We start from the raw sequence: 125,418 nt of genomic DNA, 5'->3' as shown, positions 1-125,418 counted from the left end.
AATAAGTTCTACTGTGGGTAAAATGTTATTAAACAGCATTGCAGGCTACAGAGAAATCATTCATGGAAGGAAGAATCAACCGAGGAAGCAAACCTCATTGTTGCCCTATTTTAAGAAATTGACACAGTCACCACAACCTTCAGCCACCACCCACCCTGATCAGTCAGCAGCCCTCAACATCAAGACAAGACCCCCCACCAGCAAAAAGATTGACTCGCTGAAGGCTCAGACAATGGTTAGCATTTTTTAGCAATAGTTTATAATTTAGGTATGTACATTTTTTTGGACATAATGCTATTGCATAGTTAACAGACTACAGTATAAACATAACTTTTATATGCACTGGGAAACCAAAAAGTCTGTGTGACTCAACTGATTGTGATATTTGCTTTATTGCAATGGTCTGGAACCAACCCTGCAATATCACTGCGGTGTGCCTCTACTTTGTGTGTGGGTGTGTGTGTGTGTGTGTGTACTCTTGTGTGAACCTGTGCAAAGCACGTATATTTAAGACCTCATACTTTCAGTGGGCACAGCGAAGTGCTTTCTCATTCCTCGTTAGCTCATCTGATCCTCACAACAACGTTTTAAGGTGGATATGTACCTTACAGAAGAAATTGAGTCTCAGATAGATTTAGTAACTTGCAGAATTAATATATAAATCCGGGCAGTCTGACGGTTCTCCCAAAGTTCTTCCTGTTATATACCATGTGAATACTTTAAAAATTATTAGAGATGCAGCTTTGATTCTTTACATTTCTTTAAAACTGCCAACATTGCACTCCTATTTACTGAGCAAGATGTATACATATGATACACAAAGATTTTTTTTTTTTCCTGGATACCTGGAAGTCTTCTAAGAAAGCCACATGTCATCAGGGGATGCACTCCTTGATTAATTAGACCTCATCAACATGCAAGCAAATATTTATTTTCAGATAAAACCCCAAACTTTCAACATTCATTAATTCTTTAGCAGGCAATGCAAATTCATTTTTCCTGCCAAATCCAGCAGAGGGCAGGATGCTCCCACCAACAGCCAGCTAGCTGGTGCCAACAGCCGAACCAGAGCAACTGCTTCGTAGAGAGAGTTCTACCTTTAGAGCAATCATCATTTTCTCACCTGGATCTGATAAAGGGTGTAGGCTTGAGCTGCGAATAGCGGCTGTGGAATGTGGCCTCGGAAATGTCAGGAAAAGTTTTGCTTTGGAGGTTGCCCATGTTTTGTTTGGGACTTGAAATTAAGATACCTGGAAACCAGCCAATTCCAATTATCTTCCTGAAATATCTTTCTGAAGAGGCTACACTAGGGAATTAATTTAAAATGTGCCATGATAATTTCTGTTTCTGGTTTTAGGCTGTCTGAGGTCACAGCTGGGCTATTACACTCACATGTCCTGTCTCAGGTCGCCCACCTCAGCCCACCCTGCACCTACCAGCTCTCTCTGTCTTTCAAAACTTCTCGTGACTTCCCACTGCTTGCCCTCCTCTGCCTGTCATTACTGCACAGTCCCCAATGACAGGGGCTAATGACCTCCTGCTTGCTAATTCAAATCCTCTCTCTCTCCCCAGGCCCAACTCAGGGATCACCTCCTCTAAGAAGTTTCTGGAGATCCCAGCCCCAACGATCATCATCAAGAAATTTTCACAAATGAAATACTAGGTGAAGGTTTTATACCAGGTCTTGAATCTAAAAATATATTGCCGTTCCTCCTCGTGCAGGTAGTAGCATGGTCAATGCAAAATGGAAGGGAGCAAGGATAAAAACCACAGCTCACAGTAGGGATAAACCAGGGCTTCTGAAGGTGGTAGAAAAATTGCAACAATCTGCTAGAGTTTTCAAACTATGGACTGGAAGTTTGTCATTGGTACCTCAAAGGTTTCCAGAGTTGGGTGGTGGCTGGGGAAGGGATGTTGTTTGGGCAGGCTTTCCATCACTCTACCACACACTCCTCTCTCCACATGTCCCCTGATGGAGCAATTCCTTTTTTCCTTGTATTATTTATGTACACCTCTGGACACTACATAAAGATTTCTTTTAAAGAAAAGGGGCCTTAGAAAATAAGCAAAAAAACAATCCCTTCGTCAATAATCACAACAACAGCAAAACAAATGTTTAAAAGTTTGAAAATCATTGCTTAAAAATCCAAAGACCTGGCCAGCTTCCCTGGTGGCGCAGTGGTTGAGAGTCCGCTTGCCGATGCAGGGGACGGGGGTTCGTGTCCTGGTCCGGGAAGATCCCACATGCCGCGGAGCGGCTGAGCCCATGAGCCATGGCCGCTGAGCCTGCGCATCCGGAGCCTGTGCTCCGCAACGGGAGAGGCCACAGCAGTGAGAGGCCCGCGTACTGAAAACAAAACAAACAAACAAAAAAATCCAAAGACCTTTCTTTACTCTTGAAGTAACCAAGCCTGGAGAGGGGGAAAGACTGAGGTGGGTTTCTGGCTGGAGGGTGAGAGAAGTAAGATCTGAATCCTTATATTTAGTCTCTAAAGCCCAAGATGGGGACTTCCCTGGCTGTCCAGTGGTTAAAACTCCACGTTTCCAGTACAGGGGGGTGTATGTTTGATCTCTGGTCAGGGAACTAAGATCCCACATTTTAAATAAATAAATAAATTATAAAGCCCAAGATGCTCTCCACTAAAAGATGGGGCTTGCATTGAGCCTGAAGGAAGAGGAAGCATTAAATAAAGGAATGAAGCCCTCAACCACCAGTGGATACAGCATTCCAACCAGTGCAGCTACTCGGAGCAAAGTGAAAGACAAAATGTGTTTGCATGGGCTTGACCAGCAAAAGAAGATTAAGGTTATACTTTTCAGCACACTTATTGAACACTGACTGTGTGTAAGGCAATGTGTGGGACAGAGCGGTGAATGAGATAAGAGGTGGCACCTCTCTGTGTGCATAGAGCTTACATTCTAATAGGGGAGACAGACAGGATTGTAACTTGATAAATGCTGCACTGGAGAAGTTCAGGGTGCTACAAGAGCATTCTTAAACTCTATGACCAGCACCACTTCCTGGATTATTCATTTGACCCCATCTCTTTAATTATGCAAGAAATCACCTATATTCTAATAGCATAAAATCCTACCTGGCTCTCCAGAGAGCTTCCCCACCCCCAAGACAGGCTCTAATCCCACCCAGTTTCCTCCAATCTGGGACTGTTCCTCAGCCTTATATTTTCTTTGTCTTTCATGACCTTGACACTTTTGAAGAATACTGGTCAGTACAGAACAGTTCATAAAATGTTCTTCAATTTGGGTTTGTCTCATGTTTCCTCATAATTACATGAAAGTTATGTGGTTTTGGAAAAACACCAAGAAATGATGTTGTGCACTTTTCAGTACCTCCTATCAGGAAATCCATGATGTCAGCGTATCACATTATTGGTGATGTTAACTTTGGTCACTTACATTGGTGTTTGCCAAGTTTCTCCATTGTAGAGATACTACTTTATCTTTGTAATTAGTATCTTGTAGAGAGATATTCTGAGATTATGCAAATATCTTGTTTCTAATTATGTTTCTGCCTACTGATTTTAGCATCCATTGAGTCTTCCTTATGACAACTATTACTGGGCATTTGCGAAATGGTGATTTTTACATTTCCACCATTCCTTCTACATTTACTGATTGGAATTTTACTGTAATGAAGAGCAGTCTTTTCTGCTGTATTTATTTATGTAGTCAATCATCTGTATTAATCAACAGACGCACAGATATTTATTTTATTCAGTGTGTTATAATCCAATATTATCATTATTTATTTTGTTACCCAAATTATCCCAGCTTTGGCAACTGAGCTACTTCAGGTTGGTGTCCAAGCTTTTCAATATGCTCCCATCATTTATTGAACACTTACTTTCTGGTACCACAAGATGATCAAGGATTACCATATGCTTTCTGCACCCAACCCTGGATTCAGTCATTTTATTGAAAAATGGCACTTAAAAACCAAGTTCTGGGTACTAGGTATACTCATTACTGCTGAGGTGTCATTGCTTCTAGGTTTTCTAAGTGAACAGAGCAAGGAAGTACATACATGTATACACACACAACTACATGTACATCTGTATCTATTTTTATATCTGCCTTTTTCTCTCTCTCTCCCCCTATATATATTATATATACATAATTATTATAGAAAATTATTATAAATAAATATATCTATATTACATAGTATATTATGTATATATATACATAACTAGTAGTGAAACTGATACCTACGATGCTAATACCTGAAGTTCACTCTAGTCTTCTCCCTTTCCTCAGTTGTAACCCCTTTCTCTGACAGTGATAATTCGGCTCTCATTCTACAAAATTTATTTACTTATTTACTCACTTTCAGAATACACATAGTTTCAGAGTTACTAATATATATACCTCTGTGAAAAACAAATTTACTGAAAAGAGTACAGTATTTGTGTGCAGCGCTTTTGACTTTGGCCTTGTAGAATATATTCAAAATACTGTTTTTCAATATTACTTAGGTTTGTTATTTTCTTTTTTATCCCATTTGTTATGGTTGTGGTATTCATTTCTAGTACATTAGTAATCATTTGTATTCTGTTTGGATTCTCACACATCCTGGTTAATATTAATTATCTGTTTGTTAATATGTGAACCACTACTTGGTTCTCAAAGTCAGAACTGTACAAGAAGGTGTGTTTACAGAAGTGTCCCCGCTCATCCCTTCTACCCATTCCCTCTCCCGCATTCTTCCTGCTCCATTCCCAGTCAGCTCTGTAGGTAACCAATCACATTAAAGTTTTTTTGTTGTTGTTGTTTTTGTTTTGCGGTACGCGGGCCTCTCACTCTTGTGGCCTCTCCCGTTGCGGAGCACAGGCTCCGGACACGCAGGCTCAGCGGCCATGGCTCACAGGCCCAGGCGCTCCGCGGCACGTGGGATCCTCCCAGACCGGGGCACGAACCTGCGTCCCCTGCATCGGCAGGCGGACTCTCAACCACTGCGCCACCAGGGAAGCCCTAAAGTTTTTAATTTATCCTTGCCGTATTCCTTTTTGCACAAATAAGCAGATATATGTATAATTTCTTCCGTCTCCTTCATGTTTACTTGAACGGTATCATACTCTAGATATATTTTGGCACTTTGCTTTTTTTCATATGAAAGCATATCCCGGATATCACTACGTGTTGGTTCGAAGTGGTATTCCTCATTCTTTTTTTATAGCTGCATAATGCTCTCTATTGTGTGGATGTATCATAGCACATTTAGATGGTTTCCCATATTTTGCCTTTATACACAATGCTCAAATGAATAATATTGTGCATTGTATTGCTAGAGATAGGTCTCCAAAATAAATTCCTAGAAACAGAACTGAGTCAAAAAGTAAAAGCATATGTACCTTTGTTAAAGATTGCTAAATTTTCCTGGGGAGTTTTAATACCTATTAATGTCCAAGCCCTACCCCCAGAGGTTCTTGTATAATTGAAGAGTGCAGCCAAGCAACAGTATCATTTTTTAATACTTTCTACCACTTTATCAAGGCATAATTTACACTATAAATCCACATACTCTAAGTGCACAATTAAATAATTTTTAAAGTAAATTTATAGATTTGTTCAAACATCACCACTGTTGGTATCTTTTCAAAGCTTCCTAATGATTCTAATGACAATCAAGAATTTAAGACCACTAAACAGGCCCACTACTGTTGGTGTTTTTGCTACCACAGAGTGTCGCTATTAAAGACCCATCTGTTACTTGGAGGCACAGGCTTTTCCTACACTACAGTGTCCTTGCTGGTTTAGATCCAATGGAACCTGTTTCACATTGAACAAACTGCAGCTCAAAATCCGTTTTCCTTCTTCAAAGTGGAATCAAAATCCCTAAGCTACAAAGGCTGCATTTGAGGGAGTTTCCAGCAAAAGTTACACACTTGTCCAAACCAGTTCTCCACTAGACTCATATGCTGAAACCATGTCATTAAACTAGACTTCATTTGTGACTTCTTTAAGGATATTCCCTTTTTCACGCCAATCCGTTCCTTCTATCTCGGCAACTAGCTGAGTACAACCCTAACAAAGGAGAAGCCAACATAAATTTTAAATGTCTCCCATATGAGGTACTCCTTTGAACGTCTCCCTTAAGAAGCACTCATACTGTTCCTTATATAAAGGGTGTAGCTACAGACTCAGTCTGGGAGATGTTGAAATGGTTTCCTTAGGTAGGTGATATTTGAACAGAGCTTTAACTGAAGACTGCTAATTAACCTGGTGAAACACAGGGAGGTGAAGGAGGACACACCCCAGGCAAAGCAAGATGCATATATATGCAAAGACCCTGCAGGGGGATAGAACAGGAAGGCTAGTGTGACTGGTGCACAGAGAGATGATGGGGGAATATGTTGCTAGATAAGACTAGACAAATAGACCTGAAGCCAGATCATCTGGGCTCATTAGAAACCTGAAAGAATTTGCTCCTAATCTTAAAAGCAGTGGAGTCCCACTGAAAAAAATATACGTGCTGGATTAGAGGAAGATAGGGGGGAATTGCATGACATGACAATATTTACTAAGAAAAGTTCACTGATTGCAGCAAAGAAAACAGACTGGCCAAAGTAGCTAGTGGAACCTCATTTAGAAAACTAATGCTTTGAAACAGGGAGAAATGATTTTTTAAAAAACCCAGTGGGTGACTGGAGTGGTGCTAATATTGAGAAAAGCAATAGACTGACAGGATTTAATGACTGGTTGACTCTGGGGGCTGAGAGAAAAGCATTGAGGATGACTCAGGCTAACAGACCATACCACCCACTTCTCCTTATTGCAATCATCTCTGGTCCTCATCATTCTTTCTAAACTTTTAGCTCCTAGTTCTCTGTTGTTTTCTCCATCCTGTGATAATTCTTGATTATTTCAATATACGTGCAGAAAATCCTTCCATTTTCCTGGTGGCTTAGTTCCTTGATTTCCTCTCCTTCAATCATTTTGTATTCTGTTACCTTAGCCACAGATTTCCATAGACATATACCTGACCTTTCACCACTATTAACTGAAATCCCTCCATAGTCTCATTAGCAAAAACTCCTCGTAGTACTACAACTCCAGTAATTTTTTTACCCTACATGGTCCCGTATTCCATTGATTCTACCATGGTTGCACTGTCCCTCATCCCATCGTATGCTCACTTTCATTATTACTAAAAAGATTAAATTCCAGAATCAATTGTTGCAATTACTCTCTTTCATATACTCTCAACTCACTCAGATGTCTCTCAGTCTGTAGAACCTCTTGGCCAAGCCACCATTATGATAATTAAATGATGCCCTTTGAAGTTGTGTAAAAATAAGCCATACGCCAGGTATCTTGTTTTTCCCTTAAGATTTAATCTCTTTCCTTCTCTTCCCCACTCGATCCCCTGGGAAGCTGACCTGTAAGTACTATATCTACAGTGTTCTCATGCCCTCTGCTTTCAGATGTACAACCAATGGCAAGTCCTAGCAGAAATAGAAGGGATAGAGGATAATAGAGTTCTGATTATTTATTTCACTGGTTCCATCCCTGCAATTCACCAAAGTTTGTCCATGTCCCTAACTGAAGTCAGTTCACTGGCCTGTTGTAGGGAATTCACTCTTCTTCTGAATTTTGGAAATCTCTGCTTTCACCCAGGCCTTCCATCTAGAGATGTTAGTAGCTCCACTGCTAGCAGACCTGTGTTCCAGCATATCCCTGTAGTTCGACTGCACCCCACTCACAAGTTCTGTTTTACATTTATTATTAAAATATAAGTGAGACACAGTGAAATGTACATGAGCCAATCAACTCTGACAAATGTATACTCCTAAAAATCCCACATTCGAATTAAAACATACAACATTTCCATCACATCAGAACGTTTTCTCATGACCCCTTCCAGTCGGTACATTCTCTGCCACAGCAGACACTGTTCTGATTTCTGTCACCATATATTTTGAACTTCCGTAAATTAAATTTTTAATTTTTATTCTTGCTTTTTGCTCTCAACATCACATCTATGAGATTCATCACATGGTTTTATCTGTGGTATGTCTCCTTTTACTGTGAATGTTATTCCATTGCATAAATATACTATTAATGATCTCTTCTTCTAGTCATAGACATTTAAGTGGTTTCTAATTATTGGTTTTTATACATAAAGATATTATGAGTATTCCTCTACAGTATTTTTGTGGGCATATGTTTTCATTTTTCTTAGATAATTAAAGAGGAGTGGAAGTGATGAGTCATAAGGAAAACCTGTTTACCTTTATAAGAAATTGCCAGTTTTTCAAAGTGATTGAATAATTTTATATCCAAAAGTAATGCATGATGGCTCCAGTTGCTCCATGTTTTCATAACATTTGGGGTTTTCTATTGTCTTTATGTTTTTAGGCATTTTACTCAGTGTGCGGTAGTCTCTCATTGTGGTTTTAACTTGCATTCTAATACTGAGCGCCTGCTCATGTGCTTTTTGACCATTTGTCAGTCTTCTTTTGGGAGGTCCCAGTCTTTGTCCCAGTGGGGAAGGGAGCATTTATCTTTTTATAATTGAATTATAAGAGTTCTTTTTATATTCTCAAGGTAAGACTTTTTCATATACGTATATTTTGAAAAATGTTCTTTCATTTGTGCCTTGCTTAATCCACATTTTCTGTAGATCAGATAATAATAGTGTATCAATGTTAATTTCCTATTTTGATCATTATACTACTGTGGTTATCTAAGAGAATGCCCTTGTGTTTAGGAGATACATACTGAAGCAGGTAGAAGTAAAGTAGCATCATGTCTGCTATATATATATGGATGAAAGAGAGACAGAAAATGTTATAGCAAATATAGTAAAATGTTAACATGGAGAATCTGAGTGAAGGGTAATAAGGAAGTGTTTATACTAGCAACTTTTCTGAAAGTCTGAAATTATTTCAACATAAAATTTAAGAAAGAATTTATGATATGAAAGAAATCATAGGAAGAAAGTCTTTTAGTAAGAAGGAAGGTGTTATGGACTGAATGTTTTTTGGCCATGCCACATGACTTGCAAGGTCTTAGTTCCCTGACCAAGAATCAAACCTAAGGCCATGACAGTGAAAGCACTGAGTCCTAACCACTGGACCACCAGGGAATTCCTGGACTGAATCTTTTCATGTTCCCAAAATTCATATGTTGAAGCCCTAACACCCAATGTGATGGTCTTAGGAGGTGGGGCCTTTGGGAAGGTTTAGATAAGGTCATGAGAGTAGAGTTCCAATGATGGGATCAGCACAATTATAAGAAGAGGAAGGGAAACCAGAGCTCCCTTCTCTGCCATGTGAGGATACAGCAAGAAGGCAGCCACCTACAAACAAGGAAGAGTGATCCCGCCAGACACTGAATCTGCCAGCACCTTGATATTAGACTCCCCAGCATCCAGAACTGTGAAAAATACATATTTGTTTTTTAAGAAGCTACTCACTCTATGGTATTGTGTTATAGGAGTCTAAACTAAGACAGAAAGATTCATCAGACATGTACTGGTGGGAAGTCAAGTCAGATAAGGACTGAATAAGTACATTGAAAAGGTATGTAGAAGCTAAATTGTATCAGTTTTCAATGCCACCCTAAAGATAATTGATTATATTCCTGAGGGATACATTAAGAATTACTGAACATTGGGACAATATGTGTGATGCACTATTTTAGGAAGATTAATCTGGCAAAGGCATTCTTGGGGAGACAAGAGACTAGTTGGAGGCAACAATTCATAAATAATTGCAACAACCCAGCAAATGAAGATTTGGACTTGGGTGGTAATGAGAATGAAAAAGAAGGAACAGATATGAAAAGCATTATGATGCAGTAGCTCTGGATGGGCCTTAGAAATCTATAATTTTCAAAACTCCTCAGGAAAGTCTGATACACAGCCAGCCTTTGAGACTAGAAGAGGTACCAGCACCATATAGTGGCATTAATGGAGCAAGAGCCCTGGACAGAGGGATCCATGATCAAAGGGAACAAGATTGATGCTAAAGAAAATGGAAGGTTACCATAATAAAATTGTGGGTTTAATTATTATAAGACAGAGCACTTGAACAAAATGAAACCTCAAAGTAATAAATCCAAAGGGAATGTAATGAAGTGGACAACTTTACACTGACTAGAAATGAAGCTAGAGATTTGGATGGGGGCTGTTCAATACTGTTTAGGACAAATTTTTTTATATCTTGATTAAATTATAATGAATTACAAGTTGTATTTTATGTATACTGGGGAGAGTATGAATTGATAAAAATATGTATGATATAATACAAGCTCTATCTACTCTTATTCTCTTTCTTCATCTCCCTCATTGGCCTGAACTGTAAAAACCTCTCTTGCGTATTTCCTAAAGAATGAACCAAATGCCTGTTCCAAAGAACTTCTAATTATACACTTTGTTCTCTGTAATGTCTACCTCATGAGCCTCTACAGCATCGCATACAGTAGTGCTTTGTGTTCAGTGTCAAACAAAATGGAGTGAAGTCACCTTTCCAGAGTCATAGGAACAACATAAATCTCCCTTTCTCCTGCCCCCCCACAGGATTCAAATAATCACTAATAATGAACATATTTTTAAGAAAATAAGGTTTGGCTAATCCAGACAGTAAATACACAAGCAAACAATGGAATAAACTGAGAGCTACATCAAGTACTTCAAGGCGGTCAATAAATGGTAGCCTCCTCCCCCAACTAACTCCATCCACTATGTGAGGAGGGTGAAAGGTAGTAAAGAAACTGTAATTTTAAAATAAAGTTCATTTGTGTTCTTACTGCCAACCTCGATTCCCTCCTCAGGCAACAGATTTATTTCTCTTGGGCCCTGTTGGCAACAAATTCATTTCTATTGGGCCCTGTTGGGATATAAAGTGTTTTACAAAAGGAGTGCAGAGAGGTTACAAAGTAACTTTCAGGAATATTTTTTGCTTATTGTGGGAGGAAAGAGAGAGTAGGCCAAGAGCTCTGGGAACAAAAGTTGTTTCTCCCACTAATTCTACCAAGTAGAGACTCACAGTAGTTAATGAGCTGTTCTTTTAAAGTGCAAAGGTCTTATAGGGTTAAGCCTCACTTGCACCTGAATGTCATTAAATAAATAATCTATTTTAGCTAAAATTCAAGGCAGAAAAGTTTGTGGTAGGGGAAGGAGATATGAAGAAACTTTCTGAGGATTAGGGGAAGTGGCAGACTTCTGATAGCTAGAGCCCCAGAGGGCAGTGAGTATCTGAAACTAGGGAAAGAGATGGCAGTGTTTCCAAAGAGAAAGGGACAATGGCCAGGTTCAGTGCTGACATTTTGATCAAAGGTCAATGAGCAGTGGATGTATGACACTCATATTCCCACAGGACTTTCAGATGACTACAGTAAGATAGTCAGACTAATAATAATAGTTTCTCTTATTTTCATATAAAAATAATAATTCTTAGAACAATTTTACAAGACAGATATTATATCACCGTTTCCTGATTGAGGAAACTTGCACACAGGGAAGTTATATAGCATGTTTGCGGTCACACAAAAACTCATAAATGTAAGAACAGAATTTGACTATAAATTTTTTGACAGCAAAATGTATCCTGTCTTCAAGGAAGGCCTCTACATTTAGCAGGCTACAAATCTCATCTTCCTTCCGCTGGGCTCAATCTTCTCAGTCTAGAGCTCAATCGAGTTCAACTCAATGTCTTTCTGGTCAACCTATGCCCTTTTACAGAAGGGTTTCAAAGAGTGGAAGGAACTCAAACTGTGGATTTAGGCACCCTGGGATCCACAACTCAGCTCTTCCATTTATGTGCTATGTGGCTGTCAGCGTATTTCCTTGTCTGTAAAAATTGATGATCATACCTAGTTTACAGTATTCTTGGTGGTTATTTGAGTTACCTATTGCTGCATTACAAACCACCTCACAATTTAGTGGCTTAAAAATGATATTTATTCTGTTAATAATTCTGTGATATGATCAGAGTCTGGTAGGGATAGCTCATCTCTGCTCTACTTAGCATCAGCTGGGGCAGCTTGAAGGCTAGGGCTAGAATCATGAAAAGGCTTTGTTACTCACAAGTCTGGAAATTGATTCTGGCTGTGGTCTGATCCCTTAGCTGGTGCAGTCAGTCAGAACATCTACATCTCCCGGTAGCTTGGGCTTCCTCACAACGTGGGGTTCCAAAGATAAGCATTCCAAGAGAAAGAGCTGTTAGGTGGAAGCTCTATTTCTTTTTGTGCGCTAGCCTCAGAAGCCACACAGCAATACTTTTTATAGCAATCTATTCTTTGAGGTAGCCACTAAGGTCCGCCAGGTTTTAGGGAATGGGATATACGGTCCATTAATGGGGGAGTGGCAATGTTCTGGAAGATCACTTGGGGCCAAAAATAGAGTAGAGGCTACTCTTGAAAACTAAAATATGCCATGATTAACTTTCAGGCCATACCAATTCACATCTCTTCCTCAAGCAAAATACACTCACTTTCTTCCCCAAGACCTCTCTCCCAAGCTCGTCAAGCTTAGACTTGAGGTTTAGGATCTTGTCATCTAAATTTGATCAAGTGTTTTGGGTGTGGTTCCTTGGGTTAAGCACCTTGAGTGCCATTCCTCTTGATCTGCAGATCTGTGAACTAAACACATGATTCATCAACTCCACGTACACCTGAGACACAATGATGTGTTAGACAGAGGAAAACCATTAAATGTACTCATAGTCAAAAAAGGTAAAATAGATGAAACACAGTAGTCACTGGTTCATAACAGTTCTGAAATACAGCCAGGTACATGTTACCAGTTCCCTAATTAGTGCTCAGTCCTACTACCAGGAATTCTCCATGACTCTTTGCTCTGCTTTTTGGGCTCTTTCCAAACACTGACTCATCTTTCTATTCCCTAAAATATAGGTTACCTTTACAGTTGAGTGGTTTTTTAATCTGCTTCCTGTCCATAGATTTTGAGGGGTCCAAATATATCTTTTCATGTTGTACTATCTCTATCATTTTCAGTACAAGGAGATAAAATTCCTTTAAACACTCTGTGGGTTTCTTATGAATCAATTTATAATCCACCCCATTAGAGAATAGAAATATGTCCAAATCTCACTGGGATAAGCCTTTTTCTGACTTGAGCTCTCTTTAAGGCCACCTCCTTTAAGATTCTTAAAAAGCTTATTGTTTTTATAGAATGAATCTGTGAAGCACCTACCAAGATCCCTAGAGGGCCTTTTGTCTGTTTGAAATGGTCTATAAGGCACTATCTAAAACCTTTATGAGGCTTTAACAAAAGGTTTTATATTTAGACCACATTTTCCTGACAGCACCCTGGATTTGATCTCTGCTCAGAAGCCACATCTTAATTTTAGCATCATTTGCCATCTGGAGAGGCTGGGAATGAGAAACAGTTTTCTTTTCCAACCCAGCAAGTCCTAGAGACTTTATATATAACAGTTCTTTCTTTAGCTCATCTTTCTTCCTTGCATTTTACTGCAGGCAGCTAGAAGCAGACAAGAGGCAAAGTACATTCAACCCTCTTTCAGCAATTCTTCTTAGCTAGAAAATAGGTATACTTCTTATTTTCCACCTTATTGCAGGAGACATTGTTGCTAAACTTTCTTTCACTACATAACAAGAGTATCTTTTCCTCCAGCTTCCAGCATTTTCCTCTTCCTTTAAGTCTTCACTGAAAGCCTTTTTAAGATCCATGAGGCTTCCTTTACTCATTTCCTTGACCCCTTTAAGATTGCACTAACACTGTCATAAGGATGCTTCTCATTTCTGCCTGAGTCCTAGTCTTAAATCTATTTCCACATATATTTGCTTTAGTTTTGGCTGTATGTTACTTCCTGAAACCCAAATGTGTTCCAACTGTTTACTCCTGCCTGTAAAACCACCCTAAAACTCAATGACCTAAAAGAATGACATTTATTTTGCTCAGGAATCTGCAATTAGAGAAAAACTCTGTGGGGATTGCTCATCTCTGCTCAACTCAGCCTTAGCAGGGGCAGCTTAAAGGCTGATGACTGAATTCACATTTTATCTCTGCTCCATGATGTTTGGGACGTCAGCTGGTAGACTAAAATCTTGCAAATGATTTGTAGGCTGGGGCCTGGAATAACCTTAAGGCTTGTTAACTCACATGCCTGCTGGTTGATATTGACTGTTGGCTTAAATCTTTACTGGGGCTGTTAGCCAGAACACCTACATGTAATCTTTCCATGTGTCCTGAGCTTCATTACAACAAGGTGGTTGGATTGCAAGAGTGAACATTTTTAGAGAAATAGTAAGCCAATAAGAAGATGTATTACCTTGTATGACACAGATGGATGTCATGGATGTCACTTCTGCTACATTCTTTTCATTGAGACAGTCACACAGGCCCCACTCTTCAAGTGGAAGAGAAATAGCTTCCATAGAAGGGACAGTAGCAATGTTCTGGAAGGGTACGTGAGACCAAAAAAAATATTATTGCCATTTTCGGAAAATACCGTCTGCCTCAAAGGAGATAAATGAAATAATTTACATTAAAAAAGTAAATGTTCAACACATATCAATTCTCTGTCTCAAGCAAAACCTACATTTCTCTTCTACCTTCATGCAGAATACTGCCTTAACATGGGATATATTCATGGTCTTTAAAGACACCTTGGATTGAATGCACAATCTTGTGAGTGTTTGTGTGTGTAAAAATTTTTATATGGGGAGAACACATCACATTCTTAAAATATCATTGACCAGAAACAAATACAATTAAGAACTATTGCTATGATCTGTATTATAGAGTACAATATTTTTAAATTGCATTTTTGGAAAAGGGACCTATTTCCTGTAATGCTGAAGTCAGTTTTACAGGTGTTTCATTCAGAGAAATTAACAGAAGGAAAAAGGAGCATTGGTACAAAAAAGTTAAATTTCTTATCATTTTTTTAATCTAAATGATATGTATTATATAGTCTTAAGCAAACACATATTATCTCTTTATGTGTTAAATAAGCTCTCTCAACTGAAACCAGAATCAATTTGCAGTAATTCAGCATTACTATTTCTTTAGAGTGGGCATCAAAGAACATACATTATGATAGTACTGAAAGTCACTGGGGACTGTGTCAACCTGCCCCTAGAGTTGTTTGTTCTCAAATTTCGATAACAAGCTCTGGTTTCATGAATCTAGCCTCAAAAGACATTAAGTTAGATTCACATGGGTCATGATTCAAAGGTGACCAAGCCATGTGAAGGAGGAAGTAATTAAGCAAAATTCTTTTCCCCTTCTAAACCAGTCCTCACCACTATAATTCCTATTATCTACTGCTTCTTGAGTAACTAGAGCGGGAAATGGAAAAATACACATAATCAGAAAGGAAAAGGAGAAAAAGTGGTAGTAAGAAAGAGGAATATAAGTGTTATATTAGGAAGGACGTCAGGCACTTGCCACTCCAACCCCCAATTCCAGAGAAGAAAAACTTGTAACTGTCAGAAATAAGATGGAAGTGTCAAAAGTATATATAATTACCTACATTCATTTAGAATAATAATCAATAGTTTTGTTCTAGCATTCTGTAAAAACTGCAAATTTCATAGCGATCTAAAACTAAAGATCCAAGTAACATAGGCATGCTAGAAAATATTATTTTCAAGCTATTTCTACAACGAAATTGAACATTGCAGAGACAATTTTGGAAATGCTTGCCTGCTTACAAGTAGTCTGTACCTCAAAGTTATTATTCACCACCTCCCACCATCTGTCTATACTAACTCCTCAATATGAACAAATGATTGTGAAGCCTTTGTGATCTTTCTCTGTCTCTCTCATTCCCTGTTCCTGTCCCCTTTAGTATAAACACGGCTTAATGAATTGTACCTGTCCAAAATTTTATTGTAGTTACTCTACTTGATTCAGTTTCAAAAGACCTAGTCCACAGAATAGACAAGCTTATTGATAAGTAATTTGAAAAACACATTTAATACATCAAAAACTTAAAAAATAAAAGTAGATACTTCTGCTTCCATCCATGACAGACCATCTGGTGCTATAATTGCCTCCCCCTGCCATAAAGAGTTAAAAATCTGAAATGAATGAAATATATGCACAATATATATGTGAAATAGATATGCAAATATACTTGTGTAATATACAGTTGACCCTTGAACAACACTGGTTTGAACTGTGTGGCTTCATTAGATGAGGATTTTTTTCACTAGTAAATATTACAGGACTACACCATCTGTGGTTGTTGGAATCCCTGAATGCCAAACAGCAGATAGGGAGGAACTGCATATATGAAGGACTGATTATAAGTTATATGCGGATTTTCAACTGCATGAAAAGTTGGCACCCCTAACCCCAACATTGCTCAAGGGTCAACTATACATGCAGTATTATATATTTCATATTATATATAATATATTTACATATATATATTTCAGACATCCAACAATAGGAAGCACAGGATTATAATTGCTAAAATGAGGGAAACACATGAAACAGGCAGCCCCACCATTGCCCAGGATATATTCCTAGAGGCACTTCCCGGAGGATTGTGAGGAGAGAGGAGGAACCAAGCTCATTAAATTGAGGAGATGGAGTTTGGAGTTTGAGAAGGCTAAGATAACTCATACTGGCAGAACAGGAGGGAGCTTCACAGAGAAATAGCTTCAAATGTCTGCAGTAAGGTACCCTTGAGTCTTTTGCCAAATAGAGTACAGTGCATGCTTAGATGAATCTTAATGAGAAAAGGCAAAGAACAATTATCAAGAAGTTGCAAACTGAACAATTCCCAGAGCTCACACAGGACTGGGAAATGTTTGAGTACTGACCAGGCAGTGTATAGAGAGCTTACTGAAACCTGGGGCATTCAGTTGAAACCCCAGGAGGGTCACACCTTTGTAATAGTGTTAAACTAGCCCTAGAGTTAGGCTACTTTAACAAAAGTAGCTAGATTAACAAAACAATCTTGAAAACAAGATTTGAAAGGATAAAACTATTCTCCAAGCCCCTAAAATGTCTTCTAAATCAAACTTCAACTCTCCTAAAAGGATGACAGTAAAATCCAGACACTCACTAAATGTAGCCTTTACAATGTTCAGCTTCTAATAAAAAATTATTAGACATGCAAAGAGGAAGAAAAATATAATCTACAAACAAGAGAAAAAGCAGTTAAAAGAAATAGACCCAAAGGAAGACAAAGATTTTAAAACAGCTACTATAAATATGCTCAAGGACACATAAAAGTACATATGAAAATAGTGAGAAAAGAAAAGGTGTATAACAAATCCAAACAATACTTCTAGAGCTGAAACAAGCATAATATCAGAAATGAAAATTTCCCTAGAAAGGTATATAAGCAGATTGGAAAATGCAAAAGAAAGAGACAATAAACTTTAAATCATAAGCAATAGAAATGAATCAAACTGAAGCACAGAAAAGCAGCAGCAGAAAAAAGATGATTAGAACCTCAGCTACCAATGGAACAATATGAGGTTGTCTAATATAAACATACTTGAAGCCTCCTATTTGAAGAAAAAAGCAAAAAAAGATCATAATACAGAAGAAGACAAGAATTACCACTGACCTTTGTATCAGAAATAATGCAAACTAGAAGATAAAACAACATCTTTAAAGTGCTGACAAACAAAACAAAGCAATTTAGATTTCTATGTCCAGTGAAAACATTCTTCAAAAATGAAAGGTATTTTCAGATTAACAAAAGCTGAGAGAACTTGGTGCTATATAAGAAATGTTAAAGGAAAATCTTCTGACTGAAGAAAATAACCTCAGATTAAAACTCAAATCTACACAAAGAAATCAAGAGCATCAGATATAGTAAATATGATGAAAAAATAGTGCTCATTTAAGGATTTTTCATTTATTTAAAACAAAACCGACCATTTAAAGTGAAAATTAAGTCAATAAATTGTGAAATTATAACATACAGAGAAGTAAATTGTACAACAGTAAAAACACAAAGGAGGAAGAAAATGGAAATATATTTTGTAAAATTCTTACATTATACATAAACTGATATGACAGTATTTGAAGGAAGATTAGGATAAATTAATTAAAGTTGCATATTGTAAAACCTACAGTGATCCCTTAAAAAAAAAAGAGATGTCACTAAGTTACAGAGGAAATAAATTAGAACAGTAAAAGTAGTGAACTAGTTCAAAATAAAATAAGAAGAATAAAAGTAAAATAAAAAAAACAGATGAGAAAACTACAAAAAAATAGCAAGGTAATAAATTAAAATTAAATATATTGATAATTATATTAAATATAAATGGTCTACACACTCCAATTTTGTAAAGTCAGAGGTTATCAGACTGGCTAAAAATGTAAGACCCAACTATATGCTGTCTACAAGAAATCCACTTTAAATACAATCTACAGGAAAGCTGCATTGGCTATATTAATATCATACAAAGCATATTTCAGAATAAGAATATTATGAGATTTCAAAAGAGATATCTCATAATAATAAAGGGATTCATTAACAAGAAGACATAAAACTAAATGTGAATGCACCTAAAACCAGCTTCAAGATACATAAACAAAAACTGACTGAGTGAAAGCAGAAACCAACAAATCCACAATTATATTTGGAGTTTTCAACATCTTTCTTTCAGTAACTGACAGAAAATAGAAATCAGATAGTTTAAAAAGACTTGAAAACTCTATCAAGTAATGTGTCTTTATTTACTATTATAGAACGCTATACACAAAACTACAGAATTCATATTGTTTTCAAGTGCACACAGAGTACTCACCAAGATAAACCATATTCCAGACCATAAAACAATACACTGAATAATAAGTTAAAAAGGATAGAAACCATTTGGAGTATGGACAACTCAGGACAAAACTATCAGTAAATTAGATTTGGGCTCAGAAGACTGATTCCACTAGCAAGGACAACATGTCATCTGCAAAGGGGGAATACTGCCAACTTCTGGAAAGATGTTCTTTTTTCCAAGAATCTGTTGGTCAAAGTATATAGAACTTGCTTATTCCTATTTGATAAGTAGAAAGAAGGAGAATGAGATTTTGCCCCCTATTTTTTATGACTTAGAGCCATCATACTTATGTTTTAGAACTATTGCTAATGTTATCTGTAAAGGGGGAAACATAAAGAGTAGAAATGAGCTAAAACAGTAGTGGCATAAAGATGAAGAGGAGGAATAGTCACACTAAGGAACTAGAAACAATAGGACTTGGTTACTGGGTGGAACAAGAGAATCATAGTCAAGAGCACAGGTTTGTCATGAAGAAAATGAGTTCATTTTGACAAAATATTTGTATCTAGTCTATATAAAGAACATTCACAACTCAACAATAAGAAAACAAACAACCGATTTTAAAATGGGCAAACTATTTTAACATACCTCCCAATATAGGAGTCAATACTCACAGGAAATGAAGCTAAATATCATTAGCCATCACAAAATTGCAATTTAAAATAACAAAGAGGGCTTCCCTGGTGGTGCAGTGGTTAAGAATCCGCCTGCCAATGCAAGGGTTACGGGTTCAAGCCCTGGCCGGGGAAGATCCCACATGCTGCAGAACAACTAAGCCCGTGTGCCACAACTACTGAAGCCCGTGTGCCTAGAGCCCGTGCTCCGCAACAAGAGAAGCCACTGCAATGAGAAGCCCGCGCACCACAACGAAGAGTAGCCCCCGCTCACCGCAACTAGAGAAAGCCCGTGCCCAGCAATGAAGACCCAATGCAGCCAAAAATAAAATAATTAAATTTTAAAAAATAGCAAGGAGATACTACTGCATTGTCACTAGAAAGGCTAAAATGAAAAAGTTGGGAGCAACTATTACCTCATACATTGACAGTGAGAGTATAAAATGGTACAAATACTTTGGACAATGGTTTTCACTTATCATTTGATCCAGAAATTACACTCCTAGGTATTTACCCAAGAGAAATGAAAATACATATCCACAATAAAACTTTTGCATGAATGTTCATAGCAGACTTATTCATAATAGCTCCAAACTGGAAAACCCAAATGCCCAAAGGTAACTGGATAAACAAATTGTGATATGTTAATACAACAGAATTGTATCCAGCAATACAAAAGAACAAGCTGCAGATACATCTAACAACATGAACAATTCTCAAATACATTATGCTAAGCAGAGGAAGTCAGATACAAAAAGGACATTTGAGTCAAGTAACTGTAGCACATCAGAGTGGCTACATAAGGAAGCAACTAAAAATTAGGACTGGATCTTAGAAGAGAAGTCTGGAACAAACATGTAGGTTTGTTAAAGAAAAAGAGCAGATGAGATCACCAAAAGGGAATTTTTAGGCTGAGAAGAACCAAAGCCAGAATCCTGGGTAAATATTAGCATTTTAGGGATACACAGAGAAAAAAAACTTTGTGGAGAACACTGAAAAAGAGAAAAAGAGGTAGTAGGAGGAGAACCAGAAGAAAATGATATTTCAGAAAATAAGGAAAAATAATTCTGGGAGAGGACATTCTGTGTCAAAGATCCTAGAAGGACTAAGAAAGAAAAGGGTAAAGTGTTTTCTGCACTAGGCTATATACGGTCATTCCTGAGCATAGAGAAGGATATTTTAGAGGAGCAATGAGAAAAAAGGTCTATTACAGTGGACTGAGGAATGGATGAGAGGGGAGATGGGGACAGAGAATATATCCTACAGAAGTTTGTTTCAGAAAGGAAAGAAGACATAAAGAAATAGCTACGTCTATGTATTTCTATGAATTTCTGTGAATGTAATCTTCCTACCTGATTATAAATTTGGGCTATTTAATAAGTACTCTTCAGCAAATGGCTTCTCAGTAAGAGGTTCATGATATCACCCATGCATTTTCTGATAAAGGAAAAGCTGACTTAGAGAAAAGCACATTTTATAAACTAGTTCACATATTATATAAAAGCAAAGATCCAGATTGCGGTATAGAATTGAAAGTCTTGTTTTTGCTCTGTGAAGAAAACTAGGCTGTATTTCCTTGTTTCTGGTTCACTTGTATCTCGTGATTGTGTCACCTTGTGTTTCTCCATTTGAAAATAAAAGGCAAACTCAGCAGTTCCTTTTTTCCTAAACTGCTTCAGTAACCAGCAGTTGCCACATTAAATGCTTTAGCTGGAAGATTGTAAAAATAGTCTAATGCTTCCTAGCAGGTAACTACTTTTGAACAAACTCTCCTTTCAGGGATGTAGTGAGGTCAAATCAAATGGCCTAGGAAGGACAGGTTGTGAGAGAGAAGCGAGAGCTGGTTGAGATTCAAATGGCAAAAGTGCATTGTGCTTGTAATGTTTTGTGTAAATGTTAAACAGCGCCCACATTTAACCACCTGCTTCTTGTTTAGAAGAGTTCAAATGAACAATTTCAAGCACAACTGAGTAACACTCAAAAGAAAATCAAGTGTAATTTCCTAAGTTGTTGAAGCAAGTGTTCTTCTATGAAATCACCATTAGTATTTCTAAACCGAATTTGATTATATTTGAAATTTACTGCACACAGTTCAGTGGCACCTGGAAATTTCTTCATGCATAGATAAAATTACAAGAAAGACTATTTAAGATGATTGTTTCTGTGTGTGTGTGTGTGTGTGTGTGTGTGTGTTTTAAAATACCCTGGGTCATATTTGTGTTTTAAAATACCCTGGGTCATATTTGTGATAAAACTAAATTACTAAAGTTGAAATCTTTACTTATCTTTAATAATTTTTCATTTAATTTTTCTCTTCCTTGTGAATAAAATTTGCTTTTCTTTTAAGGCACAGTAAAAAGTAAGAAAAAAGTACCATATAAAGACACCTACATGACACCAACCGTACAGCTTATCTTGAAATTCTTCACCTGTCTGCTCTCTCTAAATATTGACCAATTAGGGAAGAAAGGTAATGGCAGGATTTTCAGGTTACTTTGATAAATCTCCTAAGAAGATAACTCTTTTACTGCCTTTATTAAATACCAACGTCCCATTATCTTTGCTGCTTTAAACCCTTCAGTCTTCCTCAAAGGCAGAATCAAGTTTAAATGTTGAACCTCATCAGACCCTCCATTCTAGTTCCGTGGTTACTCACTGCCATGAGCATTCCTGACTTTCAGATATTTTTTCCTACCAAGGACTTCTCTGTTTATTCCACTTATACAGATCCTTCCCATCTTACAGTATCAACTCAGTAATTTTCTTGCCTCTTACAGCTTAACTCATACTTCATTTCTTTGTCTTTGTTATCATTTTTTACCTGTACCCACACTCAGCCTTAATAATTTTCTTCCTTATGACATCTCTGTATTACTAGCTTCTAAGGCTAGATAGCAATTCATGTACATGCTTTGTCTTCCTTAATAGATTATCTTCTTAAGCACAGGAGCTTACTGGTTTCTTAGCACCACCTACAATGACTCTTATGATACTATGCAGCAGCAATATTTGATAAAGATTTGTTGACTAATATATGAGAGGCAAATAGTTTTAACTTTTAATTATAGAACTTGTAATTACAACACTGTTAGATATAGCATTAAAAAAACTATAGAAAAATGTTTCTCATTAAATAATTTTAAAGAAACTATTCAAATTAAAGTTTTCATAACCCTCCTTAACTGAACATACATTTATTTCCTCTAAAAGTCATAAAAGTCATCAATCTCTTCCAAAACATCCCATAAAACAGCCTTGATTTAGTAATTCCCTGATCTCCAGGAATCCATCCTAAGGGAAGGAAGGTAACTCTTCATTTGTTAAGTTCACTCATTAGGTAAATCATTTCATCAGCATGAATGTTCAACTTTTGCACACATTAGTGCTAAAAAATCAAATGCTAAAAAGTTATTACAAAATTAGAGCTGAGGATAAAATACTAACACTAGTGCTGCTGAAACTAAACCACTTGTTTTATTTATTGCATAGGTTTCACAACCTAGGTTGATGTAAAATAAATATATTCTGCCTTTCTCCTCAACTCCAAGAAGAAGCTAATGATGAAGCCAGATGAGAACCTGATTTAATGATTGTTGAGCAAGAATATTTGGCTTGTAAATCTGGCTAGTACCCACTTAATGCAAGACGAGGACACATCAACAAAACTGCCCCCCAAATGGAAAAAAAATGAAGAAGCAAAAAACTTCAGAACCCACACCAAAAATAAAACCCACGCAGGGTTCTGCTTCTCTTATGCTAAGTCCTAGAAAAATCTTTGTAGGGCTGGAAATATAAACCAAACAACCTAATTTTCTCATAATGTCAGTCTGGAACAGCCACTATGAATTTGGCTAAACTATTCTTGATTGGGTTTTACTACAGACATTTCTGGGGGAGGGGGGAGTTAATGCATTCCATAAAGTATTACTCACTGTGCAAAACAATATATTAGTCTTAATGTTTTAAAACTACATCTTCAAAAAACACCCGATGGCGGAAGAGTAAGACGCGGAGATCACCTTCCTCCCCACAGATACACCAGAAATACATCTACACGTGGAACAACTTCTACAGAACACCTACTGAACGCTGGCAGAAGACCTCAGACCTCCCAAAAGGCAAGAAACCCCCCACGTACCTGGGTAGGGCAAAAGAAAAAAGAATAAACAGAGACAAAAGAATAGGGACGGGACCTGCACCAGTGGGAGGGAGCTGTGAAGGAGGAAAAGTTTCCATACACTAGGAAGCCCCTTCGCGGGCAGAGGCTGCGGGTGGCGGAGGGGAAAGCTTCGAAGCCGCGGAGGAGAGCGCAGCAACAGGGGTGCGGAGGGCAAAGCGGAGAGATTCCCGCACAGAGGATCGGTGCCGACCGGCACTCACCAGCCCGAGAGGCTTGTCTGCTCACCCGCCAGGGCGGGCAGGGCTGGGAGGTGAGGCCTGGGCTGCGGTCGGAGCACAGGGAGAGGACTGGGGTTGGCGGCGTGAACACAGCCTGCAGGGGGTTAGTGCGCCACGGCTAGCCGGGAGGGAGTCCAGGAAAAGTCTGGACCTGCCGAAGAGGCAAGAGACTTTTTCTTACCTCTTTGTTTCCTGGTGCGCGAGGAGAGGGGATTAAGAGCGCTGCTTAAAGGAGCTCCAGAGACGGGCGCGAGCCGCGGCTAAAAGCGCGGACCCCAGAGACGGGCATGAGACGCTAAGGCTGCTGCTGCCGCCCCCAAGAAGCCTGTGTCCGAGCACAGGTCACTATCCACACCCATCTTCCGGGGAGCCTGTGCAGCCCGCCACTGCCAGGGTCCCGGGATCCAGGAACAACTCCTCCGGGAGAACGCACGGCGCGCCTCAGGCTGGTGAAACGTCACGCCCGCCTCTGCCGCCGCAGGCCCGCCCCGCACGCCGTGCCCCTCCCTCCCCCGGGCCTGAGTGAGCCACAGCCCCCGAATCAGCGGCTCCTTTAACCCCGTCCTGTCTGAGCGAAGAACAGACGCCCTCCAGCGACCTACACGCAGAGGCGGGGCCAAATCCAAAGCTGAGCCCCTGGGAGCTGTGCGAACAAAGAGAAACGGAAATCTCTCCCAGCAGCCTCAGAAGCAGAGGATTAAAGCTCCACAATCAACTTAATGTACCCTGCATCTGTGGAATACCTGACTAGACAACCATCATCCCAAATTAAGGAGGTGGACTTTGAGAGCAAGATTTATGATTTTTTCCCCTTTTCCTCTTTTTGTGAGTGTGTATGTGTATGCTTCTGTGTGAGGTTTTGTCTGTATAGCTATGCTTCCACCATTTGTCCTAGGGTTCTATCCATCCGGGTTGTTTTGTTTTGTTTTTTCCTTAATAATTACTTTTTATTTTAATAACTTTAATATATTTTATCTTATTTTATTTTACTTTATCTTCTTTCTTTTTTTCCTTCCTTCCTTCCTCCCTCCCTCCCTTCTTCCTTTCCTTCCTTCCTTCTTTCTTTCTTTCTTTCTTTCTTTCTTTCTTTCTTTCTTTCTTTCTTTCTTTCTTTCTTTCTTCTTATACTAATTCTTTCTAATTTTTCTCCCTTTTATTCTGAGCCGTGTTGATGAAAGGCTCTTGGTGCTGCAGCCAGGAGTCAGTGCTGTGCCTCTGAGGTGGGAGAGCCAACTTCAGGACACTGGTCCACAAGAGACCTCCCAGCTCCACATAATATCAAACGGTGAAAATCTCCCAGAGATCTCCATCTCAACACCAGCACTCAGCTTCACTCAACGACCAGCAAGCTACAGTGCTGGACACCCTATGCCAAACAACTAGCAAGACAGGAACACAACAACACCCATTAGCAGAGAGGCTGCCTAAAATCATAATAAGGCCACAGACACCCCAAAACACAGCAGCAGACGTGGACCTGCCCACCAGAAAGACAAGATCCAGCCTCATCCACCAGAACACAGGCATTAGTCCCCTCCACCAGGAAGCCTACACAACCCACTGAACCAAACTTAGCCACTGGGGATAGACACCAAAAACAATGGGAACTATGAACCTGCAGCCTGCAAAAAGGAGACCCCAAACACCGTAAGATAAGCAAAATGAGAAGACAGAAAAGCACACAGCAGATGAAGGAGCAAGATAAAAACCCACCAGACCTAACAAATGAAGAGGAAATAGGCAGTCTACCTGAAAAAGAATTCAGAATAATGATAGTAAAGATGATCCAAAATCTTGGAAATAGAAGACAAAATGCAAGAAACATTAACAAGGACCTAGAAGAACTAAAGATGAAACAAACAACGATGAACAACACAATAAATGAAATTAAAAATACTCTACATGGGATCAATAGCAGAATAAGTGAGGCAGAAGAACGGATAAGTGACCTGGAAGATAAAATAGTGGAAATAACTACTGCAGAGCAGAATAAAGAAAAAAGAATGAAAAGAACTGAGGACAGTCTCAGAGACCTCTGGGACAACATTAAAGCACCAACATTCGAATTATAGGGGTTCCAGAAGAAGAAGAGAAAAAGAAACGGACTGAGAAAATATGTGAAGAGAGATTATAGTTGAAAACTTCCCTAATATGGGAAAGGAAATAGTTAATCAAGTCCAGGAAGCACAGAGAGTGCCATACAGGATAAATTCAAGAATAAATACGCCAAGACACATATTAATCAAACTGTCAAAAATTAAATACAAAGAAAACATATTAAAAGCAGCACGGGAAAAACGACAAATAACACACAAGGGAATCCCCATAAGGTTAACAGCTTATCTTTCAGCAGAAACTCTGCAAGCCAGAAAGGACTGGCAGGACATCCTTAAAGTGATGAAGGAGAAAAACCTGCAACAAAGATTACTCTACCCAGCAAGGGTCTCATTCAGATTTGATGGAGAAATTAAAACCTTTACAGACAAGCAAAAGCTGAGAGAGTTTGGCACCACCAAACCAGCTTTACAACAAATGCTAAAGGAACTTCTCTAGGCAAGACACACAAGAAGGAAAAGACCTACAATAACGAACCCAAAACAATTAAGAAAATGGGAATAGGAACATACATATCGATAATTACCTTAAATGTAAATGGACTAAATGCTCCCACCAAAAGACACAGATTAGCTGAATGGATACAAAAACAAGACCCATATATATGCTGTCTACAAGAGACCCACTTCAGACCTAGAAACACATACAGAATGAAAGTAAGGGGATGGAAAAAGATATTCCATGCAAATGGAAACCAAAAGAAAGCTGGAGTAGCAATTCTCATATCAGACAAAATAGACTTTAAAATAAAGACTATTAGAAGAGACAAAGAAGGACACTACATAATGATCAAGGGGTCAGTCCAAGAGGAAGATAAAACAATTGTAAATATTTATGCACCCAACATAGGAGCACCTCAATACATAAGGCAAATACTAACAGCCATAAAAGCGGAAATCGACAGTAACACATTCATAGTAGGGGACTTTAACACCCCACTTTCACCAATGGACAGATCATCCAAAATGAAAATAAATAAGGAAACACAAGCTTTAAATGATACATTAAACAAGATGGACTTAATTGATACTTGTAGCACATTCCATCCAAAAACAACAGAATACACATTTTTCTCAAGTGCTAATGGAACATTCTCCAGGATAAATCATATCTTGGGTCACAAAACAAGCGTTGGTAAATTTAAGAAAATTGAAATTGTATCAAGTATGTTTTCCGACCACAACGCTATGAGAGTAGATATCAATTACAGGAAAAGATCTGTAAAAAATACAAACACATGGAGGCTAAACAATACACTACTTAATAACGAAGTGATCACTGAAGAAATCAAAGAGGAAATTAAAAAATACCTAAAAACAAATGACAATGGAGACATGACGACCCAAAACATATGGGATGCAGCAAAAGCAGTTCTAAGAGGGAAGTTTATGGCAATACAATCCTACCTTAAGAAACAGGAAACATCTCGAATAAACAACCTAACCTTGCACCTAAAGCAATTAGAGAAATAAGAACAAAAAAACCCCAAAGTTAGCAGAAGGAAGGAAGTCATAAAAATCAGATCAGAAATAAATGAAAAAGAAATGAAGGAAACAATAGCAAAGATCAATAAAACTAAAAGCTGGTTGAGAAGATAAACAAAATTGATCAACCATTAGCCAGACTCATCAAGAAAAAAAGGGAGAAGACTCAAATCAATAGAATTAGAAATGAAAAAGGAGAAGTAACAACTGACACTGCAGAAATAAAAAAGATCATGAGAGATTACTACAAGCAACTCTATGCCAATAAAATGGACAACCTGGAAGAAATGGACAAATTCTTAGAAAAGCACAACCTTCTGAGACTGAATCAGGAAGAAATAGAAAATATGAACAGACCAATCACAAGCTCTGAAATTGAAACTGTGGTTAATAATCTTCCAACAAACAAAAGCCCAGGACCAGTTGGGTTCACAGGTAAATTCTATCAAACATTTAGAGAAGAGCTAACACCTATCCTTCTCAAACTCTTCCAAAATATAGCAGAGGGAGGAACACTCCCAAACTCATTCTACAAGGCCACCATCAACTTGATACCAAGACCAGACAAGGATGTCACAAAGAAAGAAAACTACAGGCCAATATCACTGATGAACATAGATGCAAAAATCCTAAACAAAATACTAGCAAACAGAATCCAACCGCACATTAAAAGGATCATACACCATGATCAAGTGGGGTTTGTTCCAGGAATGCAAGGATTCTTCAATATATGCAAAATAATCAATGTGATACACCATATTAACATATTGAAGGAGAAAAACCATAGGATCATCTCAATAGATGCAGAGAAAGCTTTCGACAAAATTCAACACCCATTCTTGATAAAAGCCCTGCAGAAAGTAGGCATAGAGGGAACTTTCCTCAACATAATAAAGGCCATATATGACAAACCCACAGCCAACATTGTCCTCAATGGTGAAAAACTGAAAGCATTTCCACTAAGATCAGGAACAAGACAAACTTGCCCACTCTCACCACTCTTATTCAACATAGTTTTGGAAGTTTTAGCCACAGCAATCAGAGAAGAAAAGGAAATAAAAGGAATCCAAATCGGAAAAGAAGTAAAGCTGTCACTGTTTGAAGATGACATGATACTATACATAGAGAATCCTAAAGATGCTACCAGAAAACTGCTAGAGCTAATCAATGAATTTGGTAAAGTAGCAGGATTCAAAATTAATGCACAGAGATCTCTGGCATTCCTATACACTAATGATGAAAAATCTGAAAGTGAAATCAAGTAAACACTCCCATTTACCACTGCAACAAAAAGAATAAAATATCTAGGAATAAACCTACCTAAGGAGACAAAAGACCTGTATGCAGAAAATTATAAGACACTGATGAAAGAAATTAAAGATGATACAAATAGATGGAGAGATATACCATGTTCTTGGATTGGAAGAATCAACATTGTGAAAATGACTCTACTACCCAAAGCAATCTACAGATTCAATGCAATCACTATCAAATGACCACTGGCTTTCTTCACAGAACTAGAACAAAAAATTTCACAAATTGTATGGAAACACAAAAGACCCCGAATAGCCAAAGCAATCTTGAGAACGAAAAATGGAGCTGAAGGAATCAGGCTCCCTAACTTCAGACTATACCACAAAGCTACAGTAATCAAGACAGTATGGTACTGGCACAAAAACAGAAAAATAGATCAATGGAACAGGATAGAAAGCCCAGAGATAAACCCACACACATATGATCACCTTATCTTTGATAAAGGAGGCAGGAAAGTAGAGTGGAGAAAGGACAGCCTCTTCAATAAGTGGTGCTGGGAAAACTGGACAGGTACATGTAAAAGTATGAGATTAGATCACTCCTTAACACCATACACAAAAATAAGTTCAAAATGGATTAAAGACCTAAATGTAAGGCCAGAAACTATAAAACTCTTAAAGGAAAACATAGGCAGAACACTCTATGACATAAATCTCAGCAAGATCCTTTTTGACCCACCTCCTAGAGAAATGGAAATAAAAACAAAAATAAACAAATGGGACCTAATGAAACTTCAAAGCTTTTGCACAGCAAAGGAAACCATAAACAAGACGAAAAGACAACCCTCAGAATGCGAGACAATATTTGCAAATGAAGCAACTGACAAAGGATTCATCTGCAAAATTTATAAGCAGCCCATGCAGCTTAATAACAAAAAAACAAACAACCCAATCCATAAATGGGCAGAAGACCTAAATAGACATTTCTCCAAAGAAGATATACAGACTGCTAACAAACACATGAAAGAATGCTCAACATCATTAATCATTAGAGAAATGCAAATCAAAACTACAATGAGATATCATCTCACACGAGTCAGAATGGCCATCATCAAAAAATCTAGAAACAATAAATGCTGGAGAGGGTGTGGAGAAAAGGGAACAGTCTTGCACTGCTGGTGGGAATGTGAATTGGTACAGCCATATGGAGAACAGTATAGAGGTTCCTTAAAAAACTACAAATAGAACTACCATATGACCCAACAATCCCACTACTGGGCATATACCCTGAAAAAACCATAATTCAAAAAGAGTCATGTACCAAAATGTTCATTGCAGCTCTGTTTACAATAGCCCAGAGATGAAAACAACCTAAGTGTCCATCATCGGATGAATGGATAAAGAAGATGTGGCACATATATACAATGGAATATTACTCAGCCATAAAAAGAAACGAAATTGAGCTATTTGTAATGAGGTGGATAGACCTAGAGTCTGTCATACAGAGTGAAGCAAGTCAGAAAGGGAAAGACAAATACCGTATGCTAACACATATATATGGAGTTTAAGAAAAAAAAATGTCATGAAGAACCTAGGGGTAAGACAGGAATAAAGACACAGACATACTAGAGAATGGACCTGAGGATATGGGGAGGGGGAAGGGTAGCTGTGACAAAGCGAGAGAGAGGCATGGATATATATATACTACCAAATGTAAGGTAGATAGCTAGTGGGAAGCAGCAACATAGCACAGGGAGGTGAGCTCGGTGCTTTGTGACCGCCTGGAGGGGTGGGATAGGGAGGGTGGGAGGGAGGGAGATGCAAGAGGGAAGAGATATGGGAACATATGTATACGTATAACTGATTCACTTTGTTATAAAGCAGAAAGTAACACACCATTGTAAAGCAATTGTACTCCAATAAAGATGTTAAAAAAAAAAACCTGTAATACAAAATTTCATGTTTTAAGGTTCTTATTTCCAAGAGTCACACGTGCTACCAAGTGTTCTCTATCAAACAATTTGAGAGAGAAAAATGATAGCTTAAGGTAACCACTCAGGAATTAAATGTCCATCTAAAGTATGTGATGAATTGGGAGGTTGTGATTGACATATATACACTAATATGTATAAAATGGATAACTAATAAGAACCTGCTGTATAAAAGATTTTTAAAATACAAAATAAATTTTAAAAACCTACATCTTCAAACTTAGCTGAAATTACCCCTAATTCTAGTGCTCAAGGATTTAGTCACCATGGTTCTATATACTACAAGACACATGATATAATATAATGCCAGCTAATGCAGAATGCCATAAAGAAAAATAAGACAGACCGAGTGGATAGAATGACAAAGGGTGCTGCTCTATAAAGGGTGGCAAGAAAGGTCTGTTTGGTGTGATGGTTTTCGCACAGAAACTTAAGCCATACAAATGTCTAGAGAAGGAACAGGCAGAGGAAATAGAGCAAATCCCTTGGACAGGTATGTGTAGGGCAAGTTCAAGGAACAGCCAGATCAGGCATCTCCAGAACAGCTGGGGCTGGAGATAAGAGGATACCGGAAATAAAGGCAGAGAGGTTGTCAGAGTCCATATCCCCAAGGTGCTTGTAGACCTCGTGAGTGTTAGGCTTTTATTTTAAGTGTGAAGGAAGCTATTTTAGGCTTGAAAGCAGGACAACCCAGCTCAAATATTTTTCCTGTTACTCTACAGGAAAAGTAAAACAAAGGCTATTGTCCTAAGTCTCATGTAGAGAAACAGCTGTTGAAGAAGCAAGTGTCACTTCCAGGAAGGAAGGAAGGAAAATTCCAGTGCCCATGGAGGCAGCATTTAAATTCCCAAAACCCCCTCCATATACTGCATGCAAATATAAATACGACTTTAAAATAATAGAACATAATTGTATAGAAACTGGAATATGACACTTTTTCTTTTTATTTAAAATAGAGCTCTATATGCTTCACAGAAACAAGTTCAAGGAGTGCTTAATTTATTATTTTTGCCACTTTACAAAACAATACTTTTTTGGAAAATGCATACATAAAAATATAACATTCAGGCAGATACCTATTTACATCTGGAGGCAACTGAAAGTTATGCAATAATATTTTTAAAAGCTTTAAAATAAATACTTTTATGACTTGCTTTTGGTAAAGTTAAACATTTGGTATGAAGGCTATCACTGAGTTCATACTAAATTCTAAAATACTGTTATTTTTAAACAAAATAAGTATACATATATTACTATAAAATGCATATTTCCACCGGCTAGAAATTAATGAAACCTCTGAATGTCATTCATTTCTCTTTCGAATTTGGAATTCTCTTCAGCATCAATGATTAAATTGCAACTACTAAAATTTCCATCTACATATATTTTATACAATTTATTGCCTATTTCTCATTTTAAAACCTAATTTATTTCTTCATATTTCTTATATACATTCATTTGTGCCTGTCTGTTGAAAGGTAATATCTTTTTACATTCTTAAGAATTTCAGCTAGCTTACAATGTCTTTACAACAGTGATTCTTTTCACAGTAGTTCAAGAGTTCAAGGCATGCTTTGCAATGTCAAAATGCAATGGTTTTGACATTTGTAATATGTTCTTAGGTATAAGAAAAGTCACACTACCAAAAGAAAAGTATAATTAGTATTAGTACTTTGAAAGTCAATCCAAAATTACTTTTTTCGAGATCTGAATCTAATTTTCTGTTTTTAGGATATTTTAAAAGCTGAAACACAGATTAAGTTTGAATAATTTTCTCCAGTCTAGGATCAGAAGAGTACAAAAGCTGAACACTAGTCATTGTGGAAATGAACTAGAATTTAGTATGTTGGCTAAAATAACCTTCCTTTATATAAAGAGAAAAAAGAGTTGGATTTTCAAAAATATTTAACTACTTGTATTTAGCCTACTGGAGGAAATGGAGATATTGGTAAATATCACTCTAATCCTGCATTAGTTAGAATTTAGGCACATAATTGCCTTTTTAAAGGCAAAGTCAGCAAATAGGTTTGGGTGTGGAATTAAAAACTCTATGGAGATATAAAAATTAGGGTCCATGTGTCTTGCTACCTATTGTCTGGGTTGAAAAATTAAGTCAACAAGATAAACATGCAATCTCTTTTGCTCTCTTGGGAATGTAGGATGAAAATCTAAAGTATTTTTTTTTCCAAGTTCTCAACTTGCAGATATCAGGAACCATTTTGAAGTTTTAGTTCTCGTTTTCTGAAGATGTGTAAGCAGGCCCGTTTCTAAAGCTATATAAGCTAATACGGTGCTTTTCTGCAAACTATAAAAATATTTCTGCAATTGCAGGTTGGAGTTCAGCCCCTACCTACCCCTCACCTGAGAGGATTCTAGCAAAGCACACGCCCAGCTGGATCTGGTGACACTCAGCATAAGGTTAATTTCCCTAATACAGTTGGATTCTTAGTGGCTATGCTAGTATTCATGTTCATGTAGCCCAGAGTAAAAATCTAGCAGTTAAAACTGTTAGTTATGGAGAGAAAAACTTCTTGTAGGATAACATTGACCAATGATAAAAAAAAAAATTAGTCATATCTGAAAATATTAAAATCTAGGATTAGATAGAGCTCATATTCTCCCAAATGTTGTATTAATCTACAACTTAATTAAGAAGTATCCTAGGGCTTCCCTGGTGGCGCAGTGGTTGAGAGTCCACCTGCCGATGCAGCGGACACGGGTTCGTGCCCCGGTCCGGGAAGATCCCACATGCCGCGGAGCAGCTGGGCCCGTGAGCCATGGCCGCTGAGCCTGCGCGTCCAGAGCCTGTGCTCCACAACGGGAGAGGCCACAGCAGTGAGAGGCCCGCGTACCGCAAAAAAAAAAAAGAAGTATCCTGGAAGTTATATTAATAGAGGGACTTTTTAAATGGGGATTATTACCTAACATCAATATAATATATTCCAAACCATATAGCATAATGGCTTAATTTTAAGACAGTCAAAGCAAAACAAAGCAATAGTATGAAATATAGCAGAAAGAAATTTAGCAATCACATTATGGGACATATATTTCACATTCTCTGTCCAATCTACGTCTTAGGTGGAATTTATCATTAAGGCAAAAGTAGACATCCCTTGTATGTTAGCTAAAAGCTAGAATATACCTAGACTGCTTAGTCTTTTTAAAATTTAAAAGAAAGTCTTCTCTGCCGTTAACAAATACACTCTTCATAATGCTAATGAAAAAGTACCAGAAGGCATGAGATGAAAGCTCTCATATGTGGATACGGGAGATTAAAATCTTGTTAAGAGGTTCAGTGTGTAGTAATCTGAACAGGAGCTAGAATACTAAAAGAACAGTGATTGGAATTGATGAAACCTAGCAAAGATATTTTTTAATGCACTGAAAGAATGTGAATGCCGAGGATGAACTAATGAGAAACTAAGAAAGAAGTAAGATAATGTGCTACTTACACATGGTCCCACGTTCAACTACCAAATCATCTTTCACTCCCACTCCAGTGCATATAAAGAACAATCCTTATAGAAAGAAGTCATGAAGCATCTCTTATCACTACTTGCACTAAGAAATTCTATATTCTCACAATTTCTAAATTTTATTCAGCACTCCAGTGGTCACCTACCTAGCTGGACAACTATTTTACAACTCTTCCTTAGATTATTTTAGTTTTACTCACTGATCTCACCATGAGTGAGCAGAATATTTTAGCAGAAATAAAAAGAGAAGGGGGATTTGATCATCACCATTAAATGGCATGTTAGTTTACATTCAACGTAGGTGTACATGGATGCTAATTATTTTTTAATTATTAAATGTTGGATGTGGCAGGGCAGTGTGGTAGGTGTCACCACTGGTTTCTCACATTAGTTCTGCTAATAACTAGCGGTCATTTAATCTCTGATCTTCAGTTTCTTCATCTAACAAAATATGGGAATTGAATTATAAAATTTCTTACATCCTTTACAGTTCCCAAATACTGGGTTTGGTTTTTGTCTGTGACACCACTAAACTAATTTAGACCACCAAGGGATTCTCCCTTTATTAGAAGGCTAAATAGTAAAATGATTAAGGTAAATAGTAGCTAGTTTTTGTTTTTTTTTTAATTAGAGACTAAAGATAATTTTGGGAGACAGTGAGGGAATATTTTAAAAGGAGGTGAGAAAAATAATGAAGCATAAAAGAAAAGCTAGAGGGAGAAAAGAAAGCCAAATATCTGAAAATTTGTATTAAAAGACTTTGAAAAATTGTCTATACTATAGAAATTCTATTTAATATTAACATTTTAATGAAATTTTTGTATTCCAACTGACATTTTTTCTGTTTAGAAGAAGCCCTCAGGAGCAAAGGGATTACTGTCTTCACTAAATAATGCATCAAGTCCATGTAGGTATTAGCTTGTGGAGGGAGCTAATACAAAACATTATCAAACACAGAAGAATATGTTTCACAAAAGAAAAAATATTTAGAATCTCTTCAGAAACCACAATGACACCACTTTAAGATACTAATTCTTAAACATTTCCAAATAACTTAAAATGTTGTACTTGTAAATTTATTTAAAGGAACAATTATTGAAGACATCAACTACCATCACCTTCACTCATTTGCTATTTTTACTTTCTTAATTTCCTGGTGGGAAATAAAATGTCCAGACTTTAAATAAATTTTTGTAAATGAATTACATTTCCGTATTTATTTTAAATAATTAATCAGAAACTATTCCCTGCTAAGTAATTTTAAGTTGAACTTTATATAATGGCAAATGTGAGCTCCCTGTCTTCAGATGATTTGCTAAGTAGTTTCCCTGGTACTTTTGCGTAAATTCTAAGATAGCCCTGAGTTTTCTCTGCCCCAATAAGTCACATGGTGGCAAAAATCCAGCATAGTAGAAGTAGTTTTCTTTTGTTTTATTTAATAATTCTACTAAGGTAGAAATATTACAAATAATAAACTTTTATGGAACGTCTAACCTAGTGAATCTATTGTAGATTTTCATTTTAAAATAAAAGCTGATTTTGAAGTCTTCAGACACTGCAATCAGGTTACTATTTTCATATAATCATGGAAATTTAAAATGCAAAGTTAATTGAAAGTATAAAGATGAGAAGCAAGTGCTATACCTAAAATAGTGCACGACACAGTCATGTTTCACTTAACTTTCAAGTCAGAACATAAATTAAGAATTCTAGATGTGACATGCCAAATATTTTAGACAGAAGAAAGCACACAACAGAATCTGTACCAATTACACACTTAAATGCTTAGCTTATAAGGCAACAAGTTCATGCTGACATATTGACAACAAATGATGCTTCCCTTAGTTTAAGGAAGTGATGCTGCATATAAATCCCATCACCACTTTATACAGTACTGAAATTTCATAAATAGCATTTTCCCAAGCTTCACGTTATACCCAAAGCCAAAATATTTGAAAGGAGCAAAGAACACTGACACTTTGAGCCTAAGAAGAATATTTTTTGCTTGTAACACAATTCAAAAGAAATAAATATTACACAATGACTCCATTAAAAAGAAATAATGTAAAGTTTAACAGCATAGGTTATATACAGTAAATTTGCCTAATGCTCTAAACTGGATCATATTTCTGTAAATGAGCATTTTCTATTTATAATCATTCTGAAAGTTAAGGAAAAATTAAAACTTTTAACTTTTTCTTATAGTTTATGTTAACCTACCCTCTTTCTTTAAAAATGCATTTGGAAATTGAAATATAAGACTATTCATTTAGGAGTTATAGTTAACAAACACAAAAACAAGAAAAATATCTCAAAATGTACAGATTTCTCTACAGTGGAAGTTGACTCAATAAAAATATGGAATTATATTTGGACACCTTCAAATAGATTATAAAACATAATGTCAAGGAAAATGGGAGATTATAAAACACCTTCTCTCAAAAATTAAATAAGTATATTCACCCATCATATGTGAATAAAAGAGGAAATATTACTCTTGTTTTTATGAAACTATAGTACAATCATAGTAAATAAATAATTTCATTCTCATATATGCAGAAACAATCTATGAGAAACCAAGGTAACAAGCACAAGCAAGATTACTCCTTCACAGAAGCTCTTTTTAGAATTCCTTCCCATATGCACTTTAAAAAATTGATTACATAATTTAGATTGTCTCGAATAACCAATAAAGATACTTCCTACACGTGCTGCAAATTGAGAGCAATTTTTGAAACCCACGGTCATATAGAATTCAAGACATCCTCACATTTGTCAATTTACTTCCCCTACACACCCACATCCCTGTTCCCATTCCCAAATTAGACTTTAAAACCCCTGAGGGCAGAACCTATCCACCTTTTAATTTCCCTGTTGAACCCAAAATTGTGGCAAGGAAGATATGCAGTGCCCCACATTTTGTAATGAATGGATAATTGCATGAATGAGAATGAAGGTATATGTAAACCACAGCTGTCAGATTTTTGCCTTTGATATCTCATCCTAGTCAAATGAAGATGGGTTTAGTAACACATTTCCATAGTGGAATGAAGTGTAATCACTAGATTGTACTCTATGTGATAATACACAGGTATATCCTATAGAACATTGTTACCCAAGTCATGCTTTGTAGAAACTAAAATGTGGGCTAGTGAAAGGTTTCCCGTTTTTTATAAAAGAGTTCCATTGGTCAAATAATTTGGAAAATCCAGTTAAAGAAATTCAAGTAACATTTTTTTACTGCTAGACTCCTCAAAGCACATAATATACTAATATGCAGTATCACTTTCTAAAAATCTATCAAAGAACACTTTTGGTCTTTGATCATCTCAGAAGAGCATTCTAAGGAACAGAGTTTAGGAAACAATGTTTTAGAACAATAAACAATACCATGTTAAATCTTGCTTCACCAAAGCAGAATTATAGATTTGAAGGAAAAATTTAATGTTCCATGTATTATTCAGAATGCATCACTTTTGTCTCCACAGGAAATAGAATAAAAGCAAAGTTATCATGAGCCTTCTGTACCCATTGCTCATTTTGAAAGGGTAAGGGAATATCTCTTTACTGATAACCCTTGCTTGGGTTTGGTTATCATATTTCATTTAAGAGTTTTCTTAATTTTTCCTCAAAATATCCCCTAGTAGCCTCTTCCTTTTCTGTTCTTCTCTTTCTAAATGTATATGTACAAAAGTGGTAGGGACCTCTGCAATACATCTTAAAGACATCTCTGACAATTTATGACCTTATGACTGATTAATGTCTGGAAGTATTCAGAGAACATTAAAACTCATCTAACAAATAGGGTGACTATGGAATTTCTATGAGGAAAATGTCAGTGGATATTGTCCTGAGAGTTCATACAGATCCATTATGATTCTGCAAAATAACTTAATTTGTCTTCCGTTTGACTAAACCACAAATTCCGTCATGAAAGATGTTGTTTCTACATAGGGAGAAAAAAATACTATAGGAATTAAAGGGAAAGTAGGAAGCTAGCTAACTATCATGTGGATTATCATAAGATTTGGACCTAGTGCCAGCTCTATCACTAGCTATGTGACTTTGGGACATCTGTCAATGTCTCAAGGTGTCAGGTGTCTCATTTGAAAATAAGAGAAAGTAACAACCTTGTGACTTCCCAACTGTTTGCCTCAGGGGCTGCTGTGGTGGTGGATTATGAAGAGGAGAACAGGGAAGGAGAAACCAGGGAAGTGATCTGATCTCCCTTCCATCTTCCACCTGAGCAGCACTACTTTTACATGTTTTGTATACGAAAGTTCAGAGCAATATTTAATTTTTAAAAGATCCTGTTTAAAGAGAAAACCACAGATTCTATGATCTAAAGTTTTGTTTAGATATAACATCCTCCAGGCCACATTTTTAATAAACGTGTTTTCATCTCAGGAAAAAACAATGGGCTTTTATATTTTCTTTTCTATTCATTCATGTGCTCCTGATTCAAGTAAAATAAAACCTTAATAACTTTCATTATTTCATATAGCTTATTTTATACTTTTGTAATATGTTTCTTAAATAAAAAGATGAGTTGATGTGTTGCTTTTCAAAATAAAATTAAAGACAACATGGGGAGTGGATGAAGTCAACTCCAGCCCATACTTGACTTTAGTTATTTTTTCATGGTGCCTTTGGGCACTTAAATACTGCACTGCATTATCTTTGAGGTAGAACAACAGCAACGATGACAAAACAAAGGCCAAAAAATTCACATAAAAAGGAAAAATGAGAAAGAAAGATGTGAGAGGTTTCTTTTTAACACAATTCTCATCATCAGGCTTTGCAGTCTTCTTTGACACAAAGTTGAGAAATAGTCTTCTTAATCCGGAGGGCGGTTAGGCGGGCTGCCCCATTGGCATACCAACACTCGCGCATTATTCTCCCCATGACTCGGAGTGCCTTTAAGAGAGAAAATATCAAAGTCTTTAGCACAAAACACAGTACGAGAGAAGAAAAGCCACAAACACAGGAATCGATGCTAAGCTCTGATACAGAAATAGTAAACTTAAATCAATATGAGAAGGAGATCAAGGCCAAATCACTTCAAAAATCCTGTCAAGGGTGTCTCCCCTAAGACAAGGAACAGGGCATCTCCCCCCAGACACAGACCAGGGCGTCTCCACTCAGACAAGGACCAGAGCATCTCCCCTCAGACGCGGACCAGGGCATCAACCCTCAGGCAAGGACCGTGGCTTCTCCTCCCAGACAGAGACAAGGGTGACTTCTCTCAGAAAAAGACCAGAGCGTCTCCTCTCAGAGACCAGGGTGACTTCTCTCAGAAAGGGACCAGGGTATTTCCCCACTGACAGAGACCAGGTCATCTCCCCTCAGAGGGACCAGAGCATCTCCCCACAGAAAGACACCAAGGTGACTTCTCTCAGAAAAAGACTAGAGTGTCTCTTCTCAGAGACCAGGACATCTACCCTCAGATCAGGACTAGGATATTTCCTCTCAGAAAGGGACCAGACTGTCTCCCCTCAGACAAGGACTAAGGCATCTCCCCTGAGAGGGACCAGAATGTCTCCCCATGGACAGAGACAAAGGTGACTTCTCTCAGAAAAAGACCAGGCTCTCCCTTCAAACAGAGAAAAAAGTTTCTCCCCTCAGACAGAGACCAGGTCAACTTCTAGCATAGAAAGACCAGGGTTCTCCCCTCAGACAGAGCCCAGGCTGTCTCCCCTCAAACAGAGATCAGGGCATCTCCTCTCCTAGGGAGACCAGGGTGTCTTCTCTCAGACAGGCCAGGTGTCTCCTCTCAGAAAGGGGCCAGGCGATCTCCTCTGGCTTCAGGCAGAGGCACAGGGCCCACTGATCTGCTAGATGATTTGAAGCCATCATTTGTGGACCTTGAAGGTAGCTATAGGAGATGATAGGGAGCCTTTGCTCAGTGGCATTTTGGTTTATGGAATTACACTATCATTTTTAAGGTCATGTTTGATTAGCATAATGTGAAATGATGGACCAGTTTCATTTGTTTTAGTCTTTTCTGTTTAGTGATTAGTTGTTTATTTGTCTTCCACCTACTCTGTTGGATGTAATTTTAGGAAAGAGAATATGGCCACCTTACACAACATCCTTTTAGAGTAAGTGAAATCAATTGAATAGCTTTATCTTCTTGAGATGATCAATAATTTTTGAAACGATTAATCGTTTTATGCATTTTATGTATGCATTTTATGAAAATTTTCCTCTTATTTCAAGCTGCATGAAAATAAAATGCTTTCAATTAAGAAATTATATATGTTATGTATAAAAAAGCTAACAATTTCTGCCCTTGGGCTTTCAGAATATGTAAACTTTCTTTAAAATCTTTGTAGTGGAATTAAAATATTTTTAAAAATCCTGTCAAAACACAGATATTAATCCTATAGAGGGAGGCTATTAATCCTCTTTTAATTGAAAATTCTGGGAATATGGTAGAATGACTATCTTTTAAAATATTCTAAGAAAGGACATGAAAGACAAAAATGGATAAGGGATGGGTTGGAAATTCCCTGTGTTGCTCTGGATGGTAAGTACACACATATACATTTTTTTTAAGTCATCAAACTATATACTAAGATTTATTCATTTTATCATATGTAAATTATGCCACCATAAAATAATGATCTAAATACTAATATCAAAAATTTTGAATTAAAAAAAAATCAGTATAAGTGAACTGGTAAATAAATAAGATAAATACTCAGAGGGGAAAACAATGAGAATGCGTGAATCCAGAGAGGCGTAAGAAATCACTGAAGCAAGGCGTTGCTCTGATGGCATGTGCTGATCTCACAGTCTAGAATTTCAGAATTGATGGACCATATGTGAAAGACAGGAAATACAGCCCAAAGCACACAGAAGGTGTCAGATCAAGACATTTACAAAGTCCAGACTGGAAGGATGAATTGGTCTTAGAAGGAACTTTGTGAAGAAAATTGTCTAAATCTTTGATCTTGGTAAAGAAAAAATCAAACCTTAGCCTTAAAATGTTGCAGTAAGCCTGAGCTCATAGTGAAAATTCACAAGAAGATGAGGAAATAAAGTATCACAAGCAAGAGTTAGTCAAAACAACAAACAGGAAAATCAAACCTCTCAAAACATTAGATGCTAGAATTAAATGATATAAAATATTTTTAAAATAAAGTACATTTTAAAAAGCAAAGAGAAAAGTCTAAACATAAGTAAAAAGCAAAAGTATATTTAAAACAAAACAAAACAAATAAATGGCATTTTTCGCAGAATCAGAACAAAAAACAAAGAAAATTTTAAAAAGAAAACAAAAACCCCAAAACAAACAATAAAAAACAAAACTAATATAAAAAAAGGTGTCAAAGGTAAGACATGAAAAGTTTTAAGGGGCAAAACTATCATAACTTTCACACAACATTATACTGGAAATCCTAGAAACTGCAATAAGAAAGGTATGAGTCCCCGGACTCTCATTATTTGGGGATATGATCATCTATGTAGGCACCCCAAAAGAATCTATAGTTTTATACCCTAAAGAAATAATTTTTACACACACACACAGCAGTATTGTTTTAAAAGAAACTAAAAATCACACATGTGACAATCAACAGTAGAGTGAAAAAAAGAAATTAGATACATACAATGGAATACTACACAGATATGAAAATAAACAGATTATAGCTATACATATATAAGGTAAAGTAAAAAAAATTAAGAAGAATATCTATAGTAAGTGTCAATATATTTCACAAATAAACAAAAGTTAGCCATATACACGTACATATATATATATATATATATATATATATGTATGGCTAAATTTTAAAGCAAAGCAAGGCAATAATAAAATGATTAGTTATAATAGTAGCCTCTCAGAGGGGTGAGGAATCTTCAAAGGTATTGGAAGTGTCCTATTCTTTAAACTTGGTCATGAATTCTATTATCTTTACATATAACTTTACATATATGTTAATATCCTCTCATATGCATGAAATGGTTAATATCAGAAAAAATTTTAATTTAATTTCAATTTGCTTATAAATGCCTCAAATTCTGCTTCTCAAATGAGTATATAGGTAAGCTATCTACACAAAATAGAAATATCAGGACATAAATCTTGCCTTAAATAGGAAATGAGTTGAGCGAAACATGAAGGAGAGGAAAAATGAGGAAAAACGTAACCGTATAAGATATGACAGAGCCAAAACTAAAAGATGTCACCAAAAAAATCGCCTCAAGCATTACATTTAAATATGGCAGAAGACAAACAGTCATAATTGGGATGGGGGAGATTAAAGCATTAAAATAGTTGTGGAACTAGTTAGATGATTTATAGTCTTTCCTCCACCTTCCCTTTTACTTCCTGTGGGAGCTAGAGAAGTCTCTCTCTTCACACAGGCAGAACAAGCATTGCAATATGTCTGCTCTATGATGGTTACTACATGTGTGGTACAAGATGAGGAGCTAAACAACAATGGTCCCTGCCATGGGGAAGCTTTTCTGATGGAAGAGAATAAACTCAAACTTCAGCAAGTTAGGGATTAGGAATAATTTATTGACTCTAAGGATGACTGAAATTGTAATACTCTGTGTAGCACAGACATTGACTACCCACCGAATATGCCTGTGTTCCCGACATTCCCAGCTCCCTTCCAGCTGGATGGGACTGTGTGACTCGTTCTGGTCTATGAACCATGAGTGGAAATGAAATGTGTCACTTGAGCCAAAGTATTAGAGAGCCAGTGTGTGACCCTCCAGCTCCTCTCTTCTCCTGACCTAGACCTCTGGAAACTATGTGTTTAGATAGCAGCATCACAAGGTCAAAGTCACCTGGATTACTGAATCACCACAGGGAGCACAGATTCCAATGAAAGCTGCCTAACTTACAGGGGACTTGGCATAGCAAGAAATAAAGTCTTGTGTGAAGTCACTGGGATGTCAAGGTTGTTCCTGACACATAACTTAGCCTTATGATACTGACAGCTAAAGGGAATAAAATTCTTCTGAAGCTTATATGAAGACATATACCTACATACATGAAATGAATTGGATGCCTAGATAAAGAGGACTATGGCCTCTGAAAATCCACCCTGATACTTACCTCAAAATTATAATGGGAAAAATATACATAAGAACATAGCCTTACTTCACAGCTTTGCCACTGGTTCGGAATACTTGGTCGGAACTTCTGGTCACAGACAACCTTCCTCATTTCCTCTATTGAGGGATCTGAAGGCACCATGTCGTAATAAGGCAACTGGTACTCCTCAACAATTCCTATAAAAAAGTTGCGTAATAAATTTCCCAGTGTGAATAACAAACAAAGATGTTTACTTCAAAATAATACCAATTAAGTTTTCTAGGCACAAGTGGTACCCTGGAAAACTGGAAAATCAGGTTTATTAAAATTATGTATCATTGTAAAACCAAAGATATAAGTTTAAAGCACTAAGTTGAATAGTTATATAAGTTTATGAAATTTTATACTATGAAAATTTATATAATTTTGATAATTAAACAAGTTATATGAGGCAAAAGTATATGTAATTACTGTATAAAATATATAATTTTATATAATTATACATATATAATTTTATATAAAATATCATGTTACATTTACATAACTTAATAATTATAAAAATATAATTTTATATTGTGAAAATTATGTAAATTTTGATTTTCATAAAATGCCATTGTGCAATTCAGAAGTAATATCTGATTACAAAATTTACAGCAAGCCTCACTGGTCTGTGAATGACGTATATTTCTCCGTGAATGAAGTATATTTCTCCTTTTCAAAACACAGTAGCTTTCTCTTTTTGAAAACTGTTAGGCAATCTTTTAAGAGCTGAGTTTTTTACATTTGGATTTTACAGCTACTAGATCTGAGAATGTTCCAGAGAAATGGCCAAAGGTATTTGAAGATGAACAGTTCAACGTGAAGGTTAATATTTAAAGAGTCTCAAATAATAGACAAAGATTTGACTTTAATTATCAGAATGTTACCTGAGCTCAAGAATATCCTTACAGAATCAATTGAATTAAACTATAGTTCTTTTAATTTAAATATTTAAGATTGGCATAATTTAGAAAATGAAATTCAAATCATGTTAACTAAATTCCCATTTCAACTGTTGAAGAAAATTTAAGGACAAAAATCTAAAAGCAAATCTAGACAAATATCAGTATGAAATTAAAAAAAATAGTAACATGTTTGAATCTTGCTATTTACCAAGCACCTTCCTAAGCCCTTTACATGTTTTAACTAATTATTCCTCAAAAGCACTGACTAAAGAAAGTACATAGTATCCCATTTTTACAGAATCAGGAAACTGAGGCACAAAGAGTGTCATGAATTTTCTCAAGGTCACATAGCTAGTAAGTGGCAGATCTGGAACTCGATCCCAGGCTTGGGGATTCCAGTGTCCATGTACTGTTTCTGCACCACTCTAAGTCTATTGCTTCTGTGAACAGTTTCATCTTCCTGAATATTTTATTATCTAACCTAGGAATAAAAGGGGGAAAGCATGTTTTCTCATTCAAATATAATTTTAAACTTTTAAGCTTTTCATTTTTTTAAATATGAGATTTATGTAAGGCAAAATGACATCAATACAAAATGCAAAAACTGACAGTGGTTTAATAATGACAGTTCTTTCATTGAATGTTTCCTATGAGCAGGCTCTATACAAAAAGCTTCACATGAATTAATTGAATTAGTCCATTAAATCCTTAAAGCCCAAGAGGTCAGTTTTATTATCTTCGTTTTACAGATGAGGAAAGTGAGACCATATAACTCACCTAAAGTTCAGGAAGTTGCTAAACCAAGGTTTAGGACTTGCTAAACCAAGGTTTAGGACTAAGTCTGTCTCACTTGAAACTGAAAAATCTAAATCATTTTCTACCAGGATTTAACTTTTCTCCACTGATGAAACAACTTCATCAGACTGCATTTACAGGGTTTCATCTTCCCAAATTCTTCCTCTCATTATTAATCTCTAAACTGCTGGGAGCAGTAGAGTCAGGAAGTTAGTCTTTGCTTACCTCTGTCCTCCACTTTAATCCCCACACATACATCATCACCGGAAAGAAATGAACAAGAAAAGCCCGAGAACCAGAAGACTTCTATTTAAGTCCTGCGGCCTTGGCAAGTCATTTAGCTTCCTTGGGTTTAATTTCTGATATAAAATAGGAAGACAGCTCAAAGAAGAAAATTTTCAAGTGCTTTGCAAAGTATTATTATGGAAATCAGAATTATCAGGAAAACTAAGCGGTAATCACAACCTAAAATCTCCGTTCTGTTCAAAATGCTCCACTTTTGCCACTGGAAAGATATCACCAAAAGGTAATCTCTTAAATATTTAGAAACGATTCAATATAGTGCATTGAATTAGAGCATCAAGGAAAGGCAGACACAAAGAATATTTCCAAAATCTTACCTCCAACTGAACACCTCCGGGCTATTTCCCAGTAAACCAGACCAACAGAATAGATGTCAGCTCGTTTGAAGGACTCGAAGATATTCACATTTATTGTATCATCAAGCATTTCAGGAGCCATGTACCTTCAAAAACATGCACACTTCAGATTCTGTGTATGAGTTTATAGCAGTCCAGTAAAACACAATGTTAATAAATCCTGATATACAATATGTTAAGGCAGTTTACATCAAATTTACAGGTTGATCTGAGCCACTATAACAGAATAAAATTAAGTATGATGCTAACTGGACTTCCCTGGTGGCGCAGTGGTTTAGACTCCGCGTTCCCAATGCAGGGGGCCAGGGTTCACTAAGTGTGATGCTAACTGTAAGTTTTTTGTAGGAGTCCTTTATAAGATTAAGAAAGTTTCCTTTCATTTCTAGTTTGTTGGGAGTGTTTATCAATAATGGAGATTAAATTTAGTTAAATGTTTTTACTGCATCTATTGACATAATTGTGTGTTTTATTTATTTATAAATTTATTTAGTTATTGAACGATAATTTTAAAAACATTTTAAATAGAACTAGAGATCATCCTAGTGTTAAAGCCTGTGGGCCAGGAGCCAAATACTTGGAAAGCACTCAATAGGAAAGATGGAACTCAATTTCCAGTAGTTTGTAGCCAAGAAAGCTCCTTGAGGGCAAGGAGTATGTTCTATTCATCATGGTGGGCCCAGTACTCCAACACAGTGCTCAGCATCATTCCACAAATACCTGCTCTGAATGAACAATGTTATTATACATTGACTCCAAGACATATATTCATATTATATATTGGCTCCAATAAAATTACAGCCTTGCTTGAATAGGACTAAATCAAAAATTCTACAGTCCCTGGGACCTGACTGAGCCCAGCTGTCTTAGGGATATTTCGAGGATTTCTCAGAATATTGAGGTGAGGATGCAACACTCTCCCCAATATTTTAAAAGTTTTAGATTCTCTGAAGGAATCCAGCATCCCAGACTTCCCTGACGGACAAGTTAAAACTTGTTTTTTAAAGGGAAAAAAGAAGAGGTCCCTTAGGGCTGCCCAGTCTGAATAAATTGTCCTGAAGTGTTTCTGGGGCCCCATTAAAGTCTCCCAGGGAACAAAGTGAAGGACTCAGAGGGACTGGCCTGGAATCTCAAATATGGCTTGTAGGCTAACTATACCAGCTTAGAAATTCTCTACTCTCAAGGGCCTTTAACAACTCCAGGAAAGTGTTTTGGTTATTTCTGATTTCAAGGTCAAGAAACCTGGAATTATGCCAAAGTAGCACAGATCCTGAAATTCAAATGAAAGGAAACAGAAGTATGCTGGCCATATGGCCACAGTCTGGCTATAATAAGAAAACACCAGGAATCCCATTAGTAATGGGTCTGTCCTGACATACGTGTGGTATGCTCTATATAAATCATGCTTGTTCTTAACTTTCAGAGATTCTGTTCCTTGAAAGTGGGAATTGTGTCCAACTCATATTACCTTAATACACATCAACTGGGGAGACTTATGGATAAGTACAACTATAGGTAAATATGTTACATAATATTTTTAAATATTGAGAGAATATTATATAGATATATATCTATATAACCTATATTATATAGATATATATATATTATATCACCTATCTAGTTCAGTGTATTGATTCTATATCTGTTGTTAGGACCTGAATGTATAGAACTAGCCCTGAGTTTCAGTTCATTTACGAGGCATTGAAGAATTGATATAAAGGCTTTGGAGGAGCTATACACTGCTAACATTTTTTTTCCTCCTCTCTGTAGGAAAACTATTCTCAGATGTGGCACGCTAAAAATAATATATCACCATCACTTCCACCATTCCTTTCCACTGGACTCCCCACACAAATAGCTACTTTCTATATGACCAAATGCCAACTCTTCTTGCTTTATAACCATTGTGCCACTGATTTCTCGGTGACCCAGAGAAGACTTCTTGCTTTCTTGGGCCTAATGGTTTCCAACTTTGGATTTCCACCCACCTCCCTATACACATATCCCAGGCATTCATGTTTATGGGCAGTCATAAGTCTCACTATGCTACCAAAGTAAGTTATCTTACCTTTTGGTTCCTACTTTAGGATTCTGAGGTATGTCAATAGTGTTCAGTATTGAATCATGCTTCACAGCCAACCCTAAGTCTGCTATGGCACAAGTTTCACATTTTTTCACTAAGATATTCTTTGATTTTATATCTCGATGAGCAATAGCAGGTTTACCTATGAAGCATAAGGTAAACATATTCACTTTTTTCATTACTGGAGATTGAACCTCTCTGAAAGGCGTCATCTTGAAGACTTGGCTCAAATGTTATCTTCTAAGAAAGGTCTTCCCTGACCCCCATTCTACATTCCAAGTCATTCTCCATCAGACTATCCCATTTTGCCTTCTTCATAGCCCTTATCACTATCTAAATTATCTTACTCATTCATATGCATTATCTGTCCCTCCCAACTAGACTGTAGGCTACCTAAGGGCAGTGGCTATGTCTTACTCATCACCGTGCCTCCAATGCTTAGAACACTAGGTGACATTTAGTAACCACTGGTAAATATTTGCTGAATAAGTAGGGAAAGTATTAGCATTGCTATGTCCACATAAGAACATAGCAAATATTCTCTTACAAAACAAGTTTCAAACTTCTACCACCCTACACCAGCAGTTCTCAAATGCGGCCCAAAGATCCCTGGGGGTCCTTAAGGCTCTTTTCCAACTACATATCTGTGTGATGTCACATTTTCTTCACATACTTCAACCAAAAACAACATACTGGGACAGACTAAATGAAGAACAGGTATGAAAATCCAGACATTAAGGAGATTTGCAAAAGTGTAAAATGGCATTATTTTAGCTAGATTGGCTTTTGTACTACAAAAATTATGTAACTTTTAAAAATTATGTTATTTATTTTAATATTTAATTGGTTAATTATTATACTTAAAGTAAATTAATAAATACTTTAAAATTTCTCAATTTTAGTTTCTAATATAGTAAATATTAATAGATATAACCCAAATATACAAACTTTTGGGGTCCTCAATAATCTTTAAGAGTTTAAAGGGATCATGAATCCAAATCTGAGAAGCACTACAGTGACTAGACTGACTTTCTGGAGCCAATTCTCTATTAACTCAATAAACAGACGAGACAGTGTGTATTATTTGGAGTTCAAGTACATGATATATAAGTATTTTTTTAAGGTCAGAATAACTCTTTCTAATTATTTTAATTATCAAAGGTAAACAGTTAAATCATTTGTATTCTCTGAAAATAGAGCATTTGCCACCAAAGCAAGATCTCTCAGGTACATATTGTAAATAGCAAAGATAGAGCCACTAGGAATAAAAATATTATTATGGATAGTATACAAAATGACAAGTATGTAGATGAGAGTTGGCTATATCATGACAAAACCTTCAGCTTTATAAAATACCTTTAGTGTTTCTTTACATTTGATAATTGTAATAAACTAAAACACAGCTGAACACTAAAATACAACTTAGTGTTTCTATCTTCATATTCAAGGAGAAAAAAAATTAGAAAGAAAATACATACCTTGTGTACCAACAATCTCCATATGAAGGTGGGCCAGACCACTAGCTATTGAAAGTGCCAGTTTGATCATTCCAGCCACTGTCACTATGTTTCTATTCAAATAGTCATATAAGGAGCCCTGTTCATGATATTCAGAGACAAGCCAAAGTTGAGTCCAAGTTCCATTATCTAACAGGAAAAAGTTATTTTGTTGCTGTAAGTTTATGTTGAGAAAGAAGCCAAAAGCTTTTAACAAATGTCAGTGTTTAAAGCAAATCTGTGTTGTTAACAAAGCAAAGTTAACTCCTTCCGTGATAATACTTATAGTCCAAGTTAGTAGGGTGAAAATTCTCAATGAATTCCTATTGACATATTAGAACCTGTTACATGTACCCACCATTGCTATAGGAAGCTGTGAGGCAGTGATTCTACCAACTGAACTACTCCTTTCTTATTCCCTCTATATCAATACCTGCTGGTAATAGCAACCACATTATGGCAGAAACTACTGAGAGATGCATTTAGGTTCAGCGTTGTGTTATAAATTATTCTTGAGCTTTTAAGAAAGATTGTACCAATAAAAACAGAAATATAACAAATTTACACAAAGTATTATTACTATCATAAAACTCTAACATTCCAAGGATGGTCATATTATTCATCTTTCAAAATATGAAATTTATGATTTCCCTCAAAGCTTAATATAAGTGCCAAACACAATTACTAGACCTTTTCAAATAATTTACCTTATTTAACCAAAGCTAATCCAGTTTATAAAAGATTTTTAGCAGACGAGAAATTAGCCTAAAATTTCTCTAGGTATTAGAGTCCCTAGACTTAGCTTTAGCTTTCAGAATCAGATGTCTACAATAGCCCTGGGAAGTCCTGACCAGTTTTGATCCTCAGTGAAAGGGAACTATAATTAAAGAACATTTGCTAAGGAATTTTTGTACTTAGTGCTTTATGTACAAGAGCTCCTGGTTATCCAAGTATTTAATTTCCAAATCCAGGTAGTGGTAACATTTCCTAGGGATGCAAAAATCAACATAACATGATAAAGTTCACTAATAAACTGACCACATATAAAACTAACACTTACACCTCTCTCCCTGCTTAACACCAGCGGCTATCTTTGCCCTCTCGTATCAATGTCTTTGTCAGACAGTTGACTAAACTAAAGAGTGAAACTGTAAATGTTGCAAAAGATATAGAAATGCATGAAAATGAAAGTGATGTTAGAGACCACTTGGAATCAAAGCCACTGACAAGTAAGCCATTGACACAGGTAGACCAGTTAAACTGAAGAAGAGACAATCAAGGGTGATCTTTGTTGTGCATATTGTTTTATAATCCAATAAATGTCATGATTAAATTAGCTCTATCAGGATGATCCATATAACGGTAGTCATTACTGCTTTCATAACATTGCGAATGAAGCTAACCAGTAGATAGTTTAGCTCAATGTTACGAAGAAAAAGTAAAAGTTCTTAACAGCTTAATAAGAAATGTTTCATTTTCAATAGTATAGTTAAGAATTTGGAAAGAACCTTTTCCTTTTTTAAGCTCAGTTTCTCCCTGGCTTGACTTGGCTTTATTCAGTTTCTCCCTGGCAAATCAGAAAAGACAAATCATCAGCAAACATAACTATGGCCAAAATGTATAATAACACTAAACTTCCCTTTGGCCATCTAATGAATCATAAATACTTTCATGATCAAGCTTATATTAAATAGAAATAACCACAGATTTAAAATTTTCCTAGGTAATGGTAGGTTTCTGATAGCCACAGATAATTTGTGGCTAGATTGATGTTATAATCTCCACCTCTCCAAAGTTCTTCATGAGTATAACTGATACAAATAAAAAAATAATTGACTGGATCAAGTTTTGCTCACCTTTGTTCCCTGTTTCCCTTTAAGGGAATTGTTGCATAGCTAAGTGAGTAAAAGCTATGCAAAAAGAAGAAAGAGAGCATAGGTAATCCACAAACTCTATATCTAGTCCCTGATTACTGGGCATATACACAAAATTTTGTGACTATTGATTTAAATACCAAAAAGTTGATGGTCTGTCTTATTCCACAAATCTCATAAAGCAGTGTTATTTGGGGTTGTTAATGTTAAACCTCACGATATAAACCATACTCAAAGTACATTAATTTCACTAAAAGTGTCTTGCTTGCCACCATTCTAATAATGTTCATAGAAAACTAGAGTCCTGGAGTTGAGGTCTGCTGTACAGATGAAAGTATAGTCCTAACAAAGATGAATATTCAACTATCATTCATTGGTATCTTTGTACCAGTTATCAAAATATTGAAATATTTCTGTCCTGTTTAATTAACAGCTGCTATTCAAAACTTCCAATGGTATTCCTTTGCCCTAGACACCCAAAGCAACTCCTGAACCCTCAAGATGCCTCCAGATCTTTTTATGACCCAGCAACTAAAGGGATAAAACCTAGCATGGCAGGGTTCTCCCAAAACTCTGTTCCAGTTGAAGCTTCTGTTCCGGTTGGTTAGCTCCTGTGCCAGACCAGTCATCAAATATTTTAAGTATCAAGCTGGCTCTAGCGTCATCATGACTTCATATCACTCGTCTGCCCTGCTTTATTTTACATTTATTGCACATTTATCTGTGGAGAAGAGGAAAGCATTTTCTTTCCTCAAAAAAGAAATCAGACTTTTACGTAGATTTTATTAAAACAAAGAGATTATTTATTCTCCTCTGATAGTAGACATAATATCTTATTTGCTGGACCCAATTAGATTGAAAATACCTTTGTTGTCAGCAGCAATGAAACCAAGGATGTTTTCATGTCTCAGCATAACGGTCTGATAAATTTCTGCCTCTCGAAACCAAGATCTTTCATCTCTAGAGGAGAATATTTTCACAGCCACATCTTCCCCGCACCATCTTCCATGCCAGACCTCACCAAATCTACCTTTTCCTACTATTTCCTGAAGTACAATCGTCCTTGCAATTGTTCTTTGAACCAACAGAGGCAGACCTAACCAAAGAAAAGATGAAATCGATGATTAAAAACAAGTAATTGCCAGAAAATAACTGTCGTGATGACAATTATTTTCACATAAAAAAGCAAACATTTAACCACTTTAGTAATTTTACTGATTTCGAAGAAATAAGCACCATTATACCAAACTTTAATTTAGTCAAAGCATGCTCAAAAAGCACTCCAAATTCTTACTATGATTTCTCTTCTCATATTAACAAATAAAAATTTCTTGAATATAGCCTGCCACTGCAGATATCTAATTTTCCAAAATTGTTGCAAATCTCTCTGATTTGCACATTGAAGCCAGTCAGTTTGCTAAATACACAAAGGTTAAAAAGCATAAGTTTTTAGCCTCTAAAATAAAATATGATTCCTAGTACAACAGAGAATGCTTTATGAATTTTTTTAAAAACCAAGTTAAAATTGGAAAGTGAAGAATTGAATTCAATGATGAAGTGAGGCAATCATGTTACACTGAAAGCAAGGTACAGTCATAGAAAATATCAAATGGATATTTTCTGTGGAATAAAAGAAAGTCAAAGAAAATATATTCTGAATGTATGTAAAATGTTTAGGTTCTTTTGAACCAATAGCTTTACCTCTAGAATTCTATTCTAAAGATTTAATGAAAAATGCAGAAAAATTTATGTCAAGATATTTAATATATTATTACTTATAGAAAAAGTAAGGAAAAGTGTCTGATAATGGAAAAATTGTTAAGTACAGTGCAGAGGTTGAGACCACAGATAAGAAAGGCCTGGGTTCAGATTTCATCTGTGCCACATGGTAATCATGGGCAAATTATTGAACTTCTCTGAGCTTCAGCTTCCTTGCCTGAAAACCTGTGGGCAATAATATTACCTATATCATAGGGATACTTTGAGAATTAATAAGCATGTTAAGCACCTAGCACAGTATCTGGCCTATTACATGCTCAATAATGGTTTGCCCTTAACATTATGTCTAAGGATGGATTACTTAGAGCCAAAAATAATGATGCTGTTTATGAAGAGTTATTTCTTAATGACATAGGAAAGTACTTCTGCTATAATAAAAACCATACCTTGTTAAGTGAAAAAATACTTTTGTTAAAGACAAATAGCATAGCAAATTCTATCCATCTAGATAAGTGTATCTAGCTATTGAAAATATTCACGGGAAAAAGACTGAAAAGAATATATGCTAAATGCTATGATGGGTATTTCTATTTAGTGGAATCAGGGTGAAGCAAATTGTGATATTCTCCTTTCTAATTCTTTACATTTGCTTAATGTCCACAATAGTCCATAAATATTTATTACTCTTATAATTAGAAGGAAAATAGCTAAAGAGGTCACAGTATAATTTATTTGGGAAAGTCATGTTTAGTTGTCATTGTACTCAGATGGCTGGGAAACCCTTATAGCAACAACCCTGTAAGCTCCTGTAGGCTTCGACCTCTACTCCTGAAATGAGCCAGTTTATTCAGATGTTCTCATGTGCATGAGAACCACCCACCATGACTAAATAAGCACAGACTATAAATTTGCTATTATGGATCTCAACAATTAGTCACAAAGCCTCACAGCCAGAAAGTTCTTCTGAGATCATCTGGTTCAACTTTATCATTTAGAGATGAGAAAATTGGGGCTGTGTGGTAGTCAAAAACTTGCCCAGGAATAAGTGGAAGTCAGACCTACAACTAAAACACTGTTTTTCAATCCAAATTCTTATGCTCTCACCATTCAGTGGATATGACTACAGTCCTCCCCAGCTGGAAAGATTTCTAGCAGCAAACTATCCAGGATATTTTTGTAAGCCGTAGTCAGTTTCACTACTTGCCACACAATGAAAGTTGTACTAACAATTATTAAGCCAAAGTACAATTTCAATCTCTCTCTCTTCCCTCCCCTCGTCTTGCACACACACAAACTCACAAAAGCATCACCACGACCAGTCACAACAACAATGACAACGACAACAATACCAACAATACAACAACAACAATTGGCTAGAGAACTAGATAAGCCAATGTTTTCAAACTGCAAATGGATCAGGCACATAATCAATGCCTCAGACCAGGGACAAAGAAGGATTTCATCTATGGTACTCAGCACAGCAATTAAGTTGAGGAGGTAAAACAATGAAAATTGCTTCAGCATCTTTCAAAGCAACCACCAAAAATAATCTGAGTAATTTTTGTGTTACACACTTAGAGATTTCCTTTGAAGACACATGGACTTTGGCTCTCCCTGCTATGTTACTCTTTTTTACCAGGGGCTGTAGAAGCTGATGCCTGACTTATGGAAATGTCACCATCCTTCAGTAGTGTTATATCACGACAGGAAAGCAGAAACCTACCAAGCCTCTTAGAAGCCACCTGAGACACCATGATCTCTCAAAGACCATCCCGTCAAACATCAGTCCATTTTCCTCTCTTGCGAACATTATATCTCTTCGAAATCTGTCCCTGACCAGGTCGGGATATGCTTCATAATTTTTGTCTCTCAACATCTGACAAAGCTGCTTCTTGCTTAAGGTCGCTGTCCAGGGAAGAGAAGCAGAGGAGAAGCAGAACTGATTTCCTTCCTATGGGTGAGCTTTTGTGACAGAAGCCTTGCTACACATGGACCCGTTCTCCCTGATGATCAAAGGCAGTATGGCCATCCATTACTGTTAGCCAGTGGTCACTGGCAAACATATGCAGCTGGCTTTGGAGAAAAGTGCCTAGAACTATTTTAAGTTGATCATTAAAGAAATCATCCATGCTTGGGTATATTCACGGCTCTCTTTTAAGAGAGAACTTAGAATAATCTAAAGAGGAAAGGGTCCAGCAGTCAATAAGTCCAGATTTAGGTTTCAAGATGCACAAAAATACCAAAAAACTTAACGTTAATTTTTGATTTTATGCCCTGGCTCACAACCGCTTTCTTAAACTAAATATCCAGTCTCCAGTTATAAAATCTTCATTACTTTTATTTGAAAGGGAAATCCTTGGTCAATCTTAAGTATAGTCAAGAAGTAGCTCCAAAACACATATTTCTGCCTTACCTCTTCATACGAACTGAAAGGTTTGGTGGGGATTAAATAGATGGTTATTTAATCACTTGAACCTTTTAATAAATTGTATAAAGTTTCAAGGAATTTGGCACAAATCAGAGCTTTCTGTGCCTATATTCTGAGCCTAGAACGTTGCCAGGGCTCAGGAAGTTAGGGAGCAGTGGCCCCCAAAAGGTAACACTCAAGGAAGGAAAGAGTATTAAATCCTAGTAAGTTTTACTTTTAAAGAAAAAATGTCAACTTTCTATCCAACAATTTAATCTGGATTTCAGTTTTATAAACTTCGCAGTTTGGAGATACTCTTTCCAGTATTCCTCCTTTGAAAACATGCCGCCTGATTTGTGCAGTGATGTTGTAAACATTGAGGCTTTGGTCAGTGAGCAAGCGATCTTGAACCCAGAAGCAGCCAACTATCTGGGCTTTCTGGATGACATAATTAGGCCTCTCTTTTCTTTTCTTTTTTTCTTTTTTTTTTGTGGTACGCGGGTCTCTCACTGTTGTGGCCTCTCTCTGTTGTGGCCTCTCCCGTTGCGGAGCACAGGCTCCGGATGCGCAGGCTCAGCGGCCATGGTTCATGGGCCCAGCCGCTCCGCGGCACGTGGAATCTTCCTGGACCGGGGCACGAAACCATGTCCCCTGCATCGGCAGGTGGACTCTCAACCACTGCGCCACCAGGGAAGCCCTAGGCCTCTCTTTTCTGATAAATACTTCTGAGTCCAAAGCTGCTTCTTGCTAAATATGGATGCCCACATAGATGCTACCAACCCTCTGTCACCTGCCCTTGCTAATTATGCCTGCCTGGACACTCCCAAAGGCCATGGGCAAGGGAGTTCCTCAAAATCTGTTTGGGGTAATCATCCTTAATGATCTTTCCAAAGCAAGATGGGATGCAGGGGTGCCTGAAATGACTCAATTAGGCTTACCCTCGTTCATGTTTCTGCAACACCACATGCTGACAGGATTTCTGGAATTATACATGAAAGTTGGGAGTCCCCTGCCATTTTAGGGAGTTTGTTATTACGGGATGTGGGTCAGGGGTCAACGCTCTTCTGTCACCGGAAACACAAAAGGCCCTCAGCTGCTTTGTGCTATGAGAAAGGCTCATTTAAGCCATAATACAGCCTGGTATTTTGAACTGCTTCATCAGGGGTTCTGAAGTTCCATTAAAGAGGGAAAGAGTTGTCATATAACCTTAGGAGCACAAGCCAGCCCAGGAATGCTGTGCTGCTCCCTTTCATCTTCCGTTTCTATGCTTTAAGACCACATTCTTGATCCCGGGGGACCGATTCCAAAGACCTTTATAATCACAAGCAAAGAACACTACTTTGCATAACTAATATGTTTTCCCCAGAACTCAACTGCTTAAGCCCCGTAACTATTTTGTGCCCATGAAACGTGACCAAGACGGCAACCATGATTATTACTAACCATAATGTGGGAGAGGGCAGAGAAAAAAAACTCTTTCTGGCTTCAGAAATAAATTCTGAAGGCATGTGGAAATGAGAATCTGAACACCTAAAGGCACAAAAAGCAATTGATAAGACTTCATTCTTTAGGCCAGGACAGTTTTTATTCTTCATCAAATCCTGAAAGGAGTTTCCATGCCAGAATGTACCATATCAAGCATTTTAAACAATGGAATTAAGAATATTTGGGCCCTTTCTTGTTAAAATGGGTGTTAGTTTTAAGTAGAGTTTTTCTTATTGAAAAATGAACAATAGGCACATACCAGAGCCAGAGCCAGAGGCAGTCACATCGTAAATCAGATCTTTTAGAGTTTTCCCAGCATTGACCAGATTGCACTCAGAAAGGGGCTCCTCCACGTTTGGTCTCTTTTTCTTTCTGTAGGTGCACAGTCGACCTTGGCATGCCCATACTGTCAGCAGTGAAGCTATGGACAGGAGGCAAACTGGCACAGTAATAATAATGGTCAGCTCCATAGGTCCGAGTTTTGGGGCATTTGGTGATGCTGTAATCAAAAAAAGAAAGAACAGGACCATATGTTAACCCACGTTAAGTATTATAGAAATTGGAAATGCGATCACCAAAATTTTACATCTATAATGTGCAGCTACACAGTATGCACTCATGTTAGTTGGTGAAGACTCTCTATGATAAAAGCAAAGGCGGGGAAAGGGAGTTGAGGTGAGGATGCAGTTGCAGTTCCGTTCTGCTAGGTGACAATGGAAGATAGAATTAGGATCATGGAAAGCACTAGCACCTGCGATCCTTTTTAAAACCTCCAAACCATTTGACATTTTATTACTATTTTCTCCCCATTTTTCAGCAATCCATCCTTAAGGCACATTCATTCTTTTAGCCACAGATAATTACTGAGCTCTTGCAATATGCTGCCACTATTCCAGGTGATGGAAATATAGCAGTGAGTGAGAGAGCCCAAATCCTTGCTCTGTGGTGCTTATGTTCTCATACAACCACAGATGGGTATGTAATACAAAAGCAAGAGATCATAAGTGCTATGAAGAGAAAGAAAACAGAACAAAGAGACAAAGTGATGGTGGGACACTACATTAGAGAGACTGGTCACAGAAGGCCACTCTGAGGAGGGGGCAGGGAGCTACAAGAGAAGTATCTCAGGGAAGCATGTTCCCAGCAGAAGGAAAGCAAGTGCAAGGTGCCCTGAGGTGGAGACCTACTTGGAGTGTTCGGGAACAATCTTTGCCTCAAGTGCAGTAAATGAGGAGAAAGGTAGAAGGAAATGGGGTCAGGGAGGTCAAAAAGAAAAAGATCATGTGGGGTCTTGAAGGCTAAAAGGACTGTGAATTGTATTCCAAGTGGAAGCTGGCACAGGGTTCTGAACAGACAAAAGATAGGATCTAACATATCTTGAGTGACCACTGTGTGAACAGACACTAGGGGCACAAAGTAAAAGCTAAGAAACCAATTACAATGTATCTGGTATTTTCATGGTAAGCATTTTTGCCGCAAACATTTTTGCTGAATAACTACTTGGCCATAAGGCAATTCTGCTGTAAAAGATAAAATAACAAAAAATAAAAGTGACATTAAAAAGGAAACAATGGGGCTTCCCTGGTGGCGCAGTGGTTGAGAGTCCGCCTGCCGATGCAGGGGACACGGGTTCGTGCCCCGGTCCGGGAAGATCCCATATGCCTCAGAGCGGCTGGGCCCGTGAGCCATGGCCGCTGAGACTGTGCGTCCGGAGCCTGTTGCTCCACAACGGGAGAGGTCACAACAGTGAGAGGCCCGCGTACCGCAAAAAAAAAAAAAAAAAAATTTAAAAGACTTTATAGTGAAATACAAAATATTTGAATACATGTAAAATGTGTAAGAGATTCATGGTGATACGGCATAAATAACTCATTTTATTTAATGAGTTGTACCTAAGTACTTGTCTTCCAAGTCTTTCGTTCATAGTATTTTATACCTTTTGTTTTTGCTTGTTGATTCGTCTCCTCATTCAGCATCACACCTTTTCGCTAAAATTTCTTCCTTAATTAAGAGACGTATCAGTTTCCAAATGTCCGGATGCATACTTGTAACTGAGCTTTGTATTGCTTCACGAAAACCTCTATGCTGCTGTTTGTTCTTGGCAAATTGTCACACATCTACTGATAGACATTCCAAAGTTGCATGGGAAATGTGGGTTCAACTCTGCACCTTCAAATCACCGAAGGATTTGCAAACCAATATGTGATCATTTTCTAGTATCGTATGCAATCTGGCTTTACATTCTCTTATTTCACACTTCCAGTAATTTATTACTGTCTTTTCTATCAAGTCGATATAATTGTTATCATCCAGTATTTTAAGATCACCACATCTACTCATCACTGTAGAGACCATTATGAGGGCTAAGATTTATCTAATATAAAAATAGGAGTACTCCATCAATGGAGAAATGAAACCAGACTGTCAACCAGTTATTTCATCTTTCATGGCAAAATTACCTTACGGCCAATTAGTTATACGGCAAAAACTGTTAGCTGCAAAAATGTTTGTGGCGAGGATGTTTACCTGGAAAATACTTACAACCCAATTAGAAGCCTGATGCAATAATGCAGGCAGAGATGATGGTTTTGGCTGACAACTCTATCTAAAATAGTACTTCCTTCTCACTCCCCGTTTACTCTCTATACACTTGTCCTGTTTTATTTAACTTCCTGGATCTTATCACCACCTGGCACATCATAGATTCACTTATTTATTATCTGATTTCTTCCAAAAAACATATGCTAGTTCTTAATGAGAGGAGGAATTAAGTCAGACTTCCTTCTTGGTAATGACAACCCAGGAGAGCTTATTATACTAAATGTACTTGAATTTTACTTACAACATGTTAACCAGAATATGTGAACATAATTTGAAAACAAATATTATTCAATTCTAAAGGAAAAAGAATCAAATTCCTCAAAGATGTGTTCATAAAAGTTTCACTATAAGCCTAAAAATAGTAGTCTATCTACTACCAATGAGTAAAATATTTAAAACTGTTAAGTGAACTTTGGAAACAAATATATTTCATGCTCTTCTACTTTGCCAGGTGAATTTTGGCAGATCACCAACTTTCCTTCTTCTGAGTGTTGCAGGATTCCTCTGAAATCATTAGAAGTTGTACAGGTGCATATGAGGACAGCTTGGCCTTGAGTGTTCTTAGGACAAGGTGCTACAAGAGATCTCAGACTTGACTTTGAATGAGAAATCATTAACCATGGAAGTTGCACTTCTGAAGTTTGCTGTTATAAAAAAGTTTTATAATCCACTTCATAATAATCTTTCAAATCTACATTTCAAGTTGCATCCATATTTTTATTTCCTCACAAAGGTATTCCAGGAATTCTAAGAAAGCCACAGAATGTACTTAACCATTTGCAACTTACATAAACATGTACCTAAACATGTTTTTAAAAATAAAACTCCACTATTGGATACATTTATATGGCTAAATTTTATTTTGATACATGTTATTAGGAACTATTAATATAAACATTACTGTTAAAAAGCTTATTGACTGTCTTCATTTTAGTAAAGCTCTATTAAGCAGAGCTCAGATCATCACTATGGCAACCAATAAAGAGGCGAAAGGTCAGCAAGCCTGAAAATAGAATAATATCTATAAAAGTGCACAGCTCTGGTGATGGCTACTGCTCTCAGGGATGTTTATTACAGATGGACAATGTTTCTACTTTTGTGAACAATTTACTGAAACGAGTTAGTAAGAAAAAAAAAGATGACTCGGCTAGAAAAAGGCTAGCAACACCATCCAGAAAGAGCTCCTTAAGCACTGAGCAATTTTTAAGGCAAACATTTGTAAAACTATCTTCTAAACCAAACGTTGATTGTAATCTCTACAGGAGACAAATGAAGAAAACTGTGGTCTACACCCAATAAGTCATGGTAGAAAAAGACAGTAGTGCAGTTAAGAATACATTTTAATAAGTTATCTCGGATGAAAATATTAATTTTCCCAACAGATTTTACATTCTTTTTTGTTTTGTTTGTTTTTGTTTTTGCGGTATACGGGCCTCTCACCGTTGTGGCCTCTCCCGTTGCGGAGCACAGGCTCCAGATGCGCAGGCTCAGCAGCCATGGCTCACGGGCCTAGCCGCTCCGCGGCATGTGGGATCTTCCCAGACCAGGGCACGAACCCGTGTCCCCTGCATCGGCAGGCGGACTCTCAACCACTGCGCCACCAGGGAAGCCCCAGATTTTACATTCTTGATCATAGGAAAACTCTTTTCTTTGTTTTTTGCTTTTTTAAATATTTTTTCCATTTCTATAATTTTATTTTATTTATTTTTATTTTTTTGTCTGCATTGGGTCTTCATTGCTGTGCACAGGTTTTCTCTAGTTGCAGCAAGCAGGGGCTACTCTTAATTGTGGTGCGTGGGCTTCTCATTGCAGTGGCTACTCTTGTTGCAGAGCAGGGCTCTAGGCATGCGGGTTTCAGTAGTTGCAGCATGTGTGCTCAGTAGTTGTGGCTCACAGGCTCTAGAGCACAGGCTTAGTTGTGGTGCACGGGCTTAGTTGCTCTGTGGCATGTGGGATCTTCCTGGACCAGGGATCAAACCCATGTCCCCTACATTGGCAGGCGGATTCTTAACCACTGCACTGCCAGGGAAGTCCCAGGAGAACTTTTATTATTTGATAATTTCCAAATTTTGAGACCATGTCAACTGAGGTGATATCTCCATGGAATAAACAGCTCCATGGTGGCATATGTTAATCCCAAAAGTGAGGTCTGGGAGTGCTGCATTGCTAACTCTAGTTATTTCACTCTCTAGTAAATTAAATAGAAGAGGTTGGGAAAAAGGAGACAAACACTAGCCCACATGGATGAGAGTCTAGCTTACAAAAGTCTCCCCTATGTACGTTCTGCAGTCCATTAAACCAAGATGACGCAGGGGAAGGAGGTATTAACAAGCCAGGAAGAAGGGAATGTATGAGGTGGAAGATTCTGGGCAGCTGGAGGGAATCATACAAAAGGCAAAAGATTATAAGAAGGTAAGAACAAAAAAAGGGAGAGGAAAAAAGGAGGAAGGAAGGAGGGAGGAAGGAAGGAAGAAAAAAGGAAAGAAAGGAGAAATGTTTTTAAACTATTTTTGTGAATTTGCAGCTTTCCCTAGAGACAGGAGTGGAACTGGTGATTGTGAAAGCAGTGGTGGTTACTCCTGCCCAAATAAAGTTCAGAACCAGTTTAGATGCCTCAGCTTCTCCCAGGACAGTTCCTGTTACCTCCTTGCCACCTCCTATTTCTGGCTTTAGGGGGGCAAACTTCTCAAGATGAAAAGAAAAAGATGAGAAAATGTGGGCATGATCTCCATGTTTCTTCCCCTGCTGACCTTTTATCTTTCTTTATTAAAAGTATGAAAAATTATTGATGTTTATGAGATTTATATGACCTTCATATTAATTAATTTGTATTTCTTTAGTATATGCTAATAGGAGGAGATGCCTTAGAACTGCGGAGAGATGTGGACTTGATCAGTGCCTTCAAATAACACAAAAATTCTGTAGTATATTTGTGTTCAACTTAAAGGTATATTTCTTCACTGTATTTGAATGGCATTCAACTGACTAGAAACTGATATATTACAATGGAGCGATGTACAGAAAATGAGGATATAGTGACTGAAAAGATATATACTGGCTGGACAGCTGTTTAAAAACAAATCTGAGCAAAGAAAACAGAGGTCTTCATCCAGACGAAGTGAATTTTTATGAATCATTTCAAGGTTAGTGCTTCCTTCCCAAAAGTTGCTATAGCAAGTAGCTACCTAAATTTAAGAGGGTCCAAAGCACCCCTAAAGAAACCACAAACTAATTTAGCATTGAACCACTCCTATTCCTTTTATCAAAAGTTTTCCCCAAGCGAAAAGATGCTATTATTGCAAGGTTGAATCCATGAACGTATAAATATCAAGTCTTCAACTGCCTCCCTACCACCCGCCCGCCCCCCGCCCACCCCAGGAAAAGGGAAGCATTTGTTTCTCCAGCTTGTGGCTTTGAAATGTTCTCAGAATAAAGGAACCAAAAAGACAGTGTAGCTCGAGATGCTTTCTGATAGGTCTGTTTCTGTCCTGGCACCAGAAGAAATGCCACTAGGAAGAACTGAATGACATGGTGATGTACAGTCCATCTACCTACCCTATAAACTTCTATGACCTCTGACTTCAGTTAAAGAGCCTTTTGTTTAGTTCAAAGGTTTCTGGGGGGAAAGTGTGGAAGTAATAAGTGCAGCTGAAACAGGAAAAAGAAATACATTACCTCTAAGATATTCAAAGCTACCTTGCTAATTAGCTCAACAGGAATGATTTCTTTTGTCAAAAACAGAGTGACATGTTAAGCAACAAGAAATCTCCCAAATCTTCTCCTTTACCTGCCATTTCAAAGCACCCAGAAATATGGGTACCATTATCTCAAACATTTGCCTGATGGTAATGAAAATACCTTTCTAATTGGTTGCTTTACTAAATTGGTTCAAAACCTGGAACCAAATGGATTGGTGTGTATAATACTGCACTGAGAACAACTCTCTGGGATGGGGAGCAGAGAGTGGAGCAGAGTCCACATCTTTGTGGAATTTAAAATCTACTATCTAGGGTACAATTCCAAAGCAATTCGGCTGGTAAAAATACGGAGAAAACTTTATGTAGGAGCGAGAGATGTGGCAGATAAGAAAAAGATCATGATGAAGAGTTCCATTCATGATGAATCAGTCTAGTATAAAGAATATGTAACTAAAACTTTACATGTGTGAAGCACACACATGGGATGTAGAACGGGTCCAAGGAGTTAAGTCACAAATGCAGTTTTATTTGTCTAACATTTCCATGTAATTCTTTACTCCTGATTACAGGGAGCCCTCCACCACCACCCACGAGAGCTTGTCCTAGCCTCCTACTTCTTCACAGTGACCCTTATATTTATAAATGTCACCAAGAAAAATGCAGTTAGAAGTTAATTTGATTAGATCCCTCCAACATGCTTCACTATAGGGGGAAGCAAATGGTCCCCCTTCTTCACAGAGTGAGAATAATCATGTCAAACAGGTTGTTACTGATCAACATGAACCTCAAGTACTGAACAATGGCAGAATATTTTCTAATCTAGAGATTCAACTGAGCCATGACAGTGACAGAAATAACATGAGAATTACTTCTGCCTTTTAACCATATCAGTTGAGGTATTGATGGGCCATTCCGTCATTCAGTGATCAATCTATAAATGGCTACTAGTATACAAGGTCTACATCTGGCCTGAGTTCATGCATGTGTAACAGGCAGAGAGCACCCCACATCAAAATATTTCCTAGCTAGTTCCCCTTGTGCTGCCAGTTTTCTGGGAGGAACACTGAAAAGCCTCAAATCTTCTTTTGTCCACCAGCACATGAATTTAAAAATAACAATGATTTTATATATTAAGGAAATAAGAATGTTAGATTGAAGAGTATAATCTTTGGCATAAGGGGTAGGAAGAACTCTGACTCAAGCAGAGGTGAGATTAATACAATGTAGGAAGAATTCAAATCGGCTTCGCAGTTTTTCTTAATTTTAGGGCACGCACCAGAGATCAGTTTCTTAATCTGTCATCAAAACACATATCTTTTTTTTTATTTATTTAATTTTTTATTTTATATTGGAGTAGAGTTGATTTACCATGTTGTGTTAGTTTCAGGTGTACAGCAAAGTGATTTAGTTATACATACTCATATATCTATTCTTTTTCAGATTCTTTTCCCATACAGGTTATTACAGAGTATTGAGTAGAGTTCCCTGTGCTATACAGTAGGTCTTTGTTGATTATCTATTTTATATACAGTAGTGTGTATTCTTGAATGATACATATCTATAAAGAAATTAGATAGTAATTACTCAAAGAATATTTTAATTTTTTTTTAAGCCAAACTTTTACTTACGAAAAATCAAAGTTCCTTGGAAGAAGCACCCTATCTCATAGCTGAGGGCGTTGTTCAAAGAAGGCACTTAAAAATATTGGTGACAAGGAAAAGTTACACTTCTCTGTCCTAAAGTTCACGCTAATAGAATTTCTCCCTCAGCTAACACATTCACACAAAGCAGCTTGTCCATTTGGAAAAGACTGACATGAGATGATGATATTTTGACCCAGTTCAACATCCTGTATATGATAATCACATGAAAAATATCTGAGTAAACAGGTAATAGTATTTATGTAACTGAGAAGAGTAGGGCTTACATAGTGTAAAATCCTCAATTTAGAATTGGTTATAAATTTTACTTTCAATTTCCTATTAATTCCTATGAACAAAATTTCATAATTAAAATCAGTGTACTTGTTCCTTGAGACAAGAAATGCTTCCTATATTAAACATTTAAAGTACAAGTTTGACTTTTTGTATGCTTATATTTCATAGACTTTCCAAAATGTAAAAATCATAGCATCTTTCAGCTTATGGGGAAAAAAAATCCCTGTCTGGCACACCTGTCAGGTGTGTGGGGAATCCTCAGAGAATGAGCTACAAATGGATTTGTTCATGTGGTGGCAGAACAATTCCACAAGGGGTCCCATGAGTATTTCTCAGCATGTTAATATCACCTTACACTGCCTAGAGCAATAAATTTACATTTAAAATAGAAAACCATAAAAGTTGAGACAACAATGGATTTTTTAAAGGGATTAAGATAGCAAGACTTTTCAGCTCCCCAAAGAATAATATTCACTATCTGAGCCTGCAAATTTTTATAATTATAGCACGCTTTAAAATGATTAATTTTGATAAATTCAATTCTAATGTTTTCACATTTTATCTTCCTTCAAATGTAATCCTTCAGTTTGCCTTAAAGTCTAATTTAGACATGTGCCTAACAATATGCATTGTTCATCTACCCTAGCTGATATAAATAGTAAATTGTTCTTTTTTTCTTTACACAATTGAGAACAGGAAGGTGAAAATTGTACTGAGGTTAATTAGGAAAGTACCCACATCTTAATGTTGTGCATGTATTTTCTTTATTGAAACTAATTATTTGAATTAGTCAAAAATACGATAGTATTAAAATAGTGTATTGAACTCCAAAAGGAAAAATCAGAAATTATTATTACACTTACCCTTTCAGTCACTGTATGTTTTGGTAGCAAAATGGGAACAAAGATACCCAGAACATGAATGTTTTTATTGAATACTCTATTTCCATATGAAGGGTGGTAATTAGTGCACGCATAAACCAAATAGCAGTTCCTATAAAAATTAACCCTATAAATAAGAGGCTTCTCTAGCCCAGGTTTCCTGACCTTATCCTTGATGAACTTTCATAGACAATTTTAGAATGTTCTTGATGTTATTTGACATCACCACTATTTCTTGGAGCATGTCTCCGATGTCACCTAGAGTCACCAGAAATCATTTGTTACAAATCACAATGCAACCCACTATGAAAGAAACAAGCAACAAAATGTGATTCCTTCACATAGGAAAGACATGTTTTAATAATAAGAAAGGAAAGTCAGACATAAAATTATATTAAACAGAATAACTCAACTATATTAAAATAGAAAATAGACTAAACTACTGATAGTAGGAACTCTAGGCCAGTGGATATAAGTTCAATAGGTATTGAATGAGTGAATGAATGAACAAGGAAAGCTCATGCCCAATAAGGAAATCAGTCACTTCTGCTACAGCCAACTTCAAGAATGCCAAAGCTTCTGATTTTTTCAAGATAAGCCAGATGTCTGGAGTTTTATACTGACTCAATGTTTAACATTATAAAGAAACTCACTCTTTTCTCCCAGAAACTACGTAGATCAAATGATACCTGTCTGTGGGTGAGGTACAACCAATAAGCAGGTAGAACTCTCAATGACTTGTTTTGCTGTTTCTATGTTCATTAGAATTAGATTTAGCTACTAATGACAGAGGAAACTATACAGAAGTTTCATTTTCTCTTTCACGTAAAAGAAATTTGAAGATGGATAGTCCAATGTCAGCAGGTTGGTTCCATGTAGTTTTTGGTCAGGGTCCTTTCATCTCCCTTGTTTCCATCCCTATCATGTAGTCCAAGGCAGCTGCTAAACTCCATCCTTTACATCCAGGCAGCATGATGGAGGATGGCATATAAGGTGCCAGTTCTGTTTTGCGGTACGCGGGCCTCTCACTGTTGTGGCCTCTCCCGTTGCGGAGCACAGGCTCCGGACGCGCAGGCTCAGCGGCCATGGCTCACGGGCCGAGCCGCTCCGCGACATGTGGGATCTTCCCGGGCCGGGGCAAGAACCCGTGTCCCCTGCATCGGCAGGCGGACTCTCAACCACTGCGCCACCAGGGAAGCCCGCCAGTTCTGTTTTAAATGGGTCTTCTCAGAAGTTCTCCAAAACACTGCCAGTCAACTCATTAGCCACAACTTACGCCACACCTACCAGTAAGAGTAGCTGAAAATACTGTCAGTTGGTAGGAGAGCCATACACCTAGCTAAGTCTAGGTTCTGCTACTAAATGGGTATTGGAGGAAACTAGATGTCTTTGAAACATTTATAGTCTTAGCAAACTTTGATCCATTAGATTTTTTCATTAGAAAAAGAACACATTTGCAACAAAACAAACAGTATGAAAATTTATAAAGAAAGAATTAAATAATGTCCTCAGCCGGTTAGCTCTCCGATATCAACTCCGGATGTTAAGAGAATGTGTAATTTTCATAAATTTACCCATACTCAAAAGTTACTTTGGGAGTTCCCTGGTGGTGCAGCTGTTAAGACTCTGTGTTTCTAACGCAGGGGGTGCGGGTTTGATCTTTGGTCGGGGAGCTAAGATCCCTCGTGCCGCGCGGTGTGGCCAAAAAAAGTTACTTTGAAACTTGATGTTTTGTTTTCCTTTTGTTGTGAAATATAATAAATATACAGAAAAGTGCATACAACATATACACTGAGCATAAAAATAATTATAAACCCCCATGGATCACCAGCCCCCTTACCCACTACCTGTTCCCCCACTCGGAGATACCCAACATGATCATATCCTTTCCCAACCTCCAGGGTAATCATTATCCTGATTTGGCAAATAATCATTTCTCCTTGTACTGTGCTTCCCAGAATCCCTTTTCCTGTATTGTTACAGGTTAAAGTTGGGATACTTACATATGTGCTCATAAATGAGAATGGCTTGTAATTTCTTTTTTACATACTGTCTTTGTTGGGTTTTGATACCAAGGTTATGCATAAAATGGGTTAAGGAGTGTTTCTTCTTTGTCCATGTTTTGGAAGAGTTTGTGTAACAGTTACACAGTTATCTGTTCCTGGAAATTTAGCAGAATTTTGTGGTAGAACGTCTTGGGCTTTGAAATTTTCCTTACAGATACGTCATAAGACTATTACAATTTACATTATAATTTTCTAAAAATTAGGTTGCTCATAAATCATGTTGTTTCAACCTTATGTAGTCTCACTGGTTTTTTAAAAAAATCTACTTATTCTATCAATTACCAAGACAGTGGTGAATCTCCTTCTGAGATCATGGACTTCTTTATTTCTCCTTATAGATCTGTAAATATTTGCTTTATTTTTGAGGCCATATTCTTTTTTCTTTTTTTTTTTTTTTTTTTGGCTGCATTGGGTCTTCGTTGCCACACACGGGCTTTCTCTAGTTGCGGCGAGTGGGGACTACTATTCCTTGTGGTGTGCAGGCTTCTCATCGTGGTGGCTTCTCTTGTTGCAAAGCATGGGCTCTAGGCACGTGGGCTTCAGTAGTTGCAGCACGCAGGCTTAGTAGTTGTGGCACGCGGGCCCTAGATCATGCGGGCTTCAGTAGTTTGGCGCATGGGCTCAGTAGTTGTGGCTCACAGGCTCTAGAGCACAGGTTCAGTAGCTGTGGTGCACAGGCTTAGTTGCTCCACGTCATGTGCGGTCTTCCTGGACCAGGGATCAAACCTGTGTCCCCTGCATTGGCAGGTGTATTTTTAACCACCGTGCCACCAGGAAAGTCTGAGACCATATTCTTAAGTACACAGAAATTTAAATTTATTAAGAATCCCTGGTAGGGACTTCCCCTCGTGGTCCAGTGGTAAAGAATCTGCCTTGCAATGCAGGGGACACAGGTTTGATCCCTGGTGAGGGAACTAAGATCCCACGTGCTGTGGGACAACTAAGTCCGCGTGCCACAACTACTGAGCTCACGCACCTCAACTAGAGAGCCTGCGTGCCGCAAACTACAGAGCCCACACACTCTGGAATCCTCGCGCCACAGAGTCCATGCGCCACAACTAGAGAAGAGAAAACCTGCATGCCATAACTGGAAAGAAGCCTGTGTGCCACAGTGAGGAGCCCACGCACCACAACGAAAGATCCTGTGTGCCTCAACGAAGATCCTGAGTACCGCAACTAGAGCTGATGCAGCCAAAAATAAATTTAAAATAATTTAAAAAAAAAAAAGAATCCCTGGTAAATTGAAACTTTAATCATTAAAAAGTGAACTTTTTAACTCTAGTAATTTTTTTCATTGAAGTTAATTTTGCCTGCTAGTAATATGTCAACATTTTTATTAATGTAATCTATGCATGGTATATCTAAAAGCACATATCAAACCTTCTTATACTTTCCTCTATTTGTCACCCTCTCTTCCATATTTTCCATTATGTATTTTCTTTATTACTGAATACAAAATAGTTTCTTCGGACCCATATTTCAGATCCCTAATTCTCTCTTCAGTTGTTGTTATACAAATTGTTGTTAAACCTATACATTAAGTTTCTAATTTTTGTTATTGTATCTTTAATTTTAAAAAGTTTTTTTCAATATTGTTCAAATCTGCTAGGTCATTGTTTTATAATTTCCTATTCTCTAACAAATGTTTTCAAATTTGCCTTTTGTTTCTTTAAACATAGAATAGCTACTCTATAATTATTGTCTGATAATTCCAATATATGAAACTTTGTGCTCTCTTCTATTGGCTCATGCTCATGCTGTTCTGAACCCCTGTAAGCTTGGAGTCCTTGTTCTTCATTATGTACTTCTCATGTCCTTGAAAAAGTGTTTGTTGTGTCTCTTTGAGACCTAATATTAAAGTGCCTTTCTCCAGAGAGTTTGAACTTTCTTCTGGCAGGCAACTGGGGACACTATTAGTCTCGGTATACTTTAAAAAAGTTTTTCTTCTGGAGAGTACCACTCAGACAATGGAAACTCAGGTTTAAAATCCATGTGATGGCTATGCTATGTCCACAGCTTCTCAAGAATAAGGTTTTTGGTTTGTTTTAAAGTTGTTGCTTGTCATTATTTCTTTTTTTCCCCTGTTCTGCTTAGTAATAAACCCAAGCCTCCTCCCTGAGGTTAGAAGGAGATGTATTTACGTCTGGTTTAAACTTGCAATAAGGAAAGAGACCTTTGATAATTCTGCTAAACATGGCAGTTTCTATTAGACGACCCAATCTGAGCAAATCATGATGTTTTACTTTTGTCTTCCCTGAATCTTCAAATTGTTAATAGCAAAACCCAACATTTCCCTTGTTAGAAAAAGCAGATACACATGAGGAAAAAAATGTACCAGATAAGAGCATCAGAAAGTTAGATAATAATGTCTTAAACAATAATGGTGTTCACCAATTCACATAAAAAGAAAACTGGAAGTAGGCTGTTGACACTGTTGAGTCTCTTTGTTAACAAATCATAGAAAGAACCTACTTCCAGATTTCTTGTCATGCTGAGGCTGTGAACTCCCTCACTAGTTAAGATATTATCTAAGTTTCTGATACTTTTAGTTGAAAACATCCTCCTTTACCTTTTACCAATCCAGTGGGTGGAAAATAATAGTATGTTGTTTTAATTTGCATCTCCCCAGCTATTAGTTTTGTTGAACATCTTTTCAATACTTTACCACTTTGGAGATTCTCTTCTGTAAAATTTCCATGTGTGTTTTTTGCCCATTTTTTCATTTAGCACCCCCTCTCCTTCTCTCTCTTTCCACTCTCTCCCTTGCCATGTACACAGGCATGTGCACATGCACACACACACATACACAGAGGCTCTTTATCTTTTAAATAGTTATTTTTTTTCCAGTTATATATGCTACAAATATTTCTATCCCATATTTCATTATCTTGGTTTTATTTATGTTATCTTTTATTATTCATTTTTATTTTAGTTTGCATGTAGTCAATTATATCTGTCTTTTCCTTTTACAGCAACTGGATTTCCTGTCTTACTTAAAAACAGCTTCCATACTGTAAAGTCATAAAAACCCTTTTTTTCCTAAATTTTCCTCTGACATTTAAATTGTTTTATGTTTCACAATTAGATATTTAATCAAGCTGTAATTTATTTTTGTATATGGTATGACACTGTGGTACAGCCCTGTTTTCTTCCAGATGGATAGATAATTATGCCAGCATCATTTCAAAAATAAACCATCCTGGAGTTTCCACTTCTGCCAAGTTACACTTTAGATGTCCACAGAGCCCTTCTTAGTACAGCACACACAAAAATGCTGAATAAAATATAAATGAAAAACTCTTTTTTCTATTATATGATTAACCTGGGAGGAAAATAAATGAATTGCTCAGCAGCCAAAAATAAAATGCAAATCCCAGGAGGTATCTGAGCACTGGGACTGCCATTTACCCTGGAGGCATCTGCCAGTTCTTGGTAGTTCAGTGCTTAGTTTATCAGATTGTATAACAAGATCAGGAAATAAAACATGGTTCCTGAAATTGTGAAAGGTCAGATCAGAGATCCTGGTATAAATCAGTCAAATATGAATGGCATTACATTGAAAATAAAACAAAATAGAAAATTTCTGCAGAGAGAGACAGGGTGTATATTCATCTATTTGTCTGTCTCAACCTTGACTTTGGGTAGAGCAAAAAAAAACCTCTCTGAGAGGTCCTCACCATAAGTGTGCATCTATATAGGCAGGCTTAGAGCCAGAATTCATGCTATATGTTGGCCAAAAAAACGTAATCAAAACACTGAATGAGTTGGAGTTGGTAGCACTTCCAGATACCTGGCAGTAGCTAATATAAATCTCCTCTGGAGGAACATATTTTAAATACAGGCATCAAAAGTTTCCTCCAGATATGATTCTCAAAACATGAACTCACAATCAAAAATTAAAAAACACTCAAGGAAAGTAGCCACCCAGAATATGAGTCAGCAGATTCAAACTCATAGAAGCTGTAGATATTATTAATTAATTATCAGAGACTCAAATATTAGAAAATATAGGGAAAACAGTTTAAGAAGCTTGAAGAATAGATACAGAAGGCCCAACTTACACAAAACCAGTAAAGAAACTGTGAGAACTTATTAGAGGGCTCACAGACAGAACCCATTACAGGGACACACACCCCAAACATCTTTTGGAACATTTTCCAAAAGAATGGAACTTTTTCACTTATTATTTGTTTGTTTACCCTGAAAACAATCCCCCTCCCCATCCTCCACCCCAAAAGTATGCACTAATTTGGGTAAATAAGTCCTTTTTTTATTGAAATGGAAATGCTCTTGAAGAGCTAAGAAAACATCATTTATTTTTGAGGTGAATTTTTCCCACCAAAGTGGCTTCTCTCCTAATTTCAGAGGAAGCTATGAGTGGTCAATCTGCATGAGTTACTGTGCAGGAAATGCACTGAAGCCTGAGAGTACTAGATCTAAAGTCACTGGAGTCAGGGAAAGACAAGTAGAATCCAGAAAGGTGGGCAGATATTTTTGGAGTTTAAAAGAGCTATTTTTATCTGGTCTAGAAATAAACAGTAATAAGAAATTAGGTTACACTACATAAAATACATATGTTTCTCTTGCTTAACTGATTTGCATAGCCTATATTAATTGTATTATTTAAATATTCAGTATGTTCGTATAATGAAAATAACATATTTACTATTAGTAGAGACATGAGCTCCAAGCACTAGTCAAATACATGCCTGTTTTTGGAAATGGTTTTCACCTTTCAAGTTTACTTAGAAAAAAGCCCTCTAAATATTTGTGATAATAGTTGAACTTGGAAGGTCACTCCAGTGACATCAAAGATATCTACTACAATAAGCTTCAGGGAAACGAGCAATTTTTCTAATGTTATATTTCTACTAAACTATAAAATTACTTCTATCAAAAAAATTAACTCCTGAAAATTAAACCCACATGCAATGTGAAGCAAGGAAGTACTTTTTTTTAAGGGCAAGTGATCAAATTTAATGTGATCTAAATCAAATCCTGCTTACAATGATCTGAATTAATTCAACTTTAATCCAATTTAGTATTATAAATGAATGGGTAAGAAGGTTTTAAAAGGCCACTTAAAAGAAAAACATTGTAAATTAAAATAGTAACCAGATTCTTAATAGTTTGTTGAGCTAGTTAATTAAAATAATAAATGTCCTTGTTGCATTTAAAATTACCACATTTTAAATATCAACTAAAGCAGTCTCTCTTCAACTGTAAATATGTAAACTTATGGGGTCTGATCAGCATTTTTACTTAATGAAAGAGCACAGAGTACCTTGTACATTTTATGGGTAAGAATATTTTGTGAAATTCTTGTTTCAGATGCGTGTGCATGTGGGTTGGGGGAAATTATATAAAATGTATTTCTTTCTGTGTGCCACAATGGAAAGCTGTATGAAAGCCACTGGTCTAAAGTTTTAAGAATTAGAATCAAACACTTAAGAGGATTTTTAGGAGGGCAAGAGTTTGTGCCTACAGATCTCCAGTTGCTGAGTTACTAGGACACCATCAGGGAGAGGAAGGGGGGAGAAAAAAGTCACGAGATGTATTCAAGGTAGGAAGTTTGTCACAAAGAAACAAAGCAAGAGCCCAATCATCACAAACAGGACTTACGGACGGAAAAGAGCCAGCTGAAACATGACAAGAGTGGGTAACTGTACCTACATGAAGTCAGTTAGCCAGAAATGACACCACAATCTGGGGTGATGAATGAAAGAGCCAAAAGGGAAGGATCCACTTAGCTTTCAGCTGAAACTGAAAAGGGAAGTCCCAGAGTTTCTCCAACCTGTTCTGGTCACCTCTCAACCTTTTCTTCTATCATTTTACCCATGAATGTGATGCAGAGGATTAAGTACTGTGGAAATATCACACTGTCTACTTTTCAGCGTGCTTTTATATATTTCATATACATGTGATCACATTTGAAATTAATAAATTCTTACTAGGCAGAGCAGGGGATATCAATCACACTCACCTGATGACACAAAAACAGCAGAGTTCTTGGCACTGGCTATATCACAGCTCAGCCTAGAGGTTCCCAACTCCTCTCCAACAGCTGCTGTTCCAAACACAGCTAATAACCATTCAGTGCTGCCTCACAGAGAGAACAACCTAACACAAGATGACTGCATATGCAATCCTACTCAATTCAATGTCAATTTACCATACCCATGTCACTAAAAGAAACAAATTTTTAGTTTATGTAAAGAAATTTGATATCAATTAAATGTCACATAACATTTTTTGTAGACATATTAATTAACTGGCTAGATAATACATACCTTCCCTGTTATAAGTAATCTTTGAAAGCCAATTAAGATAATCCATCATATCAGTAGACTAAAGAAGAAAAGTCATGCTATAATCTCAATAAATCCATGAAAATACTTGAAAAATGTTAATATCCATTCATGATTTTAAAAAAGACTTTCCCAAAACTAGCAATAAAAGCAAATTTCCTCAGTTGATAACAGGGATCTACAAAAAAAACTTCATATTTAATGGTAAAAGAGTGAGTGCACTCCTCCTAGAACCAGGAAAAAGGCAAGGATCTTTAACCACGCCTACTCATCATCATATTAGTGATCCTAGCCAGTGCAAAAAAACAAGAAAAAGAAATAAAATGTATAGAGATCAGAATGGAAGATGTAAAACTGTCTGTACTCACAGATTATTCTGTATGTAGAAAATGCCAAAGAATTTTTTAAAAAGCTATTAGAACTAATATGCTATTTTCACAAGCTTACAGGATATAAGGTCAATATACAAAATTAATTTTATTTTCATATACTGGCAGTTAACATTTAGAAATTGATATATTAAAAATACCATTTATAGTAGCATCTAAAAACATGCAATACTTAGGGATAAATTCAAGGAAATATGTATAAGACCTGTTTTCTGATAACTACAATACACTAAGAGTAACTGAAGAAAAACTAAATAAATGGAAAAACATACTATGTTCATGGATCAAAAGAGTTAATATTATTAACATGACTATTTTCTCCAAATAATCCATACTCAACTCAATCTAATAAAAATTTCATCATCATATTTTTGTGAAAATTGTCAAACCAATTCCAAAATTTAAATGGAAATTCAAAGGACTTAGAATAGCCAAATCAATTTTGAAAAAGAACAAAGTTGGAGGGGTCATACGACCTGATTTTAATACTTACTATAAGGCTACAATAATCAAGAAAGTTTGATAGTGACATAAGTATAGACATATAGAGGCCAGAAATATACCCACATATACATGGTCACTTTATTTTAATTCAAAGGGTCAAAGTAATTGAAAGGATAGATTTTTCCACAAATGATGCTAGGAACAACTTCATATACATGTGGAAAAAATAAAACTCCACCTAACCTCACATAATAACAAAAATTAAATTTAAATTGAACATAGACCTAAATGTAAAAGCTGAAATGTTAAAATTTCTACAAGAAAACATAAAAGAAAATATTTATGACCTTTGGATAGATAAAGACTTCTCAGGACATGAAATATGTGAACCATTAATAATTTTTAATAAGATAAAATATACTTCATCAAATTTTGATCTTCTACTCTGCAAAAGACACCTTCAAGGAAGCAAAATGTCAATCCACAGAATGAGAGAAAATAGGCATAATATACATATCTGATAAAGGACTTGTATTCAGAATATATAAAGAACTCTTAAATTCAACCATAAGAAGATAACCCAGTTTTTTTAATATGTAAAATATTTGACACTTTATAAAGAAAGAAACACAAATGTCCAATGTGCACAAGAAAAAAATAATTGATCATCATTAGGGAAATGCAAATTAAAACCACAATGAAATACCACTATACAATCACCTGAATGGTCAAAATTAAAAAGACTGATTATACCAAGTGCTGACAAAAATATGGATCAAATGGAACTATCATACATTTCTATTGGGAACATAATATGGTATAAGCAGTGTGAAAACTATTTGGGAGATTAGATTTATAAATTAAACATATAGTTATTATTTGACCATTCAATTCCACTCTTAGGTATTTTCTCAAGAGAAAGGTAACATATCTCCAAAGACTTGTACTCAATTGTTCATTGCAGCTTTGTTAATAACAGCCCCAAAATGAAAACAACCTGAATACCCATTGTGGATGAAAACGTAAAAATAACAAAACATACAGTGGGATATTACCCAGCAGTAAAAAGGAAACAAGCTGCTGATATACCCAACTTCATGAATAAATCTCAAAAACATGCTGAGTGAAAGAAGCCAAGTGCAAAATTATATCTTCCATAGGACTCCTTTTATGTGAAACTCCAGTAAAAATTAATCTACAGCTATTAGAAAATAGATGAGTTTCCCGGCCCTGGTGAAAGTGGCGATTGACTGAGAACATTTTGAGGTAACGGAAATGTTGTGGCAGTTACACAAATGTATGTGTCAAGACACATCAAACTGTGCACTTAAGATGTGTGCATTTTATTATATCCAAATTATACCTCAATAAAATTGATTTTTTAAAAAGAAAGTCTGGTTCCCAAGTGGACTTAAAGGTAGATCATAGGCATCTCAGTAGTTAGACAGTTTAGAGTTGGGCTGGGAAGGACCCACATCCTAGCTGCGCTAAGCACCTTTAATTTGCCCAACTGCGTGTGAACCATTTTGTCCTCCAAGACCTTTTGTTGCAGTCAAAGTACTATCTTGTACCCATACTGACTGGCAGAACATGGTCTTATGGATAATTCTTTATTAAGAAGACACATTAAAGAGGTCATTGCCACAGCCTAATATGGAGACTTTCCTTCCCCTCCTTAATCTTTTGGATCTTGTCATGGGAAGACCAGCATCAAATATAGGGGACCTTCATTTTAGGGTTCTCTGGTCCACCAAAATCAGGGGAGAATATATAAGGAAAGAAAAATTCTGGTATCAGAATAGATACCAGATCACTATCAAACCAAGGAAGTCTATGGAATCTGAGACAAAATAACTGTGGTCTAAAATCAAAGACTCCTAGTAGCTTTGGGGGATGAAATATGCCAAGTATGACTTCTGAGGTCGTAACATATAGGATAATGCTTCAGAGTAGTGTTTCTCAAAGAATGGGACAAGTATTAGGGGTGGTTCATGAAATGATTTTTAAGGGTTCTTGAGATTAATTGGAGTGGTAAACCAACATGATACTAAATAACATTGAATCACACAAGAATTTCTCCTCTAGTTCTCTTAGTTTTTCTGATTATGTATCAAAAGCACTCATTTCATGTTAGTATGTCTTTAACACCACTGTCTTCTCTTTTAAACAAAAAGAAAATACAAAATACCTAACTGTAATGCAGTCAGTACATTTGTTTATTTACGTAGTTACCTTTTATTTATGGCAAGTAAATTGGTTTTTCATTTGTAGAAGTAATGTCAAGTTTTTGCATAAAGTAAATGTTCTCCAGTAAAAAAGGGGGAGAGCAGTTAATTTATTAAAAATAATAATAATAATAGGTTAAAAATACTATATTAGAATATGGTGATATATGAACATCTGAGATTGGATAACAGTACATGTAAATGTTCATTTGTGAGGAAGAATATGTATTTGTGTATAGATATTAACGTACTAAAGAAAACCTACAAGCAGGACATTTTCATGTCATAAATTAGTTTTTAATTTGAATTACTTGCCCCTTACTAGCCCCCAAAATTTCAGACTCCAGATTATTGATAAAAGGCCAGATTAAGATTTTTGTACCTTGTAAATTAGGATAAAACTCCATGAAATTGGGGGAAAGGCAAGAATATATTTGCACAATAATGAAGGGTCAAATTCCATTCTATCTGTCTTCTGTTAATGAGTGCTCTCACTTGAGTGTGGGCAAAGAAGATATGCAGAAGTTACCTATGAAAAAAAGATTCTGTCTCCATAAAAGTTGGCAATCTACTATTTTTGTTTTGCTCTTTTTTCTCTTCTTTTTCTTGGTATACATTTTAATTTCTTTCCTTTAAGAGAATCCATAAAAATTTATATTTTACTTTAGGTTCATTAATCACTTCAAAAAATACAACTCGTGTACAGATTTCTTCAAAATTGTTATGCTGTTGTCAATGTTTTGACAGTCTTGCGCAATTTTTAAAAAATCAATCTCAACTAGGCTCTAGAGAATTTTACCAAAAACAAAAAAAGGGAGAGAGAGAACTGTAAAACAGATTTTCTTATTTAAAGAAACATAAAACAGTTTGATTTCTATCATGTGTATATAACTTTCCAAGAGTACAATTAAATTTGGCATGAACAAAGATAAACCCTTTACCTGTCGGAAGGTGCAGAGTTATGTTGTTGCAAAAATCTGTGAAGCAGCATTCCGTTTTGGTAACATTGTTGGAACTATGACAGAAGACTTGCGCATTTAATTCTGGGAGAGAGACACAGGACTTGATCACCTGTTCCTTTCCGTTGGTTAACATAACGGAAGCCCAACATGCTCCTTCTGTTTGGCAGGTAAAGTTTGAAGAGTCACACAAAAGACAAACACACTTCAAACCTGGAAAAGGTAAGGCAAAAAGCTTTAGGAAGCTATAATGCAAATTTATTTCATAATACTTGAATAGCGAAATTCAATCTTTATGAAGATTGAGAGAGGGTTTAAATAGTACTAGATAGACACACATGCTAAAGCTGTTACTCCCTCTCGGCAATGTGTTTTATCAAAAGGGTTGCCCAATCATCATTTACTATTGCTTATATTTTTACAAGCAATTTATTCAGTTGCTACTATATTTTGAAACAAATTTCTAATACAGTTGCTACTATATTTTGAAACAATTTTTTAATTTTCTAATCTAAACAATTTTCTAATCCATGTAAATCCCTCCTTTTTAAGCTCAACCAGCTCTTTCCTAAATCAATAGCTCCTATGAAATGCTAGGATACAGTAACACAGCAACCTAGGGGCGCTGTCCAGCATCACTTGTAGAACATAAGTATTGTTACAGGAGCTGAGTAACTGAACAGTCCAGTGTATTCTGTTCATTTACAATTTCTCCTTTAAATTGTTAAGTGAATGTGCTAAACACAAACCTAACCATAGATATTTACAGCTTTAAAAAATAGTGTGACTCTTCACATTTATATTCTGTGATTCTTTAACATTATTGTATTGTCACAGTTACCTTTAAGGCATTGATGAGCCATTATACTTCCCCCTCTTCACTAAAGAATACATCTCAGAACGAGAGTCATTTGAACATAGACCATGACCCTCAGGCAATTTTCTTTAATGAACACCTCTATTCAGTAGAGCAAAACAAATCAATCATAGAATTTAATATATTCGCATCAATAAAACTTTCAAAAATTAGACTTTGCTAAATTAATCTGTTTTCTTCTCAAGTTTTCTCAACATTCCCTACTTAATAAACACACACACACATATACACACACACCCCACGTTAACTCACATGTTCAAAGTGGTAGAGCACTTCTGTTCTGACGTTAAATATCTGTCATCACGTCAACCACTGGAATAATCCAGTGGTTGTGAGTAATTTATTCAAATTTTATTTAAATTATTTTTAAATAGAACAATGCTGAATAAGCCTTTTGTATCATTACTTTAATGAAGGTTTTGTTAAATCGTAACAGCACCCGGCAATTTCTGAATGTCCAACGTTTTTCCATACAATCACTTTTTTCTCAAATTAAAGTCTTTAAATTGCTAATTACTCAAATTGGAGCTGATTTTATACCTGTAAAATATTTGATACAGAAATGGCCATTTTTATACTCAACTTCAAATACCAGTGTAAGCAATATAGATAATATTCCTATATAACTGCATGTGTAAGAAAGAACAAACCACATAGTGATCAACAGAAATTACCTCTTCTTTTGATAATTGTTCTTGAACAGCAAAATACCATCCCTACAAACATTTTTATTACTACATGCTAATGGACTTACAATCATGAAATAAAATACCTTTTTTTTATCAACATTGGATCAAGTATAATAGCTTACTCTTCTATTTATTCTAGTGGTTATCAATATAAATAAATATAATCTTTTGTTGATATTAATGTGCTATGGTAGAACCTAATAATGTAGACTGATTGGGACTCAGGAGAGCTAGATATATAAAATCTAGGTAATTTGGAAATGTTTTAAGTCACTCTCCTTGCATAAAAGAGAGTTCATATAATAAAGATCCATCCACCCAGGCATCTTCTGACAGTGGAATCTCCCTCTCTCTAGCATCTTCTGATTCAAATCTGACAAAAGCCTTCAAATCCTGGTAATAATCTTGGCTATTACTTGGCTCCTCTGTGCTTCCACACCCTTATATGAAAGGTGAGATATACCTCCTCATGGTGTCATTATGGAGAATAAAATAGTTAATCTACATAAAGTCCTAAGAATAATGCCTGGCTCATAGGAATTACTATGTAAATATTAGTGACTCTGTCTTCTTTTACTGGAGGAGTTAAAGCTGGTGGTCCTATGAAACAATCAAAATACATTTGTAATCCATAAAGAAAGACTGAATGAACTAATGTGCACAGACCATTTAAAAAGCATAACAAAGAGTGTTTTTCCTATGTTTTCCTCTAAGAGTTTTACAGTGTCTAGTCTTAAACTTAGGTCTTTAATCCATTTTGAGCTTATTTTTGTGTATGGTGTTAGCTAGTGTTATAATTTCATTTTTTACATGCAGCTGTCCAGTTTTCCCAGAGCCACTTATTGAAGAGGCTGTCCTTTCTCCATTGTATATTCTTGCTTCCTTTGTCATAAATTAGGTGACCATATGTGTGTGGGTTTATCTCTGGGTTTAAAACTCTTAGAGGAAAACATAGGAAAAACACCCTTTGACATAAACCACAGCAAGATCTTTTTTGACCCGCCTCCTAGAGTAATGAAAATAGAAACAAAAATAAACAAATGGGACCTAATGAAACTTAAAAGCTTTTGCACAGCAAAGGAAACCATAAACAAGATGAAAAGACAACCCTCAGAATGGGAGAAAATATTTGCAAATGAAGCAATGGAAAAAGGATTAATCTCCAAAATATACAAACAGCTCATGGAGCTCAATATCAAAAAACAAACAACCCAATTAAAAAATGGCCAGAAGACCTAAATAGACATTTCACCAAAGAAGACACACAGTTGGCCAAGAGGCACATGAAAAGATGCTCAATATCACTAATTGTTACAGAAATGCAAATCAAAACTACAATAAGGTATCACCTCACATGGGTCAGAATGGCCGTCATCAAAAAATCTACAAACAATAAATGCTGGAGAGGGTGTGGAGAAAAGGGAACCCTTTTGCACTGTTGGTGGGAATGTAAATTGATACAACCACTATGGAGAAGAGTATGGAGGTTCCTTAAAAAACTAAAAATAGAACTACCATATGACCCAGCAATCCCACTACTGGGCATATACCCTGAGAAAACCATAATTAAAAATGACACATGTACCCAATGTTCATTGCAGCACTATCTACAATAGCCAGGACATGGAAACAACCTAAATGTCCAATGATAGATGAATGGATAAAGAAGATGTGGTACATATATACAATGGAATATTACTCAGCCATTTGAAGGAACGAAATTGGGTCTTTGGAGAGATGTGGATGGACCTAGAGTCTGTCATACAGTGAAGTAAGCCAGAAAGAGAAAAACAAATACCAGATATTAATGCATATATGTGGAATCTAGAAAAATGGTACAGATGAACCTATTTGCAGGGCAGGAATAGAGACGTAGATGTAGAGAATGGACAAGTGGACACAGTGGGGGAAGGGGAGGGTGGGACGAATTGAGAGATTAGTATTGACATATATACACTACCTTACATAAAACAGATAGCTAACAGGAACATGCTATAAAGAACAGGAAGCTCAGCTTGGTGCTCTGTGATGACCTAGATGGATGGGATGGGGGAGGTGGTGGGAGGGAGATCCAAGAGGGAGAGGATATAGGTATACATATAGCTGATTCACTTCATTGTACAGCAGAAACTGACACAACATTGTAAAGCAATTATACTCCAATAAAGAATAAAAATAAAAAAGCATAACAAAGAAATGCATCTCTTTCTGCATGGCTGAGTGAGTTGAAAGCTCTTATTCTTTTAATGGTCCAGGCTAGATCCCCAGTGGTCACAAAGAAGGGTGGTCTTGTGATAGTACAGATAAAGATTTCAGGAAAACACCAAGTTTCCAGTCCTGGCTCTGTCACTCACTTGTTGATTGGCTTTGGAGAAGATATTTAACCTTATAGGGCTTCAGTGCCTTCCTCTGAAAAATGGGAAATTAACCAGGGGAAGGGCAGTGGGTCTAGAAATCCTGAAGTCCCATAGAGTGCCAACATTTTACAATTTTATGAATTTACAACTTACGGAAATTTAAAAATATGGAAAATTCTTTTACAATTAAAAAACCTACCCCACTGTGGTTATTCTTCAATCTCATATTTTAAGGGGCTGAAGTTGGGAAGAATAACTCTCCTGACACATAGTCTCAAACCATTTGTTACTAGACTCTTCATCAGAGTCTCCTTGAATTTTCTATTTCCATGAGAAGCCTAGTCTGGAAATCAAGGCAAGTAACTAAGGGATATGGGTCCAATGAGTGGAGACAACCATAAAGTACTCAATAACTAAACATATGTTAGGTTCATGTGTGCTTATCGTTGCGTATAATTCCCAGTGCAACCGTGGGAATTAGTTGCCACTCTCTCCATTTTACAGATAATGAAATGAGGCTCAAAAAGATCAAGTGACTGAATTTATGTGGCAGTCATCAGACTACTCAAACAATGTTGTCTCTATCCTACCAAAGCTGATATTAAAAAAAAAAAAAAGATGGGTACAGAAACCATCCTCACACCTCACCAGTTTCTAGCAATGGTGAATAAAATATAACTTATTATAAAATTTATATTTTATATACAAGAAAATATTTTATTTTTAGAATAAAATTTAATTCTAATACAACAAAAAGAAATTAATAATTACTTAACAATGGACAATTGATATTTTGATCTTTATTGTCCTAATTATCTTTTTAAACAAATTCTGCCTACATATTTTCTGAGACAAGTGGTCAAATAAAAGTCAATATCCTGTGCCTAATATCTAGTATAAATAATCTTACCTTTCAGTTTGTTTAAGTTTTGTATTAAGTGTAAGTTTCTAAGTACATAATCTGATACTTTCTCTTGGAAGCATTACTAGCTCCTTATAAAAATGATTACAGGGCTTCCCTGGTGGCGCAGTGGTTGAGAGTCCACCTGCCAATGCAGGGGACACGGGTTCGTGCCCCGGTCCGGGAAGATCCCACATGCCGCGGAGCGGCTGGCCCGTGAGCCATGGCCACTGAGCCTGTGAGTCCAGAGCCTGTGCTCCGCAACAGGAGAGGCCACAACAGTGAGAGGCCTGTGTACTGCAAAAAAAAAAAAAAAAAAACTCCTTCAATTCAAAGTAAAAGGTACCAATCAGAAGAATAATACAGACCAAAGTGATACAGTTAAGACATAGTTAAGTGACACATTTACTTTAAATCTTGCATGATGGAAAACACTGACAAAACTGAGGATTTGTTGATGATAATGGCTTCAAACAATTGCTAAATGTCCTCATTTATTCCAGGTCAATTGGCTGTACTGTAGCACTGACAGAGAACAAACAGCAAACTAAAACGAACCTAAGATGTATATCTAAGACACAACCTACAAACGTATTCAGTCTTGCACATAGTGGATTGGTGGGAAATGAAAAATGCAAGACTGAACATAGATCCCTAGTGTTACCAATTAAAACATAGGTTGCCATTAGAGACGAGACATGCATTCATATTTTGTTTTTTAAAAAGAATTATGTTATTGAGTCAATTACACTAGAATATTCTATGACAGGATAAAACTGGTTGTTAGCAGACAACAGGTCAGACTTACATTTCTTTATTTTATACTTTCCCATTACACTGTACTTGAGTCATATGGAAAGGGATAGCAAATGAAGTTGAAGAAGGAGGTAATTACCCGTAATAAGGAGGTCTATTAGATTTTCCCCACAAGGAAGATTGCATTTTTCTTGTGTCTCCTCCTACCCTTTTAATTATCCTCTTCTTCCCCCTCTTTGCCAATTAGTCTATAAAAGCCAAGACATCTGTTACCCACATGAAACCAAAGGATGTGCATATTTCTAATCAACCAGAAAATAAATGTTCATCCATATTTACATGTGGTGGCAAGCACACCCTGGTGTCTAGAAATGTAAAGACCGTAAGACTACAAAAAAGAACCCAATTATCACTTGTGTCTGTGTGCTATTCTTACTAATATTTGGTTGGGAAATATTAGTGTTTTGAATTAGATACTATGTTCAATAAACTGGTTTCCTACATTTGGGGGTTATATGCTAAAACATTTATTAGCCAGTGCCTTACATAAATTTCTGACACATACCTTTTCCTCTTTTCCAAAAATTAGGTGATTCAATTTCCCTAATTTGGGAGCAGGACATAAAATGCAAAATATTTTTTTAATTCAGAAAACTCTCAGGTTTGACCTGCTGCCTTTCATCATTTGCAGACTTCTGAGTTAAAAAAAGAACAACTCAAGCTCATCAGTGTTTTGAATATGAAAAGGACAGCAACAGGAAAGGAACCGGGACAACTGGCACTACTGTCTGTGAAGTAAAGCTAGACAGGGCAATGGAACTTCTTTGACCCTTTGTATTCCTTTTCAAAATTTTATTTTCTTGTCATATGGTCATTTCAAAACATTTTCCTTTCTTAATGGTAAGGAAAAATAGAATAGAAAAAGAAAGTAGCTTTAATAAAATATGGGCAGAGGACCTTAAGATGGCAGAGGAGTAAGATGTGGAGATCACCTGCCTCCCCACAAATACATCAAAAATACATCTAGGGCTGCCCTGGTGGCTCAGTGGTTGAGAGTCCACCTGTCGATGCAGGGAACACGGGTTTGTGCCCCGGTCTGGGAAGATCCCACATGCCGTGGAGCGGCTAGGCCCGTGAGCCATGGCCACTGAGCCTGCACGTCCAGAGCCTGTGCTCCGCAACGGGAGAAGCCACAACAGTGAGAGGCCCGTGTACCGCAAAAAAAAAAAAAAAAAAAAAAAAAATCTACATGTGGAACAACTCTTACAGAAAACCTACTGAATGCTGGCAGAAGACCTCAGACCTCCCCAAAGGCAAGAAACTCCCCACATATCTGGGTAGGGAAAAAGAAAAAAAGTAAAAACAGAGACAAAGGAATAGGGATGGGACCTGCACCTCTGGGAGGGAGCTGTGAAGGACAAAAAGTTTCCACACACTAGGAAGCCCCTTCACTGGTGGAGACAGGCTGGGGCGGGGTGGGAGGAACCTTCAGAGCCATGCAGGAGAGTGCAGCAGCAGGGGTGCAGAGAGCAAAGCAGAGAGATTCCCTCACAGAGAATCAGTGCCAACCAGCACTCATCAGCCTGAGACGCTTGTCTGCTCACCCACTGGGGAGAGTGGGGGCTGGGAGCTGAGGTTCGGGCTTTGGAGGTCAGATCTCAGGGAGAGGTTGGGATCTCTGGGGTTAGCTGCATGAACACAACCTGAAGGGGGCTAGTGCACCACAGCTAGCTGGGAGGGAGTCAGGGAAAAAGTCTGGAACTGCCTAAGAGTCAAGAGAACATTGTTTTGGAGTGCATGAGGAGAGGGGATTCAGAGCACCACCTAAAAGAGCTCCAGAGATGGGCATGAGCCACAGCTATCAGTGCGGACACCAGAGATGGGCATAAAACACTAAGGCTGCTGCTGCAGCCACCAAGAATCCTGTGTGCAAACACAGGTCACTATCCACACCTCCCCTCCCAGGAGCCTGTGCAGCCCGCCACTGCCAGGGTACCGTAATCCAGGGAGAACTTCCCCAGGAGAACACACGGCGCGCCTCAGGCTGTTGCAAGGTCACGCTGGCCTCTGCCGCTGCAGGCTTGCCCCACATTCAGTACCTCTCCCTTCCCACGGCCTGAGTGAGCCAGAGCCCCTGAATCAGACACTCCTTTAACCCCCTCCTGTCTGGGCGAAGAACAGATGCCATCAGGCGACCTACATGCAGAGGCGGAGCCAAATCCAAAGCTGAACCCCGGGAGCTGTGCGAAGAAAGAAGAGAAAGGGAAATCTCTCCCTGCAGCCTCAGGAGCAGCAGATTAAATCTCCACAATCGACTTGTTGTACCCTGCATCTGTGGAATATCTGAACAGACAATGAATCATCCCAAAATTGAGGCGGTGGACTTTGGGATCAACTGTAGACTTCGGGTTTGCTTTCTGCATCTAATTTGTTTCTGGTTTTATGTTTATCTTAGTTAAGTATTTAGAGCTTATTATCATTGATAGATTCTTTTATTGATTTGGTTGCTCTCTTTCTTTTTATATATATTTTTTTCTTTTCTTTTTCTCTTTTGTGAGTGTGTATGTGTATGCTTCTTTGTGTGATTTTGTCTGTATAGGGTTGCTTTTACCATTTGTCCTAGGGTTCTGTCAGTCTGTTTTTCTTTTTAGTATAGTTTTTAGCACTTGTTATCATTGGTGGATTTGTTTATCGGTTTGGTTGCTCTCTTCTTTTATTTTTAGTTTTTTTTATTTTAATAACTTTATTTATTTATTTTTCTTTCTTTCTTTCTTTTCTACCTTTTATTCTGAGCCGTGTGGCTGACAGGGTCTTCATGCTCCGGCCGGGTGTCATGCCTGAGCCCCTGAGGTGAGAGAGCCTAGTTCATGACATTGGTCCACCAGAGACCTCCGGAACCCATGTTATACCAACAGGCGAGAGCTCTCCCAGAGATCCCCGTCTCAACGCTAAGACCCAGCTCCGCTCAATGACAAGCAAGCTACAGTGCTGGACATGCCATGACAAACAACTAGCAAGACAGGAGCACAACCCCACCCATTAGCAGAGAGGCTGCCTAAAATCATAGTAAGTTCACAAACATTCCAAAACACACCACCAGGTGCAGTCCTGCCCACCAGAAACACAAGATCCAGCCTCATCCACCAGAACACAGGCACCAGTACCCTCCACCAGGAAGCCTACACAAACCACTTAACCAAACTTAGCCACTGGGGGAAGACACCAAAAACAATGGGAACTGTGAACCTGCAGCCTGTGAAAAGGAGACCCCAAACACAGTAAGTTAAGCAAAATGAGAAGACAGAGAAATACACGGTACATGAAGGAGCAAGGGGTAAACCCACCAGACCAAACAAATGAAGAGAAATAGGCAGTCTACCTGAAAAAGAATTCAGAGTAATGATAGAAAAGATGATCCAAAATCTTGGAAATAGAATAAATACAAGAAACGTTTAACAAGGACCTAGAAGAACGAAAGAGCAAACAAGCAATTATGAACAACACAATAAATGAAATTTAAAATTCTCTAGAAAAAATCAAGAGCAGAAAAACGGAGGCAGAAGAACGGATAAGTGACCTAGAAGATAAAATAGTGGAAATAACTACCAAAGAGAAGAATAAAGAAAAAAGAATGAAAAGAATTGAGGAGTCTCAGAGACCTCTGGGACATTAAACTCACCAATATTTGAATTATAGGGGTCCCAGAAGAGGAATAGAAAAAGAAAGAGTCTGAGAAAATAATTGAGGAGATTATACTTGAAAACTTCCCTAATATGGGAAAGGAAATGGTCAATCAAGTCTAGGAAGTGCAGAGAGTCCCATACAGGATAAATACAAGGAGAAACATGCCAAGACACATATTAATCAAACTATCAGGCTTCCCTGGTGGCGCAGTGGTTGAGAGTCCGCCTGCTGATGCAGGGGACGCAGGTTCATGCCCCGGTCGAGGAAGATCCCACATGCCGTGGAGCGGCTGGGCCTGTGAGCCATGGCCGCTGAGCCTGCATGTCTGGAGCCTGTGCTCCACAACGGGAAAGGCCACAACAGTGAAAGGCCCGCATACCGCAAAACAAAAACAAAAACAAAAAAACAAAAAAAAAAACTATCAAAAATTAGATACAAAGAAAACATATTAAAAGCAGCAATAGAAAAGGAACAAATAACATACAAGGGGCTCTCCATAAGATTAACAGCTGATCTTTCAGCAGAAACTCTGCAAGCCAGAAGGGACTGGCAGGACATATTTAAAGTGATGAAGGGGAAAAACCTACAACCAAGAATACTCTACCCAGTAAGGATCTCATTCAGATTCAACAGAGAAATTAAAACCTTTACAGACAAGCAAAAGCTAAGAGAATTCAGCACCAACAAACCAGCTTTGACAAAAACGCTAAAGGAACTTCTCTAGGCAGGAAACTTACAAAAGAAGACTTACAAAAACAAACCCAAACCAATTAAGAAAATCGTAATAGGAACATACATATTGATAATTACCTTAAATGTAAATGGATTAAATGCTCCAACCAAAAGACATAAACTGGCTGAATGGATACAAAACAAGACACATATATACGCTGTCTACAAGTGACCCACGTCAGACCTAGGGACACATACAGACTGAAAGTGAGGGTATGGAAAAAGGTATTCCATGCAAATGGAAATCAAAAGAAAGCTGGAGTAGCAATTCTCATATCAGACAAAATAGACTTTAAAATAAAGACTATTACAAGAGACAAAGAAGGACACTGAATAATGATCAAGGGATCAATCAAAGAAGAACATATAACAATTGTAAATATTTATGCACCCAACATAGGAGCACCTCAATACATACGGCAAATGCTAACAGCCGTAAAAGGGGAAATTGACAGCAACACAATCATAGTAGGGGACTTTAACAACCCACTTTCACCAATGGACAGATCGTCCAAATTGAAAATAAATAAGGAAACACAAGCTTTAAATGATACATTAAACAAGATGGACTTAATTCATATTTATAGGACAGTCCATCCAAAAAAAACCAGAATACACTTTCTTCTCAAGTGCTCATGGAACATTCTCCAGGAGAGACCATATCTTGGGTCACAAATCAAGCCTTGGTTAATTTAAGAAAATTGAAATCATATCAAGTATCTTTTCTGACCACAACTCTATGAGACTAGATAGCAATTATAGGAAAAAAAACCTGCAAAAACTACAAACACATGGAGGCTAAACAAGACACTACTTATAACCAAGAGATCACTGAAGAAATAGAAGAGGAAATCAAAAAATACCTAGAAACAAATGACAACGAAAACACGACAACCCAAAACCTATGGGATGCAGCAAAAACAGTTCTAAGAGGGAAGTTTATAGCAATACAATCTTACCTCAAGAAACAAGAAACATCTCAAATAAACAACCTAACCTTACACCTAAAGCAATTAGAGAAAGAAGAACAAAAATACCCCAAAGTCAGCAGAAGGAAAGAAATCATAAAGATCAGATCAGAAATAAATGAAAAGGAAATGAAGGAAACAATAGGAAAGATCAATAAAACTAAAAGCTGGTTCTCTGAGAAGATAAACAAAATTGATAAACCATTAGCCAGACTCATCAAGAAAAAAAGGGAGAAGACTCAAATCAATAGAACTAGAAATGAAAAAGGGGAAGTAACAACTGACATTGCAGAAATACAAAGGATAATGAGAGATTACTACAAGCAACTCTATGCCAATAAAATGGACAACCTGGAAGAAATGGACAAATTCTTAGAAAGCACAACCTTCCAAGGCTGAACCAGGAAGAAATGGAAAATATAAACAGACCAAACACAAGCACTGAAATTGAGATGCTGATTAAAAATCTTCCAACAAACAGAAGTCCAGGACCAGATGGGTTCACAGGCAAATTCTATCAAACGGTTAGAGAAGAGCTAACACCTATCCTTCTCAAACTCTTCTAAAATATAGCAGAGGGAGGGAACACTCCCAAACTCATTCTACAAGGCCACCATCACCCTGATACCAAAACCAGACAAAGATGCCACAAAAAAAGAAAACTACGGGCCAATATCACTGATGAACATAGATGCAAAAATCCTTAACAAAATGCTAGCAAACAGAATCCAACATTAAAAGGATCATACACCATGATCAAGTGGGGTTTATCCCAGGAATGCAAGGATTTTTCAATATATGCAAATCAGTCAATGTGATACACCATATTAACAAATTGAAGGAGAAAAACCATATGATCATCTCAATAGATGCAGAAAAAGATTTTGACAAAATTCAACATGCATTTATGACAAAAATCCTCTGGAAAGGGGGTTTATCTCAACGTAATAAAGATCATGTTGACAAATCTACAGCCAACATCATTCTCAATGGTGAAAAACTGAAACCATTTCCACTATGATCAGGAACAAGACAAGGTTGCCCACTCTCACCACTATTATTTAAAATAGTTTTGGAAGTTTTAGCCACAGTAATCAGAGAAGAAAAAGAAATAAAAGTAATCCAAATCAGAAGTGAAGAAGTAAAACTGTCACTGTTTGCAGATGACATGATACTATACAAAGAGAATCCTAAAGATGCTACCAGAAAACCATTAGAGCTAAACAATGAAATTGGTAAAGTAGCAGGATACAAAATTAATGCACAGAAATATCTTGCATTCCTATACACTAATGATGAAAAATCTGAAAGAGAAATTAAGGAAACACTCCCATTTACCATTGCCACAAAAAGAATAAAATACCTAGGAATAAACCTACCTAGGGAGACAAAAGACCTGTATGCAGAAAACTATAAGACACTGATGAAAGAAATTGAAGATGATACAAACAGATGGAGAGATATACCATGTTCTTGGATTGGAGGATTCAACATTGTGAAAATTACTATACTACCCAAAGCAATCTACAGATTCAGTGCAATCCCTATCAAACTACCAATGGCATTTTTCTGAGAACTAGAACAAAAAAATTCACAATTTGTATGGAAACACAGAAGACCTTGAATAGCCAAAGCAATCTTGAGAAAACAAATGGAGCTGGAGGAATCAGATTCCTGGACTTCAGACTATACTACAAAGCTACAGTAATCAAGACAATATGGTATTGGCACAAAAGCAGAAATATAGATCAGTGGAACAGGGTAGAAAGCTCAGAGATAAACCCACACACATATGTTTACCTTATCTTTGATAAAGGAGGCAGGAATATACCGTGGAGAAAAGACAGCCTCTTCAATAAGTGGTGCTGGGAAAACTGGACAGCTACATGTAAGAGAATGATATTAGAACACTCCCTAACACCCTATACAAAAATAAACTCAAAATGGATTAAAGACCTAAATGTTAGGCCAGGCATTATAAAAACTCTTAGAAGAAAACATAGGCAGAACACTCTATGACATAAACCACAGCAAGATCCTTTTTGACCCACCTCCTAGAAGAATGGAAATAAAAACAAAAATAAACAAATGGGACCTAATGAAACTTAAAAGCTTTTGCACAGCAAAGGAAACCATAAACAAGATGAAAAGACAACCCTCAGAATGGGAGAAAATATTTTCAAATGAAGCAACTGACAAAGGATTAATCTCCAAAATATACAAGCAGCTCATGCAGCTCAATATCAAAAAACAAACAACCCAATCCAAAAATGGTCAGAGGACCTAAGTAGACATTTCTCCAAAGAAGATATACAGATTGCCAACAAACACATGAAAGAATGCTCAACATCACTAATCATTAGAAAAATGCAAATCAAAACTACAATTAGGTACCACCTCACACCGGTCAGAATGGCCATCATCAAAAAATCTACAAACAATAAATGCTGGAGAGGGTGTGGAGAAAAGGGCACCCTACTGCACTGTTGGTAGGAATGTAAATTGATATAGCCACTATGGAGAACAGTATGGAGGTTCCTTAAAAAACTAAAAATAGAACTACCATATGACCCAGCAATCCCACCACTGGGCATATACCCTGAGAAAACCATAATTCAAAGAGTCATGTACCACAATGTTCATTGCAGCACTATTTACAGTAGCCAGGACATGGAAGCAACCTAAGTGTCCATTGACAAATGAATGGATAAAGAAGATATGGCACATATATACAATGGAATATTACTCAGGCATAAAAAGAAATGAAACTAAGTTATTTGTATTGAGGTGGATGGACCTAGAGTCTGTCATACAGAGTGAAGTAAGTCAGAAAGAGAAAAACAAATACTGTACGCTAACACATATATATAGAATCTAAAAAAAAAAAATGGTTCTGATGAACCTAGAGGCAGGACAGGAATAAAGATGCAGATGTAGAGAATGGACTTGAGGACACAGGGAGGGGGAAGGGTAAGCTGGGATGAAGTGAGAGAGTGGCATTGACATATATACACTACCAAATGTAAAATAGGTAGCTAGTGGGAAGCAGCTGCATAGCACAGGGAGATCAGCTCACTGCTTTGTGACCACCTAGAGGGGTGGGATATGGAGGGTGGGAGGGAGATGCAAGAGGGAGGGGTTACGGGGATATAAGAATACATATAGCTGATTCACTTTGTTATACAGCAGAAACTAACAACAACCTTGTAAAGCAATTATACTACAATAAAGATGCTAAATAAAGAAGTAAAATATGGGCAATATAAAAGCAAACTTTTTGGCTAAATGAGCTTTAAGCAGAAATTCAACTTCTAGAAATTATATTTGCCTGGCTGTATCCAAAGAAATTCATAACTCCTAAAATATAGGAATGTATACCCAGCACAACGGAAAACCATTCCTTTGTGCAAGTGGCAATTGTATTCCCTGTTCCAGGAGGCCTCATCCTCATGGCTGAGAAGGAGCAGAACCACCCTAACAGGAGGGATGCTATCTAAGTGAACCACTTTCACTTCCAGTTGTAGAGCTCAATTTAGGAAAAGTCCAGCACATCTTGAATTCTAATATTAGCCATTCTGAACATCCTCAATCCAAAAGCAACACTAAATTGACTTCCCTGGTGGTCCAGTGGTAAAGAATCCGCCTTCCAGTGCAAGGGACGTGGGTTCAATCCCTGGTTGGGGAACTAAGATCCCACATGCCAAGGGGCAACTAAGCCCACGTGCCACAACTACCGAGCTCACGCGCCTCAATGAGAGAGCCGCATGCCGCAAACTACAGAGACCACGCGCCCTGAAGCCTGAGCCACAACTAGAGAGAAGCCCGCATGCCACAACGAACAGCCCACATGGCAGTGAAAGATCCTGCATGCTTCAGCGAAGACCCTGCATGTTGCAAGTAAGACCTGACGCAGCCAAAATCAATCAGTAAATAAAATAGAATAAAATAAATAAATATTAAAAAATAAAGCAGCACTAAATGAAACCTGAGGTTTCAGCCCACCTTTACCATAAACCACCTAAGACTTCAGACAAATTTCTCAACCTCTCCGCATCTTAGACTCCTCATCCGATATATCATAAGGTCAGGAAGTAGATTCGATTTCTAAAGACCCCTCCAATTTTATAGCCCTCTTCTGCTCTGAGCTCAGGTCACAATTCTCAATATAAGTAATTTTGGGGTTACCCGATCTATCATAGATAGAGAGCTTGGGTTAGAAATATGAGCACCCAGTGAAGGACAGGTTTGTACCTCCAGATCCACACATATTTCAGTGTGATCCACATATTTCAGTGGGTGAGTGGATCCTACAGGTTTGTAATCCAACAAAACTTCTCCAGTCAATATTAAAGACGATTTATCTTGCTCTATATTTATCATATGAGAATCTAATGTTCTTTTCGAGGTCAGCATGATATTTTGGGGAAGTAGAGGAAAGTTCAAAGCCTCTCTGAATTGATCTTGACATCCAGACTCTTGACTAATCCCTAAATCACCGTATATACATGATTACAACTTTAGACCTTGACTGTAGTCATGTAAGGAAGAAAAGGACTGACGCTGTTTGGGGTCTCCCATCTCAAAGCATCATGTCAAAGAAAAGGCTGTTCCTAATCACAGGACACATGTCTTCTGCTACCCTCCCATATACTTCTTATTGAATTTGAGAAGTTTTCTTACGTTGGCAGCCTAAGTGGTTCCTTATCAAACTGTTCCTTCAAGTCCTGAGATTTTGTATTGTCTTCTGCCTAGGAGAAGAGTGAATCTCAATGGATTCCAATTACATTTAGGATAAAACAAAATCCACAATCATTATTATGACCTAAGAGCCTAGTAAGTCTGGATTCTTCTCAATCCTTGAACCTCATTTCTTATAACTAAGCCTCCTGGACACACCGGTCTCCTTGTTATAGTTCTAAATAACAAGTTCTTTCCCACATCATTGTCTTTGCTCAGACTGGTCCCTTTGCCTGTCATGCTCCTCCTTTCCTTCTAATTCTTCAGATCTCAGCTCGAACATCACCACCTCAGAGAAATCTTCACAGACTCCTCTTGCCAGACCATCTGCTCTCCATCCTTTCTGGTACTTAACTGCAATCTGTAATTAGCTTATTTATTATATCAGCCTCACTAGAATGAAAACTTCATGAAGACAGGGATCTTTTCCTGCCTTATCTACCATCATATTCTCCAACAACTAGAAGACGGTATGGCATATGATAAAAACCCAATTAACAAGTATTAAATTAAAAATTGTAGAAAACTGCAAAGTACAGAAGAATATAAGATAGCTAAATTCATAACACAACTCAAAACCCTATAATATTCTCATTATAGTATATTTTCTTCTAGTTTTTTCCGTAAGAGTTTTTCACAGTTGAATTCTACCTATAAACACAATTTTAAATGCTGCTTTTTAAGTCTGTCAGCATTATATCATGAGCTTTATAATATCTTCTTTATGGTAATTCGATGGTATTGATAGACCTATTATTAATGTAAATGGATGGCATATAGCATTTCCTTACTTTTAGGCATTTCAGTTGTTCCTAATTTTTGCAATTAAATAACACTGTTGAACATCTTTGTGGATTAATTTTTAACCAAATTTAATTTCCTAATCTAGAGCCCCCAAAATTACAACATCTGACATTCTTGATAGAATTGTCAAACAGCTTTCCAGAAAAGTTGTACTAATTAAGATTTCCATTGGCCCTTATGAAAGTACCTATTTCACAATACATTTTTCAGCATTAGATATTCTCACTAAAAACTTAATAATATGACAGATGGAAGTTGCATCTCATTTTAATCTGCTTTTCCCTCCTAATGGGGTTGAAATTTTTTTTAATATTTCCTCTGGATTTTCTCTTAGGTGATTTTTTGTCCATGCCGTTTATCTCTTGGATAAATCTTGAAACTTCTCAGTTTAAAAGAGCTGTCTATAAAGATAGAAATCCTTTGTCATATGTGTCACATATAACCTTTCCCACTTTCATTTTATTTGCTTTTTTCCTAATGCACCATCTTCATTGTTTTGAAAAATATATATATTTCCTCTGGATTACCAGCCTTTTACTTGGCACTTTCCTCCTTTGCCTTCAAGCTTGAAAAATCTCCCATCCAGATGTTTTCTAAATGTTCAATATTTTATTCCACCTAATGATTTTTTATACACTAACCATTAAATTCATGTGGAATTTGTGGTATGAAAAAATACATAAATCTTTTTTGTTTATTTTTTAAACTTATTTATTTATTCATTTTTGGCTGCGTTGGGTCTTCGTTGCTGCATACAGGCTTTCTCTAGTTGTGGAGAGCGGGAGCTACTCTTCGTTGCAGTGCACAGGCTTCTCATTGCAGTGGCTTCTCTTGTTGCGGAGCATGGGCTCTAAGCATGTGGGCTTCAGTAGTTATGGCACGTGGGCTCAGTAGTCGTGGCTCACGGGCTCTAGAGCACAGGCTTGGTAGTTGTGGCGCATGGGCTTAGTTGCAGCGCGGCATGTGGGATCTTCCTGGACCAGGGCTCGAACCCATGTCCCCTGCATTGGCAGGCAGATTCTTAACCACTGCGCCACCAGGGAAGGTGATAAGTGAATTATTTTATGCCAAGTTCCCAGATGTTAAAAATGTTTTTTAAAACATTATTAAAAGAATATTGCAATTTTTAAGAATTTGTATCAGGGAAGTGTAATCAAAACCACAAGAAGATATCATCTTATACCGTTAGAATGGCTATTATCAAAAAAAAAAAAGAAAAAGGGGGCTTCCCAGGTGGCCCAGCGGTTGAGAGTCCACCTGCCGATGCAGGGGACACGGGTTCGTGCCCCAGTCCGGGAAAATCCCACGTGCCGCGGAGCGGCTGGGCCCGTGAGCCATGGCCGCTGAGCCTGCGTGTCCGGAGCCTGTGCTCCGCAACGGGAGAGGCCACAACAGTGAGAGGCCCGCGTACCGCAAAAAAAAAAAAAAAAAAAAAAAGAAAAAGAAAGAAGGAAAGAACAAACAAGTGAGGTGGTGAGGATGTGCAGAAAAGGGAAACCTTGTACACTGTTCATGGGGATATAAATTGGTGCAGCCACTCTGGAAAAGGAGGTCCCTAAAAAAATTTTAAATAGAACTATCATATAATCAGCAATTCCACTCCTGAATATTTATTCACAGAAAACAAAAACACAAACTTGAAAAGGTATATGAACATTATATATGTAAATAATGTTCACTGCAACATTATTTACAATTGCCAAGATATGGAACCTAAGTGTCCATCAACAGATGAATAGATAAAGAAAATATGGTATACACACACACACACATACACACACACACACACACACACACAACACACACACACTGGAATATTATTCAGCCATAAAAAGGGATGAAGTCTTGCCATTTGTGACAATATGTCTGGACCTTGAGGGCATCATGACAAGTGAAATAAGTCAGACAGAGAAAGACAAACATCATATGATTTCACTTATATGTAGAATCTGAAAATTAAAATCTTGTGATAGTATATGGTGATAAATATAAACTAGACTTTAACAAAAAGGATATTGTACGAGTTAGGGTTTTCCAAAGATACAGAACCAGTAGGATGTGTACACACACATGCGCGTATGTGTGTATATATATATATCTATACATCTGTACCTACAGAGAGAAAGAGAAATTTATTCTAAGGAATTGGTCACTGGATTGTAGAGGTTAACAATTCCAAATCTGCAGAATAGGCCAGGAGAATGGAGACCTAGGGAAGAGTTGATGTTGCAACTCAAGTCTAAAAATGGTTTGGAGGCAGAATTCCTTCTTCTGGGACCTTAATTTTCCTCAAAAGCTCTTTAACTGATATGATGAGGCCCACCCAATTATGGAGGGTAATCTGCTTTACTCTAAGACTATTGATTTAAATGTTAATCTCATCTTAAGAATAACTTCACAACAAAATCCACACTGGTGATCAAAAACTGGGTACCATGGTCTTGTCTAGTTGACTCATAAAATTAACCATCACAAGTATTTATTATGTGTCAAACACCATGGTAAGAGCTAAGGAAAGGAGGTAGGGAGGAAAGCAAAAAGGTCATTTCCTAAAGAAATTGCAGTGTTAAAGGACAGTACTATAATGTGGAAAACGGAGCCAGAGATGTGTACACAGTGTGTTAGGACACAGAAGCTGAGTGCTGCTTAATTCAGCTGGGGAGGGGGCAGGGGTGGATAGGGAAGGTTCCTTTGAGGTGAGTCTTGAGAAGCACAATTGTTCTTCACCATCCCCAGTCTCCTCTCCTCCCCCATTCAGAGTACCAGTCCTACCCCACACTCTCAGCAGTCCCCAAAGACCCTCCAGCCAGCCCCACCAGCCTGGGGAAAGCATGGCAGTCCTCACCCACTGGACAGTGAGGAAATAGCTCCTGTTATGGGGCTGAAATATATGGGCGCTAACTTGTCCCCACTTTGCCAATATATTCTTGTCACACCCATTCCCCAGATGGAACTACATTCCCAGTCCAAGCATCTCAGTGTCCTGGGCACCACCCTCCCAAGGGCCCCTCGACTCTTCTGGCACTGACTGGGAAGGTTCAGTCACCTTCCCTAGAGTTGCAGGTTGGGGCTCAGAGCCCTCCCCCTGTACAGGGCCTGGGGACTTCTACCTCCTCTTCACCTGAACGGTTTGCAGGTCCTCCCTCGGGTTGCCCAGATCCCCAGGATGTCAGCCGGGCTTTGGCATGAGTGAATTCCGGACCCAGTCAGCTCCGGCTGGCTTCACCCCCTGCCTGCCCAGAGAGAGTCTCACTCCAGAGATGCCTTCCCAGTGATCCTGGATACCATCTAGTGGCAGCATAGAGAGGACGCGGGCTACTTTTTACAGAATAACCTCCACTCCCGAGTAGCGTTTCTCAAGCCTTTTTTTTTTTTAATAAATTTATTTATTTATTTTTGGCTGCGTTGGGTCTTTGTTGCTGCGCACGGGCCTTCTCTAGTTGTGGCGAGCAGGGGCTACTCTTTGTTGCGGTACGCAGGTTTCTCATTGTGGTGGCTTCTCTTGCTACAGAGCACAGGCTCTAGGTGCGCGGGCTTCAGTAGTTGTGGCATACGGTCTCTAGAGTGCAGGCTCAGTAGTTGTGGCGCATGGGCTTAGTTGCTCCATGGCATGTGGGATCTTCCTGGACCACGGCTTGAACCCGTGTCCCCTGCACTGGCAGGCGGATTCTCAACCACTGTGCCACCAGGCAAGTCCCTCTCAAGCATTTTTAAAACCCGTATTTCTTTTAACTAAACATAAAAATCTGACACCCTTAGTTTTCTATTATTTGACATTGGAAATAAAATGAATAAAAGAAAAATAGATAATTAAGTCTTTAATACTTATTATTTGCATATTCATTTAGATCCCATTGCCCATAGAGCTGCTATGTTGATGTTCACATAAAATCACACTTGATAGTAATGGTTACCAGATTTGGGGATATCGCCCACCCGTAAAATTTCGAAAATAATTTTGAGACTCAGTCAAGGGTTGAACTAAATTTTTGCTTTCCCAAGGAAGAACATTAAAAAAAGAAAAAAAAAGCACACTCTATTAGCATCATTTCAAAAAAGAAAGGGAATTACAATACCAATGAAGTAAGGAAGGACATAAATCCCAGGTTTAAGGACAGACCTTAATAAGATCAAGGATATCTTTTAAAATTTTCAGATGTTGTAAAACATAATTGTATTTTATCATGTTACATTTCTTTTGTCTTTTTCTGATACAGATTGTTCATCTGGGGATGAACTGTGCATCAGAAAGCGGAACTTGAGTGTTCAACCTGTTCCTGTACTTTGTTTTGTTCATGATCAATGGCCACAATCCACATAGAAATGTTCTCTTAAATGCAAGAGGCAACCATCCACAGTGCTATTTTTATTCAATATGGAACGTTCCAAAAAACTGAATAAAGCTGAATAATAAAAGCCACGCACGCCAAGCTACAAAGAAAGCTAATAGTGGGAGACAGCACAGTGTTTGACTAACAAGGGACTTCTTTGTTCAGAAAACAGACTGCTGGGCCTTCTGGACTCAACTCAATGAGCTCAGTCTAGGCAAATTCTCACCTGCCAAAGATTCACTTTGTAAATGCTTCCACCAGTATTGGGGCACAGATATTAACACTGTATTTAATCAACCTGTACTTTTAGGTCTATTTTATTGAACTTGGAGGAAGGTATTTTTAAAATTATTACAGACCTGTGTTCAATATACTGCTTCTCAAATCTGTGATTTACTTGATGATGAGCTCTTAATCAGGAACACACTGTACAATTTTAACATTGTTTCCATGAGAAATTATTACCAATTATAACCACCTCCTGAAGGATATGATTTCCAGCAATATCTTGTAGTGATGAGCACAGGTTGCTACTCTGTTGCATGGAGAAATGAACCTAGGTAAAGAAAAGAACGGCCCAGGAATTCTGATTCAGTTCAGTGTATTTTGGAGGCAGGGTGTTAATCCTAGTTCTAGTAACATGGCCTTTGAGACTTCTGTGACCTCAACTGATCCATCCAAGAAAGAATTCAATTAGATGACCTCTAATGTCCTTCCTAGTTCTAAAGATCTATGACTCCAAGAGGTGAATGCATAGATGGTCACCATGCAGTATGAGATAGAGCAATGTGAGTGATTGCATACCCAGAGAACAAAGAAGTCATTGTCCTAGAATCTTAGTTCTCGAAGAAACCTGTTCAGGAGACTATTGCATCGTTCTGCTGAAGATTGAAGTGTATAATCAGAGTTCATACTTTGGAAGTCCACTGAGTCATAGAAAGCTAGTGTTGTCTTTTCAATCTCTATGAAGTAGAGAAGATAGAAACCAAGTGGGAGAGGAACACAGAGAATTTGGTGATGAAAGGAGAATACGAACGTGTGAAATATTTCATCTATTTATAAAAAATGGAACAAAATACAGAAAGTTGGGGCTTCCCTGGTGGTGCAGTGGTTGAGCGTCCACCTGTCGATGTAGGGGACATGGGTTCGTGCCCTGGTCTGGGAAGATCCCACATGCCGCGGAGCGGCTGGGCCCGTGAGCCATGGCCGCTGAGCCTGCGCGTCCGGAGCCTGTGCTCTGCAACGGGCGATGCCACAACAGTGAGAGGCCCAAGTACAGCAAAAAAAAAAAAAAAAAAAAAAAATACAGAAAGTTGATACAAAGATAAACTTTTAAAAGCTAAGGAGGTTCTGACTTATTTAAAGGAGGCAATTAAAATAATCAATAAAGAAAAATGTAACTAATAATTAATAGTCAAACAACAGGACTAAAAGAATACACAGATAGAAAAAGAGACAAAATGGTAGCAAGTTTAGAATGAAAGTGGCAAATAAAATTGAAAAATTAAAGTCTTCAGCGTTCTTAAGGGCTCACTTGTCAGAAATTTTTATCACAATCCACAGTTCTTCATTTCTACGATCAGATATGGTAAGGAATAGATAATTCTCAATCTAGAAATAAAAGGAAACTATACAAAGTAAGAACCTACTCTAACTAAAAATAGAGTGGCAAGTGAAGAGTTGAAAGGGGAAGAGGAGGGCAAGTGATTTAAAAGGAAAGTTTTCTCTAAGGCTGATCCCACTGGGCCTCTTTCCAACACTGACCCCAAAACTCAAAGGTTTAGCTTGGATACTGTGAAGAACTTACATTGTACAAGCATGAAATGGGCAGCATTACCTTCCTCTATTCAAAGAAGATGGGTAGGAGTGGGAGCGGATGAGTGGGAGATGACATTTTTAAATTCATAATTTTTAAAACATATGTAATTCTCAGACCTCTAGGGATTATCATAGCTGCTACAGAAGGTAGGTTACATGGCTTTCCCTGGAATTATGTCTTCCTTTTGTTTATCAAAGCATTATTAAACAAAATAACTGCTTGCTTTTTCAGCTATGCAAATATATTTCAAGACATAAAAGTGAAGAAATATAAGAAATTAGAGGACCTCAGAAACCTCAAAGAATTCATATTAAGCCAAAAGAAAAGGAAAGTCTAAGGCAGGTAGTCCTGAGTTTTGCTGCTACAGTCGTGATAAGCCAGTATAAAACAGTACAAAACAAAAACTGTAGCAAAATAATAAAAACAACCCTTATCTTTCTAGCTCTGTTCGTTTAAGTTTAACATTGTGGGAATTCAGTAAGGTGTAGGGAAAGCATCCTGTGCTTCAGAAGACTCCACATCTGTAGCTGAAATCCTGAGCCACTGCTAGACCAGCTGCACAGCCCGGGAAGTTTCTTCACCTCTCTAAATGTGACTACGCACTGGGGAAGCAGGGATAATAATTCCAATCTCACAAGGTTTTTGTGATTAAAAGAGATATTTTATATAAAACATTTGACACACAGAGGTTAAAACAAAAAACCCAAAAATTAAGTTCCTGCTGTTATAAGTTATAAGCTGTTCAGAGCTCAACATTCAAAGCCCAAACCATACTCCCTGAATATAACTGTGAGTGTTTCTGACAACTCTTTCTGGCTTTGATTAATTTTTTCTTTGGTAGTGAAACTGCTCCACTAAGGTGATAAAATCAGCAGCTGTAACTCGAAATAGACTTTTTTTGTCTTAAGAAAACCCCAAAGCTTTGACATCTGAGCATGATCAAAGAGTAGAAGTATCTAGAATGTTAACTCTCATATTGGTTGCTACACTTATTTTTTTCCCACATATCAATCAATGATTTCTTGAGTTTGACAAATAAATTTGAAAATGACAAATATGTCAATAGAAAAATGAACAAAGAAGATGAACAGAGAAAGAAAAACTTTCAATAAACATGAAAAGCTTTAATCTCATTAATAATCAAAACAGGAAATTAATACAAAGACATAATTTTTATTTAAAATTATTTTGTAAATTATAACAACCAGAAATGACAAGAGGGGATCAATTAATTTCACCTTTACACACAGTTGATGGAGTATCATTTGGTACAAACTTGGGAGTACAATCTGACATATCTGTCTCAAGAGTCCTAAAAATGTTTATCATCTTTGCGGTTGCATTTCCACTTCCTCTATATGAAATAATCAAAAAAAAAATTTTATTTAAGATTTCCATTGCGGAATTATTATTCACAAAAGTGAAAAATGGAAATAACCTAAATATCCCCAAATCAAAATGTTTAAATAAATTTTGATAATACATATGACAGCATAATACTCTGTTTTTAATAATATTTAATTAGAGTAGCTCACTATAGATATTAAATGAAAAGTAGAGTCATAAAACATCTAGGATATGATCTTAATTTACATAGAAATAAAGATTAGGAGGAAAGAAAACAAAATAGTAATAGTGGTTATCTCTGAGGTATCAAACTAAAGATGATTTTTACATTTTTGAACACTTTTCCCTAATTTCCTATAATGAACACATATTAATGCTATGATCAGAAACTAACAAAAAAGTTTTGTTAAAATCACTTTTTGCTCTGTTAAAATATTTAGTTCATAGGGAGTGCCTGAGGATATCATAGGGATATCTTCAGTCAGCTCTTCTGCCTATGCCTTTAAAATAACACTGATGGCAGAGTCTGGCATTCACCCACATGTGTGCTGCCATGTTACCCCATTGCTTACAGCAACTCTATTTTCAAGTCCAAAAATTGTAATTTGTGCTCTGAAAATAGGCTAGCATATTTGAAAGCAGGGCTATCCCTGAAAATTCAGATATATGAATATCACATAATGACTCCCACTCTACACTGGAATCTTACCTGATCTCGAGGACATAAACCAACACACTAGTGTAGCCTGATGATCTTTCTACAACATTTCCTCTCATCTTTTAATTTGTCTTAGAAGAGTGTCAAAACCAGCAAGGTGACTTTCTCTGACTGTGTAGAAGACAATCAAGAAAATGCTGACTGCCCACTATGTGCATGACACTGTATTAAACAAGGGGTACCTCTAACCTGACTCAGCAAAATAAGGTTTGTTAATGCATTAATGGGTCTGTGTATAGACTGCAGATGTAAGCAAAATTCTCCATAAGCAAGCTTAATGCTATAGTAAACCAGCAAAAAGAGCCAAAGCAGCCCATAAGTGCTCTCTTGTAGGTGATAAATGACCTTTCAAGTTGAACCAAATGCTTTCACCTAAAAAAGCAGGTGAGCAATGCCACATTTACAACGGGCTTTATCTGTGTATGGATAACAACCCTCAGTTGCAATTTCCTTTGCTAAGAGAAGAAATCACTACTCCCCGCTAATGAATGAAACACAGCCTTATGTACCCTAATTTGATTTCATTTCTGTCTACCTTATGCTATTTTACAGACTGAAGATGATACACACAAAAAAACATTTTAATATGTACAGACATCCCTTACTTACATGGAAGTTATATAACAAAATAAATCAATTACTTGTAATTTTTAATTTTTTGTTTCTTTAATCAATGTTACAAATGCACATGATAAAAAAAAAAGTAGTATAGGAAGAATTAAAATGAAAAGAATCTGTCCAGTCTCACTTCCCAGAGGCACCCATTTTTAACTATTTTTGTTCTTGTTTTTAGGATACTGTCTTAGGGCATTAACTCTAAAAATAGAGTGCTGTTCTTGATTAACCAATTTGAACAACTATCTGCTGACTTCCTGATTTATATTAAGACTCCCTAGTTCATACACATGCATTCCAATTTGGGAAGCAGGGTCCAGTTTATTGAGGTGTAATTTACATATGGTAACATTCATCCTTTTTAGTATACAGTTTTATGAGTTTTGACAACTGCAGTTCAAATTTCCCCCCAAATTCCCTATACAGCTTGTTAGACAACTCCTCCTGCTACCCCAGCCCATAGCAAACAATGTTGTTTTCTGTTATACATTTGCCTTCTCTAGAATGTCAAATGAATGTTGCCTTTTGAGTCTGGCTTCTGCCATTTGCCTGAAGGCATTTGAGATTCATTCATGTTGTTGCATACAACCAAAGTTCATTGAATGAGGATGGATCTAGAGATTATCATACTAAGTGAAGTAAGTCAGAGAGAGAAAGACAAATATCATATGATATCACTTATAGGCAGAATCAAAAAAATATGATACAAATGAAGTTATTTACAAAACAGAAATTGAGTCACAGATGTAGAAAACAAACTTATGGTTACCGGGGGGAAAGAGGGTGGGAGGGATAAATTAGGAGATTGGGATTGACATATACACACTATTATGTATAAAATAGATAACTAATAAGGACCTCCTGTATAGCACAGGGAACACTACTCAATACTCTATAATGACCTACGTGGGAAAAGGATCTAAAACTGTATGTATAACTGATTCACTTTGCTGTACAGCAGAAACTAACACAACATTGTAAATCAACTATACTCCAATAAAAATTTTTTAAAAAATGTTTAAAGTTCATTGAATGAATGCTCAAGAGTTTGTTGATCCATTCACTAGTTAAAGGACGTATTTCCCAAGTTTTTGCTGATTTGGAACAAGTCTGTAATAAACATTAATATACAGATTTTTATATGAAATGTTTCATTTCTCTTCTCTAAATATCTAGGAGTGGGATTAGTACATTTTACAGAAAGTGTATGTTTAACTTTATAGAAAGTTACCAGTGTTTTTCAAAGTGGCTGTACCATTTATATTCCCACTGGTAATGTATGAGAGTTCTAGGTATTTAGCCTTCCTGACAGCACTTGGTATTTTTATCTTGTTTTTTGTTTGTTGTTTTGTTTTATTTTGGTTTTTTCACCACTGGAACAGGTGTGTGGCAGCATGTCGTGGTTTTAATAAGCGTTTCCTCATTTTTTGGTGTGCTTATTTCCATTCAGATATCTTCCTTATACCTGTTCAGGTCTTTTGCCCACTTCTTATTGGGTTCTTTGTTTCCCTGTTATTGAGTCCTGAGAATTCTTCATATATTCTGATTCAAGTGCTTTATCAAACATGTGTCTTGCAAATATTATCTCCCGGCTTTCAGCTTGTCTTTTCATTCTCTTAGCAGCACCTTTCAAGGAATAAAAGTTTTAAATTTTGATAAAGTCCAATTTATCAATATTTTCTTTTATGGATCATGGTTTTGGTGCTCTCATCTAAAAAATGTTGCCTAACCCAAGATCACAAGATTTTCTTCTATGTTTTCTATTAGAAGTTTTTATAGTTTTAGATGTTATTTTTACATGTATTACCCATTCTGACTTAACAATTATAACCATGTCAGTCATGTTTTGAGGTTCTTTATTCTTTTTTTTTGCCTATTTTTCTAGCATCATTTGTTGAAAAGATTGTCCTTTCTCTACTGAGTTGCCTTTATACTTTTGTAAAAAATCAATTGATCATAATGTGTGGATCTATTTCTCATTTCTTTATTCTATTCCATTAACCAATATTCCTCTCTCCTTTTGCCAGTAATGCACTGTCTTAATTATTGTAGATTTATAAGCCTTGAATCGGGCATTGTGAGGTTCCAACTTTGTTCTTCTTTTTCAAAACTGATTGGTTCTTTTAGCTCATTTGCCTTTCCATATATAGTAATTTTTTTTAAAAGTTTGGTGAATTCTGCAAAACTCCCTGCTGGAATTTTGATTGGGATGTTGACTGTGATTACACTGAATCTACAGACTTATTTGTAGATAGCTGACTTATTAACAACATTGAGCCTTCAATTCTGTAAATATAGTATATCATTCCATTTATTTAGGTCTTTGAATCTTTCAACTGTGTTTTACAGTTTCCAAAATACAGATTCTCCACATATTTTGTTAGATTGATACCTAAATATTACATGGATTTTTAAATGCTACTGTAAATGGTTCCTTTTTTCCAATTTCTAATTTTTCATTGCTACTACATAAAAAGACAATTGATTTTTTTATACTGTGTATCATGCAACCTTGAACTTAAACAAGAACTTATTGGTTCTAATAATTTTTTGGAGATTCTTTAGTATTTTAATATATAAAATCAAATCATCTGTGAATAAAGAATTTTTGTTTATTCCTGTCTAATCCATATGACTTTTATACAGTTTTCTTACCTTAATGCATTGGCTAGGACTTTACATTTGGTATTTATTAGAAGTAGTAAGAACAGACATCCTTGCCTTGTTCCCACACTTAGTGAGACGCATCCAGTCTTTCACAGCTAAGTACAATGTTAGCCGTAAGTTTTCTGAAAAAGCTCTTTCTCATGTTAAGAAAGTTCACCTTCTATTCTTAGTTTGGTGAGAGTTTTTAATTACACTTTTTTTTTTTTTTTTTGCGGTACGTGGGCCTCTCACTGCTGTGGCCTCTCTCGTTGTGGAACACAGGCTCCGGACGCGTAGGGTCAGCGGCCATGGCTCATGGGCCCAGCCGCTCTGCGGCATGTGGGATCTTCCCAGACCGGGGCACGAACCCGCGTCCCCTGCATCGGCAGGCAGACTCTCAACCACTGCGCCACCAGGGAAGCCCGAGAGTTTTTATTATAGATGTGAGTGCTGTCATCTGGGTTTTGTGCATCTATTGATACTGTCATATTTTTATTTTCTTTGGGCTACTGAAATGGTGAATTGTAATAACAGATTTCTGAATGTCGAAAGTCTTGTATACCCAGGTAAAACCCCACTTGATCATGATGTATTACCCTGTTATTATATTGTTGGATTCAATTTGATATTTTGTTGAAGTTTTTGCATCTCTATGAGAGATACTGGTCTGTAGGTTTTTTTCATTGAGATGTCTTTACCTAGTTTTGGTCTCAGTGTAATGCTGGTCTTATAAAACGAACTGAAAAGTGTTCACTCTACTTCCATATTCTGAAAGAATTTGTGGAAATAGACATTATTCTTCTTAAAATGTTTTATAGAATTCTCCAGTTAAGCCATCTGGGACTGGATACTTCTTTGATAAAAGTTTTCAAGCTTTGAGCTATGAAATAAATCCCTCTGACTATTCAGTTACTTCTTGAGTAAACTTGGTAGTTTGTACTTTTTAAGAAATGTGTTCATAACCCTCCTACACTGTTGGTGGGAATGCAAGTTGGTACAGCCACTATGGAGAACAGTATGGAGATTCCTTAAAAACACTATCGATAAAAATAGAGATATTATCATATGATCCAGCTGGATCTATATGATCCAGAAATCTCACTCCTGGGCATATAACCAGAGAAAACCATAATTCAAAAGGATACATGCACCCCAGTGTTCATTGCAGCACTATTTACAATAGCCAGGACATGGAAGCAACCTAAATGTCCATTGATGGAGGAATAGATAAAGAAGATGTGGTACATATATATACAATGGAATATTACTCAGCCATAAAAAAGAATGAAATAATGCCATTTGTAGTGAGGTTGATGGACCTAAAGTCTGTCAGTGAAGTGAAGTCAGTCAGACAGAGAAAGACAAATATCATATGATATCACTTATATGTGGAACCAAAAAATGGTACAAATGAACCTATTTCCAAAGCAGGAACTGAGTCATGGATGTAGAAAACAAACTTATGGTTACCAAGGGGGAAAAGTGGGAAGGGATAAATTGGGAGATTGGAACTGGCATATACACACTAGTACATATAAAATAGATAACTAATAAAAACCTAGTGTACAGCACAGGGAGCTCTACTCAATACTCTGTAATGACCTATATGGGAAAAGACTCTAAAAAAGAATGGATATATACATATGTATAACTAATTCACTTTGCTGTACAGCAGAAACTAACACAACATTATAAATCAACTATACTCCAATAAAAAAAATCAAAAAAAAGAAATGTGTTCATTTATCTAAATATCCTAATTGTGAGCATAAAAATGTTTGAAATATTCCCTTATTTTTATGTATGTAGGGTCTATAGTGATGTCGTCTTTCACTTCTGACATTGGTAATTTGTGTATTGCCCTTTTCCTTGGTAAATCTAGATAGAGGTAAACCAATTATATTGATCTTTAAAAACAAAGTTTTTGGTTTCCTTGATTTTCTTTAACGTTTTTTCTATTTCTAACTTCCTTGGCTTCTCTTCTTACCTTTATTTCCTTCCTTCTGTTTGCTTTATTTGCTGTTCCTATAAATTTCACTCTAATCACTGCTTTGGGTATAGCCCACAGTTTTTGATATGTTGTGTTTTCATTTCCTTCCATTAAAAATATCTAATTTTTCTTTTGACTTTTACTTTGATCCATGAGTATTCAGAAGTTTATTGCTTAATTTCCAAATATTTGGGGATTTTCCAGGTAGGCTCCTGTTGTTGATTTCTAGTTTACTTCCATTATGTTCAAAGAAAATACCCTGTATATTTTAAGTTCTTTTAAATTTATTAGGTTTGTTCTATGACCCACAATCGATCTATGTGGATTAACATTCTATGTGCACTTTAAAATGATGTATATTCTGTTGTTGATAGGAATGTTACACAAATGTCAATTAAGTCAAGTTGGTTAAAAGTATTTTTCAGACCTTATATATTCTTACTAATTTTTGGTCTGCTTATTTTATCAATTATGAGAGGGGAGTGTTGAAGACTCAAAATTTAATTACGGATTTGTCTTTTCTCCTTTCAGTTCTATCAATTGTTGTTACACGAATTTTGAAGCTCTGTATTTAGGTGCATACGCATTTAAGATTATCATATCTTCTTGGTTAGTTATCTCCTTTATCATTATGGAACATCCCTTTCAACATTCCATTTTCTGAAGTCAATTTTGTAATTAAGATAGTCACTCCGGTTTTCTTATGATTATTGTTTGCATGGTACCACTTTTCTCATTCTTTTACATTTAACCTATTTGTGTCTTTATAGTTAAAGTGCATTTCTCATATTGAAAGTGAGTTTTTTATAGCCAGCATATAGTTAGTTCTTGTTTGTTTTTTCAATTTGATAGTCTCATCTTTTTAATTACTGTATTTAAACCACTTGCATTTAATGTGATTATGGATATGGTTGAATTAAAATCTACCAACTTGCTAGTTTCTTTCTATTTGTTCCATCTATGTTTGGTGCCTTTGCCATTTTGTCATCATGTTTTGGGATTTAAAATTTTTCATTTTATTTTATGTACAGTACTTGTTTCTTATTTATACCTTAATATTTTAATTTACACTTTACTATTTTAGGCATTGCCCTTGATTGTAAAATATACATCTTTAATTAATTATAGTATAACTTCAAATAATACTATATAACCCTTCACATATGAGAAACTTAACAATTGTATATTCCCATTTCCTCCTTCCCATCCTTTGTGCTGAAGCTGTCATACATTTTATCCATACATATGCTATAAAATCACAGAGAATTGCTACTATTTTTGTTTCAGAGAGTCAATCATCTTTTAGAGTGATTAAAGTTAAAGAAAAATTTATTTTATATTTATCTTCATTTTAGCCATTTCCAGAGATCTTTACTTCACTCTGTGGATACAAGTCTCTGATGTTGTATTCATTCTGTCTGATAAAGTTACTTTAACATTTCTTGTAATGCAGGTCTTGTGGTAATAAATTCTCAGTTTTTATTTGCCTGAAAATGTCTGTTTCTCCTCCATTTTAAAGGATAACTTTATGTGGTATGGAATACTGAGTTGACAGTTTTATACTGTACTTTAAAGTTGTCACTTTATTGTTTTCTGATTTGCATAGCTTCTGATGAGACATCTGCTTTAATTCTTAACTTTGTTCCTTTGTATGTTATAGGTCTATTTTATTTGGGCTTCCTTCAAGATTTACTCTCTATCTTTGAATCTGATCAATTTGTATATGATATGTCTAATAGTGTGGGGTTTGGAAGGAGAAATATTTATCCTGCTTGGGCTTCTTTGAGTCTCTGTGATTGATGATTTGATATCTTTCATTATATTTGGAAAATTATTCATCAATCTCTTCAAATATTTCTTCTATCCCATTCTCTTTTCCACCTGATTCCATTTACACATATGTTATGCCACTTGATATTGTATTACACCTCTTGGATGCCCTGTTTTTGTTCTTTTCATTCTTCCGTCTTTACCTCCTGACACCTTCCACTTTTGTGTAATGACTTTATAATAGTAAAATTACATAATTATAAGGTAATTTCTATTGTTCCATCTTCAAGTTCATGATTCTTTCTTCGGCTGTGTTAAGTCTACTGATAAGCACATCAAGAACATTCTTCCTCTCATGTTTCACATCTAGCATTTCCATTTGACATTTTCTTACACTCTATCTTTCTGCTAAAATGCCACATCTGTTCAGGCATATTTTTTTCTCATCAGGCATACCGTAACATGGTGCTTTATTTCTACTAAACATAAAATCAGGAAACAGAAGCAAACAAATGAAATAAACCACCTAATCAGTTTTAAAACATAAAAATGGGCTCCAGGGTAGAGTAGAATCTAGGACAACAGTATTTTAGAAAATAAAATTGAAAAGAATAAATAATGCCAAAAGCACACAGTAAATGAAACCTGTTTCAAGCAAAAAGACTAAATTAAAAATAAAAACTTTCAGGCACTTCAGGGAGCACAAGAAGCATGTATTAAGCTGAGCAAGTTGTGAATAGGGAGGAATTCAACACCTGTTTGGGAAGCCTTTTCCATTTAGGACTCATAAACCAAGCTCTGTCATTTAAGCTTTAATCCTTTGAAAAAACAAGCCTTTATCAATAAAGGTGCCTCACTCTGTCAATTTTCTTTCACTTGGGATGGCACTCAGAGTGCAAATGATGTTCATGCATATTTTTCACCTTTTCCACACAGCTTTTAATCACAGTTATTTTTAATTCCCTGTATGATAGTTCCAATATCTGCATCACATCTAAACTAGGTTCTATTGAGTGCCCTGTCTCCGGACAGTAAGGTTTTTTCCTTGATTATTTGTGTTTCTAATAATTTTTGGTTGGTGTCAAGTATAATCATACTATTGGTAAATGTAATCATATTATTATATGGTCTTTACATTAAAGTAGGAGATGTCATGGGATAAAGAGGGGAGTAAAGTAGGAAGAATGAAGTGTCAGGTATAAAGAGTGAAGTATGAAATAGTACAATATTGACTCAAAGTAAACATTAAGTTAAGAAAGAATACAGTTAGGTCTAGAGTAACCTAATTTATTATTATTAATTTTAGGTTACTCTAGATACACTAAAAATAACAATAATTAAAACAGAGTGTAAATAAATCCATAAAGGAAATAAATGGAATATGCCCCAAAAATGATCAAACAAAAAGAAGGCAAAAGAGAAGAAACAGAGGAACAATAGAAAGAGAGACAAATAGCAAGATGGTAGGCTTAAATCCATATCAATTATTACACTAAATGTTAATGGACTAGCCATTTAATTTGATGCAATATCTGCACCAAATTAAATGCAGATATTGTCATATCGTTAAAGGATAAAAATCAAGAACCAACTGAACATTATATACAAAGGGTGCACTTCAAATATAAAGATACAGATGGGTTGTAAGTAAAAGGATGGGGAAAATATACATGCAAATATGAAGCATGGTTATAATAATATCAGAGAGAATAGACTCAAGACAAGAAGTATTACTGAGATGAAGAGAGAGACTTTATAGTAATTAAATAGTCATTGCATCAGGTAGACAGACAACTCTAAATGTGTATGTGTCTAATAAGAGAGTTTCAAAACACATGAAATAAAAACCGACAGAAATAAAGGGAGAGAGAGACAAATCCACAAGTACAGTAGGAGATTTTTAACACTCCCCTCTCAGTAAAAATGTGATGATGTGAACAACACTATCAACAAACTTTACCTAATTGGCATTTACAAAGCAACACACTCAGCAGCCAAAACTAATCTACAGTGAAAAAAATAAGAACAGCAAATGCTTTTGGGAGTATGGCATTGAGAAATGACTGGGTAAGGACATGAGTAAACTCATTGTGGTGACGTTTAACATTAACATCTTGAAGAAGATTAAGTGACTGCATTTCTCAACACCAAGAATGCCCACATAAGACTTGTGAATGTCATTATATGTAAATGTTTCATCAAAAGAGGATAGTGTTGTGTTTGCTAGTGTTTGCAAATATTGAATTTGTGTAATAACATGCATGCTGAGGTACTTAGAGAATAGTGTACTGCTACTTGTAATTTATTTAAAAATGCATCAAAAATAATATGTATTAATGAATAGAGAGATAAATGGATGTATATGGACAAAGCAAATATAATCTAGTTGGTGAATGTATCAGTAGTAACTATAAAATTCTTTCAATTCCAGTGTATGAAAAGCTTAATAATAAAATTTTGAGAAAAATGAAAATAAAAGCTTTTCCAGAAAACAAAAATAGATTAGAAATGGATAAAGAAGATGTGGTATACATATACAATGGAATATTACTCAGCCATAAAAAGGAACAAAATAATTTTGCAGCAACATGGATGGATCTAGAGATTGCCATACGAAGTGAAGTAAGTCAGACAGAGAAAGACAAATATCACATGATATCACTTATATGTGTAATCTAAAAAAAAATGGTACAAATGAACTTATTTACAAAACAGAAGTTGAGTCAAAGATGTAGAAAACTAACATATAGTTACCAGAGGGGAAAGGGGAGGGAGGGACAAACTGAGAGATTGGGATTGACATATACACACGACTATATATAAAATAGATAACTAATAAGGACCTACTGTATAGCACAGGGAACTCTACTCAATACTCTGCCATGACCTATATGGGAAAAGAATCTAAAAAGGGTGAATACATATGTATAACTGATTCAATTTGCTGTAGAGCAGAAACTAACACATTATTATCTACTCCAATAAAATAAAATAAAATAAATGTATTGTCATCAGAACTGAGCTACAAGAAATGTTAAAAGAAGTTCTTCAGGCTGAAAGAAAGTGACACCAGTTGTAAATTCAGATCCACACAAAATAATGAAGAGCAATAAATGGAAATGATAAATAGGTGGGTAAACGCAAAATACCACATTCATTTTTTTCTTCTATTTTTTTTGGGCTGCGTTGGGTCTTTGTTGCTGCGTGTGGGCTTCCTCTAGTTGTGGCAAGCAGGGGCTACTCTTCATTGTGGTGTGCAGGCTTCTCATTGCTTCTCTTGTTGCGGAGCACAGGCTCTAGGTGCACGGGCTTCAGTAGTTGTAGCACGTGGGCTCAGTAGTTGCGGCCTGCGGGCTCTAAGGCACCCGAGCTACAGTAGTTGTGGCGTGAGGGCTCAGTAGTTGTGGTTCACAGGCTCTAGAGCTCAGGCTCAGTAGTTTTGATGCACGGGCTTTGTTGCCCCGTGGCATGTGGGATCTTCCTGGACCAGGGATCGAACCTGTGTCCCCTGCATTGGCAGGCAGATTCTTAACCACTGCACCACGAGGGAAGCCCCCACATTCATTTTTTAATTCACTTAAAGGTAATTACATCAACTATACTTCAATGGAAAAGTTAATAAAACTAAAAACAAATAAATAAAATTAAATATTTAAAGCCAAAATAATAACTTGTCCCATGGTTTATAAAATATTTAGAAGTAAAATATATGAGATTAATAGCACAAAGGACAAGAAGACAGAAATGGAAGAATATGATAATAATGTTCTTAGATTAAACTCTGATAATTTAAAGATGGATGTTATAAATCTTGCAGTAATCACTAAAAACAAAGAGATGTAGCTTATAAACTAGTATTAGAAATAATATAAGGGCTTCCCTGGTGGCGCAGTGGTTGAGAGTCTGCCTGCTAATGCAGGGGACGCGGGTTTGAGCCCTGGTCTGGGAAGATCCCACATGCCGCAGAGGAACTGGGCCTGTGAGACACAATTACTGTGCCTGCGCGCCTGGAGCCTGTGCTCCGCAACAAGAGAGGCTGCGATAGTGAGAGGCCCACGCACCGCGATGAAGAGTGGCCCCCACTTGCCACAACTAGAGAAAGCCCTCGCACAGAAACGAAGACCCAACATAGCCATTAATTAATTAATTAATTTTTAAAAAAGAAATAATATAGAATACTAACATTTAGTCAATTAAATGAAGGCAAAAAAAGGAAGAAAGAGAAGGAGAGATATAAACATAATAAGATGACAGATTTAAACATAACCACATTGATAAATGCATTAAATGTATATGGTCTAAACACTGCATTTAAAAGACAAGTATGGAAGACTGGATGAAAAACAATACCTAACCATTTGCTCTCTTCAAGTAACCATCTATACACATACATAAACACACACATACACATATACATATGTATATATTACGTATATGTACATGTATAAATGTATGTATGTACACATAAAGTTAAAAATATGAGGATGGGAAATCTATAACATGCAGACATTCAGCACAAGATAGCTGGAATAGCTATATTAATAGTAAAAAAAGGATAGATATACAAATATTAAGCATAGCTGGGATGTCTATATTAATTTTGACAGAGTAGACTTTAAAGCAAAGAATACTGCCAGTGATAAAGAAAGACATGTCATGATAATAAATATTATCAGGGATAAAGCAAGTGGTTTCCTAATGCTGAATATACATCAAGAGGACATAATAATCTTAATGTGTATGTACCCATTAACAAACTTTTCAAATACATAAAGCAAAAATTGGAAAAACTAAAAAGAAGAATAGCTGAATTCAAATGTAAGTTGAAGATGTCAACAATCCTCTCTCAGTGATTGATAAAATAAGAAGACAGAATATCAGTAAAGATATAGATGACTTGAATAACATGTGAAGCAACTTGACCTGAATAACATTTATAGAACACTCCACCCTACAACAACAGAATACATATTATTTTCAAGTGCATGTGGTACATTCACCAGGTCAGACACATGCTAGGTTCTGAAACAAATAAAAATGAAATTTAAAAAACTGAAATCATACAGCTGATGTATTTTCATCCCCAATGGATTTAAATTAGAAGTCAATAATAATATGATCTGGAAATTCCCAAAATATTTGGAAATTAACCAACAGATATCTAAATAACCCACAGGTCCCAGAAAAATCACAAAAACTAGAAAATATTTTGAACTCAATGGTAACAAAAACACAGTACAGCACAATTTATGGATGAGCTGAAGCAGCTGCTGAGAAGGAAATTTAGAGCTTTAAATGCTTATAGCAGAAAAGAAGGAAGGTCTTAAGTGAATGACTTAAGAAAGAGTCAGCAAACTATGGCCCACTGGCTGTCCCACTTGTAAATAAAATTTTATTGAAACACAGCAACACCTATTTATGTATTGTCTATGCCTGCTTTTATACTACAATGGTAGAATTAAGTAGCTGCAGCAGAGACTGTAGGGTCCATAAGAGTAAAATATGTACTATCTGCCCCTATAAGAAAAAGTTTGTCAACTCTTGATCTAAGGTACCAACTTAAGAAGATAGAATAAAAAAGAATAAATTCAAAGTAAGTAGAGAAAAGAAACAGTGATGATAAGAGCAGAAAACAATTGAAGGAAAAAAACAACAAAGAAAATCAATAAAACCAAAAGTTTTTTATTTGAAAGAAATCAATAAAATCGATAAACCTCCAGCTAGACTGATCAAGGGAAAAAGAAAGAATATTCAAATTCTCAATGTCGGGCTTCCCTGGTGGCGCAGTGGTTGGGATTCCGCCTGCCGACGCAGGGGACGCGGGTTCGTGCCCCGGTCTGGGAAGATCCCATATGCCGCGGAGCGGCTGGGCCCGTGGGCCATGGCCGCTGAGCCTGCGCGTCTGGATGACTGTGCTCTGCAACTGGAGAGGCCACAGCAGTGAAAGGCCCGCATACCGAAAAAAAAAAAAAAAATTCTCAATGTCAAGAATATAAGAAGGGACAGCACTACAAATACTATAGGTATTAAAAAGGTAATAAGGAAATATTATGAAAAACTATGATAAAGACAATATCCAAAGGAGAGTTCAGGAAAACTAACTCTAAAGGAGCATCTCATCTTGATTTGTCACAGTAACTCTCAATCCTTTTAAAGAGGTCCAGCTGTTTTAACAAAGTCAACTTTCTTCTATGTGCAAAAAAGCAATGCCTTTTAATATAATATAGCTAATATATCTAGAGAACAGCTGTATCTAGAGAACAGCTATAAAAGGGAGAGAGGTTCATTCAACTATGCATTTATTATTCTGTAAGGAATCTTCTGCTAATCATATAATTATTCTTTTTTCAGTGTTTCAAATTTAGAGTGTATTGTCTATTTCCTGGAAATACACACTCTTGATTCCAAGTGGAATTTGAGTGAGAATGCAGTCTCACTATGATTTTAGAGAGGCAAAGGTTCACAGTGTAGATCTTTACTCTTGAAGAGAAATAATGGGAATGGAAAGAAGGAAAAAACACATTTCTAGGGGATCAGGCCAGGAAAATGTCATCAGATAAAGTTATGAGATGTGATGAGTTAATATTCTTTAATATATTTTGGCTCTGTTTGAAAACAATCTGGCTCCTGAAAGCTGTGTTAATCTGGATTACCACCCTCTGAGTTAACATCTCTAAGATAAGCATGCACTTATGAAACTAAACATTTTGCGTTAAAATGATGATTGTCCAGATCCTGATGGATTAGATTTTTTTCTAATCTGGTTTTTGACCAAAGTATTAATTCAATCATGGCACTGAATGAAAAATGTATAAGGAACTTAATCAGCATACAGAGATGTAGCATCTATCTCTGTCATTTTACTTTAGCATGAGACAAGAATGATAAAACAGATTAGAAGAAAATATATGTGTTTCACTTTCAAAATTAGAGAACCTAATCATTTTCTTGACGTGAAAAGTTTAATGAAAAAGTAGACTGATCTAATTTGGGATGCTTAAGTCACTGGCAAATTTAAATTGTTTTAAAAAAACTAATAAGCCAAGCTCTTGAGTCATACGGAATGATTCACCCATGAATTCTTGAGGGGATTAATTTAAAACAGTTCCGAAGAAACAGCATCTTCACATACCTACTCTAAAAAAACCAGAAGAGAACAACAGAAAAGGGAAATTATTCTAGAGGAGAAAAAGGGAAGCATCAGGACAGAATAGAACCTTGTTAGCCTGGTTGGCCAATCAGAGCAGATGAATTCAAGAGCCACATGATAAGGCAAAAGAGTGAAAAATAATGGAGTATTGGCTTCTATGAAAATAAAGTCTTCCTTGTCTCTTTCACACTCCTACTCACCTCCTCCCTCTCTTTTACTTTTTGCTGGATCCCTAAGTGAGAGGAGTAGTGATCTGTATTGTTCAGGTTCCAGGGAACCGAGAGACCCACGCGCTTCAGGGATCCAGCTTTCAAAGAACATGAAAGGCACAGGGCTCATGGTCATGTCCCTGTCTCCTACTTCTTTTCATAGCAAGCGTGGGAAGGGCAGGACCTGCTTCCTCATAGAAGAGAACCAGCCACCTAACTCCACAGACACTCCATCTTTCCCCACTTAGCAGTCACCCCTGAGATTATGGCCTAGAACTCCTGTCAGAGCTGCCATGAAGGTTGAACTACCATGAGCTACTGGAGATAGAGGTCCCCTGCTTTGTCACTCTGGCTTCATCCATGCATTGCAAGACCTTTTGTTGGTAGCGTAGTGTCAGGATCCAGGATTCTGACTTATCATAACCTCCCTTTCTTTATCCTAGGCTATTTAGTTGTTCAAAGTTTAGAAAAAGGGAGAATATTAGAGTTCTGCCATGGAATTTGCAGCCAAAGTACCAGGCAACAACAAAAAAAAGTTACCTTGCCTTATTTTCCCTCCCTTTTCTAGATGCCCCACTTAGTAAGCCATCTTAGACTGGAGGAGAGGCACAGCTGAACCAAGACAGTATTTAGGTATTCCTAGGTCCCTTAACAAAAGAGTAATTTCTTTTTTTTATTATTATTATATTTACTTTTTAACAGCTTTATTGAGATAAAATAATATACCATACAATTTGTCAAAGTATGTAATTTGATGGCTTTAGTACATTCATATAGTTGTGCATCTATCTTGAATTTCTATATCATTTATGAACATATCCCAATATTATCCCAATTTTTTTTAATAAATTTATTTATTTATTTTTGGCTGCATTGGGTCTTTGTTGCTGCACGCGGGCTTTCTCTAGCTGCGGCGAGCAGGGGCTAATTTTCATTGTGGTGTGTGGGCTTCTCATTGCAGAGCACAGGCTCTAGGCGCACAGGCTTCAGTAGTTGTGGCACATGGGCTCAGTAGCTGTGGCTCACGGGCTCTAGAGCACAGGCTCAGTAGTTGTGGCGCCCGGGCTTAGTTGCTCCGTGGCATGTGGGATCTTCCCAGACCAGGGCTCGAATCCGTGATCCCTGCACTGGCAGGCGGATTCTTAACCACTGTGCCACCAGGGAAGTCCTATCCCAATTTCTTAAACAATGTAAAGATAAACCTTGAGATTTTTAGTATTTGCTGTGAAAATTTTAAAACATGAAATCCCAATCGATAAAAAATCCAGAAAAAGATATAAAAGATAAGGAATGATAAATACACACTCTGTGCTTAGAACTTTTCCTTTTTTTCCTATTTAGTTCTGTTTTCCATTTACATTTGAAAATTAATCCTATTGTTTATTTATTAAAACAAACTCTTTCTATTCATGTGAACATATCTGTTTGAGTTTTTAATGATCCATGCCTACAGTTCACTTATAGGACACTTTTCCCGTGCAAACCTCAAAATGAAGCCAATGCTAATTATTTGGTAGCAGGTCGAGACTTAGCTAGAGCAGGAACTAAACATCCTCTGGCTGATATTTATGTATCCCTGTCCCTCTCCTGAAGGACTCAAGATCATTCTTTTAGGAAGATGCTCTGGAACCATAAACTGTCAGATTATCAGGTCCTGTGTGACCCTAGTTGTTCTCCTCTCTTCTAACCTTTCCTTATTTACAATAAGAGATGCAAGTTCTGCCAAGAAAAATACAACAACCTGGATCTCAGCTGCTGCCTAGAAGTTTTTTAAAGAGAAACACATGAATGTTTGTTCAAAAGGAAAACACAGTTGGCCCTCTGTAGCCACAGGTTCCGCATCTGCAGATATAACCAACCAACTCCAGAGAGTTCCAAAAAAGCAAAAGTTGAATTTGCCATGCACTGGTAACTCTTTACATAGGTTTTACATTATATTTACAACTATTTACATAGTGTTTACACGGTATTGAGTATTATAAGTAATCTAGATGATTTAAAGTACAATACATGGGAGGATGTACGTAGATCATATGTAAATACTACACCGTTTTACATAAGGGACTTGAGCATCCTCAAGTTTCAAATTTCAGTATCCCGGGGGTCCTGGAACCAGTCCCCCTGTACTCTAAAAATGCATTTGAAAGCAACAATCACATTCAAAAGACCATAACTTTGGGCAAAACCAACTGCTTTCACGTAACAATAAATATTTGCAGAGAGTCTAGAGAGTATTGTTTCTTTTTCACACATCCTTTTATGTTAAGGTACTCATGTAAGATTAGGAAAGGCTGGGTATCCCCCTCTGTTGACTCAGAAGGACATTCAGTGCCAAGACTTGGAAGTGATCTATTCAGAGATACACATGGGGATGGCAGCAAAGCTAGAACAGAAGTTTTAAGAGATGAGAACTAGAAAATAAGTGTATTCTCTAATGCAAGAGCCGGGAATACATATATCTGAAGCAGTTCATCTCACCACAATATTTATTTAATGTTGGGCTGCCAGATAAAAGTACAGACTACCCAGTTAAACTAGAATTAAACAGCAATTAATTTTTAATATATATATGTCCCATGTCATATTTGTAACCTACTTATACTAAAAAATTATTTGTTATTGTTTATCTGAAATTCAATTTAACTGGGCATGCTGTGATTCACTAAATCTGTGACTGTATTTAATGTGTCTTTTAAAATTATCTAAAGGGAGTTCCCCGGTGGTGCAGTGTTTAAAAATCCACCTGCCAATGCAGGGGACATGGGTTTGATCCCTGGTCCAGGAAGATCCCACATGCCGCAGAGCAACTAAGCCTGTGTGCCACAACTACTGAGCCTGTGAGCTACAACCACTGAGCCCATGAGCCACAAATACTGAAGCCCACACGCCCAGAGCCCGTGTCTGCAACAAGAGAAGCCACCACAATGAGAAGCCCGCGCACCACAACAAAGAGTAGCCCCCGCTCGCCACAACTAGAGAAAGCCCACACCCAGCAATGAAGACCCAATGCAGTCAAATAAATAAATTATATTTAAAAATAAATAAGTAAAAAAAATTATCTGTAAATGCCTTTGGCTTTAGATTTTTAATCTTCAGGTCAGACTGAACTCCAGATTCACAAAACCAATTGCTCACATGACATCTCCACCCCAGTACCGATGAGACATTTAACACTCAACATACCCAAAACTGAGCTCCAGCTCTCCTCCACCGTGCCCCACCTCTCCCCAGGCCTGCTCCACCTGCAGTCAGCCTCACCTTACTTAATGGTCTATTCCTCTATTGCTTGGGTCAAAATTTTGTGTCATCCTTTGCTCCTCTCTTACTCTCACACCTCAAATCCTGTATTTTTGCGTCATTGTAGAAAATCGGAGGAACTCTCTATTTTATACTTCTGTAAGTTTGAGGCTAGAAAACAGGTTCAGGCAGTACAATCAATGAAGAAATACGCTCCCAAGGACTTCTGCACAGAGTTTCTCCTAGTCCAAAGAAGTCTCTTTTTTGGAACCAGGGAGCCTCTTGCTACACTTGTGTCAATCAACCAATAAATGACCATGCTTAAAGAAGGGCAAAGGTGCCATCTTTTGCATTATAAATTCAGTCCAAGGCTTTCACTTTTACTTCCAGCACAGTTTAAAATGTATAGTAGGAACTGCTAACTGCTGTTAAGTGGGGGGAAAAAAAAAACTCACTACCTGAAACCCCTACCCCACTCTGGTTATTAAATGCAACAGTTATCTTTTCACCTTTAGAGTAACAGCATCTAGCTTTCTGGACTCTTAATAATCCTTTCTAGCCAGAAGACAAAGGAGTTTCATGAAATTAGTAGAAAATATACAATGTGTAAATCTGTATAATGTCCAAGTCCAGCTTCAAATTTGAGAACTCCAGGGCATTTTCTGGCAATTCTTTGTTTAATACACATGATAAATGTTGTGAGGTCATGTCAGGTCTTTCTTATCAACATCAAGGAACCCAGAAACTAGATAATTAGAGCAACACAGAGCAGCCTAATTTTTTTAGCCAGTCCAGACCAATAAATAGTTTCTCTAAGTTTCCACCAGACCAGCAGTTACCCTTTGAGATTTTCACCAAGGAGCAATGATTTCTACTCTGCTGTCAAGGCTTGACATACCTAAGGTGCTAGAGATGCTGGGGAAGAACAGCCAAAGCAAAAAGGGTTTATTCGTTCATCAATATCTTCAGATATTTAAGGTCCTAGGCTTGGTGCTCAACAGAGCCAAGTTGGAAAGTAGTGTTTTCTGTCATGTGGTTTTGCTATGTCACTGTCAATAGCAACTTATCATATAACATGTCAACAATGGCATGTACATCTCCAAAACATGGTAAATATGATTAACAATGCAATTTGTAAAAGTGACCAGGTCAAGGGTTTCCCTGGCGGCGCAGTGGTTGAGAGTCCGCCTGCCGATGCAGGGGACAGGGGTTCGTGCCCCGGTCCGGGAAGGTCCCACCTGCCGCGGAGTGGCTGGGCCCGTGAGCCATGGCCGCTGAGCCTGCGCTCCACAATGGGAGAGGCCACAACAGTGAGAGGCCCACGTAACGCAAAAAAAAAAAAAAAAAGTGACCAGGTCAAAGATAATGAAGGTAGCCACATGAGAAAACAATTTAAAAGATTAAATAAATAAATAACCTTGACTCCCTCGATCAAATAATCAAAGATTTGTATAAAAAAATAAGAATCAAAAATGTAGATTGCAATATACTTTTTTTTTCCTGTGGGACACAAAGAGGAGTAAAATTTCTTAAACAGGTTTCAGAATGATTGCATTCTACATAGAAAAGTTCATCGTTAAAGTTCAATTTTGATAAGTCCTTCTCTACTGTATTGCCACATTATTTCCATATCAGGCATTTTTCTTAGCCTTCAAATTTTAAGGAAACAATCAAATTTGAATGGATGATCTATTGTACATTTCAATGTCAAAAGTTTCCATGCCTTTTTAAGAACATAGCAGGCAGGGCATGTGTTTCCTATTTTGCTATGCCCAGAGTCTCTGAAATCTTCTAATGATTCTGTCATACAACAAAATATACCTTTCAAGCTAGATAAAAAATAATTGAGTCTATTTTTTTAAATGTCTGCAACAAAGCTATTAGCTCCCTGAAATAAACAGGGTTTGTACAGATAGCCTTCAGAGGCAACTTCACAGGTGTCCAGTTAAAACTGTGATCTCCAGAAGACTTTGTGTGTGTAAATTCTACTAAGTCATCAAGAGCACTTTGAGTATTCCAAGTTAGTGGAGTTTCTGCCCATTTCTCATAAAGACCTTCCCATAGTCATTCTTCTTCCCAGTGATGAATTTACTAACTCTGAATGCAAATACTTCCCTTTATCCCATCATCTTCCTGACAAGTCTCTGGGTAACTGCTTCCTAAAAGGCTGTGCCTTTTCAAAGATAACTGAAATGTTTTCATTCTAATATTGTATCAACTGATCACTTCCAACAATCAAATTTTCATTTGAATATTGTATTTGGTGAGTCTCTCAGACCATCTGAAACACTGAATCTGCACGTGACAGCAATCATACTATTCAAAACATTCTCGTGCACATGTCACTAAGAGGAAAACTACCTACCCTGGAGTATAGCTATTAATGTCAAACAGACTGTCATCGGAGAAAACAAAAATGCATCAAAATCAGCTTCAGACAAAGTACAGCCCTACGGAAAAACACCAGGTTTTTATGTGCAAATGTCTTAAATGTCTGATTGACATGTTTAAAGAATGAGTTAGCAAGGAATCTGCTCCTGGTCTCTCTCCATAACCCAGAATAATGTGATAATGAAAAGAATTTTAGAGTTAAAGGGCTCTTCATCATAGCACACTATATGCATTTGCCCCAGTTTCTAGTAAACATTATGAAGAAATGTTTAATTTCTAGCTTGGGCCGAGGGCTCTATTTAGCCTATCAAAGCACAGACCTGTCATAAACGCTGGGACTCTTGCCAGAATTTTTTTTCCCTGCAGCTCTTAGTAAAGATCATACCTCGAAAGCATTGTGCCTCGCAAACCACGCAGATTTAAGCTCCCACTCCCGCCTACAGAGCTTGGCACCAGCGGCTTTTGAGGTATCCCTCATCTCCTAAAACTCTGACTGAATCGCCACCACCACTCCCCACTCTCCCACCACCACCGTGTCGTCATCCTTGCTTAGCTCTCCGGAGCTCAGCACGGAGCGTCCCCCAAGCCCCTGCAGAGTGAACTCACGGTGCCACCCAACTCCCAGCCCTGCACACACCCACAAACACTCTCCTACTCCCTCCGCTACAATCTGCCCCCAAATGTGTCACCCACCTCACCCCTAATCCCATACCCCAACGTCCCTGGAGCTCTTCCCCCTCCTGGTGGCTTCATCCCCAACACACCTGTCTACCCTGCTGGCCGACTTCAGGTGCCCACGCTGCGCCCTATCCCGCGCCCCTTCAATCTAACTGGCGCTTTGCACTCCGCCCCGAGGACGGTCAGTTCGCTCGGAGCACTTTCTTTCCCCACCCCTTGCCCACCCGCAGACTGCCCCCGACGCCCACCCTCACGGGCGCGGAGAAAGGGTCGCTTGTAGTACCTGCCGAGAGCGCGGCGGCCGCGACGAGCAGCAGGAGAGCCTGGCGAAGCGCGGCGCGGAACGCTCGGGTCATGGCCACCAGGCGCCGCGCCTGGGCTGCGAGGCCCCGGAGCCGAGCGCGACGGCCGGGGCAGCGCGGGCCGCTTTGAAGTTCCCGGGGCGCAGGAGGGAAGCACTGCCCGACACCCTTTTGAAGTGTGCGGTTGGCTCTAATCAGCGCGGGCGCCCCCCTCCCCTGCCTCCCCCATCCCCCGCCCCCGCGGCTGGCGGTGCGCGGCGCTCCAGCCACTGGCCCGGCAGCCCGGCTGGCAGGGGGGCGGGGGGGCGACAGAGCCCGCCCCTGCCGCGCCTCCGCCCCCTGGGCCCTCCGGCAGCCGCACGGGGCCTGCCGCAGCCCGGCTGGCGGGCAAGGGCGGCCCGCAGAAGAAGCAGTGAGATCGCAGAGAGGTGGGGGCGGGGGGGGGCGCAGGGGGAGGCAAAGAAAGCAGGTGGGGTGGCGCGGAGTCCCCAAGACTGGATACGCTGAGAAGGGCGTCGGACAGGAGGGAAAGCCCTACTGAGACTTCAGGAAGACTTAAACCCTGCAGCACTTGCTTCCTGTTGCTCCGCTGTATAGTCTCCTACAGAAGATCCACGCGTCCAGGTCTCGACACTCATTTGTTGTCCAGTGCCCTAAAGGTTTTCTAACTAGACTGAGCCCTGAAACATCCTGGGTATTCCTCCTGGCTCCTAACTCCGCCACGTCCTGGCTGTGCGCGCGTCTGTGGAAGGGCGCCCTCTCTGTCCAGCCCTGGAAATAACCAGGTGCCTCACTTCCTAGGCTACCTATAGTTTTGGCTTAACAAACTTCGTCTCTAATCTGATGCCTTCAAGTGACCCGCCCCCCCAAGAATGGCGACCGAAGCTGGACTACCTGCACCAGGTGATGTGGTCGTCTGCAATGTGTAATCCAGGTTTAGAAGGAAGTAGAGGACCCGTCCTATGCAAAATACTTAGCAAGTACAATTTCAGCAGTTGAAAAACTGAGGGGCGGGTTGGAATCATACACAAGCTTTAAGGGGAGGTGAAGAATGATTGAAAGTACTGCACTAGACACTTTGAGTAGTGTTTAAATCCCTGGGGCTTATCAAATGAGTGTGCTTCCCATGTGGATTGCGTTTGAAAATATAAGGGCAGCATTACCAATTAATAGAAATTAGCCTAAATTTAATCCAGGTATGTAGCTTGTACATTAAAGTGAATGGAATTACTTTTTTAAAGTTTTATTGGAGTACAGTTGATTTACAATGTTGTGTTAGTTTCAGGTGTACAGCAAAGTGAATCAGTTATACATATACATATATCCACTCTGTTTTAGATTCTTTTCCCATATAAGCCATTACAGAGTATTCAGTAGAGTTTCCTGTGCTATATAGTAGCTCCTTATTAGTTATCTATTTTATATATAGTAGTGTGTATATGTCAATCTGAATGGGATTATTTTAAACTGAACAACACAAAAAGCCAAGAATCCAGTGCTGGTGTTATTGCTGCTGTTAGGGGCCTCTTTGAAAAGTGATTGTCATATAAATGAATTGCTTTGGAGTAAGAGATATTACTTGCCTCTTCACCTACTTTAGC

The 125,418-nt window shown here is 37.2% G+C and overlaps 1 protein-coding gene across 1 annotated transcript; it reads right to left on the bottom strand.

Moving 5' to 3' along the window:
- Nucleotides 1-31,537: 31,537 nt before the first annotated feature.
- ACVR1C (activin A receptor type 1C) lies at nt 31,538-123,984 on the bottom strand. Its single transcript, XM_067741873.1, has 9 exons — nt 123,799-123,984; nt 78,092-78,322; nt 56,861-57,100; nt 51,856-52,086; nt 49,099-49,266; nt 47,606-47,762; nt 45,502-45,626; nt 43,209-43,339; nt 31,538-39,007 (listed from the first exon to the last, which is right to left on the bottom strand). The coding sequence occupies exons 1-9, from the start codon at nt 123,869-123,871 to the stop codon at nt 38,882-38,884; spliced, it is 1,482 nt and encodes a 493-aa protein (XP_067597974.1). The 5' UTR covers nt 123,872-123,984; the 3' UTR covers nt 31,538-38,881.
- Between the last annotated feature and the right edge of the window lie 1,434 nt (nt 123,985-125,418).

The sequence above is a fragment of the Pseudorca crassidens genome, chromosome 6 (genome assembly GCF_039906515.1).
Source record: "Pseudorca crassidens isolate mPseCra1 chromosome 6, mPseCra1.hap1, whole genome shotgun sequence".
NCBI lineage: Eukaryota > Metazoa > Chordata > Mammalia > Artiodactyla > Delphinidae > Pseudorca > Pseudorca crassidens.
This window is presented reverse-complemented; position numbering and strand designations above follow the sequence as displayed.

Excerpts from the sequence above, each read along its gene's own strand:
- ACVR1C (XM_067741873.1), bottom strand. The coding sequence starts at position 123,871 with ATGACCCGAGCGTTCCGCGCCGCGCTTCGCCAGGCTCTCCTGCTGCTC. Across the intron at positions 47,763-49,098 it reads GGAGATTGTTGGTACACAAG|GTAAACCTGCTATTGCTCAT; the intron begins GTATGTATTTTC and ends TATGCTTCATAG. Across the intron at positions 43,340-45,501 it reads CCGGAGGTGTTCAGTTGGAG|GAATTGTTGAGGAGTACCAG; the intron begins GTAAGATTTTGG and ends ACTTTTTTATAG.